The following is a 115,238-nucleotide window of genomic DNA, read 5'->3' as shown; positions in this document are numbered from 1 at the left end:
GAGGGAGAGGTTTCCTCCTTTCGGATCAGGTGGGCTTGGTTTTCATTCTCCGTCCCGTGAGTCACTATTTGCCTTGGGCAGGTCACCTGGTCTCACGACTGAAGACCACGTTCTGCCACACTCGCCTTGCAGGGACTGGGCATTGTGTGCAGGTGGTAAAGGGTTCAGCCCAGAGCCAGACAGTGAGGGTGTGGGGGACCTCGGCCCTTCCTGCTGAGACTTGGATCTATGGGGTATTTCATAGAGTCCGTTCAGGCTCCGGGGAGACAGAGGGTCCTGTCCTTTGGGGGCCGGGAGGGAGCGTGGGGCCATGGCTCTGTTGTCTGGGCCCTGGGGTGGGGGCGACGGCCTCTGCTTGTGTCCTCTCCAAGGAGCGAGGCAGGCAGGGTAAGGCTGACTCCAGCTTGTGGCCCTGTGCATGGCACACAGTAGGTGCTTAGGACTTAGGCTTCCTCCTGAAGGGGCCGGTGGTCTGTGGGGGCTGCAGACGCGGCCGTGGGAGAGCAGGAGCCACTTGCAGTCTCTCGAACATCAAGTCCTTCCGTCCTTGGCCTGAACGGCGTTGGCTCTGTGCCGCTGCCCTGGTCAGAAGGGCTGGGCTGCCGCCATGGACGTCTTTGGTGAAGAAGGAAGACGCTGTTTATCAGGTGCATGGAGAAGGGAGGTCAGAAAAAGCTGGGCTTCCTGGGTGAGAAGAACAGAGGCTCCCTCCCGGAGCGTGGGCTGTGCAGACACGCGGCAGGCACTAAGTGGGGCAGAGGCCGCCGTCCCGGACGGGTGGCTGGGCTCCAAGGCCAGCGGCCTTGGCCTGTGCGCAGCTCCCTGCCCAGGGCGAGCGGTGGCTGCAGCTTCTCCTACGACGTCCTTCTTGGCACGTGGGTCTGTGTTCCCAGCTCTGCTCTGTCCTGTCTGCACACGGCCTCCATCCTCACCGTCCGGTCCTGGGGGGCGGGGGGCCTGTCTTCTCATGGGGAGATTGCTGGGCTCTGTCCTGCCTGCCCACAGCTTCATCTGTGACCAGAGGGGCTTCCCAGGGGGTCCTGTCGGGCCCGGCTGTGGTCTCCCTCCCTTTCTCCCTGTGAGTCTAGCACACAGTAGGTGCTCAGCACACAGTGCCTAAATGACCCAACTTAGTTCAGTTCCATATTTTCCTGCTGGGGTGGTGGAGGTGCTGGAATAATTATTCAACCCCCTCCCCAAATGTCACTTAGGCACCTGCCACTGCTCCGGCGGGTTGGGGGCCCCTTGTCCTGGAAAATGGGTGCATGGCCATGTTTCTGGGAGGACGAGGGTCAGGTGGGAAACAGGGTTATACGAGGTAGGGGAAGAGGCTCTATCTTCAAACTTTAAATCAGCCTCGTGGGGACACTGCCATCAGGAGACGTTCTGGCCGGGGCTTCAGTTCTACTTTATGTGTCCCAAACCGACAGGTGGAAGGAGGGAAAGCTGTCCAAGACTGCCACCCTGGCCCCCTCACGCCTGTCACCATGTGGGTGGGGAGGAGCTGGGGAAGACTGCCCCTGGGGAGCCAGGTCTGGGATGAGGCTGCAGAGGCCACTGCTGAGACTGGATGGAGAACCCTGGGGAACGGGGGAGGCCGGCACAACACCACACCTGCCGGGCCTGGGGAGAACTAAGCCTCCTTTAGGGAAGCAGGTGGGGCGACCTCAGCGTGCACTCACTGAGGGCTTGGCCGGCCACTGAGTCTGAGGAGGGGCCCGGGATGCGGGGCAGAGGGACTTCTCGCAGGCCCGCTGTCCCTGGTGATGGGCGCAGGGGCCCACCCTCGGAGCGTCTCCCGCCGGCCCGGCGTGGTGCTGCCCTGAGCAGGACCATGCTCATCGGAGCCTCTGGGCCGTGGCCCGCTGTCCGTCCTGGCCGACTGGGCACGCTCCTTAGCGCCTCTCCTGGGAGTTCGTTGACTGGCTAGCCCCCGAAGGTCCGTGCCGGGCAAAGGGCAGACGCTGGCTGGGACGGGTCCGTGGCTGCTCAAGGCCCATGTCCATCGGGAGCGGGCTGCGCCCCTTCTGGCTCAGCCTCTCCTTCAGGTGGTGCGGGTCACCTGCACCTCAGTCCTCGGCTTCTGTCCTTCCCAGGGACTCACCGTGGGATGCACCCTGACGGGGCCCAGCCCCGTCCTGCCCTCTTCTCCCTCTCCTCCTCCACCTGGAACCTGGCGGGGCAGCCACCATGCGTCAGCCAAGCTGCCACTGGCTTGCAGAATGTGGGAACGTGGGAGAGTGTGGCTTGCTGCCCAGGGAGAGCCCGGGCCACTGGGCCCCGAGGACTGGAGACAGTACTAGGCCTACAAGCTGGGACCCGGGACATGGGGATTCAGGCCAGACCCCACCCCCGACTTTGAGGGCCCCGGATGGTGCAGGAGATGGTTTTACAGGGGACGGAGGGCTGGACGGGGACTGCAGGTCGCTGGCTAGCTGGTACTCATGAAGAGGTGAGGGGACCCGTATCTGAGTCTGCCCCTGACCTGCTCTGCCTGAGGACACTGGGCAGGGTCTGACCACACTGGTGGGGAGGCTGTGGGACATGAGTGAACTCCCACCAAAAGGGCAGGCAGGTTAGTGGGCATGTGGGTGGCACGTGCCAGAAAGCACCTGCATGAGCAGCAGGAAGAGGTCAGGGAGGTAAGAGGTCTTGCTGGTCCCGTTTTTTTGGGGGGGACAACTGAAAAAAAGCCTCCTGGTCCCCTTCCCTGGAGCAGTTGCTGGGGGCTCATTCTGGAATTTCCAGGGGTGCCCAAGTGCTTGACAAGGGAAGATGGGCCTCCTTCTGGGAACTGAGGCTGGCTTTCAAGGATGGTGACCAGGGGAAGGGCGGTGTGGCCCCAGGGGATCCTCAGCTGCCCCTGACTTGCCCACCAGGTGCCGTTCCTCCCAACTTGAGCTGGATTTTGGCAGAGAAGGTGCTGATGGAAGTGATGGTGGAGGGGAGGGCTCGTCCGTGTGTAATTCCTGAGTTCCAAGCTGTTTTCTGGACTGTGAAATTCATCACGACCTGCCTTGTCCCTGAGCCCTGAGTGCAGGGACCCCAGCGGCCTGCCCCAGTCTTCACCATCCTCAGGCCAGAGACGCTTCTCACTCTGAGCTGAGTGCATTACCAGCCCCTCAGCTGGGCTCTGGGGGGCGGGGGGAGGAGGAAACAGTCTGGGGGCTGGGTTTCATTTTAAGATTTTCCCATGTTCCTTGGAATTATGAATACCGGTTTACCCTAAAAAAACAGACCACGTCCCATGCCCGTCCTGTGCCCGGCGGCCCGCAGGCTCCGCAGGCCGGCCTCGGCATGTCAGGGCTGTGCACGTCCGTCCTGGGCGCTGGCTGCCTGGCTGAGTGGGACTCCAGGCAATCCTGATGAATTCCAGACTTTTCTTTTGTAAAGAGACTCCGAGGGGGAGGCAGCGTGCCACAGCAGCGAGAAGCCTGCCTGGAGCTGCGACTCCAGACACTGGGTCGCCTCTGCCGGGGGCAGCTGCCTGCCTCCTCGAGTACAAGAAAGGAGTGAGCCACACAGCCTGTGCTCACGTGGGCAAGGCCCTGCTTCTGTTGGCACAAGGGCACAGCAGGGACCCCAAGGTCACGGCCTCAGGGTCAGACACAGGCCCCTTCCGAAGTCGACCGCTATGTCCCCGCAACCCCAGCAAGGGGCCCAAGGGGAACCTGCCTTCCACCACGTTCCATCTGAGGGCAGCTCCCCAGCAAAGGACTTGTCTTGCAGCGTGTGCCCAGGGCCAGCCTGCTGTGTCCCCAGTCCTGCAGGCCCCGGGCCTCACAGGAACCCGGGTGGCCAGCGTCCGGAGGGGCAGTGTGACCAGCGGGGGAGGTCAGCAGCAGCAGGGCGCGCACTGGCTGCTGGGAGACCCGGTGGGCGGCAATACTTCCAGTTGCCGAAGAGCCTTTCCCTAAAGGACCCGCGGATAGAAGCATATATATATTTATATTTATACACATAATACTTAATTAGACGCTCTATCAAGGGCAAGCACAAACCTACAGGTTCCCCCCAGCAGCTGTTTTCTGCGCCCTCCCAGAACCGTTGGAGCCTAACCGCAAGGGGGCGGGCGCTGGGCCTGAGGCCGGGTCTCGGGGCGTGAACGCCCTGCAGCAACACCCCGCTCACCAAAGCCTCCAGGCGCCTGGCTTCTTGCCTCCGATTAGGCCCCCGAGAGCCTCCCCAGAGACGCAGGGGCCGAGCTCCCGCTCAGGAAGGGTCTGTCGCCGGGGCACCTGCAGTCTTCCAGGGCGCGCCCCCAGGACCTGCCCGCGGGGCAGTGCAGCGTCCCTCTGGGGAGGCCGCTCTCCGGGTCCTGGGCGAGCGGACGGAGCGAAGGAGGGAAGGAGAGAGGCCGCCCGCCGGTGTCTTCCCGCGGGGGCGGCGGCGGGAGGAGTGTGTGCGTGCGCGGTCTTGGCCTCGCGGGCCGCCGCCTCCGCAGTGACTTCCCCCGCGGAGCCGCGCGCCCCTCGCCCTCCCCCGGGACGCGGGCCATCCCGAGCTATTTGTAGGGCCGCAGGAAGCGGGACACTTTGGAGCGCAGCAGCTTGATGAAGGAGCGCGGGAACATCTCCTTGGACTCCTGGGCTGTGTACTTGAAGTAGTTCTGGGGGTGCGCCAGCACGTCGAAGAGCGCCTTGATCAGCTTCTTGTCCTGAAAGACACGGCCAGGCTGGCTGAGGTCCGGCGGGGGCCGGGCCAGGCTGGGGTGCCCGCAAGGATGCGGGGGCCGGGGCTGTGGGGAGTTGCTGGGCTGGCTGCTGGGTTGGAGGACCCCGCAGACTTCCTTTCCATAAACAAGGTTTAGTTTTAGTTGTCTAACTGACTGGTTTTTAAATTGTCTGTTGGGGGAGCATTTGAGATCTTGCTCCCCCGCACACATCAGTTTGGCTCAAATAAACTCTTATAAAAAAAGTCTATTGCTTTGAATTCTTGGGGTTCCAATAATACTTTATTTAATAAGGGTTCTGCTACAAAGCAAAACATGCAGGAAACCTACTCCCTAGCTCCTTAACCAGGGAAGCGGCTCTTAGGCTCTGATGTGGACTTTCCTCTGTGAGGGGCAGGGCCCCTGCTCACGGGGCTGCGAGGAAGACACGTGCATGGGGCGCTGGCACGCTGGGCCCGGCGCTGCCCTCCCCGCGCAGCCTCGGCCGGGAAGGTGTGGCCCACACTCTGGGGCAGTCACTTCCTGGCTGGACCCCCAGGGTCATCATATCTAAACTGGGGTGATGCAGCCCTGCAGGTGAGGCCTGGCCCATGGATGGTGGCCAGCGAAGGGCAGCCACCACACTATGGACCCTGTGTCGTCACCCTGTGACTCGGGTCGGGTTTGATGTGCCCCAGGGCACACTCATGTCCTCTCACACACATGCACACACACCTCCACGCCCTGGAGAAACACTCCCAGGTCCCTCCTGTGTACTCGATGCCCTGCCAGGCACTGGCAACAGAATGGTGAGTGTGAACCCCTGCAGCGCCCCCCACGAGGAGGACGGGCACCAAATGCTGCAATCACAGGACACAGCGAGACTGTGGGTGCCAAGGAGGAGGGTCACCTGCGACTCCAAGAGCCTGTGGCCTGCCCGGAGGACGGGCCACCTGAGGGTGGATGTTCACTAAGGAAAGAGGCCGGAGGAACGTTCTCAGGAGGCCCTGGCGCGATGAGCCTCTGCGCTTCTGAGGCCCCAGGGCCCCCGCAGAGCAGGTGGTGGCCACGCTGGCTGGACCCTGCTGGCCCAGGTTTGCATCCTGAGACCCGAACACTTCTTGCTCTGAGGACTGCTCCCAGCTGTGTGTGTGGGGGGCGGGGGGGGGGGGGGCGGCAGGCAGAGGGCCGGCATGGCAGAGGGCCAGTGGAGAGGAAAGGGTTGGGCACTGTCCACAGGACAGACGGACGAAGAGGCCAGGACGACCCTTTGCTTCCCACTCACCAGGCGGGTGCCTGAGGAGGAGAGGAGCTTTGAGCTCCGAGATCCCCAGGTCAGCAACAGGGCAAACCTCTCAGCTTACAAAGCACCTACTGTGCGCAGAAGTGCAGCGAGCCTGCAGGACCTGTCGCTGGGAGCTGTCTTTGCTTCCCCGCTGGGAATGGCAGTTGGAGCAGATGTCAGCCTGCCAACTGGCCCAGCCCACTCTTGCCCTCCAGGCTTGGGTGCTGTCTGGGTGCTGTGTGCAGGGGCGGGGCCCAGGCAGGTCCCAGGTCCCACCTCTTGAGGTGAGGACCCAGGGCCCTGACCTGGGTAGTGTCTGCTGCCTCACGGCCACAGAACCCCTAGCCCCATTGCGTGACAAGGTGGCTCTGTTCTTTGGGGCCACGAATGGGATGAGGAGGGAGCATACCCCAAAAAGTCGCTGGGTCCCACTGGTTTTAAGATGCCTTCTGTGAAACCACCCTCACCTCCCAGACGGGGAAGGCTGGGCTGAGAGCTGGCAAGGAACTCACCCAAGGACAGCTCACCAGGGGCTGGGCTAGAGCCCGCCACATGTGCCAGCCTCAGCCCAGCCACTCTGACCTCACCTGTCACCCCCTCCTCCCCTGCTCTTGGGGGCCAGGGATGGCCCCAGACCTGCCCCCCCAGGCCCCTGCCCGGGGATCACAGGAGCGCTTCCCATAAATGCACTCACTCACTTTCAAAATCTCCTGGTGGTTCTCCGAAGCGTAGAGCCTCCCGTCGCGAACGATGTCCTCTATTAACTGCTGGTAGTCTTCTGCCGGCCGCCAGGGAGGGAAGGGGGGGGAGAGGGGGGAGGGGGCAGGTTCCAGGCCAGCTGCCACCCCCCTGCAGCCTCCGCCCTTGCCCCCCATCTCTGCATCCACCATTGGCAGCTCGGCCTCGCACCTCTGTGCCCTCCACTCAAATCACTCTCCTCAAGGTCTGGCCAGCTGGAACACCCCAAATTAATCCTCAGAACCCTGCCTGGGTGGTACCTTGTGCGGAAGGCCGCAGACCCCACAAATTGTTCCCCCATGTGTGCACTGGGCCCATTCTGGGCCTGGGCCCTCTCCCCCAGGCTGGAGCTTCCTGGGGTGTGGGGTGTGATTAGGCCCTGTGTGCCCAGGGCTGGTCTGGGCTGGGTGCACAGTGTGGCCGCACCTACCATCATAGGTGACATAGGGCACTTGGAAGCCTTTGCCGCTGTTGCCTTCATTGGATTTGAACTGGATCCAGAGCTTCCGGGACCGGGAGGTGAAGGCGATGGGCCTCTCGTAGGTCTGGCAGGTCTCGTAGGTGGTGATCGATGTGGGTGAGGCTGGGGGTGAAGACACACCATTATTTCTCACCTGGACCCTGTCCTCCTTCTCCTTGGGCTGCTCGTGTCCCCACCAAGCCAGCCACCCAGCACCCACAAAGCCCACTGCTTCAAAGACTCCAGCTCCCTGGTCTCTACCCCTGTTCCCTCTGCCCCAGATGCCCTTCCCCACCCTTCCTACTTGTCCTTCTGAGCCCATTTCCATGCCCCCTCCTCCAGGAAGCCTTCCTAGCTGCTCCATCCTCCCTACCACATTCCTGCTCTGCTCTGGTGAACCCTTTATTATATCCTCTCACTATAGGGGAGTCACTCTCTCCCTTCCACCTGCTCCTCAAGGACAGGCTGTGGTGGAAGGTCAGATTTGGGAAGGGCCCTACCCTGTGAAGGCCTGGGGTACTCCACTACCTTACTGCCCTGGGGAGCCTTCCTGAGTTGCCCTCAAGGCAGGAAAGGCTGGCTCCCCTAGAGCTCAGCCCTGTGTGTGAACAGTGGAAGGTGGGGGAGGATACTGGGCCTGGGGGGCTGGAGACAAGCATGCGGGGGGGCATGGTCCCACGGGGGTTCTGAGTTACTGTGGGACCCTGGGCAGCTCCTGGCCCTTTGTGACCTCAGTCCTTCTATTTGAATGTTGGGGGTCTCCAGCTCCTCAGCCACACTGAGGGGAGATGGTACTGAAGACCGAGCAGTGCCTCCCACTCTCGGCCCAGTCCCTGCGTATCAGACAGGCCCGGCCCGCTCGGGCAGGCGTGTTTCTGTGTCTGCCGGTGCCCTCCTCCTTCCCTGACCTCTGACGGGGCTTGCTCCCCGGGGCACTGCTGCCACACAACAGCATGCACTGTAAGGAACTTAGCCTGGGCCCTGGGGGACTCAAGGGGACCTGTGCCCTTCTGGCTGCTGTGGCACCTGGAAGTCTCACCACGAGCCCCTGATGGGGGTGGTGAGCCAGGAGGCTGGGGCTCACGGAGGGAAGGGGAGGGGCGGTCTGACCCTGGGTGTCTTGTGTGCGGGCAGACTGGTCCTTCGCCCCCCTCGCCCCCATCTTCAGAGGGAGAAGGAGGCCTGTGGCACAGGGTCACTCCCGGGGCCTCACTCCGGGCAGTGTGGCAGGGCACAGAAGGAAGCTGGGCTGAGACACGGGTGCACCCGGAGCTTTCCGCAGAGCCCTGTGACGCCCACCTCTCGGAGTCAGACGGAGCGGGTGTACCCCCTGCCCCGAGAGGCTGCGCGCAGGGCGTGACGGCGTGGGCATGGGGCTGAGGCCCTGCCTCGACCGGCTCGTACCGCTCTTGCGCATGACCAGGACATCGCCGCACTCGTCCTCGATGGGCAGGAAGATCTCGGGGACTACGATGAGGATCCTGCGCTTGGGGGGAGGCGAGATGTGCCACACACACTCCGCGTTGGCCGGGTAGTCGCCGGGGTAGTTGGGGGACTCGATGTAGCCCGTGTAGTCGCCGAGCTCGCCGCCGCAGCGCTGGTCTGTGGGTGCCATGGGCCCGGTCAGGCCCTGCCGGGTTGGTGCCCGGGAGGCAGGCGGGGCTCCATCCCCGTCCTGGGTCCCCGCCACCGGCCCGCCCCACCGGCCTGCCGGGCCCTGAGCCAGTCTTCCCTGGGGGACCCCTGCCCCGGGCTGCCCTCAGCTGGAGCCCGCGAGGAGACAGAGGCCCGTTCCTGGTCCTTTCCTTTTAGCTCAGCTGTGTACCCTTGAAAAGCCCGAACGTGACCTTTCTTTTATGAGCTTAAATGGTTCCTGGCCTGAAGCTTATAGAGGAAGCCACCATCTTTAAGCAAAGAGAATTGAATGTAAATACTGAATACATGAAATTTTCTCATGTATTTCTCATTAAAAAAAATCCTCTCCTCATATCAAAGTTTCTGGGAAACATTTCATTTTCACCCTTTTGTTCCAGAAGCTTCCTTCCCCCTTGTTTCCTCACTTTCACTCATGAGGATGTTTAACACCCTGCCTCTCTGAGCTCCACCACTGAGCCTGCTCTTCTGCCCGGGAGGCTGTGGACCCAGCTGGGGACAGCCCTGGGCAGAGGGGACAGCTTCCACCTTCCAGGGGAGGGGCAACTGGCTGGAAATTGAGTTGGGAAACATATGCCCCAAAGGACTCTGAAAAGTGAATCAAAAATACCTAAAATGAAGATAGCATCCTCTTTGTGAGGCCTGAATGACCTGCTAAGCGCAGGCCTGAGGTGTTAGCTGTCTCCCGAGGGTCCGATGCCGCCCACGGTTCCCCGAACACAAGCAGGTGCTTGGTCTTTTCCTCGCACGTCGCACTGCGCACACCCAGCACTAGCACCCTGCTTCTAGTGACTTGGGTGGGCTGGTCCTGACCCACCCGGCAGTCTGCGTGGTGTGTGCCTTCCAACCGCAGGGCCTGGCCCTGCCCCTCAGACGCTCGGCCCAGCCCGGCCCGGCTTTTCCTCCCACAAACCCAGAGCCCCAGGCAGGGCCTGGCCGGCACAGAGGTGCGGGCCGCCGCAGTGAGCGATGGGACCGGCGACCTCCAGGCCCACTCAGCGCCCTGCAGAGCGGGCCAAGCTGGGCCCAGCTCCCACACCACAGGGCTGTAGGTGGACGTCCCTGTCCGCAGCCCCGCCCAGCGCTCTCAGCCCCGCCCAGCGCCCCAGCCCCGCGGGCCCGGGAAGAGCAGCACCTACTTTTGCAGTGCGTGACATTGGTGGAGCCATCGAAGTCGGTGCTGGTGTTGCCCGGGCAGGTGATGCAGTGGTTCTGGCCGAAATCGGGCTGGTAGGTGCCGACGGGGCAGCGGACGCACCGGTGGGTGCTGGTGTTGTAGTGGTGGCCGGGGGAGCAGTGCACTGCGGGGAGGGGTGCGCTGGTGGGCGGGGGCGGGGGGCGTTCTCCCCGCAGCCTCCCTACCCCCGGGTCTCAGCACAGAGCTGCGGGCCCTTCCCCTCTGCCCAGTGCCCTCCTACCCCCGTGCCCAGTCCCTGTGCAGGCCGACCCTCTGTTCCCTGACCCTGTCCACAGCGTGCAGAGGGCTCCGCGGGCCTTCGGGGTCTGAGCTGAGGGTGAGGCAGACCGAGTCCCCATCCCAGGGCCCCAAGGCTCACACCCTACTCACTACGAAGGATGTGGTGTGTGTGTCGGGCGTCTAGATGGGGAAGGAAACTGTCAGGGCAGCTGTGGAGTTCCCCGAGGAGCCCACTGAGAACTGCTTTGGGCTCCAGAAATGCAGGGATCCTGCAGGCCCCTTTAATGGGAGAAATTCTTGGGGAGCAGAGGGGGTGACGGTCTGACTGGCCGGTGGGGGTTCAGGAGAGAATGGTGGGAGAGGAAGTGGGGCCCAGACACTTTCTACAAGGCTGACAGTCAAGGGGAGAAAACCTGGCAGGAGCTGGAGGGGAGGGGCCGAGAGAGCCGGGGTTCCCTTCTTCAGAGTGGAGGGCTCAGAGCCGTCCTCACGTTCACTAGCACATCACTGGGGCGTCGGGGGGAGCGTGTCCCCAAAGGCATGTCCGAGAGGGACGCTGTCGGGGGGAGGGGGCACTGCCCAAGGGGGAGCGGGCAGAGGGGAGCAGGGCTATCAGAGGGTCAGTGCAGAGCGAGGCCTGGGTGGTGAGCGTGGAGGGAAGGAGTGGTTGGACTTCGGCCAGCGGCTCTGGAGAGAGGGCTGCTCTTAGGTGACTCTGACCTCACCTCACTGTCCCTCCTGCCCCGACCCCCACACTTGTTCACCACCCCCCCCCCACAGAGCCTTCCTTCTACATGTGGTTCGAAGCCCTTCCAGTGCCCAGGGGAGCTGGCGGCCCCCCTTGTGGCCCCAGGGGCTCAGAGCTCCAGACTAATGACAGGCTCTGCTGGACTCCTGCTGTGCCGTCCCGTGTGTGGCACAGGGCTGGTCACCGAGTCCACGGCCTGACGGCCCCAGGCTCCTCCTCTGACCTGGGAGGAATGGTCCCGAGCGGCTCAGCCCGGCCTGCGGGGGGAGTGGGGCGCCCTCACCTTTGGCCTCGCAGTCTTGGAAGGAAGCTGTGCCCTCGAGCTTGGTGAGCAGGCCCCCGCCGCAGGGGAAGCAGCCCGTGCGCCCAGGCTCGGGCTGGTACGTGCCCACGGGGCAGGCCTGGCAGGGCCTGAAGCCATCAGCGGAGAAGGAGCCCGGAGAGCACTGGCCTGGAGGACAGAGGTCGTGGCTCCCTCAGGCTACAGGGGGGTGCCCATGTCAGGCCCTCATCTGCCCCCGGGGGCACCAGGATGCTGATGCTGGGGGTGTGGGGGGAGGAGCCTGGGAGGAAGCCCCCAGCAGGCAGCTGCCAGAGGCTCCGGCTGTGTGTGGCTCGGCCAGGCCTTCTCCCACCAGCAAGAAGAGCACACGGCCTCACTGCTGAGCCGCAAAGTGTGGGGCCCCCACGGGGAGATGGCAGGGCGCAGGAGGTCACTTATTTCAGGGTATTGCAGCACTAGGTGAGGGGCGGGTTAGTGCCCTCTCCGCCCAGACCCTGGATTCCCTCTCCCACCAGTGGCCACTCTGAGGTCCGTAACAGTCACCATCCCTGCTGGGGGCAGAGACTACTGGAGGGGCAGCCTACAGAACTCAGGCCTGGGCTCTGGTCTCTTCCGTCCCCAGGAAAGGCTGGAGGTCTCCACCACCGCAGGGACCCCACTTACCCACCCTTGCAGGCATGCCTTTCCCCACCCATTCTGTTGGGTGACCCCCACACTGGCCCGGGAAGGGAGGCTGAGGGGGGAGAAGCCCTGAGCCCCTTTCACAGACGAGGTTTAAGTGGGGCAGTAAATGGAAAAGCTCTTTGCAAACCAAACTGTGCTTGGTGACCTGACCCAGGGCTTTCCAAACCACCTCCAGGGCAAACTGCCACGTTCTCGGTGTTGAGAGGGTTCCTGCCCAAGTACATGGCACAGTCTGTAAAGCATTTCCATGGCGATGGTGTGCTCTACAAAATGCGCCATGTCTGGTCAGCCGTGAAGCACCACATGCCTCTGCCACAACCACAAGCTGACCCGTGAGCGATTGGGTGCTTGTAAGCTGTGACGTCCTTTCCAAATTGCAGGGTGCGTGTGTGCAGCCTGGTGCATGTGTGTAGTTGGTGTGTGCAGCCCGGTGTGTGTGTGCAGCTGGTGCGCGCGTGCAGTTGGTGTGTGCAGCCCAGTGCGTGTGTGCAGCCCAGTGCGTGTGTGCAGCCCGGTATGTGTGTGCAGTTGGTGTGTGCAGCCTGGTGTGTGCGTGTAGCCTGGTGCGTGTGTGTAGCCTGGTGCATGTGTGTAGCCTGGTGAGTGCGTGCAGCCTGGTGCGTGCGTGCAGCCTGGTGTGTGCAGTTGGTGTGTGCGTGCAGTCAGTGTGTGCAGCCCGGTGCATGTGTGCAGCCCGGTGCGTGTATGCAGCTGGTGCATGTGTGCAGCCTGGTGAGTGCGTGCAGCCTGGTGAGTGTGTGTAGTTGGTGTGTGCGTGCAGTCAGTAAGTGCAGCCCAGTGCATGTGTGCAGCCTGGTGCGTGCGTGCAGTCAGTAAGTGCAGCCCGGTGCACGCTCCCTGCCGCACCCTCAGCCACATGAGCGCTGTGGGTCGGCACTGCGCCCCCTGAGTGCAGCCCCACGGGTCAGAACAAGCCCTGCAAGGAGCGTAGCTTTACCAATTGTCACAAGGCTTCGGGCCTTTGCTTTGGGAGCCTTAATGGAGACAGGGGGTGCCCCGCGCCCGCCCCGCCTCTCCTTCCAGGCTGGGCCCCCACTCGCCTCCACATTCTGATACGTTGCGGGCGCCAGCCAGGCCGAGCCCGTCACTGCTGGGGCACGGTGTGCAGCTGAGCTGGCCACCCGCATCCTGGTAGGTCCCCGGCATGCACAGCACACACTGTCCGGAATCTCCGTGGAAGTAGGTGCCAGGCTCGCAGGCCACTGCAGAGGCAAAGTGGACAGGTTGCCGATGGCCGGACGGTCTGTCTGCTGGGGCCTCAAGCCCAGGCTCTGTCCCACCAGGCTCTGTCCCTGCGGCTCAAAGGGCGCAGAGCGGCCCAGACCAGTCCTGGAAGGGCCAGGGGTAGAAGCCAGGCGGGGCCATCTGTGAGGACCCCGGAGGCCAGACCCTGGTCTCATGCTCCCTCCTGGTTGCTCCTGCTCAGGGTCCCCTGCAGACCCCTTCAGCTCTGCCTTCTCGTCAATGCTGTGGTCCAGGCTCCCCCTCAGCCTGTGGACCACCTGCCTCCTGGGCGGGCCACAGTCATTTTGTCCACTCTCAGCTCCCCTGTTCCCCCTTCCCTTCCCCACGTGGCGGGAGTTGGCACCCGAGGACACGGAGCAGCGCAGAGGGCTGGGGGGTGACGGAGGCGTGGGCAGGAAGGGCGGCGGCTGAGGAGGGCAGTGCAGGGAGGGGGACGAAGCCAGAGCCAGTGTGGCCAGCTGCACTGAGCAAGGGAGCCCACGGCTGCGTCACAAAGGACCCGGATGGAGACCGTGAAGAATCGAGACGTGACATCCAGGGAGAGGAGGGGACGGGGTGATGGGTGCACATGTGAATGCGACAGAGCAACTGGTGTGAGTTCACACGGGAATCTGGGCAAGGAGACACAGACATTTTGTTCTGTGTGGCGATGTTTCTGAGAGTTTCAAATGACTTCGAAATCAGTCATGGGAAATAAAAGAGTGACGGGGGAAGGCCGCTCTGTCGCTTCATCGCCTGAGCCAGGGCTGCGCCCGCCCCGCCCCACCCTGAGCCCCCTTCTCCAGAGGCTCCCCTGGTTATACCTCCTGCCCAGCCTGTGCTTTGTGCTCCAGATCGGTGGCTCCAGCCGCCAGGTGAGGGCCTCGCGTGAGTGAGACCAGCAGGCACGCTCCGCCCCCAGCTTCCCCCGGAGCAGCGATGCCACTGCTGCCCAGGAAGCCCAAGCCCCTCGTGTGGCCCCTGCAGCTGCCCCCCCAGCCTCCCTCTGCAGGAGTCCTGAGTTTGTCTCCATCTTTCCGCCCCTCCAGCCGCCCCTGGGCTCTGAGCTCCACCCTCTCTTGCCTGGCCCCCCTCCACGGGCCCCTCCACACAGCCCGACTGCAGGGATGTGCTGGCGGCCAGGCCCGATGCCCACCTCGCCCGGGATGCACTCTCTTGCGTGCTGCCTGCCTTCTCCCCCCAAGTAAACTAAACCCCACCGCTGAGCCACGGGGCTGCCTATAGACCATCCCCTGTCCACAGGCCAGTCCCCGAGGCTCTGGTCGAGTCATCAGTCTCGGTCACCGGGCCCCGCTGGCCGCACTGCACCCCTGGGTGTCCCCGCTCCTCCTCCGCTCTCAGCCCTAGGCCGCCCCTGCTGGGAGGCCTCTAGTGCACACACTGGTCCCCAGCACCCCCCCCCCCCCACCGCGTGGGCCTGCTGCCTGTGCTCTCCCTGTGCCACCTGTCAGGACCGTGACGCAGGTCCCACGTACAGGCTTGCCTGGGGCCCGCCCCCAGGGAGCGCTCTTTACGTGGCAGTCACCGCGACCAGTGCTCTGTGCTTCTCCCTGGCGGGCCTGGTGTAGCTCCGTCCCCTCGCACCTCCCTTATATGCTGTTCCCCAGGACGCTTGTGGAAGGAAGGATGGAGGAAGTGGCCGTGGCCACGGACTTGCCGCATTTGCCGTCCTGGAGCGCCTGGCCTGTGCCACATGTCCCCTGGGCCTCCAGAGCCTTGGCCGGCCGCTGAGCCACCTCGTACTCAGTGCCTGCGACCTGGACAGAGAAGTGCTGCCGGCTGATGGCCTTCCGCAGAGTCCTGAGGGCAGCCTGCAGGTTCTGCTCCGCTCGCTTCCGCACGCAGTCTGCTTCGCAGGTGTCTGCAGGGGTGGGGGGACCGTCACTGTCACCTGCAGCCCTCCAGAAGCTGTCTCTGCCCCAGGACTCCCCAGGGGGTGGGCTGTCGGGGGCCAAGCCACTGCTTGGAGTGCATTTTCCCAGCAGCCTGGGGGCAAGGCACCCTTGCTGGTCTCTCTGACAGAGGAGGAGACTGAGGCTCCCAGAGGTACACCCTGCCCAAGGCCACGCAGCCGATGTGAGTGCCAGGCCTCTGCCACTGCCACCCAATACCTCCTGAGGGCGCAGCTCGCTGATGGGTGAGCCTCCCTGCCACACCCTTGGGGCTGCCACTGCTCCCAGGAAAGTGGCCAGCACTCTGGCCTTGAATCCCAGGCCTCTCATGGCACGGCGCCCGCCTGCCTTGCCAGCCCTAATCCCCAGCATGCCCACACTCGCTGTGACTGCCCTGAGACGCCCTGCCTTCCTTCCTGCTTCCTGGGCACTTCTTGCTCTCTCTGACCTCTGTGCCTTTGCCTATTCTATTCCCTTAGCCTGAGTGCCATTCCCTGCCACCCTTTCCATTGGGTGAACTTTGGTTTCAAGTCCTGAATCAATGGCACCTCTCTTGGGAAGGCTTTCTGGGTCCCTCCCTGGGGCAGAAACTTCAGCTCAGTGCCGTTTGTTCCCATGCCCTGCTGCCCAGTGTCCCCACAGTCCTGGGCGGTCTGTGTGCAGGTCCGCGTGCACGTCTGCCTCCCTGTGGCTGCAAGTGCCGCCAGCAGGGGGACCGTGGCCTGGCCCCTGCGTTCCAGTGCGCAGGGGCTGGGCACACCCAGGCCACCTTTGCTGACAGGCCTCAACTCCTTTGTCACAACTCAACCCTCATTTACAGCCAAGAGGAAGGTGTTGGTATGAATTGCAAGGTCCCCTCTGGAACCTGGGAAGACAGGTCTTTGGCTCAACTGCTCCGGCAAGGCTGCGGGTATTAGCCCTTGCAGGCCCCAGCGAGGGTGGGGTGTGGTGGGAGAGGCTGTCTGGCTGTCCCTGTGGGCCCTGAACCCTGCCCCTCGCATGGCCCTGGGCCTCTGATTCCATCCTGGGCTACAGGCAGGGACGCTGCCAGCCCCCCGCTTGCCAGGCCAGCCTGCACCTCCAGCAGCTGCGGCGGGGGTGGGGTCCCCGGCTCGCCGACAGACCCCCACCCCCTCCGGTCCCGGCCCTCTCCGAGGCCCCAGCAGCCCAGGAGGGAACCCCTCACCCACCTGAGGCCTCTTCCTCCTTGGCCTCGACCTCGAACTCCGCTGTGACGTGGGTAACCTCCTTGGGTGGGGGCTTCTGGCCTCGGCGCCTCTTCTTGGAGGAGTCACACTTAAGGGCCACAAAGGTCACATGGCAGTTTTCTGGACAAGGAAGGGACCGCTGTGGCAAAGTTGCACAGGGCAGAGAGCAGGGTCCTACCTAGCCGTGCACACAGATGGCCGTCGGCAAGGGGCCCGCCTTGACTAAGCGCCCACGGTGCGGAGGGGGAGGCTGAGGCTGGGGAAGGCCAGGCCTGGCTGGAGGTCTCATGAGGGGCTGTTGGCTGAACCAGCCCTGCCCCAGCCCTCTGAGCCCATCACGGGAGGCACCTCCTGCATATTCGTGCTGCGGCTCCAGCTCAGCTGGCCCGGCCTCAGGGCCAGGCCTGCTGGGTGCTGAGGGCGGCCAGGTTCGAGGAGCAGCCCCAGGTGTTCAGCCGTCTCCACGGAAGCAGAGCTGAGAGGCTGCCCTCACTACTCCCCAGCCCCGCTGTCCCCCTGGGCAGCCCCCACCGAGGGACGAGCTGTGAATGAGGCCCGCGGCCCCTGCCATGTGGACCCAGCCAGGCAGAAAGCCCTTGCTCTGGGGAGCTCATCTAGCCCCCGGTGAGGCAGGGATGGCAGCCCCCAGGGATGCCGGGGACCCAGGTTTCCCTCTTTATTGCCGGCCACGTCCCAAGGGTTACCACCGCTGTCTGCGGTGCGCAGGTGTGGCTGCTGCGGCTAAGGGACCATGGCGATGAGGACGAAGAGGCCCCACCCTTGCAGGCCCAGTCCGCTGGCTCCCAGCTCCCAGCTCCCCGCTCCCAGGCAGGGGACCCCCACTCACCCAGCAGCAGCTGCCGCAGGGCCTCCTTTGCTGGCTCCCGGCCGCGGGGCCGCAGGTGGCACTTTGCATCTCGGATCTTGAAGCGGGCCTTCTGCCTGATGGGGGTGGTGGGGGCACCTGGGGAAAGCCAAAGTCACCCCAGGTGGTGGCCTTCTCTGTGGGCAGGGAGGGGGAGGGGGCCAGGGGCTGCAGAGGGTGTGCCCGAGTGTGAGGGGGCTGCTGGGGAAACCATCCACCAGGACGTGGGGTGGGGCCCCTCCACTGCCTTGTCTCTCTCTCTGCCAGACTTGAAAAAGGCGAAAGTTGGATGGTGGCGTCAAGTTCAAGACAGGGGCCACCCAGCCAGAATCTTCTGTGGAGGAGCAAAGAAAGGCCTTCCCCGCCCCCACCCCAAAGCCAGTCCACGTGGCCTGAGCTTTCAGGAAAGGCGGCAGCAGAGAGAGGGGAGCAGGGACAGGAAGGAGGATCAGAACAGTATAAACGCCCAGGTCGCTGCTTCCTGCGAGAGCGAATCCTGCTCCCTGGGCTAAGAACCCTGCAGTCACAGGTGCTCAGAGTCCCGTCAGGGTGCGTTAGACACACACAGGTGCCCCTGTGTCGGGAGTCCCGCCCCCTGAACAGGAAAAGGCGCTGTGGCAGCACCCACGGGTGCCGGGGGGGGGGAGCGACCTGCCGCTGGCACTGCTGGGCGAGGCTCTGCCGGGGCAGCGCTGACTCGGGAGGACCCTGACGGCCACGGCAGCAGGACTCACCCACTGACGGAGACCAGAGGCCCCGGCACCTCAGGGCCTCCGAGCCACCCTGGGCTGCGGCCTGGAGCCTCTGTGTTGGAGAGGCCCTTCCATGGTCTGCTGCCCCTGGGCCGGGGCACAGCCTGCAGCCTGCTTGCATCTGGCTCCCAGCCCTGCCCTTGGCGACCCAGCACCCAGGAAGCTCTTCTCAGGGCCATGCGCTCCCCCCCCGCCACCCCCACCGCAGCATGGAGCTCTCCCAGGGGCTACCTGAGCAGCTGGGCCCGGCGCCGGGGCCGGTGCCATTGTGCTTCGGCAGCGTCTTGCCCTGTAGACCGGCGACCCCGCAGCTCAGGGTGTAGCTGGTTTCCGAGTCTGCGGAGAGGCCAGGGGTGAGGTGGGCCTGGGTGCGCCCCCTCCCAGGGCCCCAGACCCCAGGGGCCTCAGAGGGGACACGGACTGACCCTGACATCAGTTCACTCTGCTACATGCCTACGGGTCTGCGCTAGTGAAGGGGACACTGTGGCCACAGGGACCACACAGCTGCCCAGAATCACTCAGTGATGGGGGGGGCGGTTTCATTCCTAGGTCAGGCTCCTTCCCGGAGAACAGCGGGGGGCAGGGCGTGGACCCCAGGGAAGGAAGCGGCCGCCCACTGTCCCACCCAGGGACAGCCTCAGGGTACCTGGCACGAAGTGCGTGGGGGCTGGGCAGGAGAGGAGGCAGCTCTCCACGCCGCCCACCTTGCTGCAGGACAGCTGGGCCCGGGGAGCGGCCTTGGCCCGAGAGAGGCACTTGCCTGACTCTGAGGAGAAGACACAAGAGAGGGCTTGAGGGGCCGGAGTGGGCTGGGACCCCCAGGGACTCGCCCCGCCCATCCCACGGCCAGACGGTGTTGGAGGGGTGCGGACGGTGGGGGTGCTGGCTCGCCCCCTTCTCCCAGCAGCGGCCCCGCCTGTCCGTGAGCAGGTCTGCTCCCCAGGCCCAGAGCAGGAGCACCGAGGGCACAGTCCTTCAGAGCAGGTGCCCGTGCCCAGCTGGTGAAAGGGACAGCTTAAAATGGACGGGCTCCTGGCAGTGACTGGCCTCTAAGCGCGGGAGAGCCGCTCGGAACCCCTCTGGGCAGCCCCCAGGCGCGTCCCTGAGGTGTCTGAAGACTCCAGAACTGAGCTCTTCAGAGTTTCCCTCGTGTTTACTTACCTCCTGAGGATTAAAACGTTCTCCATATTCATACGAAAAGACTGAGGGTCCTATAGTTTGGGACACATGGGAACTGGTGTTATGGGTGTCTAACTGGGCAATGACACCTGGCTAAGGGAGCGTGCCTCTGGAAGCGTCCCACTCACATCCGCGTGTGCAGGCTGCGGCAGGGGACTTCGGTGGCAAAATAAATTGGAGAGGGACATGGCCAATTTGGATGGTCTCCAACACGTGGCTGCACGCTTTCCAGGACTCTTAGAAAGCAAATAATCTAGCAACATAAACAAACTCATGGTCCTCCCGATAAAACATCTGGCCACCCCAATAAATACAAGACCCGAAGTCTCTGTTCCCAAAGATTCAAGAACTACCAATAAAAACACCTGTAGACAACGCGAGCCAAGAGGGCCCCTGGAGGGCCCCACGTTCAGGCTGGTGAGGAAACAGGACAGCCACCCCCAAACTTCCAGGAAAACATCGCTCCCCCCGAGTTCCCTGTACTTGCTCCAAATTCCCACAGGGGGCCGTCAGTGACCGCAGATGGGCACCCGCATGGCCCAGGGGCCGCCCTTTGGGGAAGGCAAACAGCTGGCCCTGAGCGTCCCCGCACATTCTCGTGGGGACGCAGGGACGCAGAGTTCTTCCCTGAGCCGCGTCTCTGGATGAGCTGCCACCTCCCCAAAGGGCGGGCCGGCTTCCACTCACTAGGGAAGCGTCGAGTTTCCCAGGCTGGGTGGCGGGAAGCAAACCCACCGGCGACTACTGTGACAACATAATCAATGAAATATACTTAAAAAAAACTACCTATAAAGCTACAGTGATCCAGACAGTGGGGCGGGAGCGTGAGGATGGACAGTGGGCCCGTGGAGCAGAACCGAGAGCTCGGAAACAAGCCCACACGTTTGCGGCCTATTCAGGGTAACTCCGCGGGGAAAGAGAACGGTCTTCCCAACAGGTGGTCCTGTGACGATGGGGCCCTGGGGGGGCCTTGAGGGGAAATGGGGGGACCGTGACGGGCTGGGGCTTCTGTCTGGAGCAATGAAAACACTCGGACGCTGACGGCGGTTGCACAGCCCATGACTGGACTGAAAACTGGAATCACACACCCTGGCTGGGCGACCTGTGCGGCATGGGAATCGTGTCTCGGCAAAGCTGCTAACGAAAACAAGGAACGAGGAAGAGAGAGGCAGGAGCTCCCCAGGCTGGACGCGAGCCCTGAGGGCCTGCCCGGACTCTGAGCTCGGGGTGCTTTCTGGGGCGGGTGGCCAGCTGAGGGCAAAAGGGGCCCCACGTGTGCAGAGAGTGGCAGCGTTCCTCCCAGGAGCGCTGCGTGCGCACACAGTCCACAGAGGCCCGCGCTGAGGCCCCAGAGCTCTGCTGAACGGGCGGCTGCGGGCAGGGCCCTCAGGGAGGGCTGCCCAGAGCGCAGAGAGCAGGCCCACGGGAGGCCCGGTTCCACGCAGGCCTGCAGTGCTCCGCCTCCCAGCCTGAAAAGGGGCGAGGGCACACCCACGTCGCAAGATCATGAGAATGACATCTGGCAAAGCCGGGATGGCCACCTGGGGCCACCAGGCCCCTGCCTATGGCTGGCACCTCCCCTAGGACAGCTCCTCCCAGCGGGGACACGCTGGCTGTGCCATTAGGCAGTGCCGGTATGTTAACTCCCTGGGCAGCGGAGGAAATGGCCAGTTCGTGGCTTGTCTGTAACCTACAGAGTCCCGGGTCAAGTGTGAAGAGGGGACCCAGGCAGGGGCGGCACCCTCGGGGCCCTCTGAGTCCCTCCCAGGGGATTTTCCAGGCTATAGACATGTACCGGTATGTTTATTTTTTGGGTGAACTGAAGCTGTTCCTTGTGCTTCAATGGCTGGAAAGATAGAGCTGAAAGAAATAACAACACTCACAGGCGCTGAGACAGAGTTAGGGTCTGTGTTCCTCATTTGGGACACGCCAACCTATTTGGCTTCACACAGACACACTTTGCTGGGAGAGCTATTCATAAACTACCCAGAGATTTTATTGTCTTTGTTACCCTTCGTGTTTTGGAAAATGGAAATGAATTTTGCAGAACTGCCAAGTCACTGGGTAGAGGTCATAAACTGGGTCCTTCCCAGAAGCCCCTGGCACAGGGAGTTCGCAGAAACCGGCCGTTACCCGGGAGCCGCAGGAACAGGAGGATGACCGCGCCAAGCAGAGCACTTTGGCCCAAGAGCACGGGAATCAGTTCTCCCAGCCGTCCGCCGATTTCACAGTCTCCTGTGCACACCTGCGCTCTGTGCTGCTCCGGTCACGGTTTCCCAACCGTATGCACTTGAGGTCACACACGTCTGACTTACCCCATCACGTCTGCTTTACGTGTGCTAAGTCACCTGCACCGGGGCTTTACCAGGGAAGCCACTGCCCTAATTCTCTATGCTGGGTCTCCGAGCCACTGCTAGGGAAGCTGACACTGAAAAATGGTGTCAGATACATCCCACGAACTTACGGATTGTGACACTCTCCGTAGACAAGACATAAAAAAGCAGGGAAGGGCCCCGGCTCTGGAAGGGGTGGGTTCCACCATCTTGCAATGACACCCACGGACAATATCCTACAGCTCTACGAGGTCCACCCACCTCTTACCTGGGAGCCTGGCCCATCAGAGCACACCAGGGCCACAGTGACTGTTCTGGGGGGCTATTAGACCTTTCGAAGGGAATGGCTCCCCAGTACCCTCATGAACGATGCTTTCTTACAAAGCACCTGAGGGCACATTTATGGGGACATAAGGAACACCTGGTGAGGCAGCCTGCTGAGGCCATAGGTCCCATCCATAGCCACTGGACAACTCCAAGTGGTTATCAAAATGTCACCCCTCGCTTTTGGTGCTGGAGTGAGTCATACAGCTCACGGCGTGGCATGGGGGGGGTGGCGGGGGGCACGACAAACCAGCCTGACTTCCTCGCGCAGGTACTTGCGGGCAACAGGACAGCCTGGGTTTTCCTTGGCCAGCCAGGGGGGTCCAGCTGGATTCCCAGCGGAGGTGAGGCGGACAGCCTACATCGGGGCTGAGTTAGGGAAAAGCGCCCTGAATAATGACGGCAGACGTAGGGAGCTGGTGGGCCCGGTTTTCTCGGGCATTCCTGCGAACTTTTAGATCATGGTTCTTAAGCGCCTTCCAGAACCTTCTAGGTAACACCTTCAGTTGCATGTTTGTCCTGGTCACGTTGTGTCTACTGTCCCGAATATGAACCACTTTTACGCAGGCCCAGCCCAGCAGGTGACTTAGTAAGAAAAGTGGGACACAATCACCCTGACTGACTGCGACCTGCGATCAGATCTCTTCACAGAGGGTCGGTAGCAGCGGTGGTCGGGACAAGCCCTGGTGGCCTCTCCCGCAGCTCTGACTGAGGGAGGATGACCGAAAGGGGGACCGAGAATAAAGACCAGCCCTCCCCATAGCCTAGAGCAGCGGTTCTCCACCTGTGGGTTGCGACCCCTTTGGGGGTCAGACGACCCTTTCACAGGGGTCGTCTAAGACCATCGGAAAACACACATATAATTACATATTGTTTCTGTGATTAATCACTATGCTTTAATTATGTTCAATCTGTAACAATGAAAATACATCCCGCATATCAGATATTTACATTACGGTTCATAACAGTAGCAAAATTACAGTTATGAAGTAGCAACGAAAATAATTTTACGGTTGGGGGTCCCCACAATGTGAGGAACTATATTAACGGGTCGCGGCATTAGGAAGGCTGAGAACCGCTGCTCTAGAGAAAGCCTTTGGTCCTATAGCTCTGGTAACAAGAAAATGCCACACCCAGCACCACCCAAACTGGGCTTCAAGCCTGGTTGTCCTTGGTACCCAGCACGGGCCACGCTCCTAGGACTGACACCACCTACCCTTCCTGTCACCAACACAGCCCCAAACGAGCTCTTCCCCATGCCGTGGGCAGGACCGGCGGCTTGCTTTGCTCAACAAGACTTTGCCTGAATGGCATAGCAATTCTTACTCAAGGAAGCACTAAGTTCAGCTTTTTGAGTTCCAGTACTGCGCTCATTCGTGGATGCTTTCATTCATTCGGCACGTGTTTACTGAGTGTCTAACTGTCGGGCTCTGTCCCAGGTGCGGGAGCACAGCAGTGGACAAGACGGGACCAAAGCACCTGCCCGACTGTGTGGAGCACACATTGCGTGAGGACAGACAGACAGCCCAACAGGAGCCTGTAAAACAGCTTCCACGCTGGTGGCTGAAGTGCGGCGGGAGGAAAGGCAAGCAGAAAGCCAGGGGGCAGGAGGGCCAAGGGGACGGCTGTGCTGGGGTCTGTGCCCAAGGAGCCCTCCAGGCCAGGAGCAGCACTCAGGCCCGCCGTGCTCAGTAGGGGGGCCACCCCCTCAGCTCCGTGAGGCTAGGGTGGGCAAAGGAGGGAGGGGCGGGGGAGGCCGTCAGGCCAGGGCGCGGCAGCCTTCTGGCCACTGGAGGTCTCTGGCTTTGCCTCTGGAGAAGAGTCGCCGGAGGCTCAGAGCAGAGAGGGCTGGCATTGTGACTCAGACCCGAAACACTCACTCTGGCTGCCCCGGGGTCGGGACAGCCCAGCACCCAGAACAGGCCCAGCACAGGCGGGGGTGAGGATGTGTCTATGGACCGGGTGAGTGTGGGGGATGGTCCAGAACTCAGAGGTGCCGGCCCCCAGAGCGCACCAGCACAGGAGGAGTGGGCCCCAGTCCAGGAGGCCTGCCCCCCCCCCCCGCCACTGTGGGGCTGTGGCCTGGGAGGTGGAGGGTCTGCGGAGACCCACATGCTCCCCACTGAGGCTCCGATGCTGCTGCACCCCAACACCCCCGCCCCCTCCCTGGCTTTCTTGGCAGAACAAGGGGGAGCTGAAGCCTCCCCACTCCCTCCGTCTCAGCTTCCAGCTCCTCCTGAGCCCCGAGTCTGGCTGCTCACACCGACCGCCCCTCCCCCCGTAGGTGTGTCTGGGCTCCGGCTGACGCCAAGCATGCCCTGCCACTGTGTCCCCTGTGCCCCGTAAGCCTCCTCCCCATCAGCCGCGTGCTGGTGGCAGACAGCATCTGCCCAGTACCGAGGCCCCCAGGGGACGGTGCGTCCTGCCGCGCTCTCCCACCTGCAGACGCCTCTGCTCCCTCCTGCCGCCAGGCACCAGGTGGAAGGGGCGGGTCCCAGCGACGGCCACCTGGGACACTCACCCATGCAGTCCTTCCGGTTCCAGTGGAGCCGCCTCCCTGGGGGGCAGATGCACTCGAAGCTGCCCTTGGTGTTGACGCAGCCCTGGTCGCAGCTGCCGTTGTTCATGCTGCACTCGTCCACGTCTGGGGGCACAGGCGGGAGTAAGGGCAGGGGGGCTGAGCATCCCCGACCCCAGCCGGGCACCGTCATCGCATGCAGGCACGCGGCCACACATCACATACTGGGCACACAACAGACATGCAGCCACACACACCACACACCCAGGCACGCACAGTGCATATGTGCACATGCACCACACACCCAGGCGTGCACATGCACATATGTGCACACACATCACACACCCAGGCGCACAATGCACATACATCACACACCCAGGCACGCACATGTGCACACACAGGGCTTTCACAGACACTGACACACACCCGTACCGCCTGCACTGGGGGGTGAGCCGAGAGGTGGCACAAAATTCAATCTCCTATCAGGTCTTGTGGGGCAGGAGTGAGCACGGGCCAGGGGGCTTTGAGGCTTCACCTCACCGGGGGACTCAGGACAGGCCCCTTCCCGGCTGTCCCCCTCCTGTACAATGGGCACAGACTGAAAGAAGTCACCCCGGAGGCTTCCTCTGACCACCAAAGGCCAAAAGCACACATTGGAGGGGGGTGGGAAGGGCTGGACCGCATTCACACTGGGGCGCACGACTGTGAGCCCCCAGTCATCTGCACTGGGGAGCGTCTGGCCCAGGGCCGGCGCCCAGGTTTTGGGGAGTCCCTGCAGGAGACTCTGCAGCCCACCCCAGAAGCCAGCCCAGCACCAGCTGTGCGTGATCACCGCACTGCCTGACCCATTGGGCCTTCACAGCCGCCCAGCACACCGGCTACTCCCAGGCCACAGGAGAGGAAGCGACGCCCCGGACCACAAGGCCATTTTCGGTGCCGCCTTGCCCCTACATCTCCGAGTCCCACGTCGGTGGCTTCTGAATCCATCTAAAACCTTCCCCTTCTCGACACCTCCGCCCACCCTGCCCGAGCTCCAGCAGCTCTCGCCCCCACCTCCGGAGCCATCTCCACACTGGCACCCTGGGCTCCCCTCTCCTAAACACACGGCAGCCAGAGCAACCTTGTTAGGGGAACTTGGCCATGCCACACCCGATTAGAGCCTCCGGTGGTTTCTCTTCTCACTGGGACTAAAGCCCCAAGTTTCCCCTGGGGCACACGAAGCCCTGTGTCCACCCCATCTGCAACTCCCACCATGCTCACGGGGCTCCAGATACACCGGCTGCCACTTCATCCCTCTGCCCCAGTGCCTTTGCACATGCTGGTCCCTCCGGCATGCTTCCCCTCATCTTGGCCCAACCGCTCCTCCTTTAGGAGCCCCCCCAGTCTCCCTTCTGCGCCCTTCTCCGTTACCACCCTCTCCCACTGACATGAATTGCCTACGGGGTTCTCTGTGTGGCGGCCACTCCCTTCTGGACTGGGGTCCCTGTAGCTGCTGTTTCCAGGCCTGTGCCCACAGCCTGGCGAAGGCTCAGCACCCCGTGGGTACTTGCTGCCCCTGCCCCCGTCCTCCTGCCTTGCTCTTGGCTGAGCCCCTCTGCCCCTCAGTCCCCAGCCTTGGTGAGGTCCCCCCAGGCCCGTCAGGGTCATGGTCAGGGTCGAGGTGTGGGGTGCAGTGTGGGTGGCCATGCGGCCAGGCGCGTGCCTCGGGGGGGAGGTGGCCCTGGCGGGCGGGCTGCAGACCTCCGCAGTGGGTTGTCCCATAGAGCGTGTAGCCGCGGTGACACAGGCACTGGAAGCTGCCCTGGGAGTTGATGCAGATGTGGTCACAGGTCCGCTCGAAGGAGCACTCGTCGATGTCTGTGTGGCCGCAGGGAGACAAAGTTTGGGGAGGAGTGTCAGGGTCATGCCGCCACACAGCGCACCTCTGGGCACGGCCCAGCTGATGGCTTCCTGTCACTGCCTGGTTTCCCGTTTTATCTCCATTGCCTAGGTTTCTGGGCCAGGAGCCAGCTCATATCTTGCCTGGAGGTGGGCAGGGTAGAAATATCTTGAATAGAAGGGGTTATTAGGAATGTCTGCTGTTTTAATACCTCACAGTCAGCTGTGTTACAGACGGGTTTTCCGTCCCCCCGTGCAGGAGACAGACAGGGGTTGCCCGAGGAAGCAGTTGAACTGGGACACGGAACCAGGTGTCATGGCTGCTGACCGAAGTGTGTTTTCCCATCACCCCAAGGTGCCTCTCGGGAAAATAAGGAAAGTGGCACACACAGAAAGTGTGGGTGGGGGGGAATATGCTGCCCAAAAGGGACGATAAGGTAGCCTGGAGAGCATGTGAAATTTCATTCTGAGCTTCCTGGCAGCCAGGGTAAAAAGGAGAGTGCTTGCTACTGGCAAGGATGACTAAACAATGCTCACAGGAGACAAGTCTGACCAGGCCATGCATTTGGAGGACAATGGCGCCCATGGGACAGCTGATGGGTGTGCCTGCTTGTCCCTGGGCACTGCAGCTGGATTTGTTCTCCGAATGCATCAGCTCATGTGACTGCACCAGTGTGTCTGCAATGACACCAGCACAAGGGAGGACCGTGCTGTGGGGCTCACAGGAGGATCGCAGCCCTTCTGGGACAGGAAGGGGGGAAGGGCTGGTGCTGTGGCACCCGGCCTGGCTTGGGGAAGGCTACCACAGGCAAAGGCTGGGAGGTGGCAGCACAGGGCACTCAGGGGACTGCGTGGAGCTGGGGGGGCTGCGAGGTGTCTGGGTCCCCATCCCCAGGACCCTGAGTGCCAAGCGACGGTGCTCAGACCCCTTCCTGCTGGAGCTGGGAGCCCAGCATGGTGCTGGAGGGGGGTGGGGCATGGACGGGGCCCCAGGGCCCTAGAGATGAGTCTGGAAAGGATGGAGAAGACGGAGCCAGAGACCAGAAGCAGCACGTCATCGCCGCCTCCTCCTCCTCGGCAGCTGTCCGCCTCTCTGGGCGGCATTAACAGGCTTCAAGTCCCACAGCCAGGCTCAGCTGCGGGCAGGCGCCTGCAGCCGCTGGAACGCCGCGGAAACGAAGCGACTGGACCACGACAGGGCAGTCCTGATGGCACCGGCCACTCCCCACCACACAGCTTCCCGGGCCTCCTCGCACTCGCTCCTCCTGGGACCCAGACTCCCGGCCCCCCAGTGCCGCTTCTGGGCTGGGCTGACCTCCCCGGCTCCTCCCCAGGATGCCATCCCTGGCCCCCTCTCAGAGCTCATCCTCTGTGCTCTTACTGAACCCCGGGTGTCTGTGGACTTGGCCTGGGCTCTGATTCCTGGTTCTGCCCACATTTCTCCTTCCGTAACCCTTGCTCCTAGCAGACGCGGGGACTGGTGGAGAGCGCCCGCCTGCAATGTGCTGTTCTTTCCACCAGGCGGCAGCACCCCAACTCCGAAGCTGCAGGAGGAGACCTGGGGGCCATGGGGGCGCAAGGGATGGGACAAAGCTGATGAGCTCTGTCACTGACTGGCTGTCAACTGGGACACTTGCTGATCTCTCCCTGGGACTCGGTTTTCTGTCCATAAAAGGGACAGGTTGGGTTGGATGGCTTCTGAGGACCCCTGGAGTTATAAAGGACAGGAAAGACAGGGAGGGCAGGAGCATGTGCTAAGGACCCCCAAACTGTACCTGTCTCTTCAGGTGCAGCGGCAGGTGGGCAGACCACACCCCCGCACTCAGCTCCTGCCCCAGCAGCCTGCACAAGCCCGGGAGGGAAGGGACCCACGGGGGGTGGGGGGGACATGCCAGCCGAGGGCTGCCTGGGCACAGAGACGGCTCACCTTGGCACGTCCGCTCGTCGGTCAGCAGCTTGTGGCCCTTCTGGCAGCCGCACTCGAAGCTGCCCACGGTGTTGCGGCAGAAGTGGTCGCAGCCCCCGTTGTTGGCCAGGCACTCGTTGATGTCTGCGGGAGCCCGGCGGGAGGGGACGAGGAGGGTGGGCCGCAAGGTGGGGGGCGGTCCCCAGCGCCTGCCCGTCCCTGCCTTGCCTGCCTGCCACCCACTGCCCCGCGCTGGCCTGTTTCCCCAGCTGAGCACAGAGATGGGGTCCCTGCTCATAGCGGTGGGGCTCAGGAGGCAGGGTTACACCTCTCCCCACGGGACCTGGCAGTCGTAGGAGGGGAACGGATGTCTGCTGCGTCAGGCAAGACAGCAGGGACGATGACGCCACCACGGCTTCACTGGCACACCGAGGGAGGCCGCCTGGGGGGCAGCGAGGCCTGGGCAGGCGGCTGCTTCCTGAGGGCCGTGACTTTGGCTCCCCGTCCGTGAGACAGGACCCAAAGCACCGCTGGGTGTGAGTGAGGAGACATCCCTGCGGTGCTGACGCTGAGTCCGTGCTCAGCCGACTGCGCGGCTGCCTGGCTGGCGGTGCTGCAGCGGGGGGCCCGGGGCCTGGCCTCTCATCTGGGCCTTCCTGCTACCCTGCCCCAGTTCCCGCCTGTTGGTTCAAGCGGTTTCTTCACTCAGCATTTAACAAGTGTGGCTGCCCCGTGAGGTCACCTGGCCCGGCCCCTGGCTCTCCGCCATCGGGGAATGTCACCTCTCTGAACGCAGGACCTGCTTGCTGCCTGCTGTGCATGCACTGAAATGGCTACTAAAGGCAAGGACTTCTCAGCGCTGGGAGCTCTGCACCCCGTCTGAAGCCCGTGCTTCAGCAATGGAGCCGTCTGGGGGAGCCCACACCCAGAAACAGGTGGAACCTCTGGTGGTCACTGTACCTACTGGGCACCGCCTCGTGCTGCTGACCAGGATAAGCACTTCCCAGCAAGGTCTTCAAAGCCCCTGGGTGACCAGATTTCCCACTTTACGGAGGTCACAGCACCATGTGGGAGCTGGGTTCTAGCACAGCCTCCAGAGGAGGCGGCCATGAAGGCCAGGGAGGGCAGAGGCCCAGGCATCTCCATCGTCCTCTCCCCTGGGGATCACAGGAAGATGGGGATACTTCTAACTAGAGTCTCTCGCAGGAGAGCAAAGGCCCAGCCCAGCTCTGCCCCAGCCAGCGCGTCACCCTGGGTAGGGAAGGGAACCCCTCTGAGCCTCAGGTCCCCATCTGTGAGCTGCGCCGCTGACGGGTGCCTCTCACGGTGCAGCTGAGACCGAACGTGCAGGTAGGGCTTGCCCCCGCGGGAATGCCTCAGGCCTTCTGGAACCCCAATGCAACCCTGTCCCCACCTGGGTCTGTCTGCTAAGAAGCTGTCATGGCAACCAGACAGGTGGGGGAGGCATGTTAACTAGAGGCCCAGGCTGGTGCAGCAGGCTGCCTTGGGTCACAGGCTGGGAAGCGTCCCCCAGCTCTGGAGCCTCACCAAGGCTTGAAGGATAAAGGGCCCACCACCTCCCCACGCCTGCACCACCCGCCCGGCTCGCAGCACCTCCCCAGACCTGGGCACACCAATTCCCTGGGCCCCTCTGCCTGCCCACGCCTGGTCAGGCTGTGCTAGGCCTCTCTGTCCAGCACCAAGCAGTCTGATTCACGTTTATCTCGGTGATGATATAAAAGGAAAACTTATCTCCTGCACTTGATAGAAGATGCTAGAGACAGGGGCTGCTTCATTCATCTGTGTCCCCAGCACCAGCACACAGGAGGGTCCCAGAACCCGCACCCCACCCCCCCCCAACGGAAGATGAGTGAGCCAGAGCACGTCCAGACTCCGGGGCGGTGGGGGCGAGCTTAGAATAAAGGCGAGGGGCCAACCAGTGGCTGCCCTGGGCTGACTGTTTCAAGAGGAGCCATGGGGTAACAGGAGTGACAGCTCTACCTAAGACACAGAGGCAAACACACCCAGGAGACTTCCAGCCAAGATGGAGGCCTAGACTGACATGCTCTGTCTTCCCCCACAACTAAGAAGGAATACAGCTACCACAAAAACAGAAATAACCAGAAGTTCCAGAAAATAAATGGAAGTCCAACATATGAAGTTATAAAGAAGTGGTGCTCCTCCAGATGGGTAGGAGGGGCGAGGCCGGGGTGGAGAGGTCAAGCTGTGCAGGTGGTGGCTGCACCGGTGACGGCGACGGGACGGTGGGAAGCACAGACACCCGCATTTAAGGGGAGGAGAGAGGTGCCTGGAGAGCACCCCCAGCTGCAGACCAGACCCATCAGCTCATGATTCCAAAGCCGGGGAAGGCAGACCCCCATTGCCTTGGACTGTGAGGCCCGGAGGGGGCAGGGACAGAGGAGGCAGCTCCCGGTCTCTCAGCGGAGAGAGAACGGCAGGAATCCATCTTGGACCCCCACCCCCACAGAAAATGCCACAGCGTGGTGAGAAGGGTCGCCCGGTTGTGACGAGTACATGGGGCTCTGCCCCCTAAAGCGTAGGAGGTGTGACAGCCCCGCCCAGGAAGCAAAGGTAAACACAAAACTGTCAGGCTGGCACAGATCATGATAGAGATCCTGGGGACACAGCTGACCAGACAGCAAATATCTAATCTAATGAAGCAGCAGATAGGAAATCTTTCTGAGGCTCAGGCCAGAGCTCTGGTTATAAAAATGCTTACAGACCTAATAGCAGGTCTTAAACAAGACGGGGAAGGAATGAAGGTTAGTCCTGCTGAAATGAACAAAAACACATACGAAACTAGTGGTGAGGGAAAGAAAACCAGGGATCAAATCAACAAATCAGAACATAGGGAAGGAACAAACATTTAACCAGTGCAGAAAGAGGAAACGAGAAGTGAGGAAAATGAGGAGAGGCTCAGAAACCTGTGGGACAGCTATAAGCAAGCCAACATCCGAATCATAGGGCTGCCAAAAGGTGAAAAAGAACTAGAAATTGAAAAATTATGTGAAAAAATAATGAAGCACAACTTCCCTAACCTGGGGAAGGAACAGACTTACAGGTCCAGGAAGCACAGAGAGTTCCAAAAACACTGGACCCAGGGAGACCCACACCAAGACACATAATCAAAATGTCAAAAATTAAGGGTAAAGAGAGAATCTTAAAAGCAGCAAGAGAGAAGAAAAGAATTACGTACAAAGGGGTCCCAATAAGACTCTCAGCTGAGGGCCCTGGCTGCTGTGGCTCAGTGGATTGAGCGTCGGCCTGCGATCCAAGTGTCGCTGGTTCGATTCCCAGTCAGGGCACATGACTAGGTTGCACGTCAGGTCCCCAGTTGGTGGCGTGAGTGAGGCAACCACACAGTGATGTTTCTCTCCCTCTCTTTCTCCTTTCCCCTCTCTTTACAAGTAAATAAATAAATAAGTGAAACAAATGAATTATTAAAAAAAAAGAATCTCAGCTGATTTCTCAAAAGAAACTCTGCAGGCAAGAAGGGACTGGCAAGAAATATTCAAAGTAATGAAAAGCAAAAACCTACAACCATGATTACTCCATCCAGCGAAGCTTTCATTCAGAAAAGAAGGGCAGAGAAAGTGCTTGCAGGACAAAATAAAACTGAAGGAGTTCATCAGATCCAAACCACTGGCATATGAGATGTTAAAGGGACTTGTTTAGGAGAAGGAGGATCAAAACGATGAACATTAAAATGAAAACTGTATCACAACAACCAGCAACAGAAGCTAGGGAACTGAAACAAAGAATAACTAAGTAGGCAACGAGAGTGAGAAAAGAATTGTAGGCATGGGGAACGTATTGGGGGGGGTTCAGTGGGGAGAGGTAAGGAGGGAAAGGGAGGGAGATGGTGCAGGAAGTAAGAAGCATAGTAGGACGGAGTGGAGGAGACCGGAGATGTTGAGAAGAACTGTATGCCCAACCAATGGGCACGGACTTAGGTGGGGGGAACAACTGGAGGGGGGGGGTCACTAGGTGGGGGGAACAAAGGGAAAAGAAATTGGGACAACTGTAACAGCATAATCAATAAAGCATATATATACAAAAAAAGAGCCACGGGAAACGCGGTGGGGGCCTTGGGCTGGGGGGCCTGGGCTGTGTGGACAGCTCCCCTCAACATCTCCCCAGACAGGAGGTGGGGGCGGGTTATGGCTGCCTCTGGGCCACAAGGGATGGGCGGGCAGCAGTCAGAGCCACCCCACCGGTGCTCCTCTAGGGTCGCTTCCCGGCCCAGAGGGGTGGGCTCCCAGCAGCACTGGCCTCACTTCAGGAATGGCTGTCCTGCTGGTCCCGGGTCAGTGACCTGCCTCGGAGGGGCTGATCCCTTCCTCGGCCTCCCCCACAGACACGCAGGTGGCTACTGCGTGCCTGGCCCTGAGGTCACCGTGGCCCCACGCCCGCCCCACCTGCCCGGACGGGGCCCCAGGAACAGGGGCAGGCGCGTGCCCAGGGCTTGCGCTGACCTTTGCACGTCTTCCCGTCGGGCTGCAGCGTGAACCCCACTGGGCAGCTGCACCGCACGCCGGTGGCTGTGTCCTTGCACGTCCGGTCGCAGCCTCCATTATTTACGGCGCACGTCTCTGGGGAGGGAAAGGAACAGAGATGCTCAGTCTCCTTGGACAGAAGCAACCTCCTTTCCTCATGCATCCCCTCAGGGAGGGACCTCCTGAGATGGCAGACCTGAGTTCAAGTTCCGGGTCTGATACCCTCCAGCTGGGGGGCTTCTTTGAGCCTCACACTCCCCATGGTAAATGGGAGTGTGACACTGTTCCCATGGGGTTGCTGCATTTGTGTAAAGCAAAGCTGACGGCTGGGAGGGCCACCGCCACGCTGGGGGCGGGCGTGCCTGGCTCAGACGCCTGACCCAGACTGGCGCTCCCAGACTCATCTCGGCAGGAGCGGCCCGCGGCCCCAGCCGTGCCGTCCTGGGGGGGTTTCCAGAGCCGCACACCATGCATCACCTCGATGAGGCTCTCAGCCCAACATCTGTTCTCACTGAAAGACCCGCCAAAGGCGTCTGGTTTTTGTCCACTTGAAGCTTGTCTAGAGCTTTTTTTTTCTCTTTTGCAAATTCAAAGGGGCTGGAGTGGCTGGGGCATAACTGAGGTCACTGAACCTGTCGTGTGGTGACAGTGATCCTTCCCAGGCCTGCAGACAGGGCTGGCAGAGCCAGGTCACCAGGGCGCAGGTGGCCCGCACACCGAGGAGCCCAGCTTCTGGCCCGCTGAGCCTTTCAATCTGGGTTTTTTCCGAGCATCTGGCGTGCTTTGATCTTGTGGGAACCATGCCTGCGTGGGCTTCCGTCTTCTTTTGGCTGCTAGGAAGGGAAGAGCCAACGGGCTCCTCATTCTTTTATAACCTGAGACCCCTGCCTCTGCCTACCTCAGCTTCCCCTGGGAGCCTGGCCGCTTATTCGGTCTGTCTGTCCATCTGCGGCATCTGACTCCTGCAAGCTGCCTTGACATCTCTCTGGGAGGAGTCCAGGGATGAGTGGAGGGGCGATGACTAAATGAACACATGCCACCAGTGGCCAGGAGTCCCTGATGCTACTTATACCAAATTCACGGTGGCTTCCCTTTGAACTTCAACTTGTGGGGGTGGGCGAAGCAGGGAGAGGAGGAAACCAGACGTTCCCTTCTGGGTGCATGTCAGTGTGCATCTGTGATTTTGCAGGGTGGTCGTGGTGGGGGTCATGTTGAATTCAGGGGCCGCCTGCTGCAGAGGCTGCCGAGCCTTCTTCTTGAGGCTACTGTTGCCACCATGATAGGAGGAGCTGTGACTAGCTACAGAGAGGAGAGTCTCCGGCCTGTCTTTTGGTGTGTCTGCGTAAAACCTAGCCCACTCGCTGGAACTGGGCAGCTTCCGGGAACCTCCCTGCTTTTGTGTGTGCTGGCCCGCGGCTGGGAGCCTCCTGCCTGCTGGCGTTTCAAGGCCCAGCTGAGACGACCTCCCCAGACGCAGAAAGCAAGCCACCGCCTTGCCCGGTTCTCATGCAGGCTGGTCTCTGCATGAGGCCAGGCCAAGTTCTGACCGGCACGTGGCCCATGCATGCCCTCGTCTCCCCACCAGACCATCTACTGGGGTCATGATGCTGTCCTGGCTGTCACTTCCTGAGTGGCCCAGGTAGGGCACCCTTTGGGGCTGGACCTTAGCGCCCACGTCTGGCAAGTAAGGACAGTAAGTTTTCCCTCCCAGGGCTGAGGGGAGGATCAAACTCCTGACTGAGCCATGCCCGGCCCAGGTCCTGGCCTGTAGCAGTCGCTCAACAAACGCTGGTTTTCTCTCCTGGGATTACAATCAGAGTCAAGGAGGCCACAAGTACCTTTTCAGCTTTTCATGGGGGAGAGCCCCTCTCTGGAGGGTGGCAGAGCATGAGCCTGTTTTCCAGGTGCAGCTAATTAAGGCTCGGGCCTTGGAGAGGGGGGAACACCGGAGCGGGTGGGGGTGGGCACGAGGAGCTGAGAGCCTGGGCCGAGGCACAGCTGGGCAGCCTTACTCAGGGGCAGCAGAACAGCCCCAGGCTCTGGGGTGGGGGCTGCAGGTAGGAGTGGTACGGCCACTGGGGCATGGGCCATGCGACCCTGAGACATGAGTCTGGCCAAGCAGGCTTCACGGGGCTTGCAGGCCCTTCCTGTCCCCGGAGGTCCTGGTGGGACTTGAAATCTCTGCCCTCCAGAGCCTGCTGGCCTGCTACCCACTGGATGGATGGAGGCCCACAGGAGGCTGAGGTTGAGTCTAAGTGGCCACCCGCTGTATGGACCCCCAGTCCAGGCCTCTCCCCTGCTCTGTGCACACAATTAGTCTCCGGAGTCACCCTGGACAATGGTTGGTGCCCATCTCAGCCTTTCAGGCCTTTGTCCCCCATGCTCAAAGCAGCTTTGTGAGAGGCTTCCGTGCCTGGTGAGGAATGGGTGCAGGGTGCTCGGAATCCGCCCAGGACTGTGCAGTCAGTAAGTGGCACAGGGTGGGACCTGCTGGACTCACTGCAGCCCACCTGACAGCCCCAAGTCCCCGCCTCCAGCCAGGCGCAGCCCCGGAGGCAGCTACAGCCAAGTGTGCATTGGCCCCGCCCCCACCTCACCTGGGGCCCGGGGCCTGGTCTTCCTACTCTGGCACCTGCTCTTTCAGTTGTTCCTGCCGTGCCCGCCTTAGCTGTGCTGCTCTGACGCAAGCGGACGTGCACTATACTGAGCGAGACACATGGGAAGAGTGACAGTCAAGTCTGCCCAGTCCTTTGGGCTCAAGTGGGGGTTGGGACTGAAGCCTACAGCGACAAGGCAGGCTGACCTGGGCGAGGCCATGGCGGTTTCCAAGTAGAGGCTAGTGGTGCCTTTCATGGTGACCAGGCTGGGCTACCCCCTGGTCCTCATCTCTAAGAGCCTTGAACAGCAGCAGTTCCCTGAGACCGAATACCGCCCAGGCCTGTCAGAAACCAGGCACCTGTCCTCTCCCTGGATAAAAGGCTCACTCCGATGCCAGCAACGAGTGTGAGCTGGGGCTGCAGCAGGGGTGTCCCTGGCCCTGGGGGAGGTGAGGGGAGTGGGCTCGTCCCAGGCGTGGCTGGTGCTCTGGGCGGCTGTGGTTCTGCAGAACTGCCTGTGAGGCCCCGCCCCACCTGTAAGGCCACGCCCCTCCAGTGAGGCCACGCCCTGCCCGGAGCCCTGGGAAGGGAGGCTGGAGTCTAGCCACCAGCCTTCTGGGGCAATGAAGGGGGCAAGGGCAAACCCCGCTCCCCTGCCCCGGCGCGCTGTGCCAGGGACCTGCAGACTTCCTCCCGGGCCCTGTGAGCCCTCCAGCCTCTACCTGAAGCCACCTGTCCATGAGAGCTCCTGGCTCTTTCTCAAGGCGCCCCTCTCCACCTGGAGAAACAAGGGGGATGAGCATCCCAGGCCACAGTCTTCACAGCTGACAAAGCACCTTCTCATCCACTAACCTTCGGGGGCCTCACAGCAGCCCCAGAAAAGGGCCCCTTTGCAGGCAGAGAAACTAAGGCTCAGAGAGGTGAAGGAACTTGTCCAGGCAGGGTCAGCCACATAATTTGTGGGGCCCAGTGTGAAATAAAAATGAAGGGCCTTTGTTCACAAATGAATTCCCAGACAGCAGGGCATCAACCAACGTGGGCTCGTCTTAAGAGCCCGGCCCTGGGCGAGTGCATAGGTCACACACACTTGAAGCAGGCCAGTGTCCCACGTCACACAGCTGCTGGGAGGAGCCAGTACCTGGACCCACAACTGCGAGGCTCCAGGCCAGAGTGCTGGGCGGCTCACAGGGAGGCAGGAAGAAGAGCGGGCCACCCGAGGACGTGTGTGTGGGTGCGCCCATGGGGCCAGCCTCCTCATCCAGCCGGCCAGGCAAGGCAGGGAGGGCAGGCATGGGCTGGGGGTCTAAGGTGGGAAGGGACCCAGGAGCAGACCCCTTTACAGCAGGCAGGATAGCACCAGACATGCTTAAAGGCCGGTGTTTGGTCTTCCCCTGAGGGATTCCCGCTCTGGGCCAAGCCCTGGACTCTGAGGGGGCAGCCAGTCGCGGGGGAGGCAGGCCACCTGCTGGCCCAGCCGAGCAGCTGGGACAGGGCTCTGACAGAGGGGCCAGGCAAGGGGTGGCAGATGCCCTAGGACTGGGGAAGGCCCAGCAAAGCCGGCGAAGGACAGGCTCGGTCACAGCGCCGTGGCTGTAACGTGAGCTGTGGAGTCAGAAAGCAGGGTTCCGTGTGCCCTGGGAGCGCCCCCCCTTGCCAGGCCCCTCACTTCCCGGAGTCTGAGCTTCCTGATGGGCTTGGGGATGATGATACAGGGTCAGGCAAAAGCCGGCTTACTGCTGTATGTGAAACACACTTTCCTCTCGTGTTACTAATTATTGTATTATTTGCCTTATGAACCATAACCCTACTTTTGCCCAACCCTGCGTTTATTCGGACTTCTTGCAAGGCCCAGACAACATGTGGACGTGGCAGTGCTTTGTAACCTGCTGTCCCTGCGACCACACGCTCACGTGGGGTCTTAGCTCCCCAAGCCCGTGGCTGACTCGGTCAGCAGCTGTGTGCCGGGCCCCTGCTCTGGGCCAGCTGACATGCCTCAGCACACGGCTTCACTCCTCTGTCCACCCGGCCGTTTGGGAAGCACTCACCGGTGCTGGGTGGCCGCCAGGGAGGGGCTAGAGGTGACCCTGACACTGACCGAGGCCTCAGAGGTTAAGAGCTTTACAGGGAGACAGAAGAGGGCCTGGACCTTGCTTTGCTCACGAGAGTCTGGGCCCACCTGCCACCCAGGCACGGGCAAATGGGTCTACCGGGTGGCTCCCTTGGCCCTGTGGTGAGAGTTCCTCAGCCCGCGGGCGCCCCTGCCTGAGATCTCCCAGCCTGGGGCTCCTGTCCATGGGGTGGTCTCTTCAGGCAGAGCCATGTCAGGGGGACCCCAGGGCCTGGCCCAGGGCAGCACAGCCGAGGGGACCAATCCCTGTGGAGCCACAGGATGAAAGAACAGGACTCTGGAGGCGCCACGAGGAACAGATGCAGCGAGGCGACTGGGCTACTGCAGTGCTGGGCCTGCTGGGGTGGGTGCCTGAGACTCCAGCCACAGCCAGTCGCGGACACCGGAAGGCAAGGGACAGCTGCGGAGGGCTGGACGGAAGGGCGCGCGGGCCTCACCAGGCCGACGGGCCCACGATGGCGCCAGAACCAGTGTCATGTGCACACTCGGAGCAGGGCCAGGTGGAGCACACATCTGGGGGCTGGACGTGGGTCCTGGGGCTCTGGGCAAAGGCGCCTCCCCTCTCTGGGTGCGGATTTCCTGCCTATGGTGTGCGTAGGAGTCCCTGCGGCTTGTCTGTCCACAGGACAGGGGCCTGGCCCCACCCCAAGGGCACTGACCCAGTGACCCAGAGAGACCCTGCCTGCCCAGACACCTGTCCTGACTCCCAAAGGTCTCATCCTGGTGGCGGGAATGGCCCAAGCTCCTTGCCAGGACCTGTCTAGGCCCTCTTGCCACCAGAGTGAATGGAAGGCAGCTGGGAAGAGGGTCAGCCACGTGTGCCCCCTGCCCAGGAACAGCCGTGACCGCCTGACCTCCGACCTGCTTCCCTCAGCCGATTCCTGAGCTGCCCATGGCTCCCATCACTTTGGGGTAAAAAGCCCTTACACAGCAGGCCTGGTCTGCTCCCTGCCCTGTCCCTGCACACCAGCCCCACTGACCTCTGTCCAGGGTGCCCCGTGGCCCGTCCTGAGCACTGTCAGCAGGCCTGTGTCTGTCACGGGGCCCCACAATTATGCTGCTCTTCTTCATGGAGTCCCTCTGGCCAGTGAGGCAGAAGCCGTTTCCCCAGCCACTCAGCCAGGAGTGGAGTGGGGCTCACGCGGCGGCAGGTGCTGGCGTCTTGCTCCTAACCGCACCGCCTCTCCGCCTCGGCTGGGCTGACATCGTCCCTGCCCACCGTCTGGGGTGGCTCTCACCACACCGCATGGGGCTGCACCACGAGGACATGGTGCTGGGTGAACCTGCCCCAGGAGCCTCCGAGAGGAGCTGGGTTCTGGAGACATGCTGGTGGCTGTTGTGACAGCGACAGAGGGTGCGGGGGCTGGGGGGAGGGGCCAGTGCAGCCAGAGGCAGGGACGAGGGAGGGGGTCCCGAGCAGGGGTCTGAGGGGGAAGCGGGAAAGGGGGCCCTAAAGGCCTGGCCTGGCACCCAGCACTGTTCTCCAGGGCAGCAGATCCCTTGGCCCCACGACCTCCAGGGGCCTGCCCTGGCCTGGGTCCCGCACTCTGCCTTTTTAGCCAGGCAGCTGTGAGGCCCCCTTGGGCCCCGTGTGGGTAACAGGCCTGCAGGCCACAGCATCCCGGGCCATCCCCAGTGGAACTGGGGAAACGCGAGGTGGGTCACAAGGTCACGGGCAGCCCCTGTCATGGGCCTGCCTGGTGGGTGGGGTTTTCACGCCGGCCTCAGAGAGCAGAACGTCCGGGACCTGGGGTCTGCAGCACAGGTGCGTGGGGGCTGAGGGCAGAGAGGGGGCCAGAGCAGCAGGCCTTAGCGAGGTGTCCCCTTTGGTTTGTAGGTTCTGGAATGGCCCACCTGCCCAGGCCTACTGAGGTTTTATAGTGAAGCCAGGGGCGGGGGCAGGACACGGCCGCAAGCCCTCTCCTGGCCACTGCCTCCTGCCTCTCCCCTGGCCGTGAAGTAGAGTGGTGCGGAGGGTGGACAAGGGGCTCGCAGGCAGCCTGTCCCAGGCAGTGCTCGGGAGGGGGTCATCATGCCTGCTCTGGCACGGGAGGCTCGCCAGGAGACATGGTGGAGGCAGGTCACCTCTCTGAGCCTCAGTTTCCCCATCGGTAGCATTGATGGCGCCCCTGCCATGCGGGGAACACAGGCTTGTTATTACACACCTGCTGGTGTCACACACGCAGCCAGGCCACATGGCAAGTGTCTCATCCATGTTGCTTCAGAGTAAATGCAAAACAGAGAACGGAGGCTCAGAGATGTGAGGTGACTCCGGGAGCGGCAGAGGAATGGAACCCAGGTCTGGCTCCAGGGAGTGGGCCAGAACGAAGAGCCAGAGAGTCAGCAGAACTCCCGAGAGTCCCTGCTGTAGGAACAAATGCAGTTCTTAAACGAAGCCCTGAGGCGGCAAGGGTGGGCTTGAGGGGCCGGCAGGGGCCGCTGCCCCCAAGGGGGTGTCTGGCCCACGGAACCAGCGGGCAGGTGGTGGAGGTGCCTGGTCAGTTTCAACTGCTGCCACACACTGGGGCTCCTCCGAAGGCTGCAGCTGGGCAAACGGCTGCACCGGTAAAAAAAAGTGCCCTGGGTCCCCTTGGGGCGCCTTCCACCGGTGGCTGCAGGGGGCCCTCAGCGTCACTATCTGGGACCCTCTGGGTGGGGTGGGCGGGGCCAGCATTCAGAGGTGGCTGTGGGGAGCAGAGGTAAGGAGACAGGGGCCCTGAGTCACATCCCAAAGGCCTCTGGGACCCACCTGGGCCAAGTCCTGAGGGGCTGAGGAACCTAGGAAAGGGTTAAGGCAGGACAGGGAGGGGGCTGGGGGCAAGGTCCCCCCCTACCCCCCGTAACAGTCTCTTAGCTGAGGGTGGAGGCCCAGAAGGAGCTCCAGGGGTCCAGTGTGGCCAGCCCCGGTGGGATGGGCCACTGTCAGCTACCCCAAAGGGCAGCTAGGCAGGTGTGACAGCTGCCGTGGCCGGGGCACTTTCTGCGTCAGGGCCGAGCAGGGCTGGCTGGTGCACGCTTGGGCCTTGAGTCACGGGAAGGCCACCGAGGGCTCTGCCCCAGATCAGGTGGCACTTTACACAGAGCCTGAGAGCTGGGCAAACCCGAGACCGACCCCTTGAGGCCTCTGCAGACGGCTCTGATGGTGAGGCGCCAACCCCGGGGGCACTGTCCCAGCAGGGCCTTGTCACAGACCCTCCAGCCTGGAGGGCCAGGATTGGTTTTTCAGCTTTACATCCTGAGAGGGGAGGGGACTTACCCAGGCCATCCAAGGACAGGGCAGGTGTCCCAATGCCTAGCTCACGGACCCCCCACTCCCAGCCCCTTGGTCCCAGTGTGGGCTCCCCCAGGGAAGTCACAAGCACCTGCCTCTGAAGAGCTGTGTGACTCGGGCTAGGCCCCTCACCCCCCTGGGCTGGGCCACCTCTGCCAGGAAACCAAGACAGCACTGTCTCCCTCAGGTTCTCAGTGGTCATCCCCACATGCCCGTCTGGCCACACCTCTTCCCTGTAACCCCGTCCCATGCTCCCTCCATGCGCACACCCATGTCCTAGCGCCCTGGGGTTCTCGGCTACACCTCCTACACACTGTTTCACTGCAAGTCCTCAAGACACAGCGGCTGGGCTCCGCCTGAGTTTCTGGTAGGTTCTCTGACTCTACCACTCACACAATGGCAGGGACCCCAGCCCCTTCTGTGGCCCCACCTAACAGAACCACCCCAGAGCCTTGGGGAGGATATGCCCACACTGGCCTGTCTGTAAGGGGGCAGGGCACACAGGAGACCAGTGGTGGGGAGGGAGCATGTCCCCAGCTCCCAGTACCCGGCCCTCACCCTGACCCGCACTCTGGGGGCTGAGAAGATGTCATTCAGAAACCTGCCCTGTGTCGGCTGTGCGCACAGAGGTCCAGTCTCCACGGCGTTTGTATATTATGAGACGGGCCCACCGACCAGCCAGAACCAGATTCAAATTTCATCTGAGGCCCAGAGCCAGGGGAGAGCTGCAAGCCTCAGGCTCTGAGGAAGCCAGGGGACTTACGGGTGAGTGCTCTGTCAGGGCAGGGGCCAGAGCGTCCCCGAACGTGCCAGGCCCAGGTACCCTGGCTCTGCCCAACTCGGGTGGCTATGGATGAGTCATCCTCTCTAGGCCTCCATGCCCCCATCTGGGGCTGGCCAGTCCCTGCCCCTCCTTCTCTTCTCTAACCCGCTCTGCCTGGCACCTGGCCTCCACCCCACTCTGCCCGTTGACATAGCTGAGTCACCATGACCCAGCATGTAGTGTGTGTGTGTGCATGTCCATGGGACTAAACCAGGGCAGAGCTCAGGGCCTCAGCAGGGAGCCCGAGCTGACCAGAGACCAGCCACACTTGGGACCAGTTGGGCAATAGGGGTGAAGTCTGACCACCTGGTTCTTCCTGAACGAGGGAGCCCAGAGCCTGGAGCGCAGGCCTGAGGGCAGGGTGAGGTGGACAGACCGTGGCATTGTGCCCGTTCAAAAGCAGGGCACCTGGGCCCACGTGGTGGTCCTGGGGGTAAGCCAGTGAAGAGGGCGGATGTGGGCTCTGCCTCAGTGGGACGCACAGCAGTCAGACCCGCGGGAGGGTCCTCCCAGCCCACGCTCAAACTGTCTGGTTGGCAGACTAACAGCCCCTGAAAATGTCCGCGTCTTAGTCCTCCGTGGCGCTACATGGCAAAAGGGACTCTGCAGATGTGGCTGTAGACCAAGGCCCTTGATTTGGGAGGTTGCTGTGGATGACCTGGGTGGGGCCAACACGGCACAGGCGTCCTTCCCGGTGGGCGAGGCAGGTCAGAGGGAGGTGTGATGGTAGCCTCCCGGACAGACAGTGCTGGGGCTCTGAAGACGGAGGGAGGGGCTGTGAGCCCAGGGACGTGGGGGCCTCCAGGAGCCGAGAAAGGCCAGGAAATGGATCCCCCGCTAGAGCTCCCAGAAGGAATGCAGCCCTGCTGATGCCCCCTTCAGCCCAGGGAGCCCCAGGTCACGTTTCTGACCTACAGAAGAGAATTCACACGCATGTGGTTTCAAGGCACTAAGACTGTGGTAACTTGTTAGCAGCAGCAACAGGAAGAGGATATGGCATCTAACCCAAGGACACGTGGGACAGGAGCTCACAGGGACGCCTCCCAGGCTCTCATCAGTCCTGCTGTAAGCAGGGCCCTGGGCGTCTGCACCCAACGTAGCTGCACGCTCAGATGTTTCACACAAGTCAGCCGGCCAGGTAACTGAAACCTGCCACTCTAGCCTCCCATCCAAACATTGCCACTGATTGTAATAGGACTCCAGCGTCAGTTCTAGGCTTTGAGACCTCGTGAAAGTAAATATGACCACCCCTGTTCTTAGACTGTGCTCCATGACCAGGGGGTTAGAAACGGCAGCTGCTGGGTGCAGCGGAGACCCCAAGGTGGGGCAGGGCCTTGGCCCCAAACGGCCCCAGGCAGCTGTGCTCCCCCCTCCCCCCAGCTCTCCAAAGGTTTCACCCCCTGGACCGATGGCTACGGAGTCTCCCTGCCTGAGTGCCTCGCCTCCCTGCCCGGTCAGCTGTGCAGCCTGCGCCAGCCGCTGAACCCCGCGGGGCCTGGGGCCCTCCTGGTCTCTAACGCAGACAGCCCTCGTGACGTCTGCTGATCCCGGGGATGGAGCCGCAGAGAGCCAAAGGGAAGCGCCAGCGCAATACAGCCGCAGTGACAGCGACCTTGGGGGTCTCAGGTAGTGTTGGCTCCACAGTGCTACCACACCCGGAACCCTGCCCCCAAACACTGGCCCCTGGGTAAGCCGGCAGGTTCCAAGAGAGGAGCCGCGAGGCTTCAATGCAGGGACAGCGCCCAGGCTTTAGCTCTGACGTTTTGTGTCCCCCGCTGTCCACTGAGGTCCTGGCTCCCGGCTGTGTCCAGAGGGGAGGCAGCGACTTAAACAAACTGCCAACACCTCAGGTACCTGTGACCTCTGCGGTCTGGGCACAAAGCATTTCCGAAATAATTCCGAGTCAAACAGCCTGTAAGAGCACATAAAACCTAAATTCTCCAGCTCCACTCGGGGAAGGCAAACTGGAGTGGGAAGCCGGTGGTGAGGGGCCGCCCAGGCCCGCAGGACCATCTGCTGCTGGGAGAGTGTTAGGGACGGTTGTTGGCCTCGCTGGCGAGAGCTGCCCCGCACCGCTCACTTCTGTCTCAGCCCTTCCCGAGCCGCCTTTAAAGCGTCTCGGGGCTGGGAGACCCCCGCCAGGCCATCTCAGCCACCAGGCGGCTCAGCACGTGTGCCCTGCTCTGACTGCACCCAGGGCCCTGACTACAGGGGGTCCTGCTCACATCAGGCCCCGCAGGCATCCCAGCCCCCAGTCTTCCCTCCCTACGGCTGCTCATCTCTGTCCTGTCAGGAGGAGCCGGACACTGTGGCGGGCGAGGGCATGGACTCTGGAGACGGGTGGCCCAGGGCCTGACCTTGCCATGGAATTCCTCCGTGTCTCTCCTTCCTCATCTGTTCCTGGGCCACAGAACAAGCTCCTTCCCCTCTGCCTGTTCTTTCCTGTCCCCTCCCAGGACCTGAAGCGGGGCTCAAGCAGCCTACGGCCAGAGGGTCCCCCGGGCTGACCTGCCTGTATACCAAGCCCCCCGACTCTGACACCCCACCCCGCCTAGGCAGCTCTCTCCACGTGGGGGCCGGGCTCTCGGCGTGATGTCCCAGGTGTGCTCCGAGCAGCACCGGGCAGGACGGGGATGCTCACTCCCTCATTCTCCAGCCACTGCCTCTATTAACACAGCCCGGAGCAGCCACATCTCACTGGGGCTTGCAGTGCACCAGGACCCCGAGTCTGGGCCACACGGGCTGCGCTCAGTGGGGACAGGTGCTAAGGATTGGGAGCTCTTGAGGGAGGGCCCACCGCTGCTCCAGACCGCCAAGCGCCTTTCACAGAAGCCTCCGAGGATGGGCACCTCGTCAGGGCGTGAGGCCTTGGCTGGCGGTGCCTATCCCCCAGGGGTAAGTGTTGCAGGAAGCCCAGAGGAGGGGGAGGTCTCTCCTGCCTGAGGACAAGATAGGGCCTAAGGGGGTCAGGGCAGAGGATAGATGAGGGGGGACCCAAAAAACCTGGAATTTATAAAAAACTGTGTGTTTATTCTTACATGTTGAAACTTCAGTCACCTTAGAAGCACTCTCCATTCGATGCAATACGCCTACTGAGACTTTTCCCCACGGCTCAAAACAGTTTTGAATGCACCGATTTTAGTGTCTTTTAGTGCCTCTGCCATTTTTTGTTTCACCTCTTCCACATCGGAAAAGCAGTTCCCTTTGAGGACTCTTTTCATGGAGGAAACAAAAAAAGTTGCTCGGGGTGAGATTGAGGAATACAGAGGGTGGGGCACAGGGGTCATGCCGTTTTTGGTAAAAAACTGCTGCACACTCAGCGTGGTGTGGGCAGGTGCGTTTGTAAATCACTCATCATGAAATGGGCAAATGCACTGAAAGAGTTTTAAAACAAAAAACACTCACTAAAGCCGAACACAGCCTCTCGCAACAATGCCAGCTGGTGCACTGATCCAGATGGGTTCCTAGAACACTCACTTAGCAGGGGGAGCCTGTGGTACTGGGGACCCGCCCTCCGGAAGTTAACTCAGGTTACTTTGGGAGCCCCCTTGGATGTATCAGAGAGGTGGAAATGCAGGGGAGGCCAGTCATCATCCATTCCCTTGGCCCCTCCTGACACCGGGCAGAGTCCCCTGGTCTGCTCCCCAAACCTGGGTGAGGGTGGCTGCATTCCTCACCCCCTGACCCCGCTCCAGGACCCGGCTCTGGGCAATTATCCACCAATTCTACTTAGAAAAGGCGAGAGCAGAGGCCCTGCCCTCACCTGCCCACCCACTGCACCACCACCTGCCTGAGGCCAACTTAGCTCAGCCCGCCCCGGCTGCCATGCTCGCGCTGGTCCCGCTGCTCTGCAGCCTCGGCTCTGCAGCAGCGCCCACCTCTCCTAGGAAGTGAGGCCGAGGGGCCTGGGCCCCTTGGGCCTCAGAGCACTGGCAGCTCTGAGGTTCCCGCCGTTGTCTTCTAGCCACCTTTCCAGAAAGTCTATAGTGCTGACTCACACCTTCCTGGAGGGTAGTGGACATGCCTGCTTGGTGGGGCCTCCAAGCCCACCTACTGGCCACTTCCAGCCCTTCCCAGGCCAACCCGGACAGCCCATGCCAACAAGACAGCCCTGTCCAGAGAATGTGTAGAGAGCGGGCCTCTAGCCTGAGCTGATCCTCTGCCGGTGTGACCCCGGCTGGCCCTCAGAGTTCGTGTGTGAGAAGCAGGCTGTGCGTGTCCTGCCCGTGTGGACTCGGTTCAAAGCACCACCAGCCAGCCAACCCGTGACCTCCTCCACCCCTCAAAGCCCCACTGCAGAGGGTGAGCCTCCAGCCTGCTCCCCAGCACTCAAGGCCACATCCCTCCCGTGGCCCCACTCAGGCCTCCCTCCTCCCCAGATGCCTGGGCTCCTTTGAGGTCCACGTGAGGATGACAAAGCTCGATGACCTCTCCAGGACCTTTAGGATCTGAGCTGCACGGTCCTGTGACCCCCAATAATTAAGACAACCCACATTGCCATGAGCTCTGGGCTAAGCTCAGGGTGGTGTGTGATCTTGGGCAAGCCAGGGCACCCCAATGAGCCTCAGTTTCCCTATCTGGGATTCGGAAATGCACCTCCTGGCCTCACAGCTCCCAAGGCTGGTGTGACTTATCAGAGTGCCACAAAGAAGGCTGTGACCATCCCAGGTCATCCCACAGGTGTGCTCCAGAGGCCCAGCCTGCTGGTGCCACCAGGGCCAGCAGCCCCAGAACTGGGGAACTGACTGGGAAACAGGAATGAATGAACGAGGAGGCACACTTGCTTTTCTGTTGTGCAGATGGAGCTCAGTGGAAGAGTAGTCATTGTCCCCTCCTCCTTCCTTTCTCCTCACACTGCCCGGCTCAGCCACACCAGTGGCCTCAGAGTCTGGATGCAGCCCAGGGGCAGTGCTCGGAGTGAAGCTGACGTGTGGACCCCTCCCCGCCCCGCACCTGGCAAGTGGGTATCTGAGGGGTTACCATGGAAAAGTGGGCCAAGGCTGCCAGCCCACCAGGCTTGGGCTGGGGTAATTCACAGAATTGTGGTGCCTTGAGGCCAGGAAGAGCTGAGTGAGTCCTGCCTTTACCTGGGCTTGCCCTGCCAGGTGACCCTCACCGGTCCTTCCCTCGCTGGGTAGCAAGTTTCCCAACTATAAAGTGAGCAGAGTGAACTGGATGCACCTAAGATCCCCCAGCCCTGAGTCTAGATGTGGCTTCTCCCCACCCACCCGACCGTGGCTGCTCTCCTGAGGGAGGGGTGGGTAAGGACTGGGCTGCCTGGATCAGCGTGCTCTACACGAACGCGCTCCTCTGCTCCTGCATGTCAGGGCCGCTGCGCTGGTCCCGGGTCCTAACCGCCCCTGCGGCATTTACCGCATGAATGAGGTTACAGCATGTGCTTCCTTACACTCAGGGGCAACTAGACATGGGCTCTGGGTTCTCTGCTACAAACACACAAAGAAATACGCATGTTTGATGAGGGGTAAAAATTTTAAAAAGGAAAAAGTTCACATCTGGGGTGGAGCCCCCCACACTCACACAGGGCACACACGACCCTACATATGTGGGCATGCCACACAGATGGAAAGCCCCCCCACCCCACACCCACACACGTGCTCACGGCTCAACACGCTAGCACACACGCAGACCCCCACACGCCACACACACCACACACACACGAACAAAGGTGCAAGGACAACAAAGGAAGTGGAAGAAAAGTGTTACCCATGAGAAGCCGCCGATTCACCCGCTTGTCCACATCAGCTACTGACGTGGCATTGAACTGAGAGCGCTCAATTGCAGCCTCATCCTTCTCTAAAACACAAGTAAGGGACAAACATGGAGCCACTGGTTAATGAGAGCCCACTTCCCGCGGCCCAAGACAGTCAGCCTTTCGGCGTGGCGCACACAAAGCCAACACAGCATGCGGCCAGCGTGGCGTCCTCGCCCAGGGGCTAGCTAAACCCAGGCACCTTTGGGGGGGGCACATTCAGGGCAGAGCGAAGAGGCAGCAGGGGTGGGGTTTGAGGAAAGAGGGTGGCCACAGGAGGACGCAGATGGGACATGGGGCACATCTGCACAACAGAGGAGGCAGCGGAGGTCAGAGCAGACAGGACGCCTCTGGGGAGGGCCACAGGAGCAGAGCGCCACCTCAGAGCCCACGAAGACACAAGCAACCCCAGACGCCCCTGGCTCGGGTGGAGAGGCAGGCACAGGACAAGGGATAGGGCTGCGAGGTCCGGTGATGGATGCGCCTGGACAGCAGACGCCCTGTCCAAGGGCGTGAAAGTGTGTCAAACACTCATGCAAATTTAAGAACGAAACATAGAGGAACACACACACACACACAGAGCAATGGATCCAGTCGAACAGACAGAGTAACCAGGGGATCAATTTGGGCAGCGCTGGTTGCCTGCTTGTCTATAGAGGACAAGAGCGATGCAGTCAGGTGCTCAACAGGGGCTGCAGAGATGGTCAGTCATTTTAGCAGCGTGCAGAGAGGGCCCACGAGGCAGCTGGGGAGCATTCTGGCCGCTGGGCAGGAAGCTCCCCCAAGAGGAGGATGGCCAGCCCCTGTTTCTTTGCTCAGTGGGAGATGTGCAGAGCCCTTTGCTCCCAGGGGAACTTGAGCAGGGAGCAGGCAGATGGGAGGTTCTCCTGGCCCGCAGGGAGCAACAGCCCAGGAGCTGGGTCTGGGGAAGGATGTCTAAGGGGAGGGAGGGAGGGAAAGAGGCACGAGGGCACCTGCGTTAGAAAGGAGCTCCAAGCAGGGGCTGTCACATGCAGCAGACACTACAAGATAAAAAGTAAGAAAGGATGAGTCAGGTGGACAAAGACAAGACGTGTTAGATGAGGCTGGGCGGGGGTCTGGCCGGCGACCATTGGCGCTGGTTCGGTGGCCGGCAGAGGCGGCCCCACCGCGGATGCAAACGCTGCGCAGACGCCAGCGGACAAGACAGGGAGGGGGCCGGGGGCCCGGGGAGCCCCGGGGGTGCAGCAGAGACAGGGAGAAAGGCGGGAGAGGAGGTTCTAGATGGGATCAGGCTGCAATAGAGACACTGGTCTGAGACCGGGTTTCGCTTTGAATTTTTTTTGGTTTGGTTTGGTTTGGCTTTTGGCTCTGAAAATAATTAATGAATGACGGTTATGAGACAAGACAGGCAATCAGGGACCATCACCAGAAAAGCAGGAGGAATGGGATAAAATGAAACCAAAACGGCTGCTGGAGAGGAGACCACACGGAGGGAGGGAGAACGACGCGGGCGACAGCGCCGGCAGCAGCCAGGGACTGGGATGGGCCTGCTGGCACCCCGCCCCGGCCCCGCCCCGCCTGCCGCCAGGCACCCCCAGCCATTCGACAGCAGGCTGGGCGTCAGGGCTTTGCTTGCTTGCCAACCCTTTTTTGTCACTTGGAAGTCCCTCAGGAAATATCTTCCTAGCCAATAAGTAAGAAACGAGACCTTTTTTTTAAACAGACAACCACGATGACTGACTGGCGGGTCTGAGGTTTGCCACCACTGACGAGAAGGAAGAGGCAAGGACGGACACCGACCCGAATTTCCTTTTCTCAGTTAGGAAGCTGCCCGCTTTAGTGGGGAAAGGACCCAGTGGTGATCATGCACGAGACAACCGCGATGGGCCAGCTTCTCCTGGAAACACAAGGCCCAGGAGGCGGAAGGAGGAAGGGGTTGCGCGACCCGGCGGGAGACCCCACGGAACGGGCGGGAAGAGGGAGCGCCGTCGCTGAGAAGCAGGGACTCCGCGGGGGAGCCCCGCTAGTCGGGAAGGGAAAGCGGTCAGAAGCACCCAGGCCTCCGCCCCCGTGTTCTCGACCAGGAGACTGAGGACAGCTGAGACTCCCCCCGCCCCGCCCCCCAGCTTCCAGACTGCGGGGGCGGCCCAGTGCAGACGGGGCCTCGGATGCTCAATGAGTCCACGCAGGGAAAAGCCACACGTGCCTCAGGAACAGAAGCTGCCCCCCTGGGCACACACACCTTCCTCCTCCCCACAGAGCACCTGCCTGGGCCCGCCCACGGCCAGGATGAGGATGTGCAGAAACCCCCCCGCGACACAAAGCAGAGGCACTGGGTCTGTCTCCACAGAAAGCTTCCCATCAGCTCCGAGGGGCACCCTTCCTCCCTGGAAACGGGGACAGGGTAGGGTGCCGGCTGACGTGGGGCAGGGTGGTGCAGGGTGCCAGCGCGGCCTGGGCCTACTTACCGATGCACGTCCGACCGTCCGAGTGCAGGGCGTACTTCTGGTGGCAGCCACACACGGGGCCCGTGTCCGTGTCCTCGCAGCTGTGCTGGCAGCCTCCGTTCCCATAGTTACAGGTTACTAGCGAGGCCCACAGTGCACATACGTGTGTATAAACAGAACGACAACAACGATTAGTTTCTCGGTGCTGATTTCTTCTAGAAGCGGGAGGACGGGAGGGCAGATGACGACCAGGGAACACGCCCACCTTCCCTGGACCACAGCCCCGGGCGGTCTGGGATAGACTTGTTCACTCCCTAGAGGTCACCAGGTGAGACAGAGAATGGACTTCGGGTGACCTGGGCTGTTACCAGAACCGCACTCAGCTGACACACTCAGGCAGTGTGAGTTAGGGGGACAAGCTACACAATCTGACCTTTCCTGGGCTGCAAAGGACACTTTAACACAGCCTGTCTCCATGGGGCAAAGGTCCGTAATACCAGGCATATTCTGGGGTGGGGGGAGGGGAGAGGGGGCATCTATTTCCTCAGTTCTTGAGAGCTTTTTTTTCTCTGCTTATGTCTAGGGGTGTGTGGAAGGTTGTCCTCATGGACGTCCCAGCAGCCACCTCAAACTCTATCCCCTCCAAGCCCTGATCCCCCCAAGACCACGTCTGAACAACAGAATGTATGCAAATTAATGTCTCCTTAGGGGCAGTTTTGAAAATGACCTTTCATTTAAACATGTTAGTTCGCATGCCCAGGGCCCAGAGGAGCTGGGGGCCCTTCAGCCCAGAATCTTAAAATGTTCCACAGCATCAGCACCTGGTTTGGCTGAAAAGGGGGCTGAACAAAAGGAGCCAGTCTGAAGGAGGAACAATGATAGACTCAAGTTTATGGAAAAGAAAACACAGGCTACCACTTTCCGGGGGGAGGAGCTCACTACAGGAGGTCCAGGATCTCTCCGGAAAGGGTTCCATGCCGCCCCTGCCTGACTCTGCCAGCGAGACCACTGGGTGACCACTGGGTCACCTGTTACGCCAGGACCTCGAGGAGAGGGTGTCTCCTTGGAGACCTTAACCATTTGCCCAGAATTCTATCTATCCTCTTAATGTACTTGGCAAAAACCTAATGACGATCAAATTAGAAACAAGTAATCTCAGACCAACCATGGTCAGAGGGGCTAAAACTTCTGAGTTGGCAGAGGCAGGGCTGGTCCCAGAGGGACGTCCCTTGGTGGTGATGCCCTGGTGGAGGAGCCCATGCCCTTCCCGGGTCCTGCCCTTCCCTGCGAGCACAGCCTGGAGCCTCACAGGTGTCGTTCTGAGAGACAGTGTCCCCGTGGAAAGACGTACAGAGACAGACAGGCTCCTGCCCAGTGTCCCGGATGCTGTTTTAGTGACCAGAGGCCCTGGCAGGCTGCCTCTTCCACAAGGAGCCAAGGAGCGTCTGAAGGCAGGACCCAACTTCCAGGACCTGCAGAACTGCTTCAGGAGCTCAACTGGGGCTCCGAGCGCCAAGCCCCCCGGACCCGTCCCCAAAGGAGCGTCTTCTCCTGCGTCCCCGGGGCACCTGGTGGCCTGCAATCCCTCTTGTCTCTGACAGTTTGTCTTTCTGCTCACGGAGAGGCCCAAGAAAGCCCCAGGTTCCAGACATGGCTGCTTAGCCCAGATCCCAGGTGAGAGGGCGACCCCAGCAGAGCCCCACCTTGGGCAGGACCACGCATGCCTTTGCAGACCGAAAAAGCCCACGTCAGCGTGGGCGGGGCAGAGTGGAGAGCCGGGTCTGTCTGAGGCCACTGGGGGGAGGGCTACGCTCAGGGTCCCTTGCTCCCCGCACAGGTGTTTGTGCACCTCACGAACGCAGAGGGTCGAGCTTGTGAGCACCTGGAGAGCGTACAGCTTGTACACGGAAATAAATACCGGAGCCTGGAGCTCTGGGGAGACCAAGAGAAGACCTGGAAAGCCTCCCCTGGCCCGGGCGCTGGGGGGGGGGGGGGTGCGTGTTCTGGGCTGGGGAGGGATGAGAGTCTGGGGCAGAGCGTCTGTGGTCCTGCTGGTCCACAGAGGCTGCCTAGGCCAGGCCTTAGCCCCCGGCCCCCAGCCCCCAGCCCGACTCCAGGTCTAGAGTGTCCTGGACCTCAAGTGACCCAAGGGCTGGAGGGAAAATCTCACTGCTAACCTGACACTAAAACTACCATGTGAGCCCCATGGAAGCATCTGGGCTGATGGGGAACAGCCCTCAGTGCAATCACAGGAGGGCGGCAAGGCGCCCGCCCACCTCAGCCCCAGGGCTGCCTTTACTCTCCACACAGCTTGGTGATCACCAGCGGTGGAGCAGGGGGGCAGGGGCCGCTGTTTCTGTCACTTGCAAACAGGCCAGGCTAGGGCTTGGCTCTGCTCTGCTGGGGCAGGGTGGGGGGTGGGGGGGTGGGGGTCTTGGCCACTCCTAGGGCCCTGCCTTGTCCTGACCAGGTAGCCACTGTAGCCACTCAGGAGACGCTGAGTAAGCTGTCCCCTGCGGCACTCGCCCCAGATGGAATTACAGAGGGAGGCAGCCGTTGGCCAGCCCCAGCCACTTCCCAGGCCTGCAGCTCTCTCCGCAGCACCCCGCTCGGGCTCGGTCAGGGTGGGCCACAGCCAAACTTGCTCACTGAAGGGACATGCTTTCATTCTGGCCAAGCCTGCCAACAGCCTGCCCACTCCACATGTGCCTGTCCTTGGCCTCTGTCCTGAGGACGCTGGGAGTCCTGGCAGGGAGGCCTGGGGAAGCTGGAGTTAACGACTTTCTGTTCTGCAGGCTGCCAGGCGGCAGGAGGTCTCTGTGCAGCTAAGGGAAGGCACCTGGGGCTGGAGCTGGCACCTCCGAGGGGCCCTGCCCTGGGGGACAGCCCACGAGCTTTTCACTGCGATCCCACAGCAAAGGCCAGAAGGAAGAGGAAGAAGGCAGGTCCGCATCTGGACCACACCATGGCAGGAGGAAGCGTGCTCACTTTGGGGAACGGGTGAACCATGAGTAGGAGCTGGGGCGTGAACTCCTTGGAGACAGGGACTGTGTCGAATGCAGGTGGGTCCCCAAGACTGTGGTGACCGTGCGAGGGCACCCATGGAGAGCGGACGAGCCCGACAGAATCACAATGACTGAGGACAGTGCACCAACCAGGGCTGCTGTCCCCTCTGCAGAATGAAGGGCAGAAAGCAAGGCCACTTTCTTAGGAGAGCAGGTCAGCCGCCGCGTCCCACTGCCGCAGCCAGGATGGGCCACTCCCTCTACAGGGAGCTGGATTCGGGCCCCTCTGGGGAGCCCTGCCTCCGGCCAGAGCCGGGCATGCTCACAGCAGCCTCCCTCCGCTCTGTGCAGACACAGCCAACATCGCAGCGTCTGGGCGTCAGCTGCCCAGTGAGCAGAGGCCTCAGCCCAGCCCTCTCCACGCACCGACGGAGGCCGCGCTGGGACTGTGGCTTCTGAGGACTAGCTGAGTGGGTTTGGCTCCTGTCCTACTTCGCTTGCTGGCTCCGACCCCTACTGGGGGTGCTGGGTGACTCCACTGCAAGGCTGCATTACCCCTGGGCCCTGATGGCCCCTGCGGGTACACTGTGAGTCCTGGTCTTAGGCCCTGGGTGGGGACCCTCCGGAACCAAGCTCCTGTCCTCCTTTATATCATCCTCGTACTGAGGGCTGCCCGAGCCAGCCAGAAGCCTGAGCTCATAGACCCTGAGCCATAGCCCCTCCGTTCCCTCTGAGAGCGAGGGCTGAGCTGATGGGTCTCTGGGGTCGGGCGGAGAGGGGTGCTGGCAGGGCCACCGGATGGGGCCCCACGTAAAACTCAGCCCAGCTCCGGGGCTGTGTGGGTGGGGTGATGCCGGGTGGGAAAACCTCAAGCCTAGGGCTCACGGCCCCGTCCCTCATGCCTCCCGGACCCCTTCAGGGGCCCTGCCTTTTTCCCCACCCCCGGAGGCTGAGAGCCCTCCCTGGGCCACGTCCAGCAGAGACTGGACTGACCTCCCACAAAGCAATGGCAGGAGACGCATGGGGATGTCTGCCCCATTTGCCTCCATCTACCTACGTGTGCAGTCCTTCTGGTTTGGGGCAAGGTCAAAGCCGGGCCTGCAGTCGCAGGCCACCCCACCTTTGGGCGTCTCCCGGCAGATGTGGGCACAGCCATGGTCTTTGTTCATGCAGTTCATACCCTCTGGGAAGAGACAGACAAGAGGGGGGTTGGGGACCGGGAGAGAGAGGGAGAGAGAAAATTTCAGGCTGCAAAGAGACAGCCCACAAAACATCGCAATCAAATGGAGTGCCCTGGGCAGCTCCGGGCGCACACTGCACACACGCACAGGCTGCGCACCAGCCATCCGGACGGAGGGCCCCGGGGGCACACCAAGGATGCGGGGCCCACGTCTAGACCCAGGCCTCGTTCGGCGAGCGGCAGCGTGGATGGCGGGGACAGGCCCACCGGGGAAGTGCTCCTACCCTGGGTCGGGATGCAGGCTGTGGTCTATGGAGCTGCTTTCAGGCCAGGGCTTTGGGCGGTGTCCCAACGAGAGTGGGGGTGGGCGGCATCAAAATGGTGGTGGTGTGCAGCACCTCTCAGTTTGCGCGGGGACGCCACGCGCTCCGGTGGGGCAGGCTGAGGCCCAAGCCCACACGGCCTGAGCTGCCCGCCACCTCACGCCGGCATCGCCAGTCCTGCTCAGCCCCATCTCAGTGAGTGTCTGCACGAGTCCCGCCCCGGGCCTTGGAGCCTCGTCCTCGCCACCCCCCGCCATGCGCGACACTGCATGCCACCCCAGCGCCCACACAGTCGCCAGAGGGCCTCCCCGTGTGCCCGGTCATTGCAGTGCTGCCCTCAGCTCCACGTGCAAAGCCCTGCACAGAGGGGCCTCCAGCCCCACTCATGCGCACGTTCCCCTGCGCTGGCACCCCCGCCCCCACGGAGCTCATCCCAGGCTCAGGGGCACATGTCACCATGTTCCTCTTCTTGCCTAACATTCCTGCCGGTTGTCTGATGCTACTTTTTAAAGCCAAAATGTACACAAACCACGGGCACCTTTCTCTCCGTGGTCTCATCTCAAACGGGCAGTCAGTGACTGGCCTCCCTGCTGGCTGGGAGCCTTCAGCTGGGAGGAGAGCCACAGGTAAACCCCTGCCTGCCACGGCGTCTCCGCCCTCCACCTGCATGAAGCCTTGCCCACGGTCGCCCTGCCTGGCAGCCCTCCCAGCATGTCCTCTGGCCAGACTTTGGAGCCCTGTCCCGCACAAGGCCAGCCAACTCCCAGTCTCCCCTCCTCCTAGGCTCTCAAAGCCTCCACTGCGGCCCCAAACCCCAGGCAGGGACATCATTCTAGCACGCTCTGGGGCCCCTCCTCCCCTATACAGGCAAGTAGCCCCTTCAGAGATGGGGGAACCATGATCACGATGCCTGCCCTGGAGGCCCACGGTGCGCTGAAAGGCACCACGTGTCTGGACAGCAAAGCCCCACCCGCCTCCTATGCTGGGGTCCTTGCTGAGTGTGGAGCTGCCTACGGGTTTTGAGGGCAGGGACCATGAGCTTGTGTCTCTGGACACCCGGCCTCTGCACACCACCCAGCCAGCTCTGAGGGCACCGGTGTGATGGGGAGAACAAGGTCCCCTCCCCTCAGCCACCCACAGTTCCTGGGACAGCCCCCCACCCCTGGAGTCTTGACCTCCCCGCCCTGGCTGCCTGGAGTGGCGTGGGCCCCTTTCGGTTGACCCCAGTTGACGTTTATCTTCCTGGTGATTTGTGAGGAGTTTCCAGAGTTTATTAGGTCCAAGGTCAAGTGAGAGGGTGTAGGTCACAAGTCCATCAAGAGGCCACCGGCAGATGAAAGGAAGAGCTGCTGTCTGCCCACGCACTGCCCTGAGGCCTGACTGCCACGTCCCCCTGTGAAGAGCTGGCCTTGGACGGAGGCAGGAACCCCGCAGATGGGGACACATAAGTGGCCTCCTCTGCCTCAGCAGGTCTTCAGAGAGGCTCCTGGCCTGGCGAGGGTTTGGCCAGTGGGTGGTGGCCAACGAGCAGCTGCCCCGCCCATCGCCAGTGGTGGGCCGAGGCCGGGGGCACCCCTCATGCCCTGCTCATACGAGTTTTGTGGCTCCATGGTGCCCACAAATGTACAGAGTTGGCTTCCAGCTTCCTCCTAGCTTCGTCACTGACCACCTCTCACACGTACCCCGTGGCCTGTAATCCCACACGGCCGCTGACCACCCCGGAGTGCCCATCCACCCCTTTGCTTGTTCTGTCTTCCATAAACAACATCCTGAGCCTGTCTTGAACCCCAACAGCTGTGCAGCGCCTTCCGGGTCCCCACGCCACTGTGCCAGCCTTCCGGGTCACCCACGCTGCGCGGGAAGCTGGCACCACTCAGGCAGACCTGTGTTTCCTTCCTCAGCTGGGGCAGCCCCAGGGCAGTGCTAAAGCTCAAGCTTCTATGCAGTGGAGAAAGGGAGACTAAACTTCCTTTCCCAGCAAAGAATCACAGCTTACAGGAAACCCTGCTAATCAATACCAATCATACCTTTGTCACGGGGGAGCTGATGTGGCCCTAAACTTGGGACGCTAGACAGAGTATTCAGCTTTAGAAATCGCCCCACTTTCCCCCTCGCCATGGACCTGCCATCAGGTGACCTTTCTCTCTGAGAGTCCACACTCATTAATGACGGGCCATGGTGAGTGTGAGCCAGGAAGCTCTGTGGCCCCCGGCCAGGCGGGGCCTTCTGGGCAGTGGTGCCCCCCTGCTCACGGCGCTGGTGTGGCGGCTGTGCTGTTCCTCTCTGCTCCCAGTGCGACGCCGATCAGTCTCGAGGGCAGGCTGCCCTCTGAGCCTTCTCAGTGGCCTCACTGTCCAGCAGGCCTGCCCAGGGGGGACACTCTTGTCTCCAGAGTGAATGGAGCTGGAAATGGAATACCTGTGCCCCTCCTCCACGAGGGCCTGGGGCAGAGGCCAGGCTCCTACTTGGGCAGCGCTGTCCTGGGGAACAGGCCACCAGCCAGGCCCGCATGGCCCCAGGTCTGCCCAGCCTGAGCGCTTCCGGAGGCTGTGCACTAGGAGGCGGTCCTGAGACTGCCTGGGCCAGGGGCCGTTGTTCCTGGGGCCCAGCTCCCTGTCCTGAGGTGGGGGAGTAACCGCAGTGCCGGGGGCAGCAGCAAGCCCGGTTTATCTCCTTTCCTCGAGGGGAAGTGAGAGATCATCTCAGAGCCCTTCCCAGAAAGCCCGGTCTTCAGGGCCCGGTGCCAGCCAGGCCAGGCTGCCCGCCAGGTCGAACCTAATCCGATCCAACCCGTCCAAATCCAATTATGTCCTGCAAACTGGGACCGACTGTCTCGCTGGTGCCCAGGGGCAGGGGGCAATGTGGAGACACGCTCTGCTGCCACACTGCCAGGTCCCAAAGCAGACGCTGCCCCTTTCTGTGTGACCTGGGGTAACCATGTCACCTCTCTGGCTCTCATCTCCATCTGTGTGGAAGTGGGTAGGCACAGGACCTGCCTCCACGTGCTCACTCACTGCACCCTCCCCTTCCCTGGGCCAGGGAGGCTAGCGAGGGGGTGCGGGTAAGGACTGCAGGGCCCCCTCCTGGGCAGGCGGAGCCACGGAAAGTGGTAAGTGGGGCAGCGGCACACGTGTGTGCTGCGAGAGCTCTGGATGCTGCAGGGAAGTGGGGCGAGACTGCAGGCAGGAAGCAAGAGGGAAGCTGCTGCTACTCCTGGAAGAGGGGACGGGGCCTGGGGAAGAGGCAGGGGGCGCGGGGACAAGAGGGAGGCCAGATACGGGACACATCTGAGAGGCCCTTCCTCTGACTTTTCCAGAAGACGTGAGATAGGGACTTGGGCTCTGATGAGGCCTTCATGTAACTTAACTCTCGCCATGAGCCTGAGAAGTGGGCGCTGCCATGCCCGTCGCCCCCACAGGCACGTGAAGGCTGGATCAGGGTGGGGGAAGGCAGGCCAGGGGCACACGTGTGCGAGGTGGGGCCGTGGCCGTGGCCCGGGACAGTGCCTCCTACGCCCACTGCCCTGCTTCCTCCTGCTGGGCTCCTCCCAGATTCCTGCCTTCTCTGGGCCCTGTGACAGGCCTTGGCAGCCCTTTCCCATCATTCCACCAGAGTGTGCACAGAGTTCAACGACACAGAATCTGCCTGTCCCGGACCAGCGTGGACATTGTGCTCTGCAGAGCAAAGTTCACGGACGAATCTGAAGCAGGGCCGTGGGAGGCGAGCCGATTCGCAGAGGAGCCAGTCTTTCCCGCTGCCCCCGCTCAGGATAACAAAGCTGGAATGTGTGCCTCCCAAGGGTCGTTGCTATGGTGACTTCATCAATAACATCACTTTCTGCATCCATGTCCCTTAACCACTTGGGAGAAAAGAGCAATTACCTTGCTCTGCCCCTCCCCCATCCCCACCTGGGAGGATGGGATTTCCCTCCCCTTCACCTCGCCAACAGAAGAGCATGCAGCCTAGAAAAGAGGCTGGATCCTGGGGTGGGTGGTGGCCGGAGCAGGCCAGACCCAGCAAGCTGTCCAGGCCACCAGGGTAACCAAACGCAGGCTCCACGGGCTTTGAAGGAGAGCTGGAGTTGCAGGCCACGCCTCAGGGGGCAGGCACAGGGACAGTGCAGGGGCGGGGCTGGCGACACCGGCACCTTCGACCGGAGCTGCCTGCGCACCACGCTGTTCCACGTGCATCCGGTGTGCCATCACCCCAGCCACCTGTCCCACTGTCCCCCACCCGTAACACAGGAAAACCACGGAGCCACAGAGCGTTTAAAACTGAGGCGAGGCGAGGTGAGGGGCTGGGTGGGGGGGCACGCCTGCAGCAAGACGGGATGGGGGCAGCTCTGGGCTGCAGACCCCGCCAGCCAGAACCTTCCTGCGGGCCGATGACAACCACGGCCACTTTACTGAGTGCCCCTGGCCACTATGCATTCCACATGAACGATCCCCTTTAAGCCTCGTGACCCATCCCAAAGTCGGTGCCATGATCCCCACTTCGCAAGTGAGGAGAGCAGGGTGAAGAAAGGCTGGCGGCTTGCCCACGGGACACTGCGTGGGCATTCCCGTGCCCATGGGGGAGGGGCAGGGGGGCCCGGGCTGACCTAGCCCCCGGCCTCCCCGGCTCTGTCCACATTGCCACGTTCTGCCTCCCCAGGCCCATCTCGAAAGCCAGCTTCTTCAAATGCCCACTTCCCCCCCCAGCCCTCCGCGAGCCGGGCAGACATCCCATCCTCCTCGGGGCCCCAGCCCGGGCCTGCCGAGGGCTGGGAGCACGGCTGCTCCTTCCCGACCCCCCAGCCCTGCCCCGCTGGCATGGAGAGGGGCCTTCCCAGGATCGCCATGCAACATAAGCAGCTTTATGTTCGCTTTACAGAGCAGTTCAGAGAGGTTAGCAATTTGCCCGTGGTGCCCTAAGTAGGAAGCGGTGGAGCCAAACTTGAACGCTGTTCTGTCTGACTTGAAGACCTGCCCTTCTCCAGCTGTGGAGGGAGCTTTCCAGGCCATCCATTAGACTGTGAATTCCCACGGCTAAAAAGCCTTCCATAGGCCCGGCCCCACCCAGTGCACCCAGGGTTAGGCTGGAAGTCCTCTGTATGACACTCAAGGTCCCCTCGAGCCCCTAGTCCAGCCAGGGCCCTCGTGTTAGGGACCTCTGCTGTCAGTCTGCTGGGGCTGCCCTCACTTCTCACGTAGGTGCCTTGAGAATGTACTTTCTCCTGCCTGGGACACACTCCCTTCCTCCTTTGAAGGACAGCTTCTGACTGGTCTTTTGAGATTTTGTTTGGGTGTCACCTCCCCTAGGAAGCCCTCTTTGATTCCCCCATTTGTGCCAGTCCCCAGGCTGGATTAGGGAACCAGCCTGGGCCTCCATGCACCGCCTCCCTCATGGCACCCACCACACTAATTGTAACTGCTGGGTCTGCTGCATCTCCCTTACCCAGCTGGGGGCTCCTTGGGGAGCCTGGGCCCAAGCCCCAAGTCAGCTCTTTGCCCCCCGGGCCCTGCACAGTGCCTAGCCCCGAGTGAGGATCTAAGCAATGTTCACTGAGCCCACTGCACTAGCGAGGGGCCTGGGCCTCTACATCAGAACAGGGCCAACTCTCAGGCAGGAGGGTGTGTGCCTGCAGGCCCAAGCCCTCGCTGCGCGGCCCGCCCACCTGCCCACAGGTCTGGGTCTGCCTCCATCCCCAAATTCTGCTCCAGCAGCACCTGCACCCGGCGGTGCTCTGACAGCCTCTCATTAGAAGTCCTGGGCTTCAGCAGAAATGGGGCTCTGGATGGACACCAGCCTCCCACCCCTGGGGCTGCGACTAGTCCTGGCCCCGGGAGCCCCGGGAGCCCCGGGAGCCCCGGGAGGTGGGAGGGAGGCTGTCTCACAGCTGTCAGGCCACACGCGGCCCGGTCGTGTAAGGTGTGTGGCTTCGGAACCTGCTCCATCTCCTCCTCTGCTTCATTAAAGGGCAGTAAAGAGGGGGTGGCCCCAGCTCAGGGTCCCCCAGCAACTACCCCAAGACACAGGTGGTGCCCAATAAAGTCTGGCCTGTCCCCTCACCCTTCACTGGTTGACTGTGGTGCTTGTCCCAGCAGAGCCTCACCCTGGACCCATGCCCCGACCATCTCCCAGGGCCACCTTTCCCTCCTCTTCGTGCCCCTGAGGTTCCCCAGCCAGTCACTAGGCGGCGCCATGAGCACACCTGTGCCCCTCTGAGGCCGGGGTGGCCCTTGGGACCACAGTGGCCTGTGAGACCCTCTGGCCTCCCGACATTTCATTCACCCTCAGGCTCCAGAAGCTGGAGAGGCCCTTCCCTCTCCAGGGCTGCCAGACTTAGCAATAAAAACACGGTATGCCAGATGGTTTAATCTGAGTTTCAGGTAAACAGGAACTTCTTGCGTATAAATATGTCCCAAATGTTGCGTGGGTCATATTTAAAGAATATTTGTTATCTGAAATCCAGTTTAGATGGGTGTCCTGCATTTGATCTGGCAACCCTATCCCTCCCTCCATAGGGACCCTAAAGGAAGCCATGAGGGAACAGTCAGGTCCCATGGGGGCCATGGCCTTCCCATCACCAGTGACAAGTCTGTCTCTCCCTCCCAACAGGTGACCACATGGAGGAATCCCAGGTATGGGAGGGGCCAACATGGTGGCCCCGAGAGTGTGCCCACAGAAGCCGCAGGGGACCTGGAAGGAGAAGCCAACCAGAACTCTGGGCCGCACTATTGGGGGAGTCTCTGAGGACATGAGCATCTCCGGTATGGGGCTGCTGCTTCTCTTCCGTCCCCACCCCTCGCCCCTGGGCTATGGCAAGGAGCGCGGTGGCCATCCTGGCTCTGCCCCACACTAGTTGTGCCTGCTGCCCGGTCCTGCACCTCCGTTCCCTCCTAGGAGCAAAGGGGTGGCAGCTGTTATCTCCCAGGAGCCTCTGAGGATGAAAGGGTATCAAGGGCTTGTACACAGTAGGAGCTCAATAAATGTGGAGAAGCACTGCCTTTTCCAAGAGTTCGTATCAAGGTCAGGCACAAGCCCCTCTGGGAACTCAGCCAGCTCCCACCATGTCTTCTAACTGGGACAGACTGCCGAGCTGCCACGCCACTAGGTGAACAAACGCTGAGTGCACCCTGGGCCCGCCCTGGGACGGGGCCCTGGGAACAGAGGTCCCAGGGAGGAGAGGTGCTCCCGAAGAGGGAGCAGCTCATGCCGAGGCACGGAAGCGTGAGCCAGGGAGTCTTTGAACTTGGGACAGATGTGGACGCTGCTGCTGGCGAGGCCTCAGCTGGCCTGCAGGCTGCAGGCGGCCGTGGGAGCAGGGCCTGGGCACGCCCTCCCATGCGCTGTGTGGGCTGCTCGGCAGGAGGGTAGAGCGCTGTGTGAAAGGGACCCACGCGCAGGTCTCCCTCAGGAGAGGAATCGGTCCCCTTTCTGCCCCCACCGGGCTCCGCTGCTCCCTGCCCCAAGCCACACGTAAGAAACACATTCGTGCCCCTCCCAGGAGCGCCCACCCCGGAGCCCTGAGAGAGGGCTGAGCCGCCCAGACCCACGTGGCCGTGGCGAGAGGGAAACAGGCCTCAGCGGCAGAGCGCGCTCTGTAGGGCAGCGGGGGGCACGGGGAAGAACTGAGGGGCTGGGAACGGCGCTGGAGGCAGAGCAGTGAGCTCACACCGAGGCCCGTAGCCGGTAAGGCACACAGGACAGGGCTCCCGGGTCACAGGAGCAGAAGGCAGGCGGGGACTAGGGAGCAGCAACTGCGCCGTGGGAGGTAGTGAAGCCAGTGCTTCTGACGTGGGAGGGACCAGGGTTTGCTGGGCTGCGTCATGCGGGGCACAGTGTGGAGAGGAGCCATGGGAAGGTCCTGAGTGGGGAATGACAGGGCCAGTACGTCTAGATCAGTGGCTTCGCCTGTTGTCCGAAGGCTGGGTGGGGCAGGGAGATAGGAGGCAGACACCGCACTAATGCAGTGGAAGGGGGAGGTGTGGTCCCAGGCAGAGGGCGGACAGGCCAGGTCCCTGAGCCTCAAGGGGCTCCCTGCTGCGGGCAACCCCTGTCCCTGCCCGTCCATCCATTTGCATGTTCAGCATCTTTGGTTTGCATGGTTGGCCAGACGGGACTCAAACCTTGACTGCTACTTCTTCACTGTGGACAGCTCTGCGTCTTGGCCTCCACTGTCTCACCTGCAACGTAGGGGTAATGGTAGGGACAGGGCACAAGGTTCTTTTCAGGGTCTGATCACTGTGTCAAAGTCTGGGCACAATGCTTGACACGTGGTGATGCCCAGTGACAGCTGACAGTCACTCAGGGCCACAGTGTGTACATATCATCTCATTTCGATCCTCATAAACAATTCTAACTTGAACACCAAAGTGTGTCCCATTATACAGGTAAGAAACCGAGGCCCTGGGGCCAGGGCTGAAAGGGAGCCAGGGCCAGAGCCTGCTACCTGTGGGCCTGGTGCTCGCTCTCTGCCCTGCGCTGGGCATCCGGGAGGCCGGAGGGTCTGCAGCACTCGGGAAGCCCCCCCTGCCAGCGCCATGGAGTGAGGACTGGGCTCTCCGCAGGGCTGCCTGGCCACGCTGGCTGGAGGCCAGGCCAGAAGAAGGGCATGAGGCTGGCTCACCCGCAGCCACGGGAGTTGTTTATGGGGTGGGAGGCTCATAAAAAATAATGGGCTGGATTTATTGCCCCCGCCTCAAGGGCCATTCCGGATGGCACAGGCCAGGACAGGCCTCCTCCGGCAGCACCAGGAATCTGCCCGCCAAACTCGAGAGCTGTTTCTTCTCCCGCCCACCTGGTCTGCAGCGGGCAGGGGTGGGGTTAGCCATGCTGTGGGCCTGGGTCCAGGCCTGGCCCAGACCCTCAATGCGGTAATCACGTCCCGGGAGCCCGTGGGAGCCTGCCTGCCATGCACAGTGGCAGGATCCTGAGTCGGTATGTGGCTGGGGCAGCAGCTATGTGGGGAGGGGCTGCAGGCCTGTCCCCAGGCTTGTCTGTCCAGGCGGGAGGTGGGCTACAGTAGAACTGGCTTTGTCATCAGAAATCTGTCCCCCGTGCTGAGTACTGCCCCCTCGGTGTGCCCCAGTGAGGCTCTGTAATTCCCAGGGCAGCCCTGAACATCCGGGTGAGCAGGAGTGTGACAACTCTGAGGTGCAGAAGGGTAGGGGGCTGGGGGTTGCGGATAAGGGCCAGGGCAATGTCTGGGTGTCTGGTCTGCCTGCAGGGCAAGTGAGAGCAGGAGCTGCCAAGTGGAAGACAGAGTCTGGAGGAAGGTCAAGGACCAAGCTGGAGGAGTGTGGGGGAAGGGCCCAGGACATGGGCTGCGGGGGCAGGGCAGAGAGGGCAGCTGGCCTGGGAGGCTGCTCCTACCAGGGAACCCCTGGCTCTGCCCCCGCCACAGTCCCCGGGGTCTGCATCTGAGAACTCTCCAGGGACCTTTGCCAAGGAGCCCCTCGGCCAGTCCTGAGGTGCGCTGGGCTTTGAGCAGTGGGCTCAGATGCCAAGGGCAAGGCTCCTTGCTGCAGCTTACTCCAGGGGTGAGCGGGCAGGGCCTCTGCCCCACCCACTGCAGGAGTCTGGGTGCTGGGTAGAGAGGCGCTTGCTCTGGTCTGCCGCTCAGGGGCATGCGATCTCTGCTGACTGAGGGCGTGCAAACAAGTGCTTCCTCCTGACTCCTGCGGCCCGCGAGCCTGCTGCCGGCCCTGCGCACACGGTCTGGTCAGCACCTGTCCTCCTGTCTGCCACCCCTGCAGTCTGTGGGTGCCGGGGGGAGGGGCCCTGGCACAAAGGTGAGGCTTCGCAGCATTGCCCACAGAGTAGAATGCAGGAGCCCTGCCCCTCCCCAAGCCCGGTCACAGGGTCACTGAAGAGCAGTACGGATGGCAGAACGCTGCTGTCTCCAAGCCCCCAGAACACAAGCAGAGAGGTCAGAGACTCCATCCAAGTATCCCGAGCCCCGACCCCCACGAAGCCCCAGATGCCTGAGCTTCCCCTCACACCAGTCAACTGCTGGCGTCTACACGGGCCCCAGGCTGGGGCCAGGCCTGAGCCAGCTGACCGGGAAGGAGGTGGGCACCCGCACTCTGCACAAGCCATCTCTGCACACCTGTGTGTCCGGACCCTGAGCAAGACTGCTGAGCAGGGCCCACGTTTTCGGCCTCATGAGAAGCTGGGATCCTGCTTGGATCCCCCAGGCCCCCCCCAGGGTTCCTTGCTCTGAAGAGAACACAGCTGCATCTTGCCCAGGGTCAGCCACCACTGAAATGTCCCACACCTAGTGACACGGGTAACAGGCCTCCCCAGGGTGTAAAGCTCTGCAGAAGGTCCTGCCTGCCCTGCACCGCCTCAGCCACCCTCCCCCCACCCACACTGTCCCTCAAGGGCTGCCAGTGCCACCTCCCAGCAAGTCGCTTCCTGCCCTGGCCCGGCCCCCGGGGCCCACTGAACGTCCCACAGTGCGGGTCATGTCCCGCTCCCAGGCTGGGGTGCCGTCCCTTTCACAGCAGAGTCTGAGCGCTGCCGACCAGCTTCCCAGCCGGCTCCGCCAGCTCTGGGTCTAGGTCCAGGCTCCAGCACCCACTCTCTCTCCCCCAGGCAAGGAAGGCTGCCAGGACGCCGACCCCGCTGCTCAACCAGCACAAAGCTGACACTTGAGGGGTCAGAGAAGCCCGTTCAGAGCCGAGGGGCCGGCCTGGCCTGAAGGAGGGCCGGGCAGAGAAGAGCAGTGGCATGAGCCCAGGGAGAAAAGAGATGGGCACTGGGGGCCGGAGAGGCCACGGGCCGGGGTGGAAACAAACTCTAAAGCAGCCACAGAAGAAGAGGATCAGGCGCAGGAGAGGGGCTCAAACCTGAGCCCCCTGTCCCTCCAGCACGGCTGCACGGTGTAGAGAAGACTTGATGTCAAGCCAACGCTGGCACCTGCCCTGCCAGGCTCCATGGCCCTGAGGCAGCCACCAAACCGCCTCTCCATCGGACGGTGCTGGGGTGTGAGGGCCCTCCCTGCTTCAGACCCCGTCCCAGAGCTCAGGCCCAGGAAGGACGAGGCGGGCTCCACAGGGTGTCATTGCTCCTGTCTGGAGTTCCTGCCTCTTGGTGTTCAGAGCCCCACTCCAAGTTGGTTTTCAAGGTCAGCTGCCTTCAGCCCGTTACTTTCAACCAAGGTCTGGTTCCAGCTGGGCCAGCCGGCACCTTACCCTCTACTTCCCACCACTACGCCCGCTGCCACCCAGTCCCCCCAAGGCCCTAGGCCACGCTGGCCCCTCTGCCCACTGCCTACCTGCCCACGCTCTGCCAGTGGGCCACCTCAGAGGCCACCTGCACTGGGGGGCTTCTCGGATTGCTCTCCATTGCCCCCAGGCCTCCAGTCGCCAGCAGAACCAAGTCCTCTCTGAGCGGGCACACTGCTGGCTGAGCCCCTCAGCACTGCTGCTGTTGGGGGCCCACGCTGACCACCTAGCACTCCCCACCACGCCACACCAAGCCGTGCGTTTAAGAAAAGAAGCAGGCATGTGAGAGGGAGACAACCTGGAGGAGCAGGCCCATCCCTTCTGGGACGGAGAGGCCCCGGGCACATGACCACGCTGAGGGGCAGTGGAGGCTGGGCTAGCCTGGCCTGGCCGCCCCAGGCTGTGGAGACGAAGAGGGGCCGTCACTCCCTGCTATGCTGGAGGCTGAGCGGGAGGCAAGTGATGGGGCCAGAACCAGAGCCTGGAAGCACCACACAGAGGGCAGGAGCCGCAGATGCCAAGAGCTCTGGGTCTCATCCTCCCTAGCGCGGGGGCAGGGGAACAGCCTGTGTCCCCAAATCAAGCCTGAGTTCTGAAGAAGCTGCCGCTGCTCCTGACCACTTCAAAGCATTTCCCCAAAAGGGTCCCTCACGTGCCTGGGATGGATGACTGGTCCCAATTCATAGACAAGGAGGCCCAGGGAGGCAGGAGTGGCTGCAGAGGCCATGTGGTCAGTGGAGATGGAGAACGGCCGCAAACCTAAAACTCCCATCCCCAGCCTGGCCAGACCCACATGCTTTGGGCCAGGGTTTGTGCTGGCGCCTGGGAAGCAGGGCCACTTGGAAGGGCTGAGCCGCATGGCCTCATTCCTCAGTAACTAGCCTGGACTGACCCTGGCTGGCCTCATGCACGCATCCAGCCGCCTCTAATCAAAGCCAGCCTGCATGCTTCTCCTCTTGCTCAGGGCGGGGGTGGGGGTGGGGGTCGGTCTATCAAGGGCTGACAGGCATCAGGAAGAGTCAGGTGACAGGAGGAATCTGAACTGCCAAATGGCTCTGAACTCAGCAGCCCTCCCAGGAGCCACAGGGATCGTGCAAACCAAGCTGGAGCTTAGCACCCGGATGCGCTCTGATTTTGAGCGCTAACGATCATTATTGTGCTGGACACACAACTGTGGACGACTGCTGCGACCGACGGGGCTCCGGGAGAGGCAGCTGGCCCAGGCGGCCAGGCCCCATCCCCACGCACAGGCGTAACGAGTGGTCAGCCCACGTCCCGTGCACTTGACCTGTCTGCTTCAGACCTTCTCCGTGGCCTTTGGGAACCCTGGAAATGCTGCCGCTTGTCCTCCCAGAGGTGTCCACAAGTCTGCAGTGTTTCAGACTGATTCATCGCCCAGATTTAAAAATCAGGACATTCACGCAAAAATTCCAGTGAGGGGAGAGACTTCTTTTATCACCATGCTGGTTAACATATTTTGGGGTTGAGGCCCCGAGTCTGTATTCTGGTTAAATCACGATCCCTGGCTTCAAGTAAAAATCTGGACCTGGTTACCTGGGGCCTTTGCGTGGGGTGAGCCATGTGGGCTCAAGGCTAGTCCCTGAAGTGTCTGAGTTCTCCTAGGAGTCCTCCACTCTCCCCTCCAGCATCGTTTCTCTACTGCTGCCTAACCAGTTTCCCAGGCCGCATGAAACCCACATGAAACCTGCACTCCTGCCTTGGTCTGCAGCCTCACGGGGCCAAGCTTCCCTCTCCTGGGCTCATCTCCCTTTGGCTCCCATGCTCCACCATCCCACTGTTCAGCCTGCTTTTCACACCAGCTCGGTCCATTTTCCACCTCAGGGCCTTTGCACACACCCTGCCTGGCACGCTCCCCCAGCCCCTCCCATGGCTGCTCTGGCTGTCATTTGGTTTCAGCTCATGGGTGGCTTCCTCAAAGAGGCCTTCAGCGCCTGCCTATTTCTGTCCATTTCTCCACCCTGTTTCTCCTTTATCATCTTAGCACATCACAGCCGGAGACCTGGGCTGAAATCCTGACTCCGCCAGGTCTCTGTGGTGTGACCTGGGGCAGTTCCGCTCCCCTGTCACCGGGTCACAGCAACCCCCCCACCTGGCCTGGCTGCTCCTGCCTCACCCCGCTGCCCTCCCCCACCCCCGCTGCTGCTGAAGTCTGTTTTGTATCGGCCCTAGAATGACGATGCGTATAGGTCACACCAGGACCCGCTGTGGACAGGACATGACCACCACCGCATGGTGCTGCTCTCCCTTCCTGTGCCCACCTTCGCTTCCCCTGGATCCTGCCTGCGGGAAAGCCACTCTTCAAAGGGACAGAGCACACGCAACCTCGCTGAGAGGGGACTTGATAGCCTGCTCGGAGCAGCCGCCCTGTGAGCCCTTCCTTGATGAGAGCCGGACTCCCCTCCCACCACCACCACTCACTCCCTTCCCCGTAAATCTGTTTCTTATAAAACCTGAGTGGGGCCCAGGGTCCTCATCGGGGGCAGCTTGACCCCAGAGCCCCACAGCTGGGAGGTCTTAGAAGGGGCAGACTCGCCGCCCGCGTGGGCTGCTAGGGAAGCCTGGACAATGGACTGGAGCACCAGCCAAGGAACACGGAGCCTGGTTTCTATGTACTTCTGGGTACACGGCAATGCTACGGGTTATTGGGTCTGCCCAGCCTTTGAAGAAACTGCCTAAACAAACACTTAGAATTCTAAGGAGTCCAGTAAAGTAGTTCTGATGGATTACCCTGGATCTTGTACTTTTTAACTGTATTTTCTTCCTCAAGACCTGCTTTCAGATATAAACCATGCCCAGAGCCCCCAGTTGTCACCTCACGGCCTCTGTCAGCTTCAATGCCCGCTGGGCTCTCTATATCCAGGACCTCGCTCCACTCTTCAAAGGCCCTGCAGGGCCAGCAGCACGTCCCCGTGTGGTGGATGAGGACGCTGCAGTTCGGAGCCCTTGCAGGGGGCTGGCCGTGGGGCTGTCCTGTCTGCCTTCCACATCAACGCCCTTGACCACGCAGAACGGCCAGGCCCCAGGAGCGCCGGTCCTCTTCCCCGCCCTCCGCCCGCCCGGCTGCAGCACTCAGCCCGCTCAGACACTCTGGGCCTTGCCATTGTCCTAAGCAAACAGGCCTCTGCCTTTACAAATGCCGCTCCCTCCGCCTGGAAGCCCCTCTCCTCTAAGCACGCAGGTCTCAGCTTCTGGCCACTTGGTCACACCTCACAGCCCTGCGGCTTTGGGCCCACACTCTGGCCGCCACTGCCCTGACACCAAGGACCTTCACCTGCTGGGCTCGGCTGCAGGACGGGCTCCACCCCAGCCTGGGCTGTTCCCAGGCTACCTGTGCAGTCTCACTGCTCCAGGGGGCAGCAGGCTCCCGACCACGAAGAGCCCCCCTGCCTCGCCCCCACCAGCTGGAGACCCGTGAACACAAGGCAGTTAGTCCTGGAGGCTGCCAGCCTCACAGAGACTGAGAACCGGCCACTCAGCGGTCAGGCCTCGAGCCCCGCTTGGGGAAGGGAGCCATGGAGAACAGGGCGCCACTCTTTCTGGCTGCAGCCAGCCCCCAGCCTAGAAAGGAAACGGCTTCTCAGGCCACAGCTGCCCATGTGTGGCCCTATCTCGTCTCCAAATAAAAACACCAGAAATACCAACAGCCCGACGAGCGGGGGAGGGCAGGTGCTGGGAGGAGCCCCACGCGGAGGCAGCACCAGAGCACGGAACAGCCATTCAGGCCACCAGATGGGGCTTTCCGGGTGCCACTGCTTCTGCCGGGGTGGGGCGCGCCCGGTCGGCACAGGCCGTACTCACCGTTGGAGCGGTGGATGCAGGTGTGCTGGTTGTCACTGAGGAAGAAGCCACTGTGGCACTGACACTCGTAGCTGCCCATGGCATTGACGCAGACCTGCTGGCAGCCCCCGTTGTTGTCCTGGCACTCGTCCACATCTGCAGAAGAGGAGGGAGGGCAAGAGGAGGTCACACCTGCAGCTGCGAGGGTTCGACAGTCCCCCTGCTGCAGGAGGGGCTCCCGAGCTCCCCTACGGCAGCACCCCACGGCGGTGCTCCGCAGACACACTCCGCAGAGGCAGACAGTCACCACGGCAGTCACGCCAGCGGACTCTGACTCTCCTGCGTGCCTGGTACCGTACCTGCATTAACTCCTCTAGTCCTCACAGCGACCCTGTCAGTCAGATCCAGGTGCTAACCTGTTTAACAGGTAAGCAACCTGAGAGACAGAGCGGCAAAGCCACCTGTCCAAGGTCCCGCGGTGGCAGGATTCAGTCCTGGGCTCTCACTGTATCGCTGCCTGCCCCCCCCCCCCCCCCCGCCCCAGGAAGACCGTGGAGCCTCGCCAACCAGACCCCACCGACCTCCCTTTCCAATCGCAGCTCAGGTTTACAACCAGCAGCAGGAGACCGTGCAGCTGGGACGAGGCTGGGGGACATGGCAGCCGGCACCCCCCCACCCCCCTGCCACCCAGGACTTTGGCCCTGCAAACTGACTGCAGAGAATGGGGATGCTTTGAAAAGGCCCTGCCCTCTGGCTGCCAGGCCTGCACAAAAGGCTGCCAAGCGGTCTTTCCCACTCCCCGAGAGACACAGGCCTCAGGGCGACACTCGCTTCTGACCGGAGGCTGCTGGCACAAAGGTACTCTTGGCTGGAAAGAGTCTTTATGGAGTTCTGGTCTTGAACAGAACAGCATGTTTCAATTACCAAAGTCATAACCCCCTAGACTGTCAGTTTGTTTAATGAAAGAAGGGCTTCTTAAACCTTAATGTGCCATGTCTGCATTGTCATTTTAATAGGCAAATACATGAAACCACAGAGGCAGCAGGAGCTACCGGCTGCTTCTAGCCAGTACCCCAACCTCCGACACGCGCACACGCGCACTCACCGCGGCACTGAGCTTTAGATACAGTTTATTTATTTATTTATTTATCCTTTAATCCAGTTAAATCTAACTATACAGTTCTTTTAAACACGGCACCGTTCACTCCCAGAATGAAAAGAACGTGGAAAGGGAGCGCATCTGGCAGAGTGACCGCACTGACCGGAGAGGTCTCTGCTCTGCACTGGGCCAGCTGGGTCCTCCTCAGGCTTTGGGAAAACAGACCAGCTACCCACCCGAGAGACCCCGCGGCTACCTTTGAGGCTGACTGCCAGATAGGTCGTTATTCTCCAGCAAGCTCAAATGTCAGCCGTGTGGCAGCCAGGACGGAGGCTGGGCTCTGAACTCTAAAGGCCACCACAGTTACAGCTGACGTGGTAGAGGTGGCTTTTGCTGAGGGGGGCCTGAGAGCGGAGAGCTGGGAAGGACAGGCAGGGATTATTCTGAAAGCCTTTCTCTACTTAGCAAAGTCTTACTGATGGCTCCCTAAAGGCCCAGGGCCAGTGTGCCCTTTGCTGGGGGCACCCCTGGCCACACCCCGTGGTATTTGCCTCTGGGCGTCTGTCCCTGCCATGAACGGCTCTAAGCCAGGCCCCACGTCCTGTTCATGCCATTAGTAACCACACAGAGCTAACGCTCCCGGAGTGCTCCCTATGTGTCAGGAACGAGGCCTCACGAACATCGACTCCCTCGACTGACTCACTGCCCAGATGAGGGCACTGGGGCACAGAGAGCTGACGCGCCTCCAGCAAAGCCCCGCAGCTGCTCAGAGAAGACGGGACTCAGGCCCGCTGCCAGCTCCGGGGCACGTGCCTCCGGCCCTGCTCTGCTGAACCTCAGAGGCGAACGCTAAGCCAGAGTCACCTGCCGTGAGTAACAGAGATGTGCCAGGTACCTGGGTGAGGCCTGCCTCTGGCCCAGTGAGACCCCGCAGAGGCACGATGCCCATGTGCTGGCCCAGACATCACACTGAGATACGAACATGGGTCCTCAGTCCAGACCCCTTTCAAGTCACATTCTCTGCCATTCTTCCCATGGTTCCCAGGTTCTTCGTTCTGCACCTCAGTTTCCCCAGCCCTAGAAAAGGTCCTATTGGTGAAACACACACAACAGATACAGGCCCTCGAATGCTGGACCCCGGGGGTGGACATGGGACTTTGCCCCTACCACAGATGGCTTCCCCAGTGCCACTCATCTGGCCTGCCCCACCTCCTCGCCTCTCTGGAAACTAGGTGCCCGGGGACAGGCCGTGCAACTCAGCTACCGGTCCTCATGCGCTGGCCGTGGCCGGGCCACGGGGCAGGGCTGGTCACCCGAGCGGGAGTGGTGACTCGCCCGCTGATGGACAACCTGAAACAAACGCGTCACCCGAGCGGGAGCGGTGACTCACCTGCGGGGCTGGTAGCCTCGTATCTTAAGTACCAGCACCGTAACTGTCATGCTCACGGCTGGCCAGGCCCAGACTCGGACGCTCACGCACCGTCTTAATACGTCTGCACAAGCGCTCCGTTCCGGGGGCACTGCTCGTAGCACTAGATCTCCGGGTGAGAGAAAGGGGCTGAGAGGGGAGAAGCCTTGCGCAGGGCTATAAGACAGGCTCAACGGGGGATAAAGGCCAGTGGGCCTGGGTGCAAAGCCCTCGCCTGCTCTTCTGTGATTCAGCCCCTCTGAACGGGGCCGCGTGGCAGGGAGACCAAGTCCCCGGAGTATCCACGAGTACAAACGCCCCTTGATCCCATGCACACTTGGGTCTCCAAAGCGCAGCACAAAAGCGCCGCCCCCCCCCCCCCGAAGTCTTCCCGACGCCCAGCAGAACCCACTCACCCCCGGCTCTCAGACCTGATGCACCTTTGTTCTGAACTTCCTTCCTGTGCCCTGGACCAAAGTGCAACGCACACATGTGCTTGCCCTAGAAGGGGCAGGGAGCCCACGACCACACAAGGCCAGTCCACGGGGGCACAGCGCTGTCCTGGTTCCTTCTGGGGCCAATAGAGGGGCTCGGTCAGGGCTCTCCACAGCTCCCCCACCGTGTGCAGCGAGGGCCCCAAGCAAGCCTGTTTCCAATCCACGGCCTGTGACCTCGGAGCAGGCGTGGGCTGGGGCGAGGAGCGTGCTCTGCTCTGAGTCCTGCTGTTAGCTCGAGGCCCTCCACCTCTGTCTCTGGCCATGGCTGAACGTTCCCAGAAGGCAGAGCGCTCCTCGGCACAGGGACTGCGCTGCAAAGCAGAGAGGAGGCCCCATGGGTTCTGGGCAAGACTAGGAGGCTCCTCCTGGGAAACCATTTGAATTGGCAACAGAAGAACTGGAGGAAGCAGCGTGGAGAAAGCCCCCAGTTCTGTAAGGGTCCCGCCCTCTGGAAGGACCCTGCCTGCAGTTTCCCTGGGTGAAGGTGCTCCCTCCTTCAAGCCACAAACGCATCTCTGTGCCATCAGGACTGATGGTGAGAGGCGGGCAGCAGACGAGAGTGCTGGGAAGGGAGAGGAAGCTGAACTGGCAGGGTCCTGACTTGGGGACCTTTGCTGGTGAAGCTGGGAGGCACCCTTAGAAGCAGACCTTCCCAGGGGTCTGCGGTAAAAGACAGAAGGCCTATGCCCCTTGCGGGCTGCTGCCCAGCCTGAGGCCCAGGGCCTGGTGCCCAGGGCCTGGTGCACGGGGAGCTCTCTTCATTCGGCCGCAGCTGAGGGATGACGGAAACGGGGAGAGAGGGAGGGAAACCAGGGTGCCAAGCAGGACCAAAGAGGGACCTTGCGCCAGTTCTGGTCTACGCCACCCAGGCCCGAGAACTGTCTTATCTGCAAAGGCCCCTCCCTCCGCCCCCCCCAGAGCTGAGCGGTCACCGAGGCCACTGGTCTTTCCTCCCCACCTGACCCACCTGTCCCACCCCCACTCCCACGCACAGCCCTGGCCTGGCCGAGGCCTTTCCCCACAGCCACCGTCTGCACACTTGTCCTGGGCCCCGGCACCCAGCCTCTCCCTGCCCATCCCAGTGGTGCCTATGGCGACTCCCGCCAAAACAGGACACAGTGCCTCGGCGCCCAAGGTCAAGCGAGCCCAAACAGGGTCTCCGGGGTGAGGCGCCCCCGTCCCTTGGCAGCGCCCTGCGTGAGCACAGGACTGGATGCTGGGCTGCGGCCCATGGCGCTCCGCACGCCCACCCTCACGGACGCTGCCGCCGCGGCAGGGCTGTGTCTGGGACAGGCCCAGTGCTGTGAAGGAGATGCTTGTTCTCCAGCAAGGAGGGTTCCAGAGCCGGCACCGGCGGGCTGCAGGCTCCTCTGCCGCCGAAAGGCCTCTGCAGGCCGGACTGCGGTCTGCCCGTGAGCTCTGCTTTCTGGCCCAAGGTGCTGCTGTTTGTTTTTATTAATAGCTGGCTGTTGGTTCTATTTCGGACTAAGACTCCAGGTTTGCAGTTATTTATAATAACAAAATTGCTCCTGGATCCAGCTTTGGTTGCTTTGTGTTTCCCATGGACCTTTCATGATTTGAAACAGAGATGCTGTGTTCTGCCGGAACCCCACCCATGTTTCCCTGGCTACCAAGAGCCTACTGTGTGCCAGGCTCTGTGCCCGGTTCTGGCATCCCAGTTTCCACCGAGGGCGCGGGAGCAGAGGCAGAGGCACCGGGCCATCCTGGAACCAGACTCAACCTCCAACCCCAAGAGCTGCCTCCCGGTCCCTGAGGGCCGAGGCCCCAGCCTGCCCCCGGCTCCTTTCAGAAGGGAGGCTTAGGCAGAAAAGCCTCTTGGCTATTGAGCGGCTGTTGCAAAATTGCATTTGATGAGTTAAGTGTAAATAAATGAGAACCAGATGGATTAGATTTCGGGTAAAATACACATGGGTCTTAGAGCTTTGGGGCCTGGGTTCTGCCAGACCCAGGACACTCCCTGAGCTGTCAGAGGTGCTGGCACAGGCAGGCAGGAGGTATGCCTGGCGTCTCCCGGGACCTGTCCACTTCCTGGTCTGGTCATCAGTTGGGCCTTCTAGGGGGCTCCTGACTCCCCAGCAGGCTGGCTGTGTGTGGAAGACACAGGGTCTCCTGCTTAGCCCTGATCTGACACTTAGCCCCTTGGGCTGGGCCTGAGTCCAAGCTCAAGGCTGGGACGAGGTACGGGAGCGGTGGGCCGGCTTTCCAGATGGGCAAACCCACTGTGCACATCCATGCCCAAGGAGCCAGCCCTGGGGTGGCCAGCGCTCTGTTGAAGCCTGCTGGCCTTCAGGGTCTGGCCACCTCGTCTGTCATCTGGGCCCTACCTTCAATCTCAGCTGCTGCCTTATGGCCCCCCAGCGATGGCTGAGCAGCACTGAACGGCTCTAAGGACCAGAAGTCTGCCGCCAAACTCTGCCTGCCGACTCCTCCTCCTCACAGCAGTCTGCATGAGGTTCCCCTGTGTCTACCTCCAACCCCGGAAGTCACACCAGCTGGGGCACAAGATGCAGTGAGTAATGTGCTGTGTGACTCCGGGCAGGTCGCTTAACCATTTTGGGCCTTGGTTTCCTTCTCTGTAAAAGATAATAGCACCTGAAGTTGTTCTGGGAATTAAAGAAAATACTGGAGGTAAAGCACTTAGCACAGCGCCTGGCACACACATGCCACCAGTGAGTGACAGCCACTGGTAACGAGGCCCCTGCGATGCTGCAAGGGTCCCAGGTTTGAACACACCAGGGGAAGGTGACAACAAGCCGCATCAGAAGGGAACGCTCAGCCTTGCCTTGGCCGTGCGGTGTCCAGTGCAGCGGCTTCAGCGCCTGGAACAGCCCCCTCCTGATGCAGGCTCTGGCCTGCTCCCCACCGTGCCCCCTTCTCTGGGGGCCCGGTCCATTAGGTGCTTCATGTTGGCCCAGAACTGGACACAGAGTTGTGGGGGGGGGGGAGACAAGCCCTACCCTCTCATGCTCTGCACATGCCGCCCCTTTTATTTCTCCTACCATTTATTCCTGTTGAGATATAATTTACTGAAATGAAGTTCTCCATCTTGAAGGGTCTGCTTCTGTGGCTTTAGCACAGTCACAAGGTAGGGAGAACATCACCACGATCTAATTCCAGAACATACCCATCACCCCCAAAAGCACCCCTGAACCTAGTATCAGTCCCAGTGCCCCCGGCCCCTGCCCCTGGCAGCCATCAGTCTACCTTCTGTCTCTATGGATTTGCCTGCTTTGGACATTTCATATAAAATGTGGGATCAAAGAACAGGTGGCCTTCTCTGTCTGACTTCTCTTATGGGCATAATGCTTCCAGGCTCATCCACGCTGGAGGCCATGACAGCGCCTCGTTCCTTTCTCTGCCTGAACACACTCCACCGTGTGGACGGGCCACAGCGCACCCACTTGCCACCAGCGGACGGGCGGTGGGCCTGTCGCCACTGTTCAGCTGTTGTGCCAAACGCTGCTATGAATGTCCCCACAAGCAGCTGTGTGGCCCCGTTTCAGCTCTCTGGGGATACTCCTAGGAGGAGCGCTGTGGGGCCATGTGGCAATCCTGTGGTTAACCCTTTGAGGGCCTGTCAAACGGTCCCCACAGTGGCTACTGCCGTGTCACTGCTCCCAGCCCCGGCAGGAGGTAAAGTTTCCAATTTCTCCACATCCTCTCCAACATTGTTTTCCACTGTTTGTGTTTTTAAAAAATTATAACCGTCCTAGTGGGTGTGAAGTGGTGTGTCCTATGGTTTTGATCTGCATTCCTCCAACCAGTGCCGGGAACCTGCTCACGTGCCTGCTGTCCATCCCCTTATCTTCTGGGGAGAAACCTCTGTTCAGACCCTTGGGGCTAGTCTTCTGGCGGCTGGGAGCAGAGCCCCTTCTCCTCCTCGGCTGCGGGGCCAGCAGCAACACTCCTCCCACCCTGCAGCCGCCAAGGCCTTCAGGGCAGCCTCAGACAGCCTCGGGCCCAGAGGCTCGGGGCTCCTCTGTGCGCCCAGCTGGGCAGGCGGGGCCCCTGTTAGGCTCCAGTCCCCCCTCTTTGCCAGTGCAGACCCAGGCCTGCCCGTTCCACCTGCACTTGCACAGCCAATGGTGGTCCAAGGGCAGCCGCTCTGGCCTACGGCGCTGGAAGCCGCCCGCAGGGACACCCCCTTCCCCACTCCCTGTGCCTCATCGCAGCTGCGACCAGACCTGGGGAGTGCCGGCAGCTCCCCCCGCCCCCGGACAGCTGGGCCTGATGCCCTGCTCCCGCCCGTGCCCCGCGCCCCACACAGCGGCCTCCCCTGGCCAAGCAGCTGGCCGGGCCCCCCGCTCAAAGCCCCCCAGGGCTCCCTCCATCAGGCCGAACGCGACCTAAACGCCCCTCGCTGCCCGCAAGGCCACACCCCCCTCGGCCTTGCCTCGCCCGCGGGCCTATAGCACCCGGCGTCCCTGCCGTCCTCTGACCCCGCTGGCCGGTTCCCGCCCCGGGGCCTTCGCCCTTCCGATCCTCCGCCTGGAATGCTCTTCCTGGCCCCGGTGTGGCCGGCCCCTCCCCTCTCAGGCCACCGCTCGCCGTCCCCCCTCGGAGAAGCTCTCCCCGCAGCCGCCTAAAGCAGCAGGCGAGTCGGCCCCTCACTGCCCCGGCCCCCGGCACTGCCATCGTCCTGGGACCTGCCTGGTGTCTCCCAGGGAACAGTCCTTGCGAGCACGACCACGTCCATCTTGAGTGTCGCTGTGTCCCTGGGTTTTAAGCAGCGTGTGGGGTACATAATCCACAGGCACGGACGGAGGCACCGACCGAGAACTAAAGGACATGGCCCAGGACGCTGCTCTGGCCTGGGGGCGCCAGCTCTTGGCTGTGCCGCCCGGGGGGAGCGGGCTGGCCCCAGAGCGGCTGCCCAGGGAGGGCCTGGCGCTGCAGCGTCTCAGTCAGGAGGGCGGCTGCAGATGAGTGCCCGGGGGTGCTGCCTGGTGGGGCCCCGGGCGGCAGAGGCACTGGCCTGTTGGGGCACAAGTGAGGGATGGTCAGAGAAGACCTGAGCTCAAGGGTCTGCCCGGGGAGCCCCCCGTGGGGAGCGGCGGAGTGATGGAGAAGGGGCGGTGCAGGCGCCCTCCCACGCCGTCACAGGGAACGCGCGGGGGCTCCGGCTGAGTCAGCGAAGCCCAGTGCTCTCCCGCCTCGTCGGCGCCTTCCCTGGTACGAGGACCAAAGTCCCGCTAAAGAAAAGCCACTTTAATGGACAGTGCTCAGGGAGCAGGGGGAGGGGTCGGGGTCGGAGACAGTGGGTGACCTCCTGCACGACACTTCCCTGACCTCCGTCAGTGCCTCCCGCAGCAAGCCCGGCTCTTCCTCCCACCTCTCCAGTGGGGGCAGGAGAGGCGGCTGCAGGAGTCCTGCTCTGTGCCACGCACTGCCACTCCACGGCCTCAGCGGGGTGCCTGGGGCTGGGCCGGGGCTGCCGCCAGGAGCGCCAGCCCACGCTCGGTCACCACAGGAGAGTGACAGAGCAGGGTGGGCACTTTTGTGCCCCCACCCTTGGGCCTCAGACAGCACAGCTGTGAACGCGATCCCGGCTGGACATCTGTGGGAGGCTCCAGAGTTTTTACAAATGTCTTTTGATGGGGATAAGAATAAAGGACTGCAAAGAGGGAAGGGAGCAAAAGGAAACAAACAAATCACGGAACCAAAGCGAGAAGCTCCAAGACAAGAAAGGGGAAGTGCTCTGACAGGATTCTTAATGAACGTCCTCAGAAACAGAGCGGGCCCAGCTGGATGTGATTACATCCACGGGCCTGCGGGGCGGCAGGCCGGGCAGGGCACCCGCTGCTTCGGGGAAAATGCCTCTGAGCCAACGAGGCCTGGGAGCCCCCACGCTGCCCGGCTGGCCCGGGGCCTCCGGCCAGGTGAAGTGACTCACTCCCAGCATTCACTTCCCAGACTCAGGGAGTCCTGCCTGCGATTCTGAACTTCTGGGAATCATTCTTCTGATTACACTCATTACTTTCTTCCATCTTCCAAAATGCTGAGTGTAAAAGCCAGGCCTTTCCACTTGCCAGCTACTGTGGGTCCTTCGCTGTGACCCACTCTCTTCCTCCTTCCCACCAGCACCGTCCACATGCACACCAGTGCCACCGGGAGTTCTCTGTGGGTGTGAGGGCCCCCAGCATGCCCCAGGCTTGTGGCCTCCTGCTCTGGCCTGGGATGGCTCCTGAACTGGGCCCGCTGTGAGCTGGCTGGTTACCTTCCCCCACTCAGCGGCCCCTTGTTACAGGCCCTGGTGGTTCATGCGGCTGCATCAGGACTAAGAGATGGTTTCGTGCTCAGAGTCTACACACTTAAGAAAGCAGCAGAGAGGGGCTGGGAGAGGGCAGAGGGGGAGGGCAGAGCATGGGCAGCAGGGGGCTTTGTGGAAAAGGGGGCCATGCCTTGCCACGGCTGACCTCGCCCCCCCGCCTGTTTTCGGCCACTTCTTTTCCAGGGCACTCCTCTCTGCAGGAATCCAGCAAGGCCTCATCACGTGTCCAACAAAACGGTTTCGTTATTTAACAATCAGAATTTACAAGGAATTTTGAAAAACAATGAAAAAAAAAAAGGATCAACAGTCCAACACTCTGGCTACAACCACAATCACGAGACTCTTACTTTGTTTCTGTGTCTTTCTGATGCTGATTCTCCTAGTGTGATGGGCCAGCCCATACCTGGCCTTTCCACCCTCCTCACCCAAAGCTAAGTTGGTGCATCTTCTGCGCTGAGATGGGTCCCGACCACCTGCTGCTTGTGCAGGCGTCTGGTGGTCCCCACCCCACCCCTCATGCACTTCTCTCTACGTCAGCCGGTTAATAATCTCCCCGGGAGGGGGCAGCCACAGCCCTTTCCGTTTGGGGCATTATTTCCTTCAGATGGACTCCGGGTCACAGACCATGACCTTTCCACTTCTCCCCACTGCCTGCTGGGCCCGTCGAGGAGGAGAGAGGGGCAGTGGGACCGACAGAGATGACTACTGACCCGGGTCAGACGTCTGCAGGAAAAGAAGGGCGGGCCCTGTGACACAAGGGGTCGGGAGGCCACCCTGAGAAGCAGGGCAGCGAGGACCGCACCGGGGAAGGTGTCTGGTGGGGGGACACTGTGTGCGTACGTGTGCGTGCCTGAGTGTGTGTGTGGCGATGCGAGAGCAGCAGGTGGGGCCCCAGCGGCTGTTGAGGAGGGCACAGGAGCCACACCTGAGTTGGTGACATACCCAGCATGCAGTCAGAGGTCATCCACTGACACTCCCATGTTTGCAGGTTTAAGTCTCCAGGCCTGAGCCCTGGAGAGCAGTCAGCACGCTGGGCCCTGCTGACAGGGGCCACTGCTCCTGAGCCCACTCTCCTGCCTGGCTGAGCCTTCCCGCCTCCCGGCTTCGCACGTGCCGTTCCCGCCTCCGCGCCTCCCGTCTCCACCGCTGCCTGGTGACCTCGCACTCATTCCTGGCAGCGCAAGTCATGCCTGGCCCCCGGTAGTTGCTATAGGTAATCACACCAAATGTGCCAGGTTGAGAACAGTTCTGCACCAGTCCTAGAGCTTCCTGAGCGTGGGATTCACGTCGAAATAAATAACGTAGGGCCCGCTGACCTGGCAGACACTGGGGACTGGGGGGCATCTGCTGACCCAGAGGTGACAAAGCCTCTCTCCGAGGCAGTTCTGCAACTCCAGCCAGCTAGCCAGCCTCGGCGGCAGCTCTCACTCAGCACCCACAGGCCGCCGGGCTCCCCACATCCAGGGCTTTGGTTCCGCCCCACATCTCGGCTACACATGGACAGACAGCAAGGGAAGTTCTGATAAGAGGACCAGGGGAAAGCGGCACACAAACATCAGCGCAGGATCATAACCATATAAAGTCAGGTCTGCACACAGGCAACTCTGGACAAGACCGTTAGGACATAAAAACTTGACCTGCTGGGCTGGTGAGCTAGCGCGGGACTTATTTTCTGTCTTTTGTATTGCTATCTTTGAGTGTTTCTGTATAATTATTATACGTGCCGAAGATGGATAAGTAAACAGACCTTTTCAACTCTGTGTGACGCGTACTGTGGCTCTGGCTGGTCCACGTGCAGGGTGGGGAGCGGGGCATCCTGCCCAGGAGGGCCAGGGAGGAGGTGCAGAAGGACACACCGGAGCGCCAGTGACAGACGGTTCCCCAGGCAGGGGAAGCACTGAGGGCATGCGGTGCCGGGGACAGGCTTAACATTCCGGCTGGAGTGACAGTCAGAGCCTGGGTCCCAAGGCGCCAGCTGCCAGGCTGAGGCGGCCCCAGGAGGATCCCACCCAGAAGGGCCTCCGCCAATGCTCATCCAAAGGACTCCACTGGCATCTGACCCCGTGGCAGCCCGCGGGTTAGCCAGAGGAGGGCAAGCTGGCCTGGGGGGTCGCTCCCACCACTATGGTGGCTCCTAGGAGGTTGCTAAAGACCCCAGACCAAGCCGCTGGGCGGCTGCCATGGCTACCAACTTCCCACAGACAAGGCACACCAGCTGGGCACAAGGCACCTCTGCCTCCCAGTTTATTTCCAGCTGCGTGTGGTTGGGACAGCGTGGCTGACAGGGAGGGCTGCTGGGGCAGACAGTGCACGGGGCTGGCTAATGGCCACTATAAACAGCTGGGGCCAGGCCTGCTGGTGCTGGAAGGGGGGGTCCCTGCAGCATCCGTCCAGACGCAGCCAGGCCCAGCCAACGTCCAGGGTGACCCCAAACGCCATCCAGGGCCCAGGCTGCTCCAAAATAAGCAACTTGTTGGCAGAGGGTGAGCCGTACTGCAGACACGGGACACCCTTATTTGTCCACAACGCCCCCTTTTAGGCGCACGGCTCAGCTCTGGCTTGGGGCATATGTGCTGCTGGTAGAATATTTTTAAAGAGCCTTCACAAGACACTTAGTTTTTGTTTATTTCCCAGCGTTCTGACCAAGCCCTTGGCACACTGACTGCAAACAAGGAAGATGAAGAGAAGTGTCTGCTGGCCTGGCCTGCCCTTTGCAATGGCGTGCTTCTCTTTGCTGTTTATGGACATGGCATTCTCTGCCCTGGGACAGAGCAGGAGCTCCTCCCCAGGCCACCAACTCGAGACCTATTCTAGTCAAAGGCGGGGCTGGCACGAGGGGGAGTGTCGACCAATCTCAGCCCCATCCTACCAAAGGGAAGGGAGGCCGCATAGGTGAGGTGGCCCCCGACCTGAACGTGCAGAACGTGCAACCGAAAGGAGAGAGGGGAAGAGGAGGCCCGTGAAAGCTCCTGACGCCTCCGGGCGCCCCTGCTTTCACCCAGACCCCCGCACGGGACTCCGTCGCCCCTCTCAGGAGCATCATTGCGCCTCGTTTCTGGGGGAGAAAAGGGAGAGCAGAAAGCTGGGAGCCAGGCTGCACGGGTCTGCCTCCCAAGTCCCCACTCTCCCTTCATCTAGGACCAAGGCCAGAAGGCGCCGCAGCGGACCGAGGGGGCCGCCGTCACGCCAGCTGCTAGGAGACATCCCCAGAGCGGATGCCCTGCCCTGCGGCAGGCTTGGGCACTCACCGCCGGCAAGTCGCGCTCCTCTGGCCACCTGCCCCTCCATCATGCAAATGGGCCTGCGCTAGTCACTCTGGAGCTCAGCCCTCCGGGGGTTCTCCGGGTGGTAGGAGAGACCCTCCCCCAGACAGCCAGTGACAAGCTGGGGAGTCCAGTGCCCAGGCAGATGGGGGCCCAGGGGCTGGGGGTGCCGGGGAGACAGGCGCGCTACTCAGGAAGGCTTTCCGAGGGGCCGCGGCCTGCGTGAGTCCTGATGGACAGGGGGGTCCGCCAAACGAAGGGCCGAGGAAGGGCATGCGGAAGGGTGACGCGGGTGGGAGGGACGGCAGGTGCAAGGATGCCCCAGAGCAGGGAGGGCAGTGCGTGTAGGCGGGGGAGAGCCGTGCCGCGTGCTGGGGGCTCCGGTGCTGCGAGGTGAGGGGGAGGCAGGCAGGGACTCGGCTGGCAGGGACCGGGAAGGCGCCCCAAGGGCTGGAGCCTGTCGCTGAGGACCTGTCACTGAGGACATGCCGCTGCATGCCAGAGGGGTGCTCTCCGCACCCTGGGGGCCGTGCGGGGTGGGCTGGCCCCATGGAGAGCGGGGCTTTCATCCCCAACGGTCTTGCCGCCCAGTGCAGCCAGAGAGGCACACCCTCCTCACGGTCCCCTTGAAATAAAGGGTTTTGCTGCTGCAAACAAAACCCCCTGAGAGTGGGAGACCACCAGTGGAACCACCCCTTCATGTCACATATGATGGGGAGACAGAGGCACACAGAAGCAGGGCGTTTCCCATGGCCCAATGACCTTCCATGAAGCAGTGCCCGGCCTCCCCACGGCGAGACGCTCCCCGCTGCTCTGCCTGCCCCCAGGCCTGAGCTGGCTACACACACGCAGGAGGCCGTGCGAGGCCACTCCACCGCTGAGACACCCCAGGCCGCTGTCAGGCACCTCCCTGCTCACCGCTCCAGGAGCTCCCTGGCTCGGTGGTGATCTGGAGAGAAGGAAGCCTGTCTATAAAGCCTGAACATAGTACCTTGTGTTTCCTTCTCTCGGGCCAAAGAATTTCCATCAGATTCAAGTTGTTAAAGCCGGAGGAGAAGTGGTCCTGAATCTGACTTGTCCTTCAACAGAAAATGAGCATCCTTAGATCACCTGAATGTGGGCTGGGACTGGTGAAAAGGGACGGGGCATAAAGAAAGGGAGCAGGGAGGGCCTCTCGCGTTTGCCTTAAAGAATATTGGTACTTATGGAGCAACTGTATGACTATGTGGCCGTTCAGTTTTACATTAAAATGGTCAGCATTTCTTTTCTCTGAGCAAAAAATGCATTTGAGCTGTTGAAGTATGAAGACAAATAAACAGAGGCAACTCGAGCCTTCATCACGAGTTCAAGGGAGCAACACGTTGTCTCCAGCTGTCCTCCAGGATGGGAGGGGGGCCTTCACAGGGGCCGCGGCGGCGAGGCCTTTCATCCTGCCAGGCACCGGCCCGGCCAGCACCAGGAGAGCTGTGACCGCTGCGCCAGGGAGCACGGGCGTGTCCACGGGGATCCCCCCACATGTGCAGCTGGGCTCCCGGGCTGGTTGGAGCCTCCCGCGTCCCCCCTTCTCTCCTCTCCCTCTGCTCGGCAGCCCCTGGTGTCACCTGCCTGCCCACCTCCTCCTCTGATCCTAACAGACCAGGATCACGTCCATTCTGGAGAGAACAGAAACTGAGGGGGAGGTGATGCATGTCCAAGGTCACAGCATGGGTGTGCAGCAGAGCTGGGATCTGGGGGGCAGTGACTCATGGTGGGAGCTCGTGTGGAACCTGAGTCCCCAGCCAATGGGCTTCACACTCAGCCCAGGGCCCGTGCTCGTCCCCTGTATCTTGGCCAGCTCAGAAAATTCATCCATTTTCTTTAAAGTGTTCCACTTTGCATACTAAAAATAAGTGATAATGAGCCAACTCACATCTGTTGAGCTCTTGTTACGTGCCAGGCACGGCAGTCTGCTTTCTAAAGCGGGTCTCCTTCAGCCTCTGCCTCATCCCTGCCAGATGAGCACTGCTGTTAACCCCGCCCAACGGATGAGGACCCTAAGGCCCAGAGAAGGGAGGTTACTGACTCCAGGCCACACAGTGAGTAACTGATGGAGCCAGGATTCAGAGCTGGGCAGGCTGGCTCCCTGTGCTTCTTCAGGGCTGGGACGAGGTCGTCCGTCTCCAAAGGGTGGGCTTCCCATCCAGGACACAGCGCAGGACCGGTGCTCACGCAGTCCTCATGAAATGAATGAATGTTAGGGTCTTTGGCTTTCAATGCCACCGAGAAGCTCTGGGCGATCACATTCCACATCCACCCCACCACCCCAGTCTGACCTGGTGTCCCACTTCCACTTGGATGGCTGTGCATCACCTCCAACTGAACTTGGCCAAATAGTCTCCCGAGTCCACGCCCCTCCTCACTCCAGACTTCGCCTCGTCCAGCACCCCCCACCTCAGCCATCACAGCACAGCCAGGCAGAAACACCAGGCAGAGAGGTGTCAGCCAGCTGAGCTTCCCCCTTCTTCCTTGCCTCTTCCACATCTAACCCATAGGCAACGTCTGTTAGCGCTGCTCTCAAACATACTCCGAACTCAACCGCGTCCCCTCTCCTCTGCCTGTCACCCTGGGCGGGGCCTCACCCCTCTGACCCAGGCCCCCACAGCGGTTCCTCTCTTACGCCCGGTAACGCAGCCTCTGCTTAGCTGTCGAAAAGCAAATCCCTTTTAACGAAAATGTCAACCCAGTTGTCTCAATCCCTGGTTAACAAGCCCCATGGCTTCGCGGCTGATAGGCCCTCCTAGGGCACACGGCCTGCACGCCTGCACGGCCCGGCCCACTCCCTCCCTCCCGGCCCCCAGGCACGCTGACCTGGTCCCAAGCTCCTCTCGCTTGCCCCCATCTTGGGACTCTGCACCTGCTCTCCCCCTTCTGTCTGCAGGGAAGATCTTCCCCAGATTTCCAAAGGGTGGTTTCTTCCCCCTCCCTGAGGCCCCTTCACCACGTTCCCTCCCCTTGATGGTGGCAGACCTTTGGAACGGCCTGGACTGGCACAGTGTGGTGGAAGTGACATTGGAGGCTGGACCGAAGCTTGTGCGCGCTGTCTCGTTCTCGGGGACCCAGCGGCCACGCTGTGAGAAAGCCCACAGGAGAAGAGCCACGGCATCCTGGCCAGCAGCCAACGGCAACCACAGACACCAGCAACAACAGCTCAGGGGATGGCAGCCCCCGCCGCCAGGCACCCCCAGAGGACGCCCCAGACACCACGGGGCGGACGAGCCCGCCCTGCTGAGCCCTGTCTCAGCTCCTGCCCCGCAGGATCCACCGCAGAGTAAAAAGGCGTTCTCTGCCACCAGCACCCTGCTCCGTCGCTGGCTGCCGCTTTCTTTTGTCTTCTTAGTTTTCACTGAAGTTGGCCCGACTGAACTTACTTTACTGAGTTCCATTGGCTTTGCTGTCCCCGACGCTGCCCCGCTGTGGACGGCCCTGCATGGAGGGAGGGCTGTTGTCTTTCTTCACCACAGGCTGTATCCACGCTCTCATTGGTTAGAAGGGGACCCTGAGGGCTTCTGCCTGTGATGCCATGAGGACCGAATGAGAATGTGAGCCACTCTGGGCACACAGCAGCGATTCAATTACAGTTCCTCATCTCATCTAAGGGAAACTGTCTACCGAGTACAAAGTCAGGTATCTAGTAGGTGCTCAGTAAATGCTGATGGGAAAATACTGATCTGGTTAATAAAACAACTTTCCTGCTGACCCTGGCTACAGATGACTTCTCTCCATCAGGAAAAACAGTGCAGAGAAGCAAGTCCAAAATTCAAACTGTGAGCGACTTGAGAAACATGTTTTTCAGTAAGTCAAGGTAAAGCCCGGGGTCGGGGAAAACATCTGGCCAAGTGCACTAATGGCTTTAGGGAAGGAGGAGCCTTGCTTTGTGGAGACGGGGAAAAAAATTATCCACTGCTGGTTTTAATTTAGGATGAAAAAAAATCTGATTCTATTAGCCTAAATATTGCTCTTATGTCCAATTGCATGGAGTTTGAAATAATATTTTTCAAACAGAACTACTGCTATTTCAAGTAATTACAATGCTAAAAGCAGTCATTTGGGGTTGAGCAAGGATCTCATCATGGTTTGAATTCCCTCTGGTGTCATTTTCTGTTATATTTGAGAAATTCCTCAATAAAGATGTCAAATAAGAGAGAGGGTTTTGTTCCCTGGAGGACGGACTTGGCCACCCTCCAGGACACAGTCCCAGGCAAGCCATCTCCACAAGAAAATAACCACTTTTGCTCAAAAGAAAAGAAAAAGTTCAACTGTGAAAACTCCGGCAAGAAAATAGCCCTCAGCCATCAGTCCTGCTTCCCCTAATGAGCTCAGAATGATTCCCGACTCTGCCGACCAGGACCCATCCCGGCCGTCGCCCCCTGGGAACTCGGCGGCGGGGGAGAGAGGAACGCTGCACCGGGACGAGATTCCTGACCCAGACTTCCGGAGGGAGAACAACTGGAGACACAAAGCTGCCTCACCGTCCCTGACGTGTGCGGGCTTGTGGGGCGGGGCTCAGGGTGACTGACCAGAGATGGCCGGAACTGCACAAGGCGACGAGAACCTTCCAGCAACTTGTTCGGCTTCTCGCAGCCCCGCAACACCCATCGGGGGCAGGCTTTCTGCTGGAAGCTTCACCAGGCAGCAGGAATACAATTCCTACTGAGACCAAGCAGGTAGTTAAGTTAAACAAGCAAAGCTGACTGGCTGTGAGCAACAGGGAGTGGTGGGGAGTGCAGCAAACAGAAGAGTCTCCCTACACAGAGAGGGGGCACAGCTCCTGCCAGTAGCTGCCAGTACCACACTGAGGCTGAGAGGTGGCCCTGCCCTGGGCCCCATGCTTTGGGGGTCCCTCCTCTGCCCCTCCTGTGGCTGCAGCCCTCCCTATGAAATTAAGACGTCCACAGAGGGCCAGCCGTGTGCACCTGGAACCCAAAGCCACCCGTCTAGACCACATTCTGAGTACTTAAGACCCTAAAATTCCCTGTCATAATGGCACCACGTCTGTCTGTTTTCTGAGAGACAGAGGACACTCAGGGCCAAGCAGTAGCAAAAGGGAGGGTGATTTGGGGACCAGGGGCCAGAGCCTGAGCACTCAGAGGGTGGGATGGAGCCAGGGGCGAGAACAGGGGGTGGGAGCAGGCACGGCCACACCCCCACTTTCTGGCACAAGCCCCACAGAGTCCTGGAATTCTGAATTCCAGTCTAGTCTCCCAGGTCACAAGGTAGAAATACTTGTCAAGGTCGAACAGACTGAACATATTCTACTTTTGAAGCTCCATAGTGACATCTACATATTTAGCCATGTGGGATACAAGCCTCCATTTGTACTCCTGCCAAAGCCCCATAAATGTCAGGGGCCGGGTGACTGTGGCCAAGCAGGAACAATGCTGGAAACAGGAATTTTATGGGACATGCCTTCATGTTTTAATCACTGACAAGCCATTCAACGATGATGATGATGATGATGATGATGATGATGACGACGATGCTGGCAAACACTGGGGATAAGCCGCGTGTACAGGCTGCCGATCTGAGACCTCTGCTCCAAAAGGACGACAGCACCCAGCACCATAACCTTCCATCTGTGCACACAGCTCTCCACATCCTATTCCCCATTCATCTGTCACCGGGACCCTCGGAGACAGGCGTCACCCACCCACTTCAGAGTCAGGGGACCTGCCACATGGAGGGTTTAAGTAACTGGTCCCAAACCAGGAAGTCCAGCGGTGGTGCCAGAATGTGAGGCTACTGCCTCACACTGCAAGGCCAGTGTCCTCCTGCAGTCTTACTGGTTTCTGCGATATTTATTGAGCTTCCGTGACCCCGACCCCATCCCTGGCTCTTTAACTCCTACAGCATTTTATGGGTGAGGGGGCCGAGGCTCTGGGAGGTCACATGGCCGATGTGGTTTGGGTCTGTTGGTACCAAAATCTGAATTCTCTGGAGCCAGAGTTTTGACTTGAGAAGGAAAAGGTCCAAACAAAGAGTCTGTTGGGCAGGGTCTGCCCCCAGCTCAGAGCGGAGGAGCAACAGAGACGGCCTTTTGCCGGCTGCCGTATGTGTGAGTTAGAGCCGGATGCAGTCGCAATCTGCTCGGAGGTGGAGGTGGGGGAGCTTTACCCAGTCCTTTAAGTTAATCAGTCTGAAAGGGATCCGCTGCGAAAATGACGCTGCCGAAACAAAGACCCACACGGAACCCACCTTTAGTCTGGAAGCACTGGGCGTACCTGCCGCAGCCAAGAACAGAAGTGTTCACAGACATGTGCCGCTGCACAGGTGACAAGAGCTGTGGCTAGAGGGGCGGCTGTGTTCAGATACGGCCCAAGGGGTGGAGACGGCAGGCTCTGGCCCCCACGTCTCAGAGGCACCACGCAGCCCACCCCAGTGCCTCTCTGCATGCCGGTGACCGGGTGCCCGTTTCCATCTGCACGCTCACTGCACTCTGCTGGACAGTCCACAGCCACGGTCCCGCTCAATCTTCACAAGAACCCGAACAGACAGGGACTACGGGTGCCGTTTCACAGGTGGGGACACTGAGGCACAGAGGGAAAGTGACTGGCCAAGGGTCACACAGCTGGAACTGGGAGCCCAGAATGGGCAGTTCCCAAGATTTGTCCTGTTGAGCACTGGGGGATACCGCCTACTGTCCCACAGCGACGGTCAGCTCTGCCTTCACAGACGAATCAATTACTGAAATGTACTTTTCTAGCATCTGCGAAGGGGGCAGACTAGTAAACGCTGAGGGCTTACACGCCTAGGAGAATGCAACAGATACACGTGGACGATAATTGGCCCGGCATCTGGCCCAATAAATGTCGTACAGCTCACTCTTTACAATCTCATCAAAGGTTCTGCCTACTTCCGAAGCCCGACCTCCCGCCGTTCCTGCCACCCACCCCGAGCCCAGCCTCCACAAGCCCCCCACAGCTTTCCACACAGTCTGTGCCCTCACCCCAGCAAGCTGCTCCCCAACCTCTGAAGATCCTGCTCAATGCAACCTTCTCTTTAAAGACCCCCTTGAGGGAGTCAGCCCCATGCCCACCCCCACTGCCGTCCCTTGCAGGGGTAGCTCTGCACAGGCCCCCCTCCTGGGCTTCAGCAGTCTGCTGTCCAGACCCCCGTTTCGGTGCTTATTGTGGGTATAATTACATGTTCACAGATCTGGTTCCCATAACAAGCCCCTCCGAGATCCAATAGGATTAAACAAAAACAGGCAGGAGTCTAAGGCTGGTATACCACGGAAACGAGAAGTCCAGAGCCCTGGGACACGGCGCTCCCCATGCCCCCCACCAGCACACCAGCTGGCACAAGGCAAGGGTCCCAAGTGCTTCTGGGGAGCACTGCAGCAGAAGCCAAAAGAATCCAAGTGATCCTTTGACCCAGCAGTTCCATTTCTGGGAAAAATTGCTAAGGCAACAAGAGGGGAGCGAGAAAAAAAAAGGAGGGTTATGCCAGAATCACCTCTAGATTCTGACGGTAAAAACAAACAAAATAAGCAAATAATCTAAACATCCAACCACCAAAGGGCGGCTGTGTCTCCCAGGGCAGTAATGCTGATGTCCGTTGGTTCCCCGTTTGCCCCTACGAAATGCCAGCCCTGCACTCCCCCTCATGCTCAGCCTGGTGAAGACGCAGCACAACCATCCCGGCCCGCAGCGGGGCAGCCGAGGCTCAGAGGGCCTGAGGACGGTAACAGCCGCGGGTGCTGGCAGCCCTGTGCGGAGGGGCCGCGCTTCTCAGCCACCTAGACCCGACCCCAGTCACTCCTCACGGAGCCTGCGAGGGGGCTGCTCTTCGCGCCCTCCCTTTACTAGCAAGGGACCCACTGAGGCCCAGAGACACGAATAACGTATTCACAGCCCCACTCCCGCCAAGACCGCAGTCTGACCCCTGGGCTCCAGCAGCCAGGGGAACACAGGTGCTCGGGGACAGGCACCTCTGCTTTGAGACCAGGTGCCTTCTGCCACGAGACGCTCCTCCTGCTATAGACCGCACACCACGCCTGTTACGGGCTGAATTATGGCCCCGGAGGACGCTGATGTCTTACCCACCAGCATCTGAGAAAGCAACCTTTTTTGCAGATAAGGTTTTTGCAAATGACCAAGTCAGTAGGTTAAGCCCTAATCCAGTATGACTGAGTTCTGATAAAAAGGGGACTCTGGACACAGACAGAAATGCGCCGAGCAAAGACAACGTGAAAACACAGGGGCAGCGTGATCTACAAGCAAAGAACACCCGAGGCTACAGGAACCAGGCAAGAGGCCTGGAACAGACCCGCTTCCCAGTGCCCCTGCCACCTTGACCTCAGACTTCCAGCCTCCAGACTGGGACAGAATAAATTCCTGCTGTTTAAGCCACTCAGTTTGTTGCTTTGTGACAGCAGCCTCAGGTTATTTACTAGTTGCTTATCAGACTATGAGGCAAGTAGAAAAATGGCAACAGGGGCCAGGTAAACGTACCCGAGGTTCCCATGATGTCAGAGGGGAAATCACGGGACAAGGCCATGCTGACCACCCGAGCTCCGCCCCAGTGAAAGCACACTGGGCGCAGACAGATGCGTGAGGGGAAATACACCAGCATAACTGAGACGCTTCCCACCTTTTTGTCCCTGTTCTGCAGTTTCCCAATTTTACCCAGCAACCTTGCATCGTTCTTATAAGTTCTATACAACTCTCTTAAAATATATAATTGAACCCTGAGACTCTGGAGGTACATAAGAATCCTTATTATGGGCTGAACTGTGCTCCCCCAAATTCTTGTTGAAGTGCTAAGCCCTAGTGCCTCAGCATGCAACTGTATTTGAGACAGGGCCTTTTCAGACGTAACGGAGTTAAAAATCAGCTAGGATGGGCCCTGCTCCGATGTGACCGGTGTCCTCATAAGAAGAGGAGATTACGATACACCGGAAGACAACAAATGCACGGCCACACAGAGAGATGACCACGTGAATACCTAGTAAGAAGGTGGCCGTCTGCGAGTCAGGTGGAGAGGCCTCAGAAAAAAGCAAAACAGTCAACGCCTTGACCTCAGACGTCTACCCTCCAGAAGCGTGAGAAGATAAATTCCTATTGTCAGAGCCTCCACCCCCAAACCCCGCCTCGTCTGTGCTATTTTACGTTGGCAGCGCCAGCAAACCAACACAAAGAACCAGCCAAAGGAGAGCCGCGGCCCTGGAAGCAGGAGCGGAGACGCAGGCAGGGCAGGGCTGCGGCACTCACCCAGGCAGTTGTGTCCGTCGTGGGCCAGCATGAAGCCATCGAAGCAGGTGCACCTGTAGTTCCCGGGGATGTTGATGCACTCGTGGACACAGCCCCCGTTGTAGTAGTCGTTCTCACACTCGTCGATGTCTGCAAAACGAGGGGAGGCGCGAGGTGTCAGAGGAAGAGCCTGGGGTCCCTTCTCCCCCCACGGCTGAGACCACCCGGACATGCGTGGCTAGGGGCGGACTCAACAGGTATGCACCAGCACCCTCGCCGGGGGCTGGGGACCCAAAGATCGCAATGAGGAAGATCGTGGCTTTGTACCAAGACTGGCCACCACCTTGCAGAGCTGGGCCATGTGCCAGACGCGTGTGGGGTGCCTTCTGGCTCCCACCCTAGTGAAGCAGGCAAGAGTCGCGCCCACTCTGCCTCCCTCGAAAGCCTCTCAAAACTCAGAGCATGGGGGGACCTTGTGTAAAATGCCCCCCAAACTGGCACTTTGAGTCAGTCTGAAAGCCTGCCGGCCATGGGGAGCTCATTCCTCGTGAAGGAGGGGCTGTCAAATGAAGTGAACTTTGCGTAAGCTCTGGAATGAGAGAAAGTCCATACACTCCCCGCAAATAGTTTCCTTCCCCATCATCATCTGAAGTCTGAGTTTCTACTGCTCCAGCTTCCTTGTTATAACAAAGGCTTCTGTCCCCACAAACAAGGGCCAGCGGCCTTTACAAGGGTCACCCTGTTGGCCGTTTTAAGTCTTTGTTAACACTTCCCATCAGGGGCCCGAGGGCTCTCAGTTCTGGCCTCCCAGAGGGCCCCGAGGGGCTTGGAGAAGAGCAGGAACACGCCCAGCTCCCATCTCAGGGCTGAGCTGCTTCGGGACCCGCGCCCGCCGACACGTACGTCGTTCTCTCCGGGAAGAATCCCACAGCGACGCAGGGACGGAGGCACCGTCCTCATGGTTGCGGTCTCGCAAGAGCACTGAAGTAACGGAGGCGCAGGGCGGCCGGAACTTGGCCAAAGCTCACCCAATTAGGAAGTGCGACAAGTGGGGTTCCAATCAGGGCCGCCTGGCTCGGGAGCCCGAGAGGGCCTAAGCCTGGCCGCCATGATGGGCAGCGGCGAGGCGGGCAGCTCCGAGGCGCAGAGAACCGGAGACCCGACAGCACCGCCGGGGCGCCTGCCCTTCTCCCGGTCTGCTGCGGGGGCCGCTTCGCGGGCTTGCGGGTCCCCACCCACACCCACCTTCCCTCCACAGGCAACGGGGCGAAGCTGACAAGGGCCGGCGGAAGTGCCCCCACAGCGGAACCGGAAGTGCCCCACAGCGGAACCGGAAGTGCTGCACGTGGGACCAGAAGTGCCTCGGAACATGTTACGGCGCCGGGGCGGGAGGGCGGTCTGTCTCCCACTCAGTCGAAGAGGGGTTTTGAGGTGGGTTCCGCCTGCGAAAGCCGGCATGGGGCCAGCCTGAGGAAGCGCGGGGACTGAAGGCGAGTCTGGCCGCTCCCTCCAGAGCCAGAGGAGCTGGCGCACGGAGCCGCTCCGCTCCATGCGCTCCACACGGGTCTGGACGGCGGAGGCTGTCTCCGGAGGTAGTGAGCTCCCTGACTCTGGAGGAGACCAAGCACTGTCTGCACGCTTGCCTGCCACGGACACCGCCAGCAGAGGGGATACTTCAGGGAAAACTGCGGCTTGGAAGCTCCTGAATACAGGGCCGGGCTGTGCAGCCTAGTCCTGGTGCCCGCCCGCCCAGCCGCCTGCGGGAAGAACAAAGGAGCCCCATTTCCGAAGGTGAGAAAGAGAGACGTCTCCCTAACCTGCCCGCAGTGCCCATCAGCGTCAGCTGGGACGCCGACCCAATTCTGCAAGACATTTGGATTGGTTTTAATCCTATATTTAACGCACTTAGAAATTTTAAATAACACTAAAGGATATAAGATTTTAAGTTTGAAAAGGCACGTGGGTTTATAAAGACTAGATATTGATTACCCCCCAATCTCTGCAGCCCTGACGTTTCACCAGAGCCCCAGCTACACCAATCCACCCACTTCTCCCCATGGATCTTCCAGAGACGCTCCAAAGGCAGCGTGGCCCATCGTTAACTCGTCAACCGCACTTTTCTGGGTGCCCCGTCCAGTGAATAGCATTCTTTCTCCACCCCCACTGACACCTAATCAACTACTAAAGCATGGTTTTTCTGCCCTGTTAACATGGTTCCAGTCTGCCCGTGGCTACCCATTCCCACCACCTGTCAGCGTGGTATCATCTCATCTGACCTGAACCTGCCGCCCCCAGACTGTTCCTTCCCTGCTTCCCTTCATTCAGGAAGGTGACTCTCTGGAGGAGGTGGTCTGGTCCCAACTCTGAGAGTGGAGTCTGATCAATCTAAACCAAACAGTGCATGGAATTAGCAACTGCTGGTGGTCCCAGAGTGGGCACATGACATAGGCTGGATAAGTCACACTGAGGGTAAGGACTTCTATTTTATGCTTAGGTAAAAGACCCCCCCCCCTTCCTCCCTCCCTCTCTCTGTCCCTCTCATACCTCAGAAGGAGGTATGTAGGTAGCTACTGAGACATATACCAGCCCACTTAGCAACCCTCTGGAGTAGGTATCTTAACTCCATTTTATGGTTGAGCAAACTAAAGTGCAGAGAGGTTAGGTAATTGCTTAAGGTCACGCAGTAAGTGGTAGGGCAAGGATCAGAACAAAGGTCTTTCAGCCTACAAAACCCGTGTCCTTTCTAATAAGTTCAAATGCATGTGACATGCCTGGCATTGGCAAACTACTTTAAATTTTTTAATATTCACCTGAGGACATGATTATTGATTTTAGAGAGAGAAAGGGAGGGAGAGAGAGAGAGAGGAACGTCAATGTGAGAGAAAAACATTGATCGGTTGCCTCTCACATGCATCCTGACAGGGGACCAAATCCATAATCTAGGCGTGTGCCCTGACCAGGGATCAAACCCACAACCTTTGGGTGTACAGGACAACACTCACCCAACTGAGCTACACACGCAGGGTGGCAAGGCACTTTATACACATTATTTCACCCTTGGCATATTTATACTGTGTGCCAAGAAGGTATCCAGTTATGCAAACCCCCATTCATTCATCTGCCCTTACACGTGACACACACACATGTATACCTATCCTTCTACCCAAATAGCCGGCCAGCCAGCCATGCATCCATTCATCCAAACACCTGTTTACCCACCCATCACCCACCCATCTAGCTATCTGTGCATCTACCCATCCAACCATCCTTTCATGTGTCTATTTGTGCAAAATCGACCCATCTAAAAATCCAGTCAACTGACCATCCTTCTATTTATCCAATCATTTATTATTCACCTGGTCATTTACACAGCCAAACACTCACGCATACATCTAAACATGCATCCACCATCTAAACATTCAACCAGACACCCATTCTTCTATTCATCTAAATATCTGAACATTCATCCGACCCTGACGGGTGTGGCTCAGCGGGTTGGGTGTTGTTCCACAAAACGAAGGTTGCTGGTTCAGTTCCGAGTTGGGGAACATGCTTGGGCTGTGGGTTTGGTTCCCGGTCAGGGCATGTGCAAGAGGCAACCGAACGATGTTTCTCTCTCTCACACTGATGTTTCTCTCCCTCTCTTACCTTCTCTCTAAAAATAAATAAGTGCTTTAAACATTCATCCATCCAAACCTCCATTCACTCATCCATCCATCCACATAGCTAACCACCGTTCATGGATTGAAACACCCCGCCATCTATCCAAACACAAACACACATCCAAATACCTACCCATTCACTTATCTGTTCAGGCAGACACTCACCCATCCCTCCAAACATCTATTCATCTACCCATTCATTCTATTAAATATCATCCATCTAAACTGCTTATGAAATACATACAGTAAGATTTTCAAAATAAGATGTTAGGATGAAGGAAAAGAAATGAGGGTTGAAGAGTAAAAGAAAGCTGATGAACGTGTGCAGAAATACATTTGGTACCTCCGGCACAATTTCAAAAGGTGGACCACAGATACAGCTCCGAGCGTCCTAGGAGCCAAAGCAAAGACGGAAACAGTCCGTTGCAGTCACCACATCCATAAAACGCACAGGACCGGCTGTTTCAAAGGTGGTAAAGTCTGAGAAAAACGTTTCTTCCTCTGACTACAATAATCTCACACCTCACTGTGCCAAGCATAGTCCCAGTTTTTGCCTGTGGTTTGGGTGTAATTATTAACAGCATACTTTTTACTGTGAAAATGATAAACGGTTTGATTACCATACCCATCAGGCATCATAAGGAGATTCCTGCAAAGTCAGTAAAACAGCTCTAGCCTGTTCCTTCCTTTGACTCCCCAGAGTGTGGACCGCAGCAGATACCAGTGGGCTGAGAGTGCAGGAATGCTTGGTGCTCACATCTCTTCCCTTAGTCCATCCCCAGGGAGTCCCCCCCCCCCGCCCCCCCTCCACATCCGAGTACCTCTTAGAACAATCAGTTCCTCTCCAGTCCTCAGGCCTGAGTGCTCCCCCAGCTTCTGAGGCAGCCTGCTTCACCCCAGCATCCTGGGCAGAAAACATCTGCTCCCAGCTGAGCCGCCCCCCTTATTTTCTGCATCTGTGCCTTAAACTTTTGTTTTTTAAGATCACATGAGCCTCCTCCTTTAATACAGAATAAACACACAAACAAAGCAACTAAACAAAATCTCTGCCAAAGCGAGAGGATTTATTACTGTAATAAACATATCCAAGACCCACCAGCCCTGGAGGAGGCCCTGCAGGCCTTCAAGAGGCCCATTGGCTCGGACCACTTTTTAAGAATCGCTAAAGTCAGATAATGAGGAAGAAGTGGACGGGGTGGGGAAAGAGGATGAAATAATGGCAGGGGCCGGGGGGCAGAGCCCCACTCTTTGGGTGTTTATTCTTCATGGACTGTTGTGGGTTGAATTGTGTCCTCCCAGAAGAGATGTGTTGATGTCCAAACCCCCATATCTGTGAACATGACCTGATTTGGAAACAATCTTTGCAGATGTAATGAAGTCAAGAGGAGGTCCCACTGGAGTAGGGTGGGCCCTAGTCCAATGACTGGTGTCCTTGTAAGAGGAGGGCAGTTTGGATGCAGACACACAGAGAGGATGTTAGGCCCGAGAGGAGATCCCCGTGGGACATCACAGACACGCAGAGGGGAGGCAGAGACCAGAGGGAGGAGCCGCAGGGGAAGCTGGTGTGAGAGCTGCCCCCGCCTCACTGCTGCGGAGGCTGAGGCGCCACAGGCCGAGGGCCTGGCACGCAGGCTCCGCACGAGATGAACGCTTTCCTAAAATGCTTCAGGCTCCAAGAAGTTACTAAGAGGAAGGTGCGGAGGAGAGGTCAGGCATCCTGACTCCCATTTCCAAGGTCTGTCCATCCCTCGAGGCTGAGGGCGGTGACAGGGACGGTCCTATGAGTGGAGAAAGTGAGAAGGACAGAAGATGGGGTCGCCTGCCGAGGACGTGTGGCCCCTTCTCCAGCTTGGATTTTTTTAAAAAATGAAAACTCAACTCCCAACAGAAAACAGCTTCTGACACCCAACAGAGCAGAGGAAAACAGCGTGAGGACCCACTCAGCGTGGGGCTTTGAGCAGGCCACACATTCCGCTGTCCCTGCGTGAAAACGGCAGTGCGCGCGCCATCCCACGGCTGCAGCTCTGTGTCGTGTGCCCACTGCACTGGTTGGGAACTCGAGTGGGGTGAGTTCGGTGTTTTTCATTTAATTCAGAATTGATTCTCACTGCCCCGTAAAAGATTCTATTGCAATGAGTCAGAGCCCCGTCTCATTTTATTTTAATGCCATTTCAGGGCATTTTTCTAAAAATCAGGACTGACTGGAAAGGTCCTCAAAGTTAGGATTTTTAAAAAATTGACTTCTAGTTGGTGTATGATGCTATATTAGTTTCAGGCATACAATATGGCGACTCGACATTCATGTGCTTAGGAGAACGGGGGTTTGTGGAGCATCCAGCCCGGGGCCTCCAGAGACCACTGCTGCAAAGGGCTTCTCGTTTACACTGAAACCACACTTCTCTTGACCTTCCTCGCGGACGGTGGAGGCCAAGTGCTTGAACAAAGACCCTTCGCTGGCTGGGTGCTAGCACACCTTCTCCTTTGTCTGGGGGCTTTAGGGAAACCATGCGCTCCTTAGGTCAGGCACCCGTTCTGGGAGAGATGTATGGCCTAGGAAGTTGAGTCCTTATTGGTGAATAAATCTTAATCCGGCTTGTTGGCTAATTACACTCGAGGGAAGGCAGTTGGGCAGGGCCCCCCAGCAGGAAGGATTAAGCACCCCTCCAGCCCGCCCCGTCTCTGGTGCCACAGGGTTAAGCTCTGGGTTTGTAATGACTCAGTAATGAGACCCGCTCTCTGCAGACCCCTGGCATCCATCGATCAGGCCCCCCTTCTGCCGAGACAATGCCAGAAGTGAGCCTAGCAGTTAATTATGGGAAAGGTCAAAGGTCATGTAACACCAACATAAATCGATATACTTTTTCATTCCTAACTGCACACAGGGACCATGGCTCAGCCAGTGGGGTGGGAAGGTCCACCCCCCCCCCCCCCATCCAACCCGTGATCGAAGACAACCATGGGGTTGGGACCGCTTGCTGACCTTTCCCAGTGGCCTGTGTGGCTCAGGCGACCACAAGTTTGCTCCTGCTGTCCCTCTGCCTGCAGTTCTTCCCCTTCACAGAGACCTACGTGCTTTTTCAGGCTGAGCCCAGGCATCACCTCCTCCCTGAAGCTTTTGCTGATCCCCTGGCAGACACAACCCCCGACCCTCTGGGCCCCACCACCGCCTAAACAGACACTGTTATCACTCTCGCTTACTCTGTGTGTGTCCCGTGGGCAGGAACCGTGTCCTGTTCCATCCAAGCCTCGGATGCAGCAGAGTGAGCTCAACACCAGTCTGCTCAACACCGAAGGAGGGAGCAATCACCTTGTTGGTGGCCTCTGCGGATGGACCCCCACGGCGTCGAGGCAGCATCCCGGCCTTGACGTGTGACCATGTGACCATGCAGAGAACAGGGCCCCAGCAGCTTTATTTTGCAGCAGGGGAAACTCAAAGATGTCACCGGCCCTGCCCAAGCTCGCACAGCCAATGCAAGTGCAGGCCGGAAGTGAGCCCGGCCACCTGACTTCAAAGCCAATGCCATTTCAGTCACCAAGGACTACCTACTGCAGGGTTCCATGGATGTGAGGTCTCCAGAAAAGCCAAATCTATTGAGACAGAAAGTGGATTAGTAGTTCCTGGGGCTGGGGGTTGGGGGGCCTGGAGAGGAAGGGCTAAGGGGTGCAGGGTGTCTTTTTGGGGGTCATGAGGAGGTTCTAAAATTGATGAATGCACAACTCTGTAAGTTACTAAAAGGTACTGAACTGTACACTTTAAATGGGTGAATTGTATGGTATGTGAATTATCTCAACAAAGCTGTTTAAAAATTTTTTTAAGTTAATGCTGTCCTATCCACTGTGCTGGTGGAGTCTTGGGGGGCTCTGTCCGGGTTCAGGGAAACCGCAAACGCCCGATGTCAAAGGCCACCCGCCCACTGTGAGGTCATGGTGGGCTCCGTGGCTCCCAAGCACCAGGCAGGCCTTGCCTACCAAACACAAAGGACCAGTTAATGCCTCCCTTCCTCCCTCAAAAACGTCTTGACCCCTTCTCTGGGGACTCTTCCCAGGCTCCGGCGTCAGGCCTGCTGGATACTAAGGCAGCCTGGTCCAGGGAAAGCTGATTCATCGGCGTGTTTGGGATGGAAGTGAGGAGGGGACCCAAGGGCTTGCCAGCGCAGTGTTGAGGCCCCCACTGTCCCCCTTCCATTACAGGCATGGTCACACTCCTGTCCCCTTAGCAAAAAGCAAGGGAGAAGCCCTGGACCCCCAAACTGAAGACTCTGAGGGGCTGCCCTACAGGTCCAACCTCCTGTGAACTCAACAGGAGGACAATCAGAAATGTGTAGCTGCTGTGACCCGGAATGGGCAAGCGGGATGCTAGAGCCCTTCTGATGCCCCCCTGGATTTTATAAAGGGCACCCAAACCCAGACTGGGAACTGAGGAGCCTCTCTTACCAGCAAATCGGGGGCTGACAGTAACTTGAGCCCGAGACCCCCAGCTCAGGCTTCATGCCCAATCTCACAGGCCTGGTGCAGTTTTATTTCCATCTCTTTCTCTCCAGTCCCCGGGGGTTTGTCCCCAATAGTAAAAAGCGGGCAGCAATGGCCACTCCCCACCGGGCATCGCCTAACGCAGGTGGCCCACCCTTCACTGCAGCCCAGGCAGCAGGACCTTACCTTCCCTCGTCATAGAAAAGGAAACCAAGGCTCAGAGAACTTAGGGGACTCGCCCCTGGTCACCTAGCTAGTAAGTGGCAAAGCCAATACTGGAACTCAGGCAGCCTGGTCCCAGAGCCTTCCCTCCTAACCCTGACCCAACTGTCAGGAGAAGCCCCATCTCAGTGACCCAGGGAGCCAGGTCCCACGGGTCTCGCTGAGGACCAAGCAACCTCCTGCCTTCTTCCCTCCCAGGCCAACACCTTCCCCGGCTGGCTGCTCATCCTCAGCCCGGACCCTGGCCATGGGTGCTGCCAGCTTATTGGGGACAATGACCCAGACCCAGACGAATGTATCTCATACGAGGACAGCTGTGCCCTCCACTGTACAGGCTGCCCGCGGGAGGGAGAGGCGGCTAACGGTCCAGCTGGAGCTCACCTGCCGCCCCCAGAGACCGGGCCAGCATGGGGCACCACCATGGCAAGGAGCACCCCGAAGAGGGAGCTGCCCACTATGGGGGTCCGAAGGGGCCTGGGGTCTCCTGGCCCCAGCCCTGAACTTCGCAGTTAGCACACTAAGGCCCAAGAGCTCCACAGACCAGCCCAAGGCCACACAGGGCTGGCACCTGTGTCTCCACAGAACTATGCTCAGCTCTCTGCCCCTCAACATAAGGGGCAGGAGGCCCAGACACGAGGCATGGCGGCTCCTGGCAAGAGGCGTGTATCGGAGGCCTCGGAGGGAGGAGGGCAGCCATTACTGACCAGGCCAGAAGCCTAGGCTGCTCCGCCGGGGTTTATAACGGTCTCCTCCCAGGGGCTGCAGCCCTGGCCCATCTGGAGGACCCCCTCAGAGCACCCTCAGAGACCCCCTGACCTTGCCCGAGCGCACGAGCCCTCTGGCCCGCTTTGTCTCAAGGCCTTCGGGGACGGCCGCCATCCGTTTCAGTAGCGTTCAAAGGCCAACGGCCCGCAGTTTATTTTCTTAGAAATAATGGTTTTTTCTGGTTAGCATTCCTCAGACGGAAAAACAAATACAGCCACTGTAATAAGAAGCGGCAGAGAGGAGGCGAGAGGGCCCGGAGGAAGGGGCGGCAAGAGGCCTGCTGCCCGGGGGGGCTTGGAGGGTGGGGGTGGGGTGGGGGCAGAGACCCTCTAACCCTCAGAGAAATGGGGGTTTAGAGAAAAAAGAAAGCTTGGCATGCAGGCACTCTTGCGGTCTGGCTCGCACGCCTCCCCCCTCCACTCAAACGTGCGTTGCGTGAGGCAGGTGTCTCGGCTGCCCCTGGATGGGGCAAGAGCCAGGCCTCGGGGAGCTGGAGTCGCTTGCTGGATATACCACAAGTCTGCAAAGACCCAAACAGGCCTCTGCGCCCTGGCAGCAGACGCCTCCCGGGCCATCAGAGCTGGGAGGTGGCGGAAACCTGCCCCGCTCTGCTTTTATGAACAGCCCCGAGGCGGCCTCTCCAGGGACCCTTCTGATGCCTCCCCTCCTCCTCCTCCTCCTCCTCGGGCACAGATTCTTCCCCTCTCTTCTTCAGCTGCACGGGGTCTGCTCTACAATTCCATTGCTGCACTTTGCATACCCTGCTCCTATTCCACCTTCCCACCAACCAGCAAGGTCGGGAAAACGTGTTTTGGCCCCAGCAGCATGCTTGGGCCAGAGTAGGGGCTCCGTGAATAGGCTCGACACGAAACTGAACCCCGTCCAATGAACGCGTTCTACAGCCGGGCACGTGGAGGAGCGGGAGGGGGAACTTGCCTCCGATGCTTAAATGCCCAGAGTATAAGCTTGTCGTGTTTTTCTTTTAAAAACATAGGCTCCAAGAAGCCTAAGCTCTGCCGCAGAGCCGGGGCCATGGCAGTCGGCACGACCTAATTGCCGAAGGACAGCAACTTGGAATTTTAAGTCACATCCAATTTCTTCCTGCCGGCTGGTCTGCGGGACTTGAGACCTCTCATCTCCATCCAGGGGGCCTTCGTTAACACACATAATTGCACATTGGGAGACTGGAAGAAGAACACCCCCCATCCCCAGCTGGCCTCCTGCTGCCCGCCGTGGCCTCCCCAAAAGCAGAATTTTATCTGGAGTTTCCATAAAGTGTGCAATAATGATGATGAAAATGATTTAATAAGGTCATAGACATTATTTTCTAAGAAGGCCGATAGGTCTTAAGATTTTTTTTTTTTTCCTGATGTTAGACTAAATGGATCAGTGGGGGTGTTATTGGGAGTTTCGTTAAAACACTTAATACATGCCCTGTAATCTATCCAACTTCAGTGACTGACAAGTGGGCCCTGGGGATATAAAATTCAGGAAGTGACTATTTACATTCATTACACACATGCTAATTTTGTGATCTCCGATGCCCATAGGCTGTCATTTTTTTCCTTTTCACAAAAAAGAGGAAAATAATAACCTATTTGATATACGATGGCAAAACAAGAATTTATTTCCCCCAAGAGTTTTAATGACAACGTTTTGGAAAAGGCCTGAGTTGAAACTTGCAAGTGGAATAAACCACTTCAGTAAATGGTCTAAAACATTAGGTACACACAGAAGGGGCACCGTGCAGGGGGGCACCATGCAGGAGGGGTGCTGTGCACCGAGGGTCCCAGCTACATAGTGACGTCCGGAGGGTCTTAGTCAAACAAACCATTTGAGGGTATTTGCTCCTCGTTTGGGGCCTGGTCCTGATTATAAACGAGAGCTTTTAATTAAGATTAGTAAGACCCAATTCAAGCTGTAATTTGGTCCCTTTCCTTAGCCAATGTCTATGAAAACAAAGCAATTAAGCTTAAATGAGTTGAGAATTTAAAGGGGATGAAATGCCCCCTCCTTGCCCCCAGGCTGCCCCCTCAGTGGGCTGAGTACAAACAGGCTGAAGTAATTCAGACAAGAACACCAGTGCAGGGCCGCCCTGGCAGCTCTCTGAAGGCTCATTCATAAGGGCTCTGGTGAGCCGGGGCTGGATAGGCTTGGCTAAATGAAGGGGATGGGGGAAACAGAATGTGCAAAGGCCCTGGGGTAGGAAGCTGGCACGTTTGAAGAGCTAAAGAAAAGACAGTGATGTTAGGGTGTGGTTAGGGAGAAAAGGATAGAGAATAACAGCAGCTCAAAGTGGTTAGATGAGTGCTGGGCAAGCCCAGGGATGTCACCTCCTAGCTACATGATGGGTGATGTGCTTTGAGACTATTGTGTTCACAGGGCCTGGCTCAGGTGAGCTAGTGAAAGTAGAATTGGGGGGTGGGGTGAACGTAGGAAAGGGTTTCTGCCTTCCCCTCTAAGACTCCTTAGCTAAGGAACTTCTCCCACTTTGTTCCAACAGGCTGATGGGGCCTGGTCCTCTGCTGGGTTCACCCCCTGGCTGACCAGCATTGGAATCCAGGGTCTGCGGCTTCTCAGCTGGGTGACCTGGCCAGAGACTGATCTCCCTGGACCCAATTTCCCCAACCTAACTCTGCCACTGGTCGACTCCAAATGTCCTTAGACTAGTCCCTTCCTCTCTCAGGCCTCAGTTTCCCTGTCTGTGAAACCTTCAGAGTTTGGGGAGGCTCTGGGAGACCTCTCCTGATAGCCTTAGGATTGATAATGGTCAATCACTGTCCCCGGAACTAGCTCTGGGTCCAGGCCTGTTAAGACACACAGGTCATCGCAACCCAGTGTAACAGGGGTTCTAAGGGAGCGAGCTCATGGGTGACAAACAGCTCACCTACCTGGGACAGCAAGGAAGGCTTCCTGGAGGAGGTGACTGTTGGGACCCAGCCATCCACCCTTCCACTCAACAGATGCCTTCCAACAAGCCCTATGCCAGGCCTGGTGCCGGGTTCTAGGGATCGGAGGTGAGTAGGTCACAGACGCTGCTCTTAAGGGGCCCACGTTCCAGGAGGACACACAGAGAAATATAAATGTAGGGTGACATGGGCCAAAATGGAGGTGTCTATGGGTCTGGAGAGGTGTGTGTGGGTTTGGTGCGATCATCTATAACACACAGTGGCTGCGCTAGACACCCTTTGGGGTTCCTTCCAACTCTGCAGGAGTTTACCTCGAGTTACTTCAAATTCTGTCAACGTGCGTGTCAGCAGGAAGACACTCACTCACCCTCAGCCTTGCTCTTAGCCTTTCCCCACAGCCTGAGGCACCTCGGTCTACTGATAGCGAGCCGCCCACTGGCATTAGCTGGCCACACGGAGCCCCAGGCGGCTCGCCAGACACGAGTGGCTGCCCATGTAGAGGCTCAGGCATGATCACACCTGCTCCGGCCGCACAGTGACATGGCCTGGAAGGTGTACTGAGAAACCCTCTCCAGAAGGGCGGGGCGGGCTGCCTCAGGGGCTGGGCTGGGCTTGCTAAAGGGTTTTTCCAATTTCAAGGTGACACGGTTAAGGGTTTAAGGGGCTCAGTCAGCCCTACATGGGGCTTCTCACATGCTGGGCCCGTTTCCCGTGAAGAGCCAGGGAGACCATGGCAGCCATGTGCTCCAGGCATCTTTGCTGAGAATCCATGCCCTGTGTGTACTGCAGGAAAGAGCAAAGGCTACGGGATCTTAGGACAGAGCACTCGTCCCCCGCCACCCCCTCCCCACTGCCACGCCACTCCAGCCTCAGCCCCGGCCTCTGCACAACACCGCGCCAGCTCAGCACCTGCAGACCGAGGACCCAGGGATGGGAAGCAGGTCTCACCTCAAGCGAAAGTGCCTGTCAGAGGGGGCGGGGGTGGGTTAGGGATGTCAGCTTAGAAGGGTCAGCATGTTTGCTATCCCTGGTGTAGGTTTAGTGGGACAAAGGAAAGCCTTCTCTCGCGTGAAGTTTTTATGGCCCATTCTTTGAAGATGGTCATCTATGAATGGTACACACGACTGTACATTTCTATGGGGCAGCAAATACATGTATATGGTTTGTCTGAATCATCCGTGAACCAGAACGCCACACTTCCCAGCCATTTTATCCTGGGAATTGCTGGAAAAAGACAAAGCCACACCCATGTTTATATACCAAACAGCATTAGGATGATCGTGATCACGATCACGGTACCAGCAACATCATCACCATCACCATCAACACCCTCCTCAATATCATTATCATCACCATCGCCTACATCCTCATTCTCCTCCTCCTCCTCATAATCTTCATCCTTCTCCTTGTCATCATCACCATCATTATCAGCATCATCATCATTCACATCACCACCCATGCCAGCAGCACCGCCACCGCCACCTCAGTAACAGCAGCTGGCGCTCAGACCGTGGGCCCTGTGTGCCAGGCTACGCTCAGATGCTTTATATACATGAATTCACTCGGCCCTCACGCTCGCTCCATGAAGCCGGGGCTCGTATTATCTCTATTCCACAGACAAACAGAGATTAAGCAGCTTGTCCCAGCTACCCAGGTGGGATCCGAAGCCCAGCAGTCTGGCTCCCGGGTCCCTGCTGTACCCACAATGCTCAGCTGAGCAGATACGGTTTGTTCCCTCTTCTGGGGACAGAGAGCCGTGCAAGCAGTAACACCCGCAGAAAAGCCACGCGGAGGAGTGGAACCACGCGCTGGGTCCTAGTCCCAGCTCAGGAAGACTCCGCCTTCTCAGAGCTCCATCCCCCCATCTGTAAACCCGGACGCGGATGTGAGAATGACCTCCCAGCTCCCTCGGGCCGCTCCCCAGCTTTCCAAGCCCCCAGAAGGCTCTGCGTGGCCCTCCCGGGGAAGCCGGTGGGGGGTCGGATGGCCCTGGGGACTGACTCCCTTGGTTCTGGCTGATGACCATAGGTGGGTCCCAGGGGTGAGAAAACCTCAGTGCAAGTGGGACATTGTCCACTCTGGCCCCCAGGCCCCATGCCGGCCTCACTCACAGAGGGTTTCAGGAGTGGGCAGGCAAAGGGGTCCTCCTCTCGGTGCCTGACAGTCCCTCTCCTTACTGGTAACATGGCAACTTACAGCTACTGACTTACCACCCGTACGACCCCCAGCCCCGCCCCGGGCAATAAGAACGTTCGCCAATCCCACGTCAGCCCCTGCACCCAAACCAGACCATAAGCTCCTTGAGGGAGGGGCAAGGTTGCACCATAACTACCACCATTCACGCCGTTTGAGCCTGAAGCCACTGGGAGAGGTGGTGAGGACGACGAGGATGACAGCAACAGTGACGGTGACGTCCCATCATCTGTGCGTGGAGCGCCTACCCTGAGCCAGGCAGGCCCAGGACACCGCGCCGCACCCCACTCAGTCTTCAGCACGCCCTGCAGGGGGAGGTGTTTGGGGCCCATCTGACCAAAGGAGAGACTCACTACCTACACTTTCCCATCAGAGGCGGGGGGCAACCCAGCGCCAGGCCCGCCCCTGCTGGCCTCATTAGACAGGGTCAAAGTGACACTGTGGTAAGAACGAGCCGTCAGGGACCCCGCACCCACATGTCCCGTCGGCCCTCCCATCTGTCCGGGTTTTTTACAGGCAGCTCGTGTAACGTGACCTCCAGTCTGGGCAACAGAGAGCCAACTCTGAGGAAACATTTTCTGCCTGCCCGTGTTCGTGCCAGGACTGTCCCAGGAGCTGGGAACACAGGGACACTACGAAAGGCTCTCTGTAATCGAGGAGCTCACTGGGAGCCCGAGTGTGACTTCAGTGTGGTGGCCCCAACACCAAGCCTGTGGCAGACCCTCAAGTGGGGGAGCAAAACACATAACAACCCAGAGTCAGAAGTGCTATGATGGAGGGTAGCCCAGGGGCTTCTGGGAGCAGAGTGGGTACTTATAAGCAGGTGTGTGTGTGTTTGTGCGTATGTGTATGTAGGTATCAAGGAAGGCTTCCTGGAGGAGGGAAATCCAAAGTATGATTAGAAATTAGCCACAACAGGAGGGTTGAAAAAGGAGCTCCAGGCAAGGGGAAACCTGCGCTGGGGCTCAGAGATATGGAACGGCTTGGCGTGTGTATGTGTGGCCAGGATGCAAGTGTTATTCAGCATTTCAGGAAGTGAGGGGCAGAGGCCAGAGCCAGGCTGGAGAGATAGGGAGGTCCCTGGCAATTCCTGAAGCACAATCACCGCCTCCTCCTCTCTCATCATCATGCAGAGGACGTGGGCCCATAGAGCCAGCAAGTGTGGCTCCCAGCTGGGCTCGAGCAGAGTGGACAGCTAAAGCTGGATTCTGGACGTCAGGGAACCAGGTAGGTGACAAAGTGTGGGCCTCCTGGGCAGGAGGGCACCTAAGGACCTGGGCTAGAGGAGGACAAGCTGGGTCAGTGGCTTAACCCAGGAGCGATGGGGGGGTCAAGCTCGGCCCTCCCTTGCTTAAAGAGCTGGGCCTGAAGTGGGGAGCAGAGGGTCAGAAACAGTCACGCAGAGCCACACATGTGTCATTTGGAACCACTGAGCTAATTAACCTCCAGGCCTTGCCAGCAGCCAGGTCAGCACGTGCCACCAGGCCTCTTGCTGACATCCTGCCCTATCCGCCTCGCGCCTGGCACCCTCCCAGACGCCAGCTCCCCCCCTCAGGCTCCTGGGCCCCAAGCAAAGCCAGGATGTGGCCAAACCGGGCCTGATCCAGGCCGATGTCATCTGCCCAGCACTTGACCTTAAGTAGATCCCCAACAAATGAGCTGGATAAACAATGTCAGGGTCCCAGGAGGCCTAGCTGCTTCTCCTGCAAAACCCCAGCTCCCAGGAAGCCATGCACGGAAGGAGCAGGCACCCGTCCTGGTCTCGTGCTCCCTTTCCTAACACAAATCTCACACTTGGAAAAAGGAGGGGGCAGTGTTCAGTGAGGAGAAAGCAAGATGTTAGGGAGCTGTGGAGCCCAGGTTCAGAGACCCGGGTTTGAGTACCGGCCACGCCCCTGAGAACCTGGGACCTCGCAGGAGACGCTTCTCCTCTGAGCCTCACTTTTCCTCATCTCTACAGTGGGGACACAAGGGGAAGATTTGGGTCAATGCTTTCACCCAGGGGTGCACATCAGTCTTGTGCTGTTTCCAGCCCCTGGATGCTGGCCCTGCCCCAGGCCTGCGGAGTCAGAATGACCACACAGACCCTCTGAGACGATCCCGTTTGCAGAGACCTAGGCCCAAAGACACCTGAGGCTGCTCTGTTCTCTCTGACGCTCAGTCTGCCAGGGGGCAATTTCTAGCGCCAGAGGGTCAAACCAGCACCCCAGGTGCAGGGAAGGAGGGCTGGACAGACAAACAGCACAAATCCACCAGTCTCTTCTGGAGCTCTCGTCCCTGAGCCAGCCCCACAAACACTGTGGCCACCAACTAGCAGGTCCTTTGAAAGCTACAGGCCACATAGGGTGATTCTGGATTTGAAGCTAGGGGCTTTGGGGGTGTCACCCCAGGCCTTTACCCCCCACACAGTCAGTTAGGGAGAGATGGACAAATGTATCATTCAATGCATTGTCTCCATTTCTTTAAAAAAAATGTTTCAAATCCAAGGAGAGTTAGGTACCCCAGACACCAAATGCCACCCCAGGGGAGCCCTCTAGGCTCCCAGGAAGCTCTAGGCTCTCATGGGGTGGGGAACTGGGGTCTCAGCCACTGCTGGCGCATCCCAGGGGCTGAGCCATGGTGGCCGTAGGGTCTGGCCATGAGGGTGGGGGGCTCACCTTCACACTGCCGGCCTTCCCCTTTGTAGCCTGGCTTGCAGAGGCATTTGTAGGACTTGGGCGTGTTCTGGCAGATGGCATCGATGTGGCAGTCATCTGTGCCCTCTGCACACTCGTCCACGTCGGCTGCCCCTGTTGGGGGGGGGACACTGGTGAGGTGTGGCTCAGGAAGCAGGCCATGGTGGTGGAGCAGGGAGCTCCTTCTGCCTCCGGCCCTTCACTGATCATTGGGGTAATTAACAGTAACAGCTGCCATGTGATTATCCGGTGTGACAAGTTGTGACTGGTAGCATCTTTGGGGTAGCAGCTCTCTGCCAGGCTCCCAAAACGCTGCTTCTCAGTTTCATAACACACCCGTGAAGTCAGTCGATCACCCCACTAAAGGGATGGGGAAAGGGGGATGCAGGAGCCCAGCAGGGAAACACCCCCTTTGTGGGCCTCGCCCTCTCCCCCAGCATCGCTCCAGCCCCCCTCCTCTCTCCTTAGTACAGGGTTTAGAGCCAGAAGAATCTTAGAAGGAATTTAAATCGATCCCCTGTGGGTTACAGATGGGGAAACCGAGGCGAGCAGGGAGCCATGAGCAGAGGCCAAGCTAGGAGGTGATCTGAGCATGGGGCCCTGCCGTGCCCCCAGGCTGTGGAAATGCAGGATTCTCCCTGCGGCTCCCACAGCCCCAGTCTGGAGCCGAGCCCTCCGCTGGCTCGCCAGCTCCGCCACGGTTCTGACCTGCGCACGCTCTCTCCTCCCCACCTCAGAAATCTAGGTGCGAACCTGTTCTCATACCCACGCTTCCTGAGTCAAGTTCAATCTAGGTTGTGAGCACTCTTGGCACTCCCGACCTCCCACCCCCAATACTCGTCGGGCAAAACAATGCAAAATAGATTTGTGTGTCTGTGCATATACCCAACACACACAAGCGCGCACACACAGCTCAGACAGGGAGAGGACCCCCAGGGCACAGGATGGCGGAGCCAGAAGGACCTCAGTGACAATGGGGGCTACAGATGAGGACACTGAGGCTTGAGGAGGTCTGTCATGGGTGTTCCTTAGGGGCAGAGACTGAAGCTCAGGCCCAGAGCTTGTCTAACTGTCCTGCTAGCTATGAAGGACATACAGATGGGTGACGGGCAGGCAGAGGGACCCAGAAGGGCAGTCCAAGGAACTCTCTGCAGCCACAGTCACTCAGGGGCAAGCCTGGGGAAGTCCTGGAGTGTCCTGCTCTCTTCATGCTTCCGGCCTCCCCCTGGACTGTCTGGTCCTCAAGAATGTCCACTCTGAATTAGTCCCCTGGCCAGCATCAGGGTTCATAGGGAGGCTCTCTAAGAAAACCACTGCTGCCCCCCCTCAGGCTCCTCCTTGCCCTACTCCTGAGGCCCCAGCCTGCTCCTAAGGAACACAGAATCACCCCCGTGCACACGCAAGCATGCATGCACACGCATTCACATGCATGTGTGTGCACACAGCAGGTAGCATCGCTGTTCAGGGTGGTGGTATCTGCTCAGGTCAGCAGCCCATTCTCTACAGCTGCCCAGGGGAAGGAGGGACAGAGGCCAGGAGGCCCCAGCCAGCCACCAGTGTCCAGGGGCCAGCAGAGCAGCCCCTGCTGGGAAGTGATGAGAGGGACCCCCGTGCAGGGGTGGCACAGTCTGCAAAGCAGGAAGCCAGAGGCCAGAGAGGGCCACGCTGCTTCCTTCCAGGGGCAGGACTGGAGCTGCGCTCAGACAGGACCAGCAGGGGAAATGGGCTTCGGAAGCTGCTCTTCCCACTTCCAGAGGGTCCGTGCGCAGGGGTGATGGGAGGGAGACTGTCTGCGGCTCTGGAGCCCCGTGGGCCTCTACCCCCGATCTCCCACCTAGGTAGGTGTCCTCATGAGGCTGGAAATGAGCGAGTCAGCTAAAGGGTGGTGGGGCCGCCTCCCAAGACACCTTCTAAATTCATCTTCAGGTGGGTGCTGGGGAGAGGGCAGGTGAGCTCCAGGAGAGAGGGAGAGGAGTCACAGGCCACTTGTCCCCATAGGTCCTCCGGCCACACTCCCTGCCCTGGGCTGGGGGCTCCCTCCACAGGGCAGCCCAGCCTTCCCATCACAGGCTTTGACTTTGGTTTGCTTCACAGCACAAGGCTTCCATGGGGTGGAGATGGGGGTGGAGACAGACAGACACAGAGGAGAGACAGAGAGGTGGGGAGAGGAACATTCAGGAACAATCAAGCGGGGTTTTAGAACCGCAAGCCCCGGGAGAGACACCCGCAGACAAGTGGTGGGGGTGGGGGGCGGAGGAGGCACGTGAAAAACCACTCAGCTCCAAATGCGGAATCGTTGAAATGGTCTGGTATTCTCGCTCAGGGCGTGACTGACTCCCAGGAACAGACTCCGTAGCCAAACGCAGACTTTAGGGAGCCCAGTGGGGCAGCCAGGGGGTGCCCAGAGGAAGCCAAGGAGAGCACCAGGGGCAGGCAGGACCTTCCCCTGACCTCCCCACGCCAGGGAGAGAAAGGGGGGATGCTTGTGGGAGGGAGGCCCTGACTTCAGCTCTGTGGGAGTCCTCCATCCAGACAACCAGGAGAGTAGGAGGGGAAGGGGCGGGCGTGCCAGGATCCCTGTGAAATCACCGGGAGCCCCCACCTTGCCTCTGCTGCCTGCCCTGTGCCGGTCACCCACTTCCTCAGTGTCCCCCTGCTTCCTCTCCTCCCCTGGACCTCCCCGGCCATCACATCCCAGGTCTGGTATCCTCTCCCTCTGGTTCGCACCCATCTCCTTCCCTCTGTGTCTGTCTGCCTGTCCTCCCCCTCCTGTCTGACTGTCCATCTGCTCACTGCTTTCCGACCATCTCCATCCTCTCTCCCCCTCTGTCTTGCTCCAGATCGGCCAGCTGCACCCCACTCCTCTCATCTCTTTCTGCCTCCACCTCTCCTCTCTCCCTGCCTTCTTGTCCCTCAGTCCATCCCTCCCACCTCCCTCTTTTGATCTTTTTCTTTCCTGCTGTCCCTTCGCCACCTCCCTCCCTCCCTCCCTTAGTCTCCTTTCCCGCTCCGTCTTCCTTCGGGTATCTTCTCTATTCTTCCATGTCTGTCTGTCTCTGGGCTTCTTCCTGTGTCCTTTTGTGTGTTCCCTCTGCGTCTCCTTCTGTCCGTCTGTCCCTCAATCTACTATCCCCCCTTTCTTTCTATATGCGTGCGTTCTCCCTTGGTCTCCCCTCCGCCTCCTTCTGTCCACGCTCCTCTCTCCCCTGGGGGAGCAACCGTCCGGCTCCGGGGTCCCCACTCCCCGCCCTCGGTCCGCGCGCTGGGGGCCCCCTCGGCCGGCCGTCGCTCTTTCTTTCTTCCTCCCGCCCTCGCCCTCCTCCTCCCCCGGGGCCTCACCCCACCCCGCCCCTGCTGCGGGCCCGCTGGACTCCCGGAGCCCCCGGCGGCCGCGGCTGCGGGAAGGGGGCGCTCCGCGCGGGTCCCAGAAGTTACTTTGCAAAGAGGCGAGGCAGGGCACGGAACCGCGCGGGCTGCGGCCCCCCCCCCACGGCGCGGGCAGGGGACCCTCCGGGACCCCGCCGCCCACCGGGTCGGGGCTTACCTGGGAGCTCGCTGCCCCCCGCCAGCCGCCCGCGCGCGCCCAGCGCGAGCAGCACGCACAAGTGCCAGCGCACGGCCGCCGCGCCCATGCTCGCTGCGGGGCCGGGCCGGGCCGGGCGTGCGGGCGAGCTGGGCGCGGGGATTCCCCGGACCGGCCGCTCGGCTAGCGCTCCTCGCTGCTGGCTCCTTGGCCACCTCTCGGGCTCGCAGCCACCAAGCCGGCGCGGCTGACGAGCTGACAGCCGTGCGTTCATTGGCTCGCGGCTGTCTGGGGCGGGGCGCCGCGCGCGGCTGGCCAATGGGCGCCTGCAGCCGGGCCGCGGGGGGAGGGGCGGGTGGGTGCGCTGGCCACCCCCTCCCGGGGCCGGCGGGCTGCAGGTGGGGGGTAGGGGCCCGGGGCGGCTGGCGCGGCCGTGGGGTGCACCGTCTCGGCCAGGCTGTGGCTCACACGGAAGCGGCTCCCTTCCTTCTCTCGCTTCTTCCCTCTAAACCCTCGCCATTGAGGGTGACCGCCCCTCTGGGGGCAGCACCCCCACCCCCAGCACCCACACACTCGGGAGTGAGGAGGGGCCTGCCCTCCGCTCCTCGGAGGAGATCGAGAAAGGCCCGGGGCATCGATCTGCAGTGAAAGAAACGCCAACGCGCAAAGCGGAATTCATTCATCCTTTAGGTAAATACCTATTGAACACCTACTGTGTGCCAAGCGCCAGCAGGGCAGCGGTGAAGTAGCCAGATAGGGGGAAAATCGGGAAGATGGGTTTAAAATGTACATTCAAAACAAATGAACTTTTTACCACTCCCTAAAGGACCGTAGCCCCTAAGTGTGCTTCTCATAGGACAGTCGCAGAATCCACGTCTGGACGGGGCGCGGGGAGAGCCCCGTGTGGGGCAGCGTCACTTTGCTGTCCGTCCTGGCCGCGTGGCCGTCTGCAGGGCTGACCTCTTGGCCAGCAGTCTGATGCCTTGAGAATGTGAGGCCTGGGGCTGCCCCCGTGACAGACCAGGGCGGGGCGGTGGGCTTGGGGCAGCGGGAGCATCACGGTCGTTCCACCCAAGAACTGCTCTGGCCTGGCCCTGCGTCCACACCTGACGTCTGCTGGCCTTTGCTGCCTGAATCGAAGACCCCCGCCTGCGAGGCGCGGCTGGAAATAAATGGCCCCTCTCAGCGCAGAGTCTGGAAGCTTTAAGGGAAGAAAGTTCAGCAAACCCCAAGGCTCATCTCCTTGACAACCACCAATAAGAGCTCCTTTTTTCTTCTCCTGCTTCCCCGGCCTGACTCAAAGACAAGACTTTCCTCTTTTTGTCCACTCTGCCTGCATTAGTCTGCGCCCAACTTCCCACCTCACACCAGGGTCCTGCCCTGCCCCCAACACACACACACACACACACACACACACACCCTGTTCATTATAGCCTGAAACCTACAACCTGTCACACACATTTACACACGCACACACCCTCAAACACACACACATTCCTGCACATAACCTCACACAGTCATTTGTTGCTGATCTCCACAGTCCTGGAAAGTTAAATCTGTGTCCAGCCACGTTTGCTCCAACCTGACTTCATATCGCAAATAGTTTACAGCACTGGCTTGGTGGCTGAAGCAAGGGGTCCCCACATGGGGGGATCAGAAAGGGCCAGCCTGGCTGTCCAGGAATCAGAAGGGAAGGAAGTGCTTCTTGTTGCCTCCAGTAAGCCTTACCCTCCCCCCAGCACACTAGACATTTCCTTCTGCACAGTTGTTCCTGGCTGGTAGCTTGATTTGGGAGATGTCATTTTCAGGCTTTATTTTGTCCTCTTTCTGGCTGTGTGGCTTTGGGTTTCTGGGGGAGAAAGCTCCCCCAGGACCACATGTTGTCTTGTGCATTAGGTAAGAGGGCAGGATGTATGTTTTCTGGGGGGTCCTTTCAGGAGGCCATGGCCTCTAATATCCTTGTCCCTCAGGGACCCCCCACCTAAGCCAGATGCCCCTCAAGCTTGATGGCAACAGGGAAAGCTTCTTCCGGGTTCAGTTCTCCAAAATCAAAGAGGGAATGGAGGCAGGGTGATGGTCTGTTAGGATGTGGACCCCCAAAACCCAGGGGCAGGTCTCACTCCTACCAAATAGTAGTCTCTAATTTGTGTAGACAGAGAAAAGGTAGTCCTTGCCCCAAGGCAGCCATGGTCTGTGCAGAGAAGTCCGGGAGCAGGGGAGGAGGGGGATAGAGGGGAGACATGTGTAGGCCCCTCACAAATGCACTGAAGGAGGTGGCAGAGAGAGGTGGTCCCATCTGCCCCGGGGCACAGTCAGGGAGGCCTCCCAGGACATGTGACCCTAGGGTTAGGCACAAAGTATGAGGAGGTGCTTTTTCTGATGGACAAGAATGTGCCAAGGTCTTCGAGAGAAGGTGAGGACCAAGGAGCAAATGTTCCTAAAGCACCTCGTCAAGTGTACAGCCCTGCACGTGGGTGATGACAGAACAGGGGAGAGAAGCTCACAGGGACCGCGCTGCCTGTGTTGGCGGCTGGGCTGGCGGGGCCATGCACCTGGACTGTGGCCTTTGGAGATGGAGCTCGGAGAGTGGAGACCCAGGGCTGAGTTGGCCACTCTGCTTTGGAGAGAACACCCCACGGCTCCCCATCATCCTTCAAACAACGTCCTCCCCAGTGGTTGGTCCCATCCTCGCCATACCACTGACAAAGGGGGTCCCACAGACACCCCGCTTTCACACTGCTGAGCCTTTGCCCAAGGGCCCCTCTGCCAGGAACACCCTCCCTTCCCTTCTTCCCAAGGCTCACTGCTCCTCTTCTGCCTACCCCCAAGCAGATTGCCGGGGTCCCCTTGGGTTGCCCACAGATTCCCGGGCATCCCCATCAGAGTCCAACTCATCCCGAGTTCCACATCCATCTCCTGCCAGACAAGAGGTTTCTGAAGGCAGGGCTCACAGCGGATTCATATCTGGTGCACAGCTGCCAGAAGACGCCTAAGAAATGATCGCTAGATGGAGGAATGAATGAACAGAGAAACAAGACAGGTATCACTTAGCTGAGAACCCATATTGCTCCGGGAGTGGATAAGGATGCTCTGGACACTTAACGGGGCCTTGGGGAGTGAATCATGCTGCCCTCCCTCCTGGGCCACCACGGTACTCTGTGGGGAAGCTGGGCTGGCCAGAGGGACCCTTGTCCTCTGGGGCCCTTTGGCTCCCCCTGCTGACACCTCGCCGAGGTCTCTTCTGTCCAGGAATACACACACGGCCTCTGCCACCCAGTCCTCAGGGTAAGAACACCTGACTTAAAAAAAATTTCCTGGGGGGAACTGTCTTGATTAATGACAGCTCTGCAGGCTCTTTGAGAAAACACAGTTCTCTGCAACTACAGAAATGTCATTAACAGGATGTCAGACTTCGGTCTGGATGACTTGATGGGTTTTGTCATCCTTGCTTATTAAAAATGAACTTTCATAATAATACCTCTGCGCTGCACACAGAGGATAATATTTTTTACCATCCTTTGGTGGCCCTAGGGCCCACAGGCTGGGTTTCTCACCTGAGCCCCCTAACCTATAAAATGAGGGTCTCAGTCCCCAGGACCCTGGGCATCTACAGCTGAGGCTCCAGACACCCCTGAAATGGCCTGCCTGGGTTTGGCATGCTGCATGTTCTGATGTCCCCACTGCCTCCTCCCCCAGGGACACAGTAGTTACCTGTGCTGGGTGTCCCTGTGTGCCCCATACTGTGCTCAGATGTCCTGGGCATGGATTGTGTCATTTAATCCTGAGAAGTGTGTACCAGTATAAACCCCACTTTACAGCTGAAAAAACAGAGACTCTGGCCACTTGCCTGGAACAAGGACAGAGGTAGTGAACGGCAGGGGTGGGATTCGAACCCTGGTTTGTGCGCGACTCCTGGAGGCGCACTCTTAATCATGGCCT

At 60.1% G+C, this 115,238-nt stretch overlaps 1 protein-coding gene across 1 annotated transcript; it reads right to left on the bottom strand.

Annotated features, from left to right (window-relative positions):
* Positions 1-3,931: 3,931 nt before the first annotated feature.
* Positions 3,932-111,479, bottom strand: SCUBE1 (signal peptide, CUB domain and EGF like domain containing 1). Its single transcript, XM_090272287.1, has 23 exons — positions 111,321-111,479; positions 107,759-107,890; positions 90,902-91,030; positions 69,116-69,250; positions 53,638-53,763; positions 49,597-49,713; positions 47,101-47,190; positions 32,537-32,653; positions 28,062-28,184; positions 25,997-26,113; positions 24,260-24,382; positions 18,549-18,668; positions 18,134-18,238; positions 17,133-17,249; positions 16,268-16,405; positions 14,843-15,046; positions 12,981-13,142; positions 11,236-11,403; positions 9,927-10,088; positions 8,539-8,736; positions 7,105-7,257; positions 6,635-6,714; positions 3,932-4,657 (listed from the first exon to the last, which is right to left on the bottom strand). The coding sequence occupies exons 1-23, from the start codon at positions 111,406-111,408 to the stop codon at positions 4,505-4,507; spliced, it is 3,057 nt and encodes a 1,018-aa protein (XP_090128413.1). The 5' UTR covers positions 111,409-111,479; the 3' UTR covers positions 3,932-4,504.
* Between the last annotated feature and the right edge of the window lie 3,759 nt (positions 111,480-115,238).

The sequence above is a fragment of the Furipterus horrens genome, unplaced genomic scaffold (genome assembly GCF_987537825.1).
Source record: "Furipterus horrens unplaced genomic scaffold, mFurHor1.1.pri manual_scaffold_4, whole genome shotgun sequence".
NCBI lineage: Eukaryota > Metazoa > Chordata > Mammalia > Chiroptera > Furipteridae > Furipterus > Furipterus horrens.
Note: the sequence above shows the minus strand (reverse complement) of the source record. Positions and strands in the feature narration are given on the sequence as shown.

Coding starts and splice junctions, on each gene's coding strand:
- SCUBE1 (XM_090272287.1), bottom strand. CDS start 111,408: ATGGGCGCGGCGGCCGTGCGCTGGCACTTGTGCGTGCTGCTCGCGCTG. Junction 32,654..47,100: donor GAATCGGCGGCTTCTCATGG/GTAACACTTTTC, acceptor TTCCCTCCCCAG/AGACGTGCGCCGTAAATAAT. Junction 13,143..14,842: donor GCTCCAGGACGGCAAATGCG/GCAAGTCCGTGG, acceptor TTGCCTCTGCAG/TGGCCTGCGAGCCTGGCACC.